Raw genomic sequence first — 134,114 nt, forward strand, 5'->3', positions numbered from 1 at the left:
AAGGCTCTCGCTCATTCATCAGTGCGAGTCAATCATTAAATTTTTTGCACTCTTCTATAAACATGTCTGATTTGAATCTCTACGTTAAGTGAGTTCCTCTTTAAGTTTGATTTTTATTTTAAAAAAGGGTTAGCTCACTTGCTGGCAGGTTTAAATGACCCTTTGCCTTTCACAACAAATAACATCAAGTGAGGTCAATAAAGATAAAGCAATTGGATAAGGCACTCTCTCTGCTTAGCCTTATACTTAAACAATTCAAAATAGGGCACTATAAATTTTCTCAACCCTTCCAAAAAACAATCGAGCAGATTGAACCCTGACAAAGGAATGTTGCCCCCCCCCCGAAAAAAAAAGAATCATTAAACTCCGTTGCTAGGCTAATTATATTTTAGTCCAACGGTCCAGCCAGGAACTGAAATAGAGTTAACTTAAATCTTTGTAGAAAAAAAGTCAAACCAGACAGATCTAGAATTTTATTTTTTAAAATCTATTTCTAAGTTAGACTTATCCTAGGGCCTTACTTTTATTACAAAAAAAGAAAAACGTTAACATCTGTCTCAAATCATTTCATGAGTGACCATGATCATGGGCATGGCAAAATCTACCAATATCATTCCATTTCCAAACAGATTCAGTTCATTTAGATTTAATTTCATTTCATTTTAAATGCAGATAATTATATAGAAATAGCGCTGTCGAAAAATCAGTACTAGGCCCATGGCCCATAACTTCAAATTTCAACTCATACTCAAGCTTGTTTGACAATTAATTTCCAACACCTAATGACCCAGCCTACATCGGCAATTTCGCAGCCGGCTGGCACCGGCGATATCGAAGTCCACATCCCGCTCTGGCTATATATTTGGCTTAATTTTGATGCAGCTTTGCCGTTAAACGAGTCCACATCTACCCCCAGATATTTGACAATAAGAACTGAAATACAGATTTAATAAGGGCGGTCATGAAGCATCCCAATTACTACTTAGTTCTACGAAAAACTATATTATTTTCTGAGAAAATATGTCAGTCAGATTTCAATCTTATTTGGGATCAGGACAGGAAAAAGAAATGGAAATATGGAAATTGTGGTTTGCGTTGTAAACTGCACATAAAGCCATGCATGCGACGCCGAACCCCAGCAAACACATTACAATTTCAACTAAGATCAAAGTAAGGAAATGAACTTAACTTACTTTCATTTCTATGGAATGTCACTACATTGATATTAATGTTTCCTCCAAGATTTTTTGCTCCATTGAAGTTCACTCAGAAATCATGATTTCGAACATCAATTCTAAAAACAGATAATTGGACCTGCTATTGTATTTCAAAAAAGTTGAATTTCGCGGAATCAAAAAGAACGACACATCGCACAAATATCGTAGGGAATTGTGGGACGGAAAAAAATGTTTAATGCATGAGGACATGAATAAAACATTAGCGTTTTATCCAATCATACAAGTGCATTGTGCGTATTTTGACGTCATTACTCATGAATTAAACATTGACCTTCCAAAATCAACCTTCAAATTGGCCAAATGGCAGCCATGTTTGTTATGTACAAAACCTATGGAAAATCAAAAACGCGCGAAAAGAGTTGCCTCTCTAGCTCCCTTCGGGAGCTTACGTATACGTAAGATCGTATCTCTGTGAAAATAAATAGCAACACCGCCCCCATTACAACTACGGGCTATAGTTCATTATCATGAATAGACTCATCTAGAAGAGTATCATTAAGTGCTACAGGATATTTATGTCGTTATCATGCAAAAAAACTCGAATTTCATCAATATTTCTGTATAGACTGCGAATATTAAGGTGTGCACATTTAAAACCATGATTATCAAAATCGGAAAACTTCATAGTCTGAACCGAGTTAGAAAGGTCCACGTTTATTTGACTTTTTTGAAGAGTCACAACTTTGTTATGCTTATATATAATTATATTTGATTGAAAATCTGCAAAAGGTAAGTATTGAAATATGCATTTTGTGTATTCCCAATTTGGGAATTCATGGTTAATATCATCATATAGCTCACTCCCGCGCACGACGAGTGCATCCAAACAATACAATGTGTACATTGTAGTTCTCTTTGATTATTTTTAACTGGTTTATCACTAGAAACACAAGGGTATTGTGTAGTCATAACATTAATATGATAAACTGGATATATTCAGGGAGAGACAAAACTCAAAGTATACTGAAACAAAAGGTATAACAGAAGATGCAATAAATAGGGAAATTGCAGCTACTTTTTAAAGAATATTTAATAGTAAATTACATTAGTAAACTAGCATAGGGTTTAAGCCAAATATGGTAATCAACTAAAACAAAAAAAGTGAAAACACACGTAAAAGAATGGGGGTATGCAATGTTATCAATTAAAACAAGGTGTAAAAAGTCAAGTTTAAAATATTAAGGGAGAGAGGTAGATCGCGGAACTCCAAGGGGAGATATCAAAATCATATAACATATCGTTCACCTCAGTTTTCGTGCTTCTTCAACAGAACTGATAACTTTTCTGATGGATTTTCCGATTGTTGCTGGTAGAGCTACAAGGATACGTCCATCTTGTGACCACGCTGCAGATATCTTTGGTGATATTCGTACTTCTTGGATATACCGGAGTTTTTCAGTCGGCGCCTCACTGCCTGTATGGATTGTCTCGCTCGGTGCATCGCAAATTTCACGATGATCGGGCGATGATGGGCTTTTCTCGTTTGGCTTCCGACGCGATCGTGGCCCATGATGTCGGCGTTGACGTTGACTGTGAAGGTGCTTGTCTTTGTCTATCCGGCGTTGAATTCGCTGTAGATTGCGACGTTCCACTCGCTGGATCTCTCTTATGGATCGGTCTGGCGCGGTGGCTACGGTCGATGTCGTCGACGCGCAGGTCAATGCCGAGCTTTTCTTTGGCAACTTGAGCATGATCTCATCCGTGGTTTCACCTTTGATTTCTGGTATACCAAATACTCTTACACAATTTCTCCTCGAGTACTGTTCAGCATCCTTAGCTTTATTTTGCAGTCAAGTTATCGATTCCTCTTGACTTGTGATGAATTAATGATCAATCATTTAGGTTCTTAGAGCAAATTAAAAAAATTATTAAAATGAAATTTAATGCATGAGTGAACATGTATCGATCCCTTTACGGGGATACTAACTGGACAAATTATACTTTGTTGATTGAAAATTGCTACAAGTAGTTTTGACTTTGTTTTCAAATTATAATTATAATAACTTGTAGTAGTAATATTAGTATAGTATTTAATGTAGTTATACATTTATTATTGTTTTATTATAAATTATTATTATATTTTTTTATCATGGTTAGTAGTAGTAGTAGAAGAAGAAGTAGAAGTAGAAGTATAGTATACTTTATAAACATTATCATCATTTTGAAACTGTTATTATAAATTGCATAGTTTGTTGTCAATATTATCATCATTATTATCGCTATTATTATTATTATCATTATAATTTTTATTATTGTTGGCGTCATTGTTATGAACAGTATTAGTAGTTATACTATTATTAATATTACCGTTCGTCTTGTTCTAGCTTTTTCTCCTCCGGCCTTCTTCTGAGTCTTCTTCTTCTTCGCAGTCTTCTTCTTCTTCTTGTCAGTCTTCTTCTTCACGGTCTTTTTCTTCTTCTTCTCAGTCTTCTTCTTCTTCCCAGTCTTCTCCTCAGTTTTTTTCTTCTTCTTCTCAGTCTTCTTTTTCTACTCAGTCTTCTTCTTCTTCTTCTTCTCAGTCTCCTTCTTCTCAGTCTTCTTCTTCTTCCCAGTCTTCTTCTTCTCATTTTTCTTCTTCTCAGTCTTCCTCTTCTTTTTATTCTCCGTCTTCTTCTTCTTCTCATTCTTCTTCTTCTTCTTGTAACGTTTTCTTCCCTTTTTCTGCTTTTTTTTTCTTATCATCATCATCATCATCACTATGTATTATTATTATTATTATGTATTATTATTATTATCATCATAGTACTAGTAGTAGTAGTAGTAGTAGTATAGTATCAATGTTAGAATTAGTCGTAGTAGTAGTAGTAGTAGCAGCAGCAGCAGTAGTAGTAGCAGCAGGAGTAGTACATGTACTCAGTATAGTATCGGTGGTAACTAGAATATTTTAATTCATCGTAACTTAGAATCATTTTTAAACAATTATAAGCCGAAACAACTGGAATTCTTTCTACATGCTGTAGATTCTCTTTCGTTAGGTACTATTGGTGCTATTCTTGTCTTATCATTATTCTGCTTACTAAATTAATTTTGGCTATCGCCCGAATTCTCAGTTTCTCACCTCGCTGAGTACACAAACGGCACTGCAAGGCATGTTCAGATTTAATTCATATGAAAGCTCTGTGTACATATGAAGTTATGTGGCCGTGTACATGGTGTAGCCACTGAGATTGCATGCGGTTGTGTGTGGGGAAACTCGCCAGTGTCGACCTCTCAATAACCAGTGACGTGTGTAGACTCTTCACTAGTCGTTTCCAGCTATTTTTTGCGGAGAATGCCTTCGCCAGGGTGTAAAACGGAAACGCGCTCCCGGGACGCCTATTTGTCCCGTATTTCAGAATATTGAACAAAGTGATGAATTTTTATTAAATAACCAACAGATGACGAAGCTGAGACAAAACTAAAATTGTTAACTGTAAACTTTTGCGTTAAGTTTTTCTGTAAAGTTCTGCGGCGATTTTCTTAACCCAATGCATTGCAAACAAACTGGGGTCCGTTCCATAAAGCTGTTCGTAAGTTAAGAGCGACCTTAAGAACAACTGGTGATCCTTTCTTACGCGCTAAACCATCGTTAATGAACATTTTGGCATATACTCTACCACAAGAAATGATCACCAGTCGTTCTTAAAGTCGCTCTTAACTTACGAATAGCTTTATGAAACACCCACCAGGCCTCCTGCCTGTGTGTGGCAGGCTACTAGTATGGTAGTGTGACCTTAATTCGCGCATTACCTTGCGCACGGTCGAATATCTCAATATCTAATTAATATCTTGAAAAACTGATATCACCAACAGAAGGAGCGACTTCAAATTACTCAGAATGGTAGTTTTCTTGAAGGTAAGGTCTCTTTTTATGAAATTATTGGCAAAATATCGGCAAATTTTGTTGCGGTTTGCGTCCGCTCCGAGAAAACCCGATCTTCTCGACAAGCATCAAGAAATCGCCTGTTTGGAAGCAGAGGTTTCCAAACAAGTGAGTTAAATGTGGTACCAACTGAATTTACGGCATTTTAAACTCCATCTGATATAATTCTCTTACCTTTATCTGCTTGATTTCTTTTCTAAATCCTTGCAAAACGATCGTGCGCAAATTAAGGTCACACTTTTTAATGACACTTTTTCAGCCAAGCGCGCACTAGTCGATCGCCATGGAATTGGGAGATCGCGATACCGGCGAAACCCTTCACGTACTTTATAATTCCGTGAAGCGAATTTGACTTTGGGATCTTGCCTTCCATTCGGTATTAATGCTTTTGATTAATTTTGTGCGAGCTGTGAGAATATTTTGGTTGAAAATCAACTTCATGATAATTTTTAAAATGTGCGCAAATTATGGTCACCCCACTATAATAGCTAGGCATGTGGGATCGGAGCAATTCTCAATGGTGCAAACAATCTCACATGAGAAACAGTTTTTCCACCAAAATAATCACAAAATCGGCCGGAAATTCTTAAAATTATATTGTGGATTCTCAGATTAATGATTTGGAGATGTAATCGGAGGAACAATTATTGAGTTTTCATAACTTTTTAGATCTAGTTTCAGCTTTCGTTTTGAGTCTTGGTGTGTACGATGTCGCGATGTTTCATCTACTTTTTAAGTTTGACAATGTTTCACTTTGAAATTTTATTTATTTCTAAAACATTTTACTTTTTTAAATGTTTAAAATATGAAAAAACCTAAATAACATTGTGATTTTTGTAAGATGATTGTATTTCTTTGGTGTGCTTGAAGTTTGAACTTTTTTCCTCTTTCTTTCTTTTCTACCCTATCCTTCCTGCTTGCAATTTTTGTGGAGGCCCCCCTTTCCAGCCTCAATTTCCGTTCCAGAGCAACACCAATTCAGGCAGCCACAGAGATTCCCATCCACCCCCCCCCCCTCAAATTTGTAATTTCCCGCTCAAGAGAGCGCCTGCCGTGATCGACTCAGCCGATCAGAGCAGCGAGCTCGATCATCGCGGAGCCCTCATTACCGTGTTTACACTTGATCGGCTTTTGGTTCAGAACCAAAAGCCGATGCAGAATGGGCTTTTGGTTTGCGTTTACACGTTGTTACAGCTCGCGGTTCAGAACTGAAATGATACACACACCAACAATATACGTCATAACAACGCGCCTAAAGACAACGCTTGATCAGTGCGCTTACAATACGTCACAATGGCAAAGTAAATGAAATGCGCACAAATTGTCGGATAAAAAAGGACTTGTCGGATAAAACGTCTGACAAGTCCTTTCATGAAACGCTCCCCTGTTTACACGTAGTAAAAAAGCCGATTCTGCACCGGCTCTTGGTTCAGAACCTACTACTTTGGTGGTGCAAATTGCCGGTTCAGAACCGCGAGCCGATTCAAATGCCGATTACGTGCGAACACGGTATACATAATGTCGGCCCGCCGATGTAATGTATTTAAAAAAAAAATTGGAAGGCACAATGTGAATTTACTTGAGAGGGGTTGAACCCAATACCACCGGACTAAAAGAAATGTCATCCTTTTACTGTTCTGGAATGAGTGAATAATTATGATCATACTTATTATCGTCATTATTAATCCATAACAAGGAATAGGCCTAATAGGCCGGTTTGGAAGAGGTTACATTGAAAAACACACACACACAAACAAACAAAGTATATTCATGCCTGTTTTCAATTTGGACATTTATTTCAAGGGGCTTTGAACTTTGATTATTTATTAACATCTTGAAAATTAGTACTTTGTACTGTATGTCCCATGATTTTCATCTTTAACATTTCCCCCGACTGCCACACTACGTTTTCAACACACACTTATCAGAATACAATCTTACCCCTACCAATATTTCGAAGGATATGCATCCATTCGCTGAGGCGATAAGCGTCTGCAGGCTTCCTGGGTCAACCAAATGTTATCGTAATTAAATTATTTGAAATTAATAATTTACAAAAAAGACAAGAAAGGAACAGTGAACTGGATGAAGGTGTACCACACATACTTTCCGCATTTTGTCAGCACCTCATTATCAACATGCATGTATTTGTATGGTAGGCCTTTTAATCTTTTACGTTTTATTTTAGTGGGATAGGCCTGTACATGGCAAGTACTTGTATCCCCTTTATTGATCTTTTTAACATTTTCGTCATTAAAAAGACTAAATGTAAAAAAATGTTTCCGTCAAACTATAAAATAGTCCCTTTTTCATCTAGACTTGATCAAAATTATGTCCTACAATCGAAAACCCATAATCTCCTGACACCTGATATCTTTTCGCTAATATTTCTATCCATCATCCCACAATGACATTATAATTTCTTGATTTGTTATTGATTGAATAACTGTGTTTATGATTGAAGGATTTTAAAAAATTGATGATAATTCGGCCTGCCCACTATGATAATTTTCAATAAACATTTTCTATTTATATTTTATTCCCCTAAAATTCCACCAATACAGACTTTGTAATTTACGTAACACTCGATATGTATAGAACTTGGGTCCAAGAACTGTTATGTTTAATACAGCTTTTGGCATATAAACAATAGAAACAATATATTAGTTCAAATCATTTTCATGTAAATGTTATGCATAATCATTTACTTCAACTTGGCATTATTCCCAGAATACCGTGTAACGCAATTAATCGTCTCATTATACCCCATTATAACGACATGCCACAAATCCCACAATCCATGCATGTATCACAGACTTTAAAGGAGAATGGGAACCATGGAAACAAGTTATCCTGTGTGAAAATAGAAAAAAAAACAAATAATGAAAGTTTGAGAGAAGAAAAGGAACAAAATAAGACTAGAGCATTTGAATATTCAGATCACTTATTATGTGGACACCCCTCCCATTGGCAATGCGACCAACATGCGTCATGTCACGTCAAGTACTGTTATACATTATAGTGAAGTTGTCACTTTTATTTTGGACCTACTTTTATCAAGTCTTTCCATAGAGCATTACTTAACTTTCTTTCGTTTCATGGGAGGACATGGCATTGTAAAAGAGGTTTCATCATCTACAAAGAGTATGTACTGTCGTTAGGATATGCTAAAAATATGGTTTTGGTCAAATATTTTCTGTATTGAAAGGGTAGAGTGGCAGTTTTGTGACGTCGCGAATCTTTGACTCTATAGGGGGATCTCTATAGTCAGTGGTTTCGAAATTAAAATGCTCATAACTTAATTGTTTGTCCAATTATTTTTAGCAAACTTCTGTTGATTTTCTTCTCCGATTTTCTGTATTCATACAAGGTAATTTGCTCTAGGGTCTCTTCTTATTCTCATTATAAAATGTACATCACCCCTATTATAATATGAGTGTGTATGCACCTATGCGTGTGTGCAGGGGCGTCGCCAAAGGGGGGGGGGATGTGGAGGCCCTAATTACCGACAAATATCGGTTACGATTACCGTCATGCTAGAGTTCATCATTCTCCTAGTCAAACATATTCAATTTCGTCATACTCAGGTGCAGTTCCAGCTTTGATTAATAGGGGGAGGGGCGAAAATATTTATAATTCACATTTTCCCCGTCACGGCCACCCAAATCTGATTTTTTTTCCCTCTTTTTTTAGGGGTTAGTACTAACGAAATTTTCATTCTTAAAAACAAGATAAGGTATTTCATGTGACCTGGATATAAACAAAATACCAAGCGAGCGCGAAGCGCGAAGTTCAAATCTTTAGATATTTCATATATTTAGACCTAAAGATTGAACTTTTTGAAGAGCTTTTGTAATCATGAACTAGATGCGTATCTTACTAGAGGATCAATGCGCGAGCTGAACTTTTTTGATATACTGGCCTGCAAAAAGACATGTTAAAGACAGTTCGCAATGATCCATGAATAGAATATATATCACACCAATCCCAGAATTTTCACATACTGACCAGAAAGGGAGATATTAAGCACTTTCCAATATGAAGGAAAATTGTGGAAAGGATATCGATCTGATTGTGATGTGAGCGCGAAGCGCGAGCTGAAATTTTATTTTTAGATTTAGGCCTTAACCGGGACATTACAGTCACTGTCAGAAGAGAAGCTGACAGATTTTTATACAGCTAACGCTGAAAATGTCATCAAAATTTCATGAATGATAAGATGTGACATTTTAAGTTTCATGCTTAATTTTGCAAAATAGTATATGAACATTCTTATCGATCAGGGAACCGATAATGTTATCCGCTCACTTTTTCTTTTGTATTTTATTATATGAAATATCATTTTCTCCTCGTTATTTGTGAAACAAAATTTGATTCCTCCTTTAACATATGGTGTTGTCATTGTGACAACCGCATTGAGGTCCGTCGAAGGGTCTCCTTATTGTTGAATCTGCAAATAACTGAAATATCTTATATTTGTTTATAATGAAATTAAATCGAAATAATGATTGAGTGATATCTTCAACTTTCTTATTTGCATGTAACTGTGTTGAGACTATGACCGTTTTGTGAAAAAAATACAGAAATTCAAACTTTTATATCGCTTTGATAAAATTTTCAGCGTCATGCTTATATCAATTCACCGTGTTTCATTCGAATCAAATTCATGTTGGGGTGGATATAATCTATGGAGAAATGGATGAAGAGAACGATGGTAGGCGTATCTTAAATCAAGGCTCCCCAGAGTTATCTACCCTTTGGAAAAATTGGTGATGCCTAAAAAATGTCTCTGCCGGGAATCGAACCCGGGCCCCAGCTTTGAACGCCGGTGCCTTAACCACTAGACCACAGAGATGGGTTAGGGGCTAGGGCGACCCCGATCCGATTGATCGTCAGATAGACAGATTTTCGACACTTTACCAATTATAATTTTCTTTGGCGGGTGAAGGTGGGCTTTGAACAATTACAAGCCGCCATGCCTCAGCTGGATCAAAGGTATTGCTTTGATACAGTACACGTATGGGAGAAAGTACAAATGTGTGAAGTGCTTGAACTTCACACATTAAACACTTTCTCCCATAGTCTAAAAGCTTTCTTGTACAACCTCTTCACTTTATGAAATTCAAGCCTTATTACAAAGAAACAGAACTTTGTTATTTCGTGATCGTTTTCTGTAATTCCGGTATCAAATTAAAGAGCAGATATTGAACTTTTTTTTTATACGTGATTTTCTTTTTCATACTCAGATACCGCCCGCCAAGTGATTTTTTGGTTTCCTTTCTTCAAATTATTTTTGCTCACTCATGCATAAATGATGAATAACCTTAGTTATTTCAAATGAAAAAGGAGACCCTACGCTTTACAATGAAAGGTCATTTGTCTATTGTATTTGCGATTTAGGCAGATAAATCATTTTGAGGGACGCACTGTATATATATATATGTAATCCTGTAAAGCCTCTTCACTTAATGATTTTTTTTTGGGAATTCAAGCCTTATTTCAAGCAAACAGAACTTTGTTATTTCTTGAACTTTTTCCGTATATATATACAGTGCGTATTAAAAAAAGTTTTGTAACATCCTGAAGATTTTCCACATTCTAACAATGGTACAGATCGATTTAAGCAAACGGCGATATGACTGTCGAAAAATATTTCCGCTTGAGCGAGCATCACTTACTTTTGAAAAGTTAGTGAAATATGATTTGCGCAGAACTTTAAAATAGTTGTGCGAATAAAAGTAGACCTTAATAATGAAAATGATGAAGAACACGTGAAATTTAGCTAGTAAAACTGATTTGAAGATATCTTAACTTTTTAAACTTTTTTTCTTGCCCAAAACACTTAGAAGAGTGCCCTTTCCCCATGACTCAGCGTGAAAACGAGCATTTCTGCGCAAATAGATTTCTGCGAGCTTTACAAAAATTGACAGTACTCACTCTTGTGTAACATTCTGTCAAAACTCTTACTCTCATTGGACAGATGAGACCCAAAACCAAGATTATATATGAAAAAATTACCCACATATTGTTTATTTTTTTTAATTCCCAGGCCCTTTTCAAAGTGTAAGTTTTTTTATACGCACTGTATATATATATATATATATATATATATATATATATATATGTATGTGTGTGTGTGTGTGTGTGTGAGGGTGTGTGCGGGTGTGTATGGGTGTGTGTATTATGGGTACACACACACACATACATACATATTTGGAATAAGGAGCCTTATTTCATTTCCGAACTAGCAAACCTTACATCGTTTTCTGATTAACGAGCCTTCGGAATAAGGAATATTCGTAATAACGAACGTAACCCGTAAAAATGGCTTTAAATTAATAAAATATTTTGGCGAAGAATAAAAATTATTAAAATAAAGTTATTAGAATTTCAATTATTTGATTTGTGACGTCATATGCGAGCAGCTTTTCTACATATGATAAAAAAATAATGAAATGTTATTTTCTTATAAAATTTAAAATGGTTTTTACTGTACCTTCAGTATATCAATACACTGATCGTTTCACACCCGTTTCTAAAAAGAAAACAAGAATATGCACTATGGTAGAAAATAACATAATCTAAGAGGTTTCAAAGCTTAATTTCTGAATTCATGCTTTATGTTATTTGAATCAATTATACCAATTTAAATGCATAAAATACGTATTTGGTTTTAGGTATATAAATAAAACCAATGAACTGCTTATATTTTTTTTAATATTCTGATCAACTGCATATTATTTAAAACAAAATCTATATGAAATTAAAAAATATCTAACATAAAAAGACATTTTAAATAATTAGAAATGTTTCTTTTAATTTGTTTTTAATATTTCTCATGTATATATATTTCTTATTTGTTTTAAATAGAAATTATTGTTAACAGTTTCCAATCATTAACAAAAATAAAAATAATGATAATTTACGTTGAATTTATACATGAAGTCACGTTTTTATAAATGAATCGAAGTTTGCTCATTGTCTGGAAATATGAATGATATGTATCTTTTTATTTGAGGTTCAAACTAATTGAGAGAATAACATTATAACAAATTTGGATTGCAATCCTCTAATTAGAACAAAGGCCAAAGTACGTGTAGTTTCAAATCCTAGCCAATCGTACGATTTCTATGACGTCATAACGAGTAAATATCAGATTCGCCTTTATTCTAATAAGGATAACAGCTCAGTCGCAGATTTGGTATTCGTATGATGATTTGAAATATTACAAAGTAAGATATTCCATGTCTCAATACAAGAATAAAATTCTACTACGTTTTATTCCAAAATCGGGTCGCAGACCAATCATAAGCTGTGCAGTGGCCTTAATTAGTTTACAAGTGTCGTCAAAAGATGTTCACTTGTTTTTAATCTAAGCAATCCACATTATTGATCTAATGAAATATCTGTTGATATTATTAGAAGTAGTTTTTTTTTAGAAATATACTAGTTAATTTTATAGTGCTTACAAAATTATCATACAAATAGCCAACAGTAATTTAGCACACACCTATAGCAAAATATGATCAAAGAACGGAAACATCATATTCCACAACTGCGCATTAAATACATTAATTTTAATGAAATATAAAACCATCATTTATCGCCCTTTTAAAGTAGACTGAGTGTTTGTCAAGAGGGTGGAACGAGTCTGTATTTTTTGTAGTTCAAATACAGACATAAAGCATGTAAAGTGTGACTTGGCAACATAAAAACAGAAAGAGGAAACATGAACTCTATGACTGTTGAGCCTTTTGCAATATTATAATAACATCGATTTCAGACCTACATGTACAAAATTAGGTAAACATGCAGCACCTCAGCCTACACCCGGTAATGTACACACATTAAAAAAAATATGCACATTATCATGATCATGATTATCATGACCCTTTTCCCATATACTGATAACAAAAAAAGTATCAACGACAATGATTATTGTAATTTGTTTAGCGCACTTCATACGTGAAATGAGTGTCTACGAAGTGTTTGTAAAATTAGGGTACATTTCTTGGCAACATAAACGTAAACATTGGTAATACGAAAACAATAACTATGCGCAAAAAGAAGAAGTTAGAGCTGACTTACAAAGTTTTCAGGTGGAATATGTCGTCTTCTAGATCACTTCAAAGTGATGTCATGAGTAAAAAAAGATTTGCATTTGTATAATTAATGTTAAAAGGCTTGCCGTAGGATCGCTCATTCCGCTTGATAAAATATACAAAAATATATTTTTTGACAGAGGCGTAAATCCGTCCCGACCTGTTGGGGATGATATTGAGCTGACAATTAAAAATGTTTGGACATCCCCACAACAAATTTATGTATGGGCATATGGAGGTACATAAAACGTGTACATAATTACATAATACTACCCTATATCACTTCGGGTGACTTATAATTAAATAAATTGACGAACAATAGAGTAAATTTATACATCGTGCAATGTCGGGCATTCTTTTATAATATCTTGCAATAAAATGTCCCTATCCTAATGTAAAAAAGGAAGTAGTATATATCATATCAATTGGGCAATGTATAAGACTTGACGGTGAGAACGTAATAAAATATTCTATTTGTTTTCAATTAAGTCCGTTTTTCAAACTTATATTTGAGAGAGATAAATCAAACTTCAATTATGGTAGTACGTTTGACCAATATTCATCATCTAACACGGCAGATCTAACAATTTTTTATGGACTTCACTTGTCTTAGATGAGCTGATGTATGATTGTCACCATGGCAACCCATGGTTACTAAAGGATAAAATAGATTTTGTCGCATAAAAATTTTAAATCAAACTAAACAGGTCCCCTGATGAAACATTCCCAGATCTTCTAATCCTTTCGCTCTCTCATTGATTTTCTTTTTATTATTCTCATCCCCTCCACAGGCATTTTCGGCACTTTCTTTAATTGGCTTGGTATATATTTGTGTCGTGGTGGATATATACAGACGTGCCATAATTCAACAAGTGGGACCAACCAAAGAACACAGAAGAACCATTCGACAACCTCAACCAGTTCCTCAAAGAAAGTGCAATCCTGTCAGAAGCGCAGTGTTCATAAAAACACATAAAACAGGGAGCACTACCATCAGCACTGTTTTAAACAGATACGGTGAGAGGCACAACTTATCCTTTCTTGCCAACAAACGGGATCCTACAAGAGGACATTTCCGCACTATTCTGGTCAAGAACAAGACGATATTGCCGCCCTTAGGGGTCGCCAATAATGATTTCGTAAACTACAAGAACTACAACTTGATGACATTCCATATATTTTTCTTACCAAATGAGAATAAATTAAAACAGGTAATGAGTCCAGAACCACGATTCTTCACTATTCTTCGGAATCCAGTCAGACAATGGGAGTCAGCATTCTTTTTCTTCAAAGGATATAAGTCAATGAAAGTACCTGGAAAAAATTCATCTCAATATGTCAACAACTTTTTCAAGAAACCAGACACATATTGGGGAAAAAAGTTCAAGAGCATACATCGAAATGGTCAGTGGGTTGATATAATTGGAAGTTCACGGGACATCAACGAAAATATGACTCATGTCGAAGAATTAATCAAAGAACTTGATAAAAAGTTACATTTAGTGCTAATCACCGACTACGTTGATGAGTCGCTGATTCTACTTAAACGTCTCCTCTGTTGGGAGTTTGAGGACTTGTTGTACGTTAAGATGAATCAACGTCCTTCAAATTCAAGTGGATTGATGAGTGAAGACCTGCAAGAGAAGATTAGGCAGTGGAATAAAGCAGATATGATTTTGTATGACCATTTCAATAGAACTCTGTGGAAAAAGATAAATGATATTGGGCCAAACTTTTACAAGGATCTCGTCGTATTCCGAAAGATGTTGGACAATTACAACAAATGGTGCAATGTTACTATGACAGCTAACAAAATAAGGAAAGTACCTGTGGCACAAAACTCATCAGCTATTTGTCAAAGACTTGTAGCAACGCACAAACATTATTTGAAAATAATGTTGGACCGCCAGAACCAGACAGCATTTTCTATGAACACTTCTCAAACTATATCGTAAACCTCTTTACATAAGCAATGATAACAAGATACTGTTGGACAAAATTATTTCGAGTTTAGTTTCCCGAGATTTTTACTCATTATCCATAGCGCTTGCTTTCGTAATATGCTGCAATGGGGGAGGGGGAATTCTGCTCCAAAGCACATTGTTACCTTTTCAATCGATAGTGCCAAATTACCAAGTGGTTTCACGGGCCTAATCACTAGTGGCAGGCCATAAATATTCATTCGAGCCAACCCATTGCTATTTTTTTTATTTTGATATGGCTGATAGACAAAGTGTATGCATATGATTGTCCATCTAACACTGATTCTATTTTTGGTAATTACTGAACTTCCTTTTCCCAAATTGGGAAGAAATATCACCAATTTTGGACTATATTTTCACTGGCGGAAGGATTAGGGCTATTTTGCTGTTTGAGGTGATGAATCTGCTCCCCCCGAAGGTGTCTTCAAACACGCCAATTTATTTTTAAAATGAGCCTGTCGAGGGACACTTTTCTGGTCAGATATGGATTGCCAGATATAAATCCTATCCACTGGTAGTAAACATTCAACCCCCGAATTTCATCCTTATTTTTTATGAATTTTTTAAAGTGCCAATTTAACACATGAGTCTATGGGGAATGAATTAAGCCTGTGAAACCAAGTACAAGATATGCCAATTAAATTGATGCACAGCGCCCTCTTCATTATTCGATCTAGGTAGATTTATTTACAACTCTTTTGTTGTCTGGTTGTTGTGTGCCCTACTTCTAAAAAGGTATAACTTTCCCCTCCACTTTCTTTGCTAATTTTTCTTTAATTTTCTTTTTTAATTTCATTAGAGGTGGGCTATGGGCATGATGGGAGGGGGTGGAAATGGGTGATATTTCAGAATTAAGCTTTGCATATATATGTCCGTCCCGTTTGAGGCTGAGTGTTGTCCTGATCGATGTAACTCAGTGTTTCTTGAGAGAATCGGGTGCTATGCGCCGGTGGTGCAAGAGGATGGTTGTGATGGGGCATGTATTACGGCCCTAAACTGTATATTGCACCTGAACCGCAAATCGCCGTCTAAGCTTGTAAAATATCACAAGGACCGTGTGCGCGTGTGGGGCGTAAACCATAGGTGTGAACACAGAGGGCGGCAAACATAAGTCGCAGTAGGATAGAGGTTAAAGTGTGAGCGAATTAGAACATGGGGACGGTTTCATGAGATTTTCGTCCGACAAGATGTCAGATCTGACAAATTTCCTTAATTATGATTGGGTGCGAGACACTGTTACTATGGTAACTGGGGGATAAAGCAGGACTTGTCGGATAAAACGTCTGATAATCCCCTTCATGATACGCTCCCCATGACGCTGATATCCTTTTTTGAAAAATGTTGTTGGAATACATATTTATTCATCCAAATATTTTACCAGGGTGCCCATTCAACATAAAGTTGGTCTCGCAAGGGGCCCTATTGTTATTGTTTTAGTTTTTTGTTGGTTTTGGACTTTTGGTTATGAAGGGAGTTGGGCAACTTGGGCTGTACAAAGTCTTTTTTTTGGGGGGGGGTATCCCGAACTCTCCCCTAGCAACCTAACTCATTTAGGTATAAGCAAAGGAAAAGGGAAAAAGGAAGAAAATAATGAAAGGGGGGAATTTAAAAAAATCGCTATAAATAATTTTTTGAATTTTCAGTTTATTTTTCAAAAACTGATTACATATCAAAGAAAATGAATTACATATTCTACAACCGTGATAAAGAACGACAGCAAGTTTAATAAATCCTGATCTTAAACAAAAAAAATCAGAACCAAGTAACTCTCTTGTGTTTTCATTTCACTTTCTATAGTTTTAAGAAAAGTGTTCATTAACGCCCCGTATGATCTAACTGTCGTGATCTCCACATCACATCCCTCTCTCTCTCTTTCCATCTGATTCAAATCACGTTCTCTTTCCCCCTCCCCACTCTCAACATACAGCCCCTTCCTTCTCTCTCTTATTTCGCCTCAAATTATTTCTGTTTGATCGACCCAACACGTACCACTCCAGGTTTCACAGGCCTAAATAATTTCGCATAGACCCGTGTGTTAAAGTGGCACTTTACTACCAGTGGGTAGGATTATCTTACAATCCACATCTGAGCAGAAAAGGGTCCGTCGACAGGCTCGTTTTAAAAATAATACGGCATTTGATTATATAGACATCACCTGATGGAACAAATTTACCACCTGAAACAGTAAAATATCCCATATTCTTCCCAGAGTCAAATATAGTTCCAAAGTTGGTGATAATCTTCCCAATTTGGGAAATGGAAGTTCAGTCATGTCAGTAGTTATTATTAAGAGAATCAGTGTTAGATGGACAGTCATATTTATGACCTTTGCCAATCAGCTACATAAACATAAATAAAAAACAGACTCAACAATATTTTGATCCAATCAAACTACTCGATGCGAACATATAAGTTTGTGGAAACTATTTCCAAACCCTCTTTATATATGGTGTATTTTCTTGAAGTCATACCCAAAGCACGCAAACATAACCAATCTTTATTTAAAATTTTTTAATCACGCGCCTTCATATTTTGTTTCATCATAATTATAAGCTTGTTGGTATGTAGGCCTCCGTCTTTACACCCCCCCCCCCCCGTTGAAAGTATTCATTCGCATGATTACAAAAAAGGAGAAAGAACGTAAATTTGATGAAAAAATATCGCTCACCTGACTGACTTCTCTTAGTTCTCTGCCGCATGTTCTCCAACGCCGATCTTCATGTTCAGTAAGGTGTCCTTTGTGACTTGTTGGAATTAATAAAACACTTGTTTCTTTTTATACAGTGATATAAAGAAGCCTTTTTATGTTTGAGGAATATGAATACCTTTCAGATAGTGAAATTTTCTTGTAAGAGACGTCTCCATTCTTGAGTTGGTATTCGTCTTTGTGATTTGAAGCGTACCTTGCAAAAATGATTGTGTCTGGCCATATTCCAGGCTGACAAGTTGTCGGACCCCATTGCCACTCGCTGCATTCCTGAACCATAAGCTACGTTTGCATATCACCTGCTTCTGTTCAGTTATTCAAAATTCCGAACCAAATACTTCTCACAATACCGACAAACGTCTTTCTTGCCTTTGATGCGATGCATGCCACTGGCTTTCATACCCGGCTTCAGCCCCAGCTGCTAAAGGCACTTTGTGCATTCAAGGAATTAATCCTGCTGGGAACCCATTCACCTCACCTGGGTTGTGTGCAGCACAATAATGGGTAAATTTCTTGCTTTAGAAAAACGCGCCAGGCTGGGATTCTAACCCACGTCCCTCTGATCATAGATGAGAGTATTAACCACTAGACCACACTCGCATCTCTACAGAACTTTGTTCCATCAGTCATTATGTAGCCCCCCCCCCCTTATTTATTTTTTCTTAGTTCACTACGCCACCAGTGCATGCCATACATTATGAATGGTACTTGTAGGCTACTCAAATAGATGCAAGTTTCTTTCAGGGATTAAAAATAGCAAGCGTTCCAGTAACATCTGATACATATAAATAAAACATCACGCACAATACTTGGAATCCGATTGGCACAATTTTATAAAAGACAATCAATTTTACTGGAAAAGGATATGCATTGTATATAAAGTGGAACTTTTTTCTAAAACCCTCATTATTATTTTTTTTTAGGTGATGGAGAGGGAAATTTTAAGATCGGAAATGCCAGTTTGGTCAAGGTATGAAAGGACAGTTCTTAAACCCAATTAATTCTAACTCCCAGCACTATCGACATTATAAAAATCGATATTGCTGACATATTTGGGTCACAAAAGCCAGAAAACATGAAAAAAGAGGGGCACTGGTATTTAAATTTTTTCACCTAGAAAATATTTCCAATAGTTGATATGATAATCTTGAAAATATTATCACTGCAAAATTGTTCAAAAAGGTTTAATACCTGGCTTCATTTAACCATTAAAAAAATCTATGTATTAAGTAATGCACGAAGATTATCCACATACTCAGATGTTACTGTAAAATCCTTGCATGATCTTTTTTATTCATCCGTAAACAGGTGTAACTGCTTCATAGTAAATTATGGGATTTGTACAAAAACTTCCTTGGTGTCAATTCTTTATGGAAACTGAAAATATTCTTTATTTTGACTCTTTAAATCAGATTTCGATATGACTTGCCTCAAAAAAGCTATTCCGCGCCAAAATAAAAGCACGTTATGAAAATACACCTAAGATATATAGATAAATGAATGGAGAGGTGAATTTTCTTCTCAGCCTTTCTTTAATCTTTATCCCTTCACTGTAAAAAGGCTGTTAAAATTTCAAGCACGTTGTTTGCGCCCGTCACTGTAACAACTGTTTAAAAAAACAATAAATTTACACAATTACAATAAAGATCTTGTTAGAGTGAAATGCTTAAACAACACGCTATTTTAATTATATTTTTTTTACTTTGTAATTCCAATAATCTCTCCCTCCATTTTACTGTACAGTAAAGGGGGGGGGGGGGGCTAATCAAACTTTCGGGGGCTAATATTCAGTGATTAGGCCTATTGCATATTAGAGTGTGAAATAGCACTGCTCCTCAGCTTTTTATCGATACCCTACTGGTAACTCTTAAAACACTCATGACTCTGCGCGACTCTGGGATGAAACTTGCACGGATGCATTAGCTGCATCAGTTCTTTTAGTCAACAGGATCACTTTGGCTAGATCTGCTAATGAATGCAAAGCTGAAAAAAGTTGCAGTTCCTCCTTGACTGACCAGTTTCCATTTACTTCACCCAAAATTGGGGGGGGGGGGGGAATGGAATCTGGACAAGATCTGTATAAAAAATCAATTAATTCAATCATGCATGGTCAGTGGTACAAATGAAATATCAATAAGAAAGATGAAGAATTGCCATTTCAAACATCCTTACTTCATATTAGCCGCCAACAGAGCTGTCCAGCATGCTATCAGACTGCAGCTTATAACTGAATGCCAACTCCAGTCTGTCCGCAGTTACGTAATGCCTTTACATGCAGATACAATGAAAGGTGAGTCTGTGGACTGCTTCTCATTCATTCGAAGGCATTTTGTACAAAATAATCACCTCACAAATGTTCGAAACGGCCCAAAGGCCCCAAACAGCCTCAAAACTCGTAGCTGTAAGGTCCATGACCTTATTCTATTCAGAGTCACAGAATGTGGTCATTAATTTTGTGAGTGATTTTTTTTTAGGAAATCGGTAGCAATAAAATCCGTGTACAGATAAACTTTGAGAATGAATAATCTAATCTGGATACCCACCTGGAAGACGCGTTGTTCCGCGATGGTGAAATCACAGACTCATCTGGAAGGAATGGGATTCGAATCACAAAGTCAGAAATGATAAACGCCACCGTCATCATATTGAGCTAATGCTGCTGTCACATTTTTTTTTTTTTACGGCGGCCGCGCGGCGAGTCAAAAACAGCCGTTTTATTCATTTTCATTCAACCCACCCATACGTAGCTGGTACAAAAAAAATAATAATAAACGGCTGTTTTAGACTGGCAGTACGACCTGCCTTAGGGGAAATGTGACTACGCCATGAATGAGAAACGGAGGGGATTTGAGCTCTGCAATTGGTTGCCCCGGTGGAAAAGGTTGGTATTTTGGCGCTTCGAGTACGTGGATAGCTGCGCAACGCGGATGACATAACAGAATAATAAAGGCCTCGTAGTAGTACCATAGAGCTATCACAGAATAATAGCTCTATGGTATTTCAGTAGTTGATTGTAATTATTTCTTTATTTCAAAGAAAAGCAGAATACAAATAAACGAAGTGAAACAATAAAGAGTAACAAGCGAAACCAGGTCCATGAACCTTTACTGGTTCAAGGCAGGTTAACATGTACATAAAAAGTAAATATTGCAAAGGCATAACATATTGATTGCGAACAAAAATCAATCATAGAATAAAACTAAGTAGGTGAATTTGCATTAATCATTAAAAAATAGCTTTATATCATGTAAATAGAGACTTGCTTACATGAGCAAAGGCACAAAGAAAAAAAATGTAGTAGTAGTAGTAGTGGTAGTAGTAGTGGCAGCAGCAGCAGCAGCAGTAGTAGTAGTAGTAGTGGTGGTAGTAGTAGTAGATGTAGTAGTAGTAGTAAAAGAAGAAGTAGTAGTAGTAGGAGTAGTAGGAATAGCCGAGTAGGAATTGTAGGAGTAGTAGTAGTAGTAGAAGTAGTAGTAGTAGTAGCAGTAGTAGGAGGAGGAGTAGTAGTAGATGTAGTAGTAGAAGTACTAATAAAGGCAGATCCAGTAAGGGTAATGATAATCGGGGGCCGCAGGGGCTGACCATGTAAACATCAAAATCCGATTGTAATATTCTACATTTTTGTAACATGTTTATTGAAAAAGTGGAGGGGGGTGGCTGAATTTGATGATTATTTATTCATGAAATTGTTCCTCTAACATCCATATAGCAAGAAGTGAACAAGAGAATAACATTTAAAATGTCCCTTGATCAACAAAACGTTTATACGCACACACTGGTCTGTATGCAAATGAGGGGACTGGTGACGTCACCCACTCACTATTTTTTCTACTATATGAAATATTCCAATTTTCCTTCCTTGTCATGTGAAAAATCTCCCTGAACGTTTGTCTGCATTGAAAAAAAAAATTATTGTATAATTCAAACAATACAAAAAAAGGAAATAGTGAGTGAGGGACATCGACAATTTCATTTGCATGCTGCTGAATTGTGCATATAACATTAAGCTGTAAAATGTCATATCTTTCTTATTCCACATCAGATTTTGATGAAGTTTTCAGCATTACGCTTTTTAGATTTTTAACTTTTGATTAAATCCAACATTTTTTGTGCGGCGGAGTTGACCTGTAATTTTACCAAGTTTGCAAACTGATTGGCGTAACAGGTAATAATGCCAGCCTTAAATAGCACGAACAGGAAAATTGTTCTGATACTGTGTAATGTGAACAGGGGAATCCGAAATTTAATATCTCCTTTGGCGTCAAATTAATAGAAGTGACTTTTTAATATCCGAGCAAAGGGGTCTTCGAGCTAATCATTGTACACCACAAAAAAACCTAAAAGAGTCCACTAACACTCAAGTCATAAACAGTTTTCCAAAAAGACGTCGACTACGCCTGGCACACGGGACTTTTTTCCGACATTTTTTTCACACTGGTGTGTATTATACTGCTATAGTAGTCCGTGTTGAGCATGCCCCCTCCCTTCTGCATCAGGGGGGGGGGGGCAGTCAAATGCATTGCTGTACACATGCGTGACCAAATTATTTCCAAACACCCCCTAAACGAGTTTTTCTCTGTGTGCAAAATAACCCCCTAAACAAGATTTTAGCGGGCTTCATTTACACATTTTGGCCGGCCCTAAACAAGTAGTCGCTCGATTATGACCCCAAACAAGTTTTGCTACTTGCGAATAATAAGTTTTAAAGAGGCAAAACTTCATACATGGGTATTGCATGCCTCCCCCCCCCCCCTCGTGCAGTTAGGGTTAAAATACTACAGTGGGGAAGAACCCGAACACTTCTCAGAAACGAGGAGGAAAAAGCCCCGGTGAAAAAACATACCCGACACCCGTTTGGCTTGTCTTAAAAAAAAAAAGCTTTTGAAAAAAATACCCTAAATACGATTGACCCCGCGGGTTGACCTTTGACCAGTCTTTCAAAACCACCCTTTTTTGAAAATCGGTGTTTTTGATACCTCTAACGAGTGCACGCGCGGCCCTCGTCCAAAACTGGAAAAACCCACCTCTTCAAACGCGCTTTTTTTAGGGGGGGGGGCACGCATGTGTACAGCAGTATTGCACATCTTCAAAAACATTTTGTCTAAACAGTTGTTTCATGGAGCTATTACAGTAATAGATCTATGGTTGTTTTATTGTTCCCGGTTCGTATGCATAATTGTCTTCATACGAAAGAATACTTTCTTTAAGTCAACAAACAGCATTATTTTGGTTTCGGTGGCACATGCCTCGATTCTCTTGTCAGCCTCTGACGTAATCATCGCATTATACGCCACTGCATCAACTGCACTGCGACAGCAGCAGACCGAAGGCGACGGACGACGAAACATGGAAAGGCTCTACTCTAGCTTGCACCTGTAGAACATACTGCATCTTCAACCCAGAAATGATTGATGTCTTACAATGTATCATGGACGACTGTTGAAAAAAACTTGAAGATATGTCGAAGGTTTAACATCTTTGATTCGGGGAATATCGGCAAATGATTGTACTGTACCAGGCATTAAGGGAAAACGGACAGAACAGAAAGAGCTAGAAATGATGTTATCATCCGAATTGCGGTGAGTTTTTTTTTCTGGTCGAATTAATTTTTCACCATGATACATTATCATCAGTCTTGAACTTGTAATATTCGAAAATATTATTTAACATTCGTTAATAGATCTATGGGTCGCTGTGCCCTTCCGTCCTTTCTTAGGACAATACAATCCCCAAATGATCATCAAACACATTTGTCTCTAACATCGTATGGTATACTCACAAAGATACATGGCATATGCCCCAATATTTTATTGCTTGCACATACATAATTATATAGCCAATAAACTTAAACTCGGAAAGATGTATGGGTACTTGTTATACAGTGGATAGAACCAGTCACTGAATAATACACTCGCTTTAAATCGATTCACAGAGCTGAGCGTAGTTAAAGCAGACGTATTACATAACGACCTTCATTATTTTCGCTTTTAGCGCTCAACATACAGCACAATGGTTCAAGTGTTGGTATTGGATAAAAAAAACCAAACCCGCGTGATGACGCATATGCTATTCTGATAAGCTGCCTTCGGATTAAAATTTAATCTTAATTAAACCGTTGTAGATAATATCAATCAAGGAATAAACGAGACCATATGGATAAACTACACAGCATTCACTGGGATATTATACAGATATTGCCTACCTAGAGTTTGAATATAACATTTCCTCTCCCCGACGGAGTTATATTTTTCCCAAGGGATTATATTTTGCCCGAAGCGCGCAGCGCTGAGGGAAAATATTATCCCGAGGGAAAAATATAGCTTCGGAGGGGAGTTGAAATGTTATTTATTAAAACGATAGACCAGGCAATATCTGTTATATTATATAGTCTATGTGGATTCGCCATCAGAAATTGCATTCATCATCTGGCTCAAACCCGAAATTCTTGCTACAGCTCTGATCCATCTACGTCATAATAGATATTTTTTGGAAAATACATCAAGCGCGTTCTTCATGCAATCGACGCGTTAACATTAGCGCGTACATCATATAAACTACCTTGTTACGCAACTTGTATGCAACGAGTGACGTCACCTTAGTGAATATAACGCCGCAATTGAAAATACAACGCAGTATATTCCCTAAAGTGACGTCAAAACCTAGAATATAACAAATGCGATCCTCGCAGCTATGGTCACGTGATGGCGTATTGACCTATCACTGATTCGAATCTACATGACCTATGTAGTATAATGTTATATGTTACATTTACTCATTCTACCTATCCAATATTAAAGCCATATACGCTACATGTACAAGATGTGAAGTACCAATTATCTTGAGCGTTTCGTGTTAATCCTCGGGAACACACGACATTTGTAAAATGGTTACAGTTGTTTTTCTATTTGTATTAAATATTAAATCCTTATTCAAAGTTTTTTAAACTGTACTTGACATATTGACAATTCTAAACTATTGCGAATGCGCATTCCCTAAAAGGATAATATTTTTTTCACAACAAATCAGTCGAAAATGATCATAGTCGCCAGTGACATATTAATTAAAAATCATTAATTTGAATAAAGGATTCAATGTTTAATACAAAGAGAAAAAAAAACAGCCGAACGCTGATAATTTCATCAAAATCTGATGAATAATAAAAAAGACGTGACATTTTAAATTTCACGCTTAATTTTGCAAAATAGTCATATGAACATTCGTATCGATCAGGGAACCGATGTCATCCGCTCACTTTTTCTTTTTTATTTTTTTATATAAAACACGCATATATTTTTATGAATTTCAGTATTTTTATATATTCCACATCATAATTGATATAGAGCATACCCGTGTATGTGTTATATTCACTGTAATAGACTCATTAAATACAGTGCGTATAAAAAACTGGACATATTTGAAAAGTATATAAAATTTTTGTTTTAAATCGCAATGTCTATATTTTGGTGTTAATAGGTGCTCTAAGGTCTTATCGTTTAAATGCTATTAAAAAAGTAGTTTCGTTCATGCTTGAGCGAACTAGGAATTTTTTGTCTGGGGTTAAAAGGGAGGCTTGCGCCAAAATGGCCTAAAATTATAAATATGATGATCGGTCTTCTTGCTAATAAGCAGACTTCCTCTTAACATTTTCATTATCTTTGCCATAATTTTCAAATCATGCGGTCAAAATTCGTTTTCAGATCTATTTATTTGCTTGAATTGTTCTGTTGTTGTTTTCTTTTGATATGCTCTCTGTTAGCTTTAAATATTCCTTCTTCAAGCTAAAACAACTTTGTTTCAACCGAAGTATGGGAGAGCGTGATTTTATTTTTCAAATCCTTTCATTGTGTGCCCCAAAGGTTAAGGTGCCTTTTGAATAGTGCCACACAGATTGACGGGGGCTTGGGATGCCCCCTCCCCCCCGAATTAAAAAAAAAATATGACCAAGAAAAAAAGGGAACAGGAAATAAAAGGAAAGATAGAAAGTAAAATATGATATTATTTTCTGAATATTATGTCAAAATCTATCACAAAATTTGGTATTGTGATAAAAAATATTTGCGTGCTCACTTCGCTCGCTCACAACTTTTTAATACATTTTACCTGATCTGCCATATCTAGCTCATTCAAAATTGACTCAATACACCATTGTCATTGAAAGACATGAATCCCTTCCTGTGTTTCCTTTCAAGCAAGTAAACTTGGTCAAGGAATCAACGATCCCTTGAAAAATAGATTCATGTCCTTTAAAGGTACATAATATAATTTGCTTCACATAATAAAAGGATTTGAATAATCACAAGTTTTCCCAATTAATAATGCAAATCTTCTTGCTTGGGTTGACCAAAATCTTCTCTTCTCAGTTACTATTATGAAGGAAAATTAAATGGTAAGTTTAAATGAAAAAAAAATTCAAGTAAATAAATAAATTTGTAAATAAAATTTGACAGCATAATTCGAAAATTGTGGCACAGATAATGAATAGGTCAAGAGGAAGTCTCCTGATTATCAAGAAGTCTGATCATCGTATCACTCATATTCTGCAATTCTGGCGCAAGCCTCTTTTTGAACCCCCAACAAAAACGTCCCGTGTTCGCTCAAGCATGAACAAAATTTATGTTTTTTAAGTGCATTTAAAAGATAAGACCTTAGAGCATCTATTTACACCAAAATATAGACATCATGATTTGAAACAAAAAATTTTATAGACTTCAAATCTGTCCCGTTTTTTTATACGCACTGTAGACTAGACAATCACTGAAAACCGGCTGGTTTCAAAGGAAATCATAGACTCTCTCTTCTTCTCTCTCTCTATATATTTCTTTTTCTTTACCCTCTCTCATCCGCCTCGCTCCCTCTCCCTCTCTCTCATGGGAGAAAGTATTAGGAATACCTACTTCATCAATTTACAAATATCCTTTGCAAACATCCACTGATGCAATATTATTTTGGTTCATGTAGGAACTCTTTTAAAATACTACAAAATAAATTGCAAATGACATGGGAGTTTTAATATGTCCAGGCGATAGCAAATGCAACTTTCAATCGATGAATTGATCTGGTGGAAAGGAAATAGTGTTTCCGGTCGTCGAAGGATCGGCATCCGGATATGAATTGTTCGCTTAGCAATCGCACCTGTTTTGGAGTAAACGTATGATTATGATTATTATTAAGGACGAATGATGTCGCAAAATTATACAAGTACATACATACATGCATACATACTTATATACATATATATATATGCTATATATGTATATGTATATATATATATATATATATATGTATATATATATATATATATATATATATATATATATATATATATATATATATATATATATATATATATATAGCACTTTGCATTTTGTTTGAATAGAAAGTATTGCGTATATAAACGTACACCATGCATCTTCTCCATCGAGGTCGATATAATATATGTAAAAATATCATTCATTATCTTTTCGATTTTTCAACAGGAGCGAGTTCCATGATTTTGATTAAAATGGAATCTACTGTAAACGCGTCTTACTACAGCACCATCTACCTACCAAACAATGAATACTACAAAGTCAGTAAGCTTCAGGTCGTTCTTGTCTCTCATCTTCGTCGTTTGTCTCCTCATCGTTTTGTACATTTTTCTGTTTGAAACAGGTATGGAAAAAACCCTGGTGCATTACTTAATATCGAGTATCAGTTATGAAAATCAATTATAAATTCGGAGGTTTTCTGAGGATTTTCACAGAATCCTGCCGCCACATTCGGTCTCAATGCAGCAAGGGACAACAATAATTTTGTGGATTTTCGAAATGACAAGGGGAGAGGGTGAGCCTCAACCGCTAGATCCGATCGTAACCTTAAGGGACTTTCACAATTGCCCTTGCAATCGTTTGCGATCATTTGGTCACAATATGAACCCCTCAAAAAAAGTTTTGCAACTCAGTTTTGGGGGATAATATCTTTTTGGTTAATGAAGTATAAAAGATGAAACTTGTATTATTAGAAAGCTGAATTGTTCTTCTTTACAATGGCATGCCATTTGCTGTGATTATGTAATCATGGAATATGAAATCACCCTGAACGTTGAGAAAAGTCAGAAGTGAAATGTTGCAAAATGCATTGATTTCTAACAAGAGTCTCCATTTCTATAGAATTTCCACCATGCAGGTGACAGTGAATGCACTCGGTCCATCCTCGAAACAACTGGAAATTCGCTATTGGAAACATTTCATTTCTAACATTGCTGCGTATTATCATGTCTGTGTATTTCATGATAACACTATCATTACAAATGACACATGATTGTAAAGAAGAATAATCATGCTTTCTAAAGATATCACTTTTGCACATGATGATGGCACATTAAGAAATTTATCAGCACTCAAACTTTCAGTTTGAGTTGCAGAACTCAAACATGACATGACAACGAATGTTGCCACATTTCATTTTTTACATTGCTGCATATTTATCATGTCTGTGTATTTCATAACATTAGCATTACAAATGACACATGATCATTAAGAGGAATAATCATGCTTTCTAATGATACAGTCCTCTTTTACATATGATGATGGCACACTAAGGAATTTATTAGCACTCAAACCTGAGTTGCAGAACTTTTTTGAGGGGTTTATGTTGCACACAATTGCAACGGCTGTAAGCAGTCACACCACCAATTGTAAAAGAGGCTTTATGCATAGCCTGTACGAATAGACAATTTCCACCCCTCCTTTTGCATGTTTTGGCATTTGTATTTCGCGGGTAAATTCTCCAAACTGACCAGGAGGAAACGTACCTCGATTCGTTTTCATTAGGAATTAAAATTCGTCTTCTTAAACCCGTTATTATTGCTATTATCTTACTCCAAATAACTCAAAATCTGTTACACAATTCAAGTCTAATATTGATCTTTGAATTCTAATGATAGTTAAATTCAAAATACATGATAAAGTAGTTTCTAAAAATGAAGAGCTGAGTTCCAAAAGGGGTCAGATCCATTTTTCGTCAAAGTTGATGTTTTTGTCTCAATGTATAGACTTTTAGTAGCTCTACAAGATGATACCAAAGAAAAGTTGAATTGTTTATGAATTTTATTGTTTGTCTCATGAAACCTATACCAAAGAAAATTTGAAATTCAGATTAAAATGTGAGTAAAAGTGGCACAAAATCACTTTTATTATTAAAAAAGGAATTGGATTAATATCAGTTTGCTTGCAAAAGGTGTTAGATCCACAATGATAATAAGAAAAAATATATAAAAAAATTGAAGGCAGGTAGATTTATTTTATACCCACTTTTATATTTACATGATATAAGGTAGTACATCATGACAATTAAGTTTCTCATAAGAATATTGCAATATGGGAGAATGAAAAAACATGATTTTTCTCAGAATGGTCCAAAGTGGATCGAGCCCTTTTGCGACCAATTTCTTCAAAGAGAAATGCTGAAATAAACAATTTCTTGTTCCAAATATAAACCGAAACCACGTTTGGAGCCGTGGTCTTTGATATTCAATACTTGTCAAAGTCGAATAGATTACGTTAGAGAGGAACAAATTTTCCCTCGCTTCTCAATATTGATTTATATTCTTGAGTATGTGTTTCAGCATTAAAGTGATTATACATTTCATTCACAGGTAAATATCCCGTTCTGCAGAGACACAGGGAGACGGAATCTCGAAGACTCCTGAGCATATATGCAACAAATCAATCACAATTGGTTAGTGAGTCTAACATCAATTCATCAGACGATGACTGGCTCAACGAGATATTACAAATTATGTCTGAAAATGAAGATTATTTATCTGAAGGAGCCTGGTTGAAAACCACAGAATTCCCAACTCAAACCACATCTAAACCTGATCAAATTGATCGTCGGCAGTACCACAAACCAATCTTCGTCCCAGCCAGCAAAGCGGAAAAAACGCATGATACATTATCTGGCAACACTTCTCGTGTCCAAGTAGTAATCCTTACCTCTAAACGATCCGGTTCGTCCTTTCTTGGGGAGTTATTCAACGCTAACCCGTATGTGTTTTACGTATACGAACCTCTATACGTGCCGATGGAAGATGTTTATACTCATAACTTGGCTGGTGATTGGTTCACAAAGATTTCGGACAATGTTTGGAACCACACATTGAGGTGCAATTTTTCAACCAAGTATCCTCCCGATCATTCCTGGTTAAAACGCGGAGACGCCTCGTTTGATTCCTGCAAGTCCAATGCAGCGATCAAAAGGTCCAGTTTGCTATGTCCAGTGCCGAGGATACCTCTACAGAAGATAGGACCTGTCGTTTCTGGCCTGTGCCACGATCGCCCTTATACAGTTCTCAAGACAATTCGGGTCCAGAGTATCTTAGAACTGAAGAAATTTATTGAGGACCCGGGCTTAAATATCAAGATTCTCCACCTGGTCAGAGATCCAAGGGCTGTCATGAGCTCAAGATGGAATTTGAAGGAGTCAAATAAAGATCTTTTTCGACGGAAGGGTCCTGGAGCGGACGAGGTCTTAGACTTGTGCGACCACATGCAGCAGAATATAGAACTCGGTTCCAGTACCCCCGACTGGTTGAAAGATAGGTACATACGAGTTCGAATGGAAGACATAGCCCAAGATCCCATTGACGAGACAAAACGACTGTATGATAAGCTTGGAATGCGGTTACACGACGACGTTTTGTCTTGGATAAAAGAGAACACTCACGGATCGACAGATGGTAGTGAAACATTCAATCCCTATTCTAGGACCCGTGACACTAAAAAGGTGGTTAACTCTTGGAAAAGTAAACTGTCTGTACCATCGATTCAACGAATCGAATCATCATGTTGGAAATTGATGAACGCTTTATCCTACGAACGTTTTTCATTAAAAGACAGAACTATATATAAGAAACCAGACGAGAAAAATAACGGCCTACACATTCAAAGGTCATCTAATGTCATTCGGAGCAGGAAACAATTTCCATCAGAAAGGCACAAACTTTCAAGATTTCAGAGAAATCAATATGTGGGAAAGCCTAACAATACTCACAGATAGACATAACTGCAATTATCTCGGCAAGATAGGGTTTGATACTGGTACAATTGTAGTAAATGTTTGGCAAATAAGTTTTCACTTTCAGAATCCGCAGTTTGTCCATTTTACGTGACCCTCTGGAAGATCCCAGCCATGCGACCGGACCCAAAAAGTGAAATTGACAGATCATATATCAATCGAAAATTTATAAATTTCAAAACACAGTGATGCAAGGTTTATGCATTATCAGCGGTTCCCATTTGAGTATTTTGCTAAAGAATAGATCCGCGACGTCATTTTGTGTTAAAAACGATGTGGCACCATTATGTTTGTAAACGGAAAAAACTGATCGATGTTCATAACCTTTGTAAAAAAAAACATCGAAAGTACATATTCGTTTAAGCTTGAATGGATGGAATTTATAGCTTTGGACTAGTTTTTGCCATGTTTCATTTACCGTTGCGCAGCTATTCAACTCTGCATTGAGATTACATTTTCCTGCCATAGCCAATTAGGTCAAGTAAGAGCCAAACAAAGAAATCACACAAAAATAGTGAAGAGTTGTAGGTTTCATTCCATTTGAGCACTGAATGATTGTTAGTACCGTTTTCAATGGAAAAATTCGAATTCATAATCTGGAAATTCGAAAAATAATCTTACTGCGTACAAAATGATGTAATCACGTTAACCATTTTGACACATTGTGACGGCATGTAGATCAGGACGTTACTAGATCCTATTGTCAAACCCATTAATTTGAGCTTCTCTTAAGCAAGATACTCAGCTGGCAAGCGGAGAATGTGCACAAAACTTACAGCTTATGTAGATCCCCATAATGTCTATTTCACTTATAGCTCTGATCTGGACCTTTAAATCATAGTTACACTGTAGAGCCCACTTTCAATTTTTACGGATTTTATTTAGACCATGTGCAATATCGACATCACCTTGAGCAGTTAGACAATCAGTGTTTTTGTGTGTTTGTGATTAATCCTATCGTTTTATTCATTTTTGCATGTATATCATATCTACTTCATAATGTTGCTATCAGTGGCGTACCGTGGGTCACGGCATTGGTGGGGCACCATCAAAAATTTTGAGTCACCTAGTGAGCGCGCGAAGCGCGCTCAGTTGCCAGGTATACTGACCTAAAAGAGACATTTTAAGGACAGTGTCATTAAAGGGGTATGTATCTCACTGACCAAATAATGCGAGCGCGAAGCGCGAGCTGAAATTTTTTGTTATCATGTTACATACCTGTCTCGCTAAACAAACAATACGAGCGCGAAGCACAAGCTACAATGTTGGTGTACATTGACCCCAAACAGGGACATTTTGAGGACTATACTTTAGTAATCAATTAAGAGTATACATATCTCACGATATTCATCTAATGATAGTGCCAAGCGCTTGCTGATTTTGTTAGAATTATGTCTAAACACAGGAAGCACTTGTAGTCATTGTAATCATGATTAACATATGCATCTCATTAATCAAATATTGCGAGCGCAAAGAGCGAGGTGAAATTTAGGAAATTCAAACAGGAAGAGGGGCATTCTAAGGCTTGTTTGTAGGAATTCACTCAAGCTATACTTACTTCACTGAACAAATGATTCGCGCTCGCTGAACATTTTTGATATTCAGATCAGAAAGAGCGATATTTTGAGGACTATTTTTTAAGGAATTCATTATCATACAAGAGTATACATATTTCACTTTAGTCATCTCATGCGAGTGCCGAGCGCTTGCTGATTTGATTAGAATTAGATTTAAACACATGAAGCTCTTTTCGTAGTCATTGTAATCATGATTGTCATACGCATCTCACGAATGAAATATTGCGAGCGCGAAGCGCAAGCTGAAAATAAAGGAATTCAAACCTGAAGAGGGGCATTCTAAGGCTTGTTTGTAGGAATTCACTAAGACCATACGTACTTCGCTAACCAAATGAAGCGAGCGCGAAGCGCGAGCTGAAAATTTTTGATATACAGATCAGAAAAGCGAGCTGACATATCTCACCAATCCTTTAATGCGAGCGTAAGCACGGACAGTAAATGTTTTATATTAAGACCTTAAAACGGGGCGATCACTTATCCACTACTTTTAAGTAGTCATGAAAAAGAATGTCACTTCATAAAACAATAACTCGAAGTGCGAGGAAACATATTTGGTGTATATTGACTTGATTTGACAACGTCACGTCCCTCAAATACACTTGAAAACTATAGTATTCCGGAAAAAAAATATTTGATCTATTATATCTAGTTAAACAGACAATGCGAGCACCAGGAACAATGAAGATATAGGCCCTGAGCAAATTATGTTTCATAAAGTTATGAAAACAAAAGTTTATTCGTCATATACAGTAATATAACATAGTTATAATATAATATAAAATAATTTCTTCTTTCCCACTACGTTTCTCTTCCTTTCTCCCTACTTTTCTCCGTTTTTTTTTTGGCAAGCCGATGGGGGGGGGCACATGCCCCCATACCCCCCCCCCCCGTAGTTACACCACTGGTTGCTATTCCTTTAGACTACTTTAAAGTTGAATATCCAATAAAAGACAACCTCTTGCACAAATTTATAATGATAGATTGATGTGTGAATTCCGCAAAGTAATTTCGAATTGTCATTTGTTTTATGAATCTGAGCATGAGTAAAATAAAATGGTTAATAGCTGGCCAATAAAGAATATTTTCTGGTAGATTAAACGCTAAGTCTAGTAGTCGGAAATAGGTGTTCCCGTTTACGGTCGAAGAATACTTTTTAGCTGAAATTTTGTATTGCTTGAAGTGTCTCATTAATAAAACATCCAAATCGTTTCCAAAGGGTTCGAAATCACAAGGCTGGTGGCCATCTTTAAAGCTTATTAAAACAACAATAACAAAACTAAAAGCCATATTATTTTCATTTTCTGTGAACAAGAAAAAGAATGAATACATTTTTACAGTATGATTTTGATAGTGCAAACTATTATCCGGATAGTCCATGTGGTATTATTTAAAGAAAAATTAGAATTTATGCAACAAATTCGCATTTACTTTCAACATGACAATTTATGCAAGAAATGTCAATGCTTTTGGTACCCCCCCCCCCCCACTGCATTTGCATTGGTATGATTTACGGACTCAAACTTATTGATGTATGTTATTCAAACTATGTTATTATATTAACTTTGATGAGTTTGATTGGTCTTGTTTCGCCTATGTTAATGTGACTGCCTCTTATAGATGAACTGTGCGTAGCATAGAAAAGTGAACGGTCTACTGCAGGAACTAAATGGAACCACGACTTTCAAAATCTCTTTGCAATGTAATTTATTATCGTAAGAGGATTGAAAAAATACCAGTGGCTTTACTATGTAGCAAAATAGTTTTCCCCGCATTGAAGGCATCGAAAGTCAATATTTTGTCAAATATCTGAAAGTTGTGGAATGCCTTTGACCATGTTGACAGGATTCCGTGGGTGACCTGGGGAGCGTTTCATCAACATTTTCATCCGACAAGTTGTCAGGTCTGACAACTTTCCTTGATTATGATTGGCTGAGAGGCACTGTTACCATAGTAACTGTCGGATAAAACAGTACTTGTCGGATAAAACGTCTGACAAGTCCTTTCATGAAACGCTCCCCTGAAAGCATCCGACAAAACTAGTAGAAAATCCATTTCATATTTTTACAAAATACATTGTGTTAATCACTTTATCGCTATGGCGCTTCTTCAATGAAAGAGGGGACGTGCAATATTTACTGCAATTTTTATCAAACATGGTGTTCTCTGTTTCTTTTCATGCATGGCTCTTTCTAATTGCAAATAATATTTCATTTACATATAGATGAACTTAATTTGATACGATAATTCAATTACAAAGTTTAAAATAATGGATGTAAATATCTGTAACATTGAATCGAAATGAATAATGTAATCAATAAACTGATTATCTAGTAAATTAATTCCATCGTGTACATGCTCCGTCTGTAAATCTACTGCGCATGAAGGAGAAATCCCCCAGTCTAACTTATTTCCGTTTGTTTTTACTGCCCATGCATGAGGTTTTTTTTTAGCTCCCCCTAGGTGATGTCCAGAAAAAAGATATGCACGTGAAATGATTAAACAAAAACAAAATTAAATACAGAAATATATCTGATCAGTGATTTCTAGAGACGCAACTGCATAAAAAAAATCAACTACACGATCAAGCCTTTCACGTGTACTGTGAAGTTAATATTGAACGTTGTGACTGTTTTCTAATCGGCCGTGCAGAATCAGTCGTGTTTTGTTGTTGTTTAGTTTGCATTATTTTTGGACGTGATTTTCGTGCGTAGTGTTGGTATCTGAAACCATATTTTGTGTAATCCTCATAATGTGCGTCCATGGCTATCAAAGCGTTTCTTTCGGTCTTCATGTTCTTTGAAACGTTTAGGGGTGTTTTTCTTCGTTTTTCATACTTTGCCATACCTTCAAGGAAAATTTATTCTATTCACAAAAAAGTGATTAACGAAGTAACACACCGTCTCTCTTTACCCATGTTTTATATTTTTTCTCAAATAATCCCTTTTTAACCCTTCGTTTTCCATTTTGTAATTCTCACATTCTTGAAAAACAAGACTTTGACATTCATTTCACATTAGATTAATTATATCAAAAAGTACTATACTGTAAACCTGTCAACTGAACATAATGACATTTCACAAGAATATAATCAACTTGATTAAAGTGAGAAATATCAATCACGCATGACACCCAGATGTTAAGAAAATCATCTCGTCATGTCTACAATCCTTGGAAAAGAAGGTGAGATGCCAAGATCTCGGATCTCGTCATGTCTACATCCTTTTGGAAACATGATCATCGGATCTTGTAATGTCTATATCCTGTGGGAGATATGATCAGATGACAAGATATCGGATCTTGTCATGTCTATCATGTGGGAGATATATTCAGATGACAAGATGTCGGATCTTGTCATATCTGCATGTTGGAAAAAAAGTGATGATCAGATGACGTGAACTTCAATAGATCTCGCCATGTCTACATCCCGTTGGAGAGATGGTCAGAAGTCAAGATCTTGGATGTCGTCATGTGTACAACCCACGTGAGAGATGGTCAGATGACATGATCTCCAGTCATGACTTCATTTTTAGAAGAGATGAACAGATGACATGATCGTGGATCAAAGATCTGGTTACTAGTATCTGATCATCTCTCCCACGGGATCTAGACATGACGAGATCCAAGATCTTGTCATCCTATCAATGGAGAGGGAGAGATATTGCTCTTTCCATTTTACTCCGTCCGAACTCTTCAATAAATCAGTCACACAGTGTAGATATTCAGATTCTTTCCAAATGCAACACACAGTGCACACAAAGCTATAGGGAAATTACTTTTAATGAATAAAGATAAAATAAGGACTGCCTGGAGAAAACCTCTAAAAATGAAATTGTAAGATACCTTACAGAAGTCTCACATTATAATACGCGTTCATGCCAGAATGGAAAAAAATACATAACATTGTAAACATCTTCCATAAAGATTTGTAATATAGGCCTATTCCACACTTTGCTTTTTAAATGAAAGGAGAGCATTCATAATAATCAGATAGTAAACTTTCTTTTATTGGATCTCTTCGTCACGAAGACAGCCTCCACATTTGACATTGTGACATTACATCAGGCCAAATCAATGCCCCAAAGGGGGGGGGGGAGGATTCCCATATATGCTTTTCACACTGCACTTTTTTTCCTTAATTGGTGGGGCTAAGGGGGGGGGGGGGGTCTTAGCCCCACCAATCCCCACCAATTTCCCGGGGTTAAGCATAGCCCACTTCGTTTTCACACTACGTTTTAGCAAAGTGGGCTAGCACGGTAAATAGTTAGGTACTATCTGGCCCTGCAAAAAAGCAGGGTTAGCCGGCTTATTGTGGTGCTAGCACCACAATTGCGGTGCTTAGAGATGCAGTGTGAAAACGAAACAGAGCTAAGGAAAGTAGGGCTAAGCATTAGCCAATCACAGAAGTCGATTTGCACGTTAATCACGCTCTGTATGGTAAAATCATCAATATTCATGAGCTGAGGGATAGTCCGGGGTTAAGGCATTAACCCCGGCTGATCAGATAGTATGGGGTTAAGAAAGGCAGTGTGAATCGAAAAAAAAGATAGTATGGGGTTAAGGATAGTCCGGGGTTAAGGATAGTATGGGGTTAAGAAAATGCAGTGTGAAAAGCATATTAGTTATGTATAGGCCGCGTACATTATACGAGTTGATCCGTCAAACAAGGGTCCATGGCCAAACGGTTTTTCATCGCAAGAATGAGTCATTTCCATGGATATAATGATATCTGCAACTTTTTTCCCCTTATTAACCCCAAATCTGATAGGGTAGTTGTATTTATCACAGGTCCAAATTTGTAGTCTAAAAAGGAATCCGGTGGTAAATCTTAAACCCCGTATTATTGAGCTCGAAAGAGAGTAGATGAGAAAACCAGAGAAACTGAATGCTCGATTGCCATGCAAGTCGAATATCGCAATGAATATAAAGTCATGCACAACCCAGTGATATACTTTCTTCATGGAAAATTAAAATATTGTTTTAAGTTAGGGGCTCAGTTCGTATGATACAAATACACCGGATTTGAGAAAGTATAGTGGAAATATTTTATCCGAGGCTGGTTCGGATGCAGTTGTGTGTCTATAAATACGCGGGAATGGTATTCGAAGGTAATTCAATCGGAACCGAAAGCTGTGCATATTCATGCGGGATAATTATGATAATAATTGGCATTTAAATAGCGCTTTATCAATCTACAACTGTTCAAAGCGCTTTACAATTATTATCACCCGGTCACTGGATTCATAGCATTTCAAGCAGCCTGTTAGGCGTACACTTGCTAAACAAACCACAATGACCATTGTTTCCTACCGGTACCCAATTAGCACCTGGGTGAGAGTGGCAAAGTGTGGATTGACGCCTTGCTATAAGGGCGCTAAGCCATGGTGGGATTCGAACACACGACCCTCTTGATTACAAGGCGAGAGTCACAACCGCTACACACACGGCGCTTCCACGCCGTGGAAAGGATGGACCATTTAACCACCCATAGGAAAATGTGTTGCTGAAAATGAATATCTTTGGACCGTTTGTGGGTCTTTTTTTGTTATGCCTTTAGCATTTGCATTTTTTAAATATAGGAAACACGCATTGTTGTTCAGGGGCATATGTGCCGTGGCCGTAATTGGAATCCCGGATTTTTGTCCGTATAAATTTGAATCCGACATAAAGAATTGTCTTTAGAAATGAAAAAAAGGAAAATCAGGAAAGCTCGCATAGTAATGTTGACATCTATAACTGTATAATGAAGAAGTTGTTAAGTATTTCCAGAAAAAATATTCCCTAATACTTTGGTATAAAACAGTACATAAGGACACGGCACAAATTTGTATCAATGAAGGCAAACAACTATAGAAATGTGAGAAATTACAAATGAAATACTAGTTATTTATAGACAATGAGGTACCTTCTACAATTTACGATATATATTCAACAGTATATACATACAATATATTTAGAATGATAATAAATTCTTAAAAACTCCTTTGCACAATACTCTGTTGGGTTGGCAGTTGTATTGCACAAATTTGACACTTTGTATTGCAAAATTAATGTTTTAGGCAACATTTTTATATTCCATTGAAATAATATTTACAAGACACTAGTCGCCAGAAACGACGGTATTAATAGTTAGAAAAACAGTATGCATTACTACAAGAGGTACACAATTAGTTTAATGTACTGTATGCTAGAGAGAAGGTGGAATCTGCATATAAATTTATATTGAAAAAGCGTTAAAATGGTTTATAAGAGAACATTTTTATATCATAGCAGAACCTATTGTTGTTGTGCTGGGGGTGGGGATCGAGGAAGTGGGAAGGGAACTGTTTCAAAACGATATCTATTTTTCATAATTATACATAAATGATGATATAGACATACATGTATCCCTACTATACCGTACATCTGTATAGGTTAACAAAACAGTTGTCATTTATTTTTTCATGACTGTTGTGTATTTTACCATGTTAGCCAATCGGGTCTTTAATTAAAGCATGATAAACTGCAGTATATCTGGCCTAAATCTCTTGTTTCAGTATCTGGTTAATCTTCGTCAAACTTCACGTTTGGTTTCTCGGCAACAGCATACAGTTTACATGGTTTATGAAATATATATATAAAACTGATATCAAACCTCGCCTCTCCATAATGACTTTCCACGATTGATTCCAATAGTCTAAACTAAGTCTAAAATATGCGTTCTTGCAACCAACTCTGTGCAGAGGATATAGAATAACGAAAGGAAATACCAGAATATCATTTCATACAGCTCTATAATCATTCGCAATCATTACAGTACTGCACATATCAAGTACAATAAAATTGTGCAATGTTTTCTTGAAGAACAAAAACAAAATTGTTTGTTATGAAAAATGCTTGTCACGTGAAAAGTTGTATGTTTAAATACAAATCACTGCAGCGCCAACTAAAATACTTATCAGGATTGCATGAATACAATTTCAATTGACGTAACTATGACATGATAAATTTGAAGAACTCACTATAACTGAAAGAGGGTTTTTTGCGGATCTCTAAAGTGCTCTCAAAAGATACACTCTTAAAATGTTACACAACAATTGGTTTAAAACTTTATCCAACTCAGTGTAGTTTTCAATCAATATGGCATACTGTGTAGTTCTCACCCAAAGCCCATATTATTAGTTTAAAGCTACCCTGAATTGGATAAAGTTTTAACCAATTGTTGTGTGCATAGTAAGTTGCCCAACATAGTTAAGTGTGTAAAAGCTGCTTGTAAATGGCGTCAAATAGAATTCCCATATCTGACTAAATATTGCACGCTTCCCCACATCTTCTCTGTGCATAATGGGTGACATTATAAAGAGATGCATGTAGCTCTGATGAATTTTATACATAAATACAAGCACCCTTTCCAGCGTCAATTTATTCTAATTGGTTACAACGAAATAACAAAAAGATCGAATTGATAGTCGATATAAAGTTTGAGTTATTGGGAATTCATGTCGTATACATAATATAGTTTACACTGAACGTGGGGGACTAGGTGGTTCACACGGTGATTGACAAAATATAGTGACGCAGTGTTAACCCCATTTCTAGAAAATGCAAACATCATGAACCACGGGGCATTATAAAGACGCATTACACATGACACACATTGTTGTAACAGTGTGATGTAGTATGTATTAACACTAATTGAATAATTAATGCAATGCACTGTGTGACAGCACTACGATACACACTGTGGTAACACTGGGATGAATGACGTCATATTGTATATGTAAAACACTATGGTAACATCGAGATGCACACACTTTGCTGTCACTGTCAGATTTTCTTACGTAATTTTATTTGTGTTCGTCTGGGCAGGCGGGTGGTCTCAGGATGATCTAGCACAGTGGACACAACCCTCTTTGCGATGTCCATCGGTCAAGAAGAACTTGTTCGTTTTTATAAAGAATGGTCAGGAAAGTACCTGTCTGTTCCATTTTATGTTTGACAGGATATGGACAGCTATAGCTGTCCTGTATTTGCCATTCATCCATTCAAGTGAATGCCTCATGTATGAGCGTCGATATGGGAATAGGTATGAAGTTGTCCTGATTGTGTCAATGTAATGTCCCAATGATGATTGAAACGTCTGCATGTGACAAATTAGTGACCATCAATCTTTTTTTCATTACAGAAGGCCATGTAGTTGAAGGCTAGGTGAGCTATGTATTGTTATGCATCCATAGAAAGAAGCCAGTAGGTGAGATACGATCCTTTACCCTATAGACAGTAGGGTGGAGAAATAAAAATTTATTTGTTAAGATGTTTTGTTGTTTTGCTTTATAAATACACCTTTGTAAATTATCTAGATCGTGAATACAGGTAAAACCGACCTACTGGTACTACCACACGACTTTTCTCACAGCTCTGTTTCCGGTCTAGTATATAGTATCCTACCGTCTGCAAAACCGCCAACGATGTTTTATAGTAATCTGTTGCCGGCCCAGTTGTCGGATCAGTTTTATGCAGTAGGACTATTCACTACACTATATCATAGAGCTATTACAGATTTTCTATGGCATGTGGTCTGATACCTTGATACCATTATACTCTCGGAACTGTTGTGTAATTGGTCTCAATTCTATACGATCAAGTTGATTCGACAAGACCAGGCCATCGTAACACAAAGGTTAGTGATTGAGTTTAATTTGAAAGAGCAATTATGATTGGTTCCTAGTCAGTCTACAGAGCAAAATGCACATACAAGGATGATCTTGATAGGCTGATTCATCTAGCGATTGATCGCTAACATTTGTGTTGCGGAGCCGAGGGGCCAATTGCAGAAAGATTTGGATCAAGGCAACTTAATTTTCAACCAATAAAACTAGCGTAGGCCTGCTAGGGATTTTTTTCTACAGAAACGTTTAACGGACCGCCGGAATTTCAAACTGTGAAAACCCTACGACTTTCCTCGCTATTTTTACATCATGCTTATAGATTCCCTTTACCGAACTGATCGAATCGATCAAAACCCATCTAGATCCAGATTCAGTCAGGTCCAGTGGCGGACCGTGACCCGAAGATGACAAATGATTGGAGGGGCACTGTATTCTTTGTGAACAACGCTGTGCCCCTCCAATGCTTTGTCTCTTCTGGGTCACGGTCCGCCACTGGTCAGGTCAGTAGGACTCCGCAAGATGTTGGGAGTCACTCTCCCAAGATCAGGAGGATTAACAACGCTCTGGCTAAATATTTCAATATTTGTACACAGGTATTCATGGCTATTGATCCCGTCTTCCCGGATTTGACCGTCCCATGCAGCTCCGAAACACCTCGATCATGTTGATCGTACCTGATTAAGTTGATAGATCTGTAGTCAAACCTACCACATACATATATCATGTATATACTCAAGACCAAATACATTTCTGAAGTTACTAATTTGGTAGTTTTGTTTGGCCGTTATTTTGGCACGTTATTTGAGGGTGAAACGAGGATGAGGCAAGTAACGAGTCGTTGTTACATGAGAACATTTCGATGTAAATTTTGTCATTGACTTACCTGTTTCAACCTCTTAATTTCTTTCGTTCATTTCACATCTGGAGCCTGTACAGATGTTGAATAATAATTGAAATATATTCAGGTGGTTTTCATTTACCTTGAGTTCGACCTTTCCCCTGAGAGTAGTCTGAAAACACTTGAACTCGTCCAGAATTTGCTTGGTTTCTTCGCTGACGTGGATCTTCATTGCTGTAACAATTGAGACAAATTAGACAAAAAATAAACAAAAGCAACCTGGAAAGGTAACATTATTGTCATATACCGTAAATGTTCGGCTGCGCGCAAATTTTTTTATTCATGCTTTGTTATTTCTATAAACCTGAAATATTCTACTAAAAATATACGAATTATATATTTTGTTTAAAATAAAAATATAATTAAACGCAGACGACCGTTCATTAAGTGTATTTCAACTAGCCTGTTTTAAGAGTGTAATCTCCATGTTAGACAACAGAACTGCAAATCTGGCAGTGCCCCGATATTATATTGTTACCGTAGGTCCCCATTCCACAAAAAGGAGACCATTGAAAGACCACTAAAAGACTTAAAATTGGTGAGGTCTTACAGCGGTCTTCAAGATCACTGAAATTTGTCATCTCTGTGGAATGGCTCAGAAAGACCCCTCAAAGAACCCTGAAAGACTGATGGGTATATCTTGTCTTGCTGTTCTTAGACTAGTCCTATAGAGATCTTTCAATGGTCTTTTAGAGATCTTATATGCAACAAGTGATCTTTTGGAATTCTTTCCATGGACTTTGCCTGGTCTATCAATGATCTCTCATGAGTCTTACAGTGATCTTCGAAAAAATCTTGAGAGACTGCCGAAAGATCATTGAAAGACTATCAAGACCTTTAAAAGTTCATTGAAAGACCGCTGAAAGACTGCTGAAAGACCATTTTCCTGTAAGACCGCTGAAAGATTGTTTTGAACCGTTTCAAAAAGTTTTGGAGCCCATGAAGACAACGAAGACCACTGAAAGATTGGTCAGGACTCGTGTAAGACCTTAAAGAACATTGCAGGTTCATTGAGAGACATCTTGAAGATCAACCAAAATTCATAGTCTTTAAAAGGTCTTTCAGCGGTCTCGTTCTCTGTGGAATGGGATGTGTATGCGGTCTCAATGCAATTAATGGCGTATTTTCGCATCCACTTCGCGGACGCTTTATGGAACGTTGAAAACCTGTTGAAAATGCCTGTCAAATCACGATGGACAGATTACAAATTATCGAAAGTAAGTGGACCGGGACAGCACATCGTCTTAAGATTTGGACTGGACAAAAAATGACAAATAGGCCTATGTGGTTTGACCAGAGTCCAGGGGAGCGTTTCATCAACATTTTCATCCGACAAGTTGTCAGATCTGACATCTTTTCTTGATTCTGATTGGCTGAGAGGCAATGTTACTATGGAACTGTCAGATACAACGTCCGACAAATCCTTTCATGAAACGCTACCCAGAACTACACCGCTGTTTTTATTCACATATTTTCAACAAAAATGTTGCTTTGTTATAAAGGGTTTTTGAGAAAAGATTCTCCGCGTTATAAAAAGCGTATGCAATGTGATTGCGACAATACCCCAGTGCCTTGCCAAACGAGAATGCCGGTGATGAGCAGGGATTATAAAAAGTCACGTTTTGGACTGACAGTCCATTATTAGCCGCATATCTACTGCAAAAGTGAAGATTTGTACTTCGAGTCTCCGAGTATCCCATAACTGCGTTTTGAAAAATGGAACATACTTAACAGTGGATTTGGCAGCATTTTGTAATTATTTTCATAATCATGATAATTGGTTAGCCTATTGATTTACCCCGGTGATTTACTCAATATTACACTTACGTTCTCCTGTAGATTCCATTCGCGAAGCAGTGTTGACGGTATCTCCAAATAGGCAGTATCGAGGCATCTTCAACCCTACGACACCCGCAACACAAGGCCCTGCAATTTGATATATTTTGTAATAAATGTATTAAAGATTAGGCCTAACTATTCCGTAATTATCAGAGCTCCTTGATATAAACTAAGAGATGATTGTTTTAACATATGACCTAAACACCATTTACCATGTACATCCAACCATGTGATCGCGGCAACAGTCAGGGGCGGATCCAGCTTTCGCCAAACAAATTTCACCCAACAGAATGCGGTGCCACTGCGAGTAGACCTATGGGCGTCGGGCCGGCCGTTACAAGGCCGTAAATATCAAACATGGGTAAAATACCTCCAATGTTATTTTTCTTTCTGTTTTTAAGCGTTTCTCTGCAGGTTGCCCCCAAAATAGAGCGGGGCCGGCTCCCCACCCCCTTTTATCCGCGCCTAACAGTGCATGTGGCTAAAAGCAGAAATCATTGAGAGGTGAGAATATGATCCTATCCAACATGTCCAAGTCCAAGAACACTTGAAAGCGAGTGAGCGAGCTGAAATTGAACGATGTACATGATGTAGTGCACACTTTGGGTTCGCGTTCATGTACAATTTTACAATTACTAGCTTTGGACAACGGGACATGCAAATTTATTTGCCACTTCAAATGACTGAACTACGCGCGTTATTGAAGCCTTAGACCTGCTAATAGTAGGTCCATGTTGAAGCAAACACGCATGGACCCATGGCATGTGAACTTTCTCTGAGCGTGCGACGAACAGAAAATTCACGAACATTATTAATGTGTACTTTCAAGTGCCCTTAAAATTATCAGGGATACAACGAAATATGTCGAAAATTGGTGAACCATTCAACCAATTCTGGTACAGATTCAGAGGAACAATGAACTGTAAATGATTTCGTTTACCTTGAATTCGCAAGCGATTTCATGTTCAATTTTCTGCATTTATTATGGGACTTTATTTTGGACAGGATATAGGCGCTGATTGTAAATGTTAGAATTTAAATCTAAACGATAATAAGTCTGTCCTTATTTGCTATATTTTTCACCATTACTTAATTGATATCTATTCGTGGACCTGCTATTTTACTTACCTGAGTGAATGCCTACTCTTAGTTTGAGCTTTTCTTCTGGTCTATGGCATATTCTGAATGTTGAAACCTCTCTAATAAGAGCTAGTGACATGGCAGCTATCTCCCTGGCGTGAAGCTTACCATTACTTATTGGTAGACCAGAGACAACCATGTATGCATCGCCTATAGTTTCTACCTACGATTCACAGAAATGGGAAAACATGCAATGTCATAAAGATTTATTGCAATCACGGTTGTACAAATTGGAAGACTTGGGACATGGACCATCAAATTTTACGAACAAGAAAAGGAAAGAGAAAATGACGAAAAGGAAAGAAGAAAGGGTTGATATATGATAGCATTTTTAAATATAATTATGTCAAAATCTATCACAGAATTATTTTTTGTGCTCGCTCGCCATGTCAGGCCCACTTAAGTTTTTTGCTCATTGCGTACTCTACTGATTGAAATAATTTTGACAATTCTTCGTTATCAAAAAAATAACCAGCAAAGTGTTAGTATGTATACCTAAAACAAGATGCTGAATGTTAATTGTAGAAAATGAATAACTGCCCTAATATAATTTACAGAAAAACATATGGATTAACCGATGTTACCATTCAGGGATGTCTGATATTTTGGCAATATTTTGCATTCTCATTTTACATCTTGTAATCGTTGTTTTCCTTGCTTCAACTATGTCAATTCTAGATCTATCTATTATCATGATGATATAATAACAATTTATTTTCATTCTAAAAGTAAGGTTCTCTGCGAGTTTCGATGTTGGTTCTAAATGTCGACTAAAATTGGCCAGTGATAAACTTGAAAGCTTGCAAATTAGCAAAGGCAGGAATACATGGGTATATTTTGTAGACAGTCAGACGAGTTTTAAAAAAAGAAACGTTAGTTCAAATGCACGATTCTGACTGATTGATTGTTCTTTCGATTCAAAGTTTTTGTTTTCTGCAATGGCTCCCTGATCAATGAATATTTCATTTACCTTGTAAACATCGTAATGCCCAATAATTCCATCAAAACATGTATACAAATCGTTGAGAAGGGCTACCACCTGTAAATACACAAAAACAGACGTTAAATGCGAGAGTGTGAAAGCCTAATTATTGGCGTAAAAAATAACATGTGATCAACAGAGGTCACATGATATGTGATGTTTGTTGATCATTATATTATATTAGGTCATTTTAATAGATTTAAAAATTTTACCTTTTTTCGTTTTTAAACATTCCCATCGAAATTATAACATGGAGTAAGCTTTAAATTTGTTCACGTCACATTAATTTGGTTGAATATCATCGCTTACATATAAATAACCAAGTAAAATAATTGATTTGATTTGATTTATTTATTTACCAACAATATTCACACGTTTACTGGTTATAAAACATATTGCATAACAATCACACATGTTTAAAGATACGATGGTAAATGGGACCAGAAAATAGCACAAGTGCTATTCGAGCCTGGCCCCACAAATATTACAAAATGCACATTTAAGAAGGAAAAACAAAACGACAATTTGAATAACAATATATTCCTTGTGAAGGGTTATCATCAACATCTTTTAGGTATCTTAATTGTATTAATTATCTACTGTAGACTTACATGTTGATGGTGGGAATTTATGAAGACAAATAACTTTTTAGAGAATTCCTAAAACTTTTTCTTGATTTCTTCAATTTGATTTCAACTTTGATTGCTGAATTTCTTTGGCTAGTAATAAGAATATTTGAAACATGTACTACATTATTCTTATTGGTACTTGATTTGTTATTCTAGTTTTCTTCATTTGAACTTTGTCTTTTAGGTGCATAAGTCTGCACAATTAATGATTATTTTGTTTGAGTGCATAAATGTGCACTGGTTTCTGAACAGAAATTGAGATTTATGTTTTGAATCTTGAGTAGGGTAAGCATTATGTCTATTTTTATCAAAACCACAATTATGGAGTGGTTTATGCTAATTATTGAATATGAATCTACTTCATGTATGTATAGAGGTTTGAAGTATTTGTTTTGGAGAGCCTGGGGAATGAGCGTAAGAGCATATGGAGCAATGATCAAATGTTTCACTTATCGTTTTCTTTTCTATATTCTTTTGTATTTACTTTATAATGTATATATTTTCTTTTCCATTTCTCTGTATTGACTTTATTGTGTATATAGTTCATTGACCCCAGGGTATCTATTCCTCTGATTTTGCTCTCTTTGATATTTTTTTCCACATGGAGGGGAGCCTCAATGTTCCAAAGAAAGGGGATGTAATGTAGTGATTGCATAAATCACTACATAATATAGTCGACATCATAATGTAAATACCCCCTTCTCAGAACCATACCTTTTATGTCCATACCCCTTCTAAGAACCCTTATTCATTAATTTAATCCAAGCCAATAAAACTCTAGTTCAAACAACCCTTAATCAGTGAACAAAAAACTGTCTTCCCCTTCACAATAATTAAACCCCCTTTTGTCCTATACCCAAACCCTTGGATTATAATTAATGTAGAAGTTTTAATATATATTGAGGGCACACCCAAGGGTTGAGGTTAGATAAGTTAAGATCATCACAGAGTTAAAATCTACATCGACGTACGTTGTGATATGCTTTTCAACTCTACATGTAACATTGCTGAAGACTGATTATTAATAAAGTTTCTTGATTGAACTGTACATCGAACGTTCCTGTGTGGTCATTGATGCTCCCAACTAAGATATGAACGATCCCAACACAGCATGGTGGAGAACCCGGACATAATCAACAAGGAATCAAATCTGCTCTTAATACATATGTTTTCATGATCATTCAACAAAGCGAAATTAATTTTGTGGTTATCATTTTGCTCCTAAAATACATCGGGATAAAAAAGAAATATACCCAACTCTGTTATTACAAAAGAGATAATTTGGTGACTCACCACACTCCTATAATTGAGACAGACCAACCCCACGATCCTCAGTTGGACCAAACGACTAGTCCGTATAGGAGAGTGATAAAGGGATCAGATCGGCTCTTTGGGATTTATAGAGTGTATGACAGCTATTAGTATTAACTGAACGTTCATAGCAAGCATGGACCTATTCAGTATTTTTATAACCGAATTTGGCGAATGACCCAACAAATAAAAAAATCTTTAAAAATTGTATACAATAGGCAATATCAACAACAATGACACCACTCTTGCTATTCATAGTTTCTCTTATTACGAGTACATTATCACCATCGACTTTTAAGTGATTATGACCAAATTCTACCCCAAAAATCCTACCTGCATCGGGGTACTATCCGCTGAGAGTGTTGTGAAACCCACTATATCACTGAAGTAGATTGTCACACTATCATAAGATGTAGGATTGACCGCCTCCCCTCGCTTTAGTTGCTCTGCTACAGATCTGATAAACATGTAATCGATTGATATACATTTATTTCATATCAAGATTTAATAACAAAGTGAAAAACAACAAAAATAAAATGGAACCAATGAACTTGAGAAAATAGATAATCACACGAATTCGTAAATAATCTAATTTTGTAAAAACGAAAAAAAAATATGCTCATACCTTTTATTTCTTCCATTTTCAGACAAAGGTCAGACTGGCGAAAATGTACGCTTGGGCATATTATATTAACATTCAAAGGATTCATTTATCACTGAATACGAAAGTTTTGCTAAGGACGCGAATGTCGTTAAAATATATCATTCGTAAGTTTGTGAAAGAAATTATTATCTATAACCTTACCTTGGTAAAACCTCATAGAGGAGTGTTTCTGATCTTTTCTTTTCTTCTAGGAATGCTGCCGTCCTTTCCTCCACAAGAGCTTCAAGGTTAGTGGCATACTGCTCCATACGATTCAACAGGTTGTCCAATATACTACCTCCAGAAAAATTTCTGGTAAGAGAATATGTCACATACTATTATCTGGACACCGTTCAAATATTGGTTATGCATATAATAAGGGAACAGTCCTCAGACAATCATCAAACTGAAGAAATCCTCTAGAATTTATATATCTGCATTCTTCATTGCATTGGTTAAAAAATGAATGCAAATGCAACTGCAATAAGAGACCAATCGAATGTCTAGATTTAATTTGGATCTAAAAGATGCTTATAAATTTTGTGTGTATTTGCTTTACTTATGCCTTGAATAGTAAATAAATGAAATGAAAAAAAAATACCCACAATTATATTTCATGAAGATAGGTTACAATGGATACTATGGAGTTTCCCTCGACATTAATCGCATTTACAACAAAAAAATCCTCATTGTCCTTATTATTTGTCACAATCTACCTACCAACCTGTCCATTTCATTGCCAACTTAGTGTTTTATTTTTTTTCAGTCAGCCATACCTTTTTATTCATTATCTTTTTATACCTTGTCCGATTTTTTGGTTTCTACAATTCCTCCTATCTTTTTGTTTCAAATCCTACAAAGACGTATTTTCTATAATCTTGCACATATAAAAATATATTTATGAATTTCCTTTAAGTTGGACAATAAAACAATATAAGATCAATTAGTTATTCTGAAGATACGTTAAAGATCAAGTGTAAGTACATTTAAGGAATAAGGGCAATATGGATTTATAAGCCACATTGAGATATATGGAAGCGAAAAACGAAACAAATTTCAATCATTTTTAAAATCTTGTAAGAAAAAAAAGGATTTACTTGTTCAGTTTCTTCATAGTTGATAGAAGCCATGCAGTGGATGGTCTCATCTCAGGCTGTTGTTCCCAACATGACGTCATCACTGCATGTATCTCTGGACGGCATGAGCTTGGCGCCACCTTGGGTCTGAAAGGAGGATCACTTTTTTCTTTGATCTTCATCAGAATATCTGCCAGTGACAATTCATTCACAAAATAAACAGAAATACAAAAATTCAAAGAACATTCTATTATGTATGTTCCGATTATAGACCATTGTGGATTTCTTTACCTGGAAAAAAAATCTACGTTTTGGAGTGGGGTTTGGATAAAAAAAAACCAGGGTTGGAAGGCGATCAACCCAAATCATTGATGGATGAGTATTATTTCTCATATTTTCTTTTATCATTATTTTCACCATTCCATATGAATATCATAGTGATGAATATCTATAACAAATTATAACATCAAAAAATGTCACAATTCTACAAGAAAATAACGAAAGGGCTGCAATGAAATATGGAGATATACTTTAGGTTCAATGCAGGACTGAATTGCCCAAGCAGTGCATCGATTGGTCTAATCATGCTGGATTATGTTCCATAGTGCTAGAGCAGCATAAGAAAACCATTATACTTTAACTTATTATCAAAGTAAAATCAAAGAGCAAAGCTATTTTTTTCCAACGATGTCAGGGTGCCACAACTCCTTGGTTGAATTCCGATCGATTTATGCTGCTTCGTAAAATACTACTTTCATATCTCTTTCAATTTTTTTTCTTCTAAATACTAATTTTTTTGTTGATGTAGAACTACCTATCTACTTAATCAATTATACTCTTCAATCTCGCTAGAATTTTTTTTCGATAAAACAAAACTGATGGAAGACAAAATTATATCATGGAGTGAGATAACAATTGATCTGAACATGTTCCTAGTTTTTACAGAGCACTAGAGATGCATATATGTTGATTACTTATTACTGAATCTATTATCCAGGGGCGGCGGAACGTATTTTCGTGTTGTTTTTTTTTTGGGGGGGGGCAAGCCAAAAAAGGAACTCATATGTCAAAATTGGCATTTCGGTGCAAACGGATTTTTTTTATAATAGGCATTTGTATAGTGCCATCTATCTAGAAACAATCTATTCTGAGGCGCATTGTTATTGTTATTACCCCGGCTTTAACCCGAGCTGCTTTTCACCGCTCATGCATTCAAGGGATTAATAAGACTTAAAAACTAAATCTTCCAGGCAGTTTTTGTTATCATAAAAAAATTGTGTATCTAACTAAAGAATTGACGCAAGCGCGAAGCGCCAGATAAACATTTTGAATATACTTACCAGAAAAGTGACCTGATAAAGACTGTATTTAGTGACTGATCAATAGGATCCATATCTCACCAATCAAATAATGCCAGCGCGAAGCGCGAGCTGGAAACCTGTAATATTCCACCCTGAAAACTGGACATTCTAAGCACTTTTAATAACCAACAACAAAATGAGTACCTTATTAAACAGCAATTGATGCGAGCGCGAGTCAACCTAAAATGTATTATGATTTACTTCAAAAAAGGTATTTCAATAGGGCACACTTTATTTTGAAAAAAGGGCACTTTCCACATTTTGAAAAAAAAATTCTATTTATTTCGGGGGGGGGGGGCAAGTATCCCCCTGCCCCTGCTATTATCTTATTTTACTTCCGTCACATTTTCGAAAGCTCGCTATTTTCATGTTGAATACATGGCTCTTACCATCGATATCCATCGTCTGACGAACCTCTTCGTATGGCGGGTTTCTAGTAACTATCTCCTGCAGAATGATCCCAACACTGTATATATCACCCTCCTGCGTCGGTTCAACAGAAGGATTGAGGAGCCCCTCTGGTGCTTTCCATAACAATTCTGAAAGAGAGAGAGAGAAAGGGAGAGAGGGATAATATTTGTTTGACTTCTCGCACTCAGCGAATCCTAAAGATTTATCTTAAATCTCAAAAGATTTAAATTCACATCCTTTGATATTTAAGACTGAATTCGAAAATTGGATTGGTCCCTAATCAAAGTTCATAGGGAATTATTCATGCAACTTGTAGGTAGTACGACAAATAGATGATATTGATGATCATATTCCCCCAAAACGCTTTAAATATCAAACAATAAAATATCTGTTTTAAGCGGAAACGTCAACCGAAAATAATCTGTTGAACAGACTATTCAATACAAGTTTCATAACAAAACGATAAATGTGGCCATCTTTAACCCTATCTAGGCGGGGGGGGCCTCCGAGGCCCCCCCCCCCCTCAACGAATCCCGCGATATTTTCGTTGCGCAAAATTTTTTGACCGCGGCGCTCGCTGACTTTTTACTTTCAAGTCTTGCGCAACTTTTGAGACCAATTTCGCGTCACTCGGGTATGTGGTTCCGAAATTACGCAACATTATGTAAGTGCATGTCAGACCGAAAATTGCTCAAAAACGTGATTTCGTGTACAAAGTCAATGCAAATTGTGTTTTCAACCAAAAATCATAAATGTATGATTATTTTTAGTTTTGCTGTCTAAATGTATTTATCTAATGCCTTTTATGATCATAGAAGAGTCCCCAACAAATTTCATTGAAAAAACAATGAAAACCAAAAGGTCGAAAAAACAAAGAAATACATAAGAAATTGCAAAAAACAATATAATACATAAGAAAATGATTCGATATCACAATTTTTTTCATGTACACTTGCTAAGAACACCACAAAGAGTTTCTATACCAAAAATCAGTACATATGGAGCCTTATTTAGGGAGTTAGAGGAAAAAGTATGATTTCACATACTAATTACGCATAAATTAGCATAATCACTTAATAGTGTTTCGCATGAAATATATTACTATACAATCTTGTACATTATGTCCCAGGCAACCCCCGTGCCAATTTTCGGCGCGATCGCGCGGTCGACGGCCGAGATCTTGGGGGGGGGGGCCTGGGAGGCCCCCCCCCCCCGGCCATATGAACTCCCAAAATACCCTGGGTAGATAGGGTTAACGCAACGAACATTCCGGGATATTACTTGTAGAATTTCACAGTCTTAAAGTATTCAAGTATTCACTAAGAAGACATCTAGACATTCTAAATGATAATTTATTTGACGTACTTTGTTTCTTTATCATCGCATCATCTTCATGCGAAACGATGTCCGATTTGCGGAATCTTGGAAGACCAAAGTCTGTTAGCTTGAGGACAAACCGGCTATCCACCACACAATTTGATGACGTCAGTCGCCCATGTACTCCAATAACACTGTTGTGGAGGTAATGAAGTCCCTGAAATCGGTGTTTGAATAAAACATTGATAAATTGATTTAATTTGAGTCTATGGTCATGCACTACTACTACTATTACTACTACTACTTCTACTTTAACTATTACTACTTCTACTACTACTACTACTACTACTACTACTGCTTCTACTATGACTACCACCACTCTTACTACTACTTTTACTGTTAATACTACTACTACTTCTACTGATACTTCTACTACTACGACTACTACTTCTACTATAAGCACCACCACTACTACTATTTCTACTGTTATTATTACTACTACTTCTACTTCTACTACTACTACTACTACTACTACTTCTACTGTTATTATTACTACTACTACTTCTACTACTACTTCTACTTCTACTATTACTACTTCTACTACTACTTCTACTTTAACTATTACTACTTCTACTACTACTACTACTACTACTACTACTGCTTCTACTATGACTACCACCACTCTTACTACTACTTTTACTGTTAATACTACTACTACTTCTACTGATACTTCTACTACTACGACTACTACTTCTACTATAAGCACCACCACTACTACTATTTCTACTGTTATTATTACTACTACTTCTACTTCTACTACTACTACTTCTACTGTTATTATTACTACTACTACTACTTCTACTGCTACTTCTACTACTACTACTACTACTGCTACTACTACTAGTGGTAGTAGTATCAGTAGTAGTATTCTTATTAGTAGTAGTAGCAGCAGTAGTAGTAGTAAATTGTAGAGGGGGGCCACCAAAATTATTGGACAAGCAAAAAAAAAGGTTATCAACTCCGCCTGTGAGTAGTAGCAGGACTTCAACTATCCTGTGCTAATCCTATTGTTTGGTAAACATAGGCGAGCATACACGGTAATACATTAATTACTTACCCGAATGATATCCACAATCAATGAATCCTTGAACATGGCATCCAACTTCAAACTGTCGTTTCCTAAGATATCCTTCAAGAAGAAACATTACCAAAAAAAAAAATCCTGACATTTTTGTTATAAATCTACAGTTGACTGTATGAATTTATATATGCTAAGAACTTTTGAGACAGAAGAAGACAGAAAGAAAGAGATGATGAGAAAGGGGAGGAATGAGATGGGGAAGATAGCGGCTGGGAGATATGGATGGAGGGAGAGGGAGAAAGAAGCGAGATCATTTTTCAAAATTTGTTCAAATCATTTATTCATACATCCTTTAATTATTAACAAGATATAACTCCCACAAATATGTAAAACAAGAGTGTCGCTAAGGCGAGCACATAATACGCCCGCCTGTAACGCGGAAAATTAAGTTATTGGTCAAGCAAGAAAAATGGAAGGTTGCGACTTCGCCGTTGACCTTCTGACAAGATCAATAATTCCTGGGACCTATGCTAGTATCATAAACACCAAATTATATGAGCCTTGGTTAAGTTAAACTGAAGTTATCGTGTAAACAGGGACATCAGAAGGGTAAGGTGAAAGCATGTCACTGTGACCTTGACCCTTGACCGTTTGACCTCAAAGTCAATAGACTCCCTGAAAACTATGCTAGTATGATACATACCAAATTATATGAGCCTAGGTTAAGTTAAACTAAAGTTATCGCGTTTAAAAGTTAAAGGGATGGTCCGGGCTGAAAACATTTATTTATATCTTAATACATAGAGTAGAATTCACTGAGCAAAATGCCGAAAATTTCATCAAAGTCGGATAACAAATAATTTATTGAATTTTAAAGTTTAGCAATATTTTGTGAAAACAGTCGTTATTAATATTCATCCCCACTTTCCGTTTTCTTATGTTATTACAGAAAATCATATTCTTTTTTCATTATTTCATACTTGTATAATAATATGATTCCCTTATAATGAAATATGTTGCAGTAATAAATGTCTAATTCACTAAATCAGTTGTCAATCGAATTTTTCTAGTTCTTGGATGAAAAAATTGAATAAACCTAATTTCATATAATAAAATACAAAAGAACAAGTGGGGATGTGACATCATCAGCCCACCTTATGAATATTCATGGCGACTGTTTTAACAAAAAATTGCTACAATTTAAAATTCAATAACTTTGTTATTTGTTATCCGATTTGGATGAAATTTTCGGCATTTTGCTTAGTGAATTCTACTCTATTACTATTTATTAAGCTACACATACTTTCAACCCGGACCATTTCTTTAACGGATGGACACCGAGCGTGATACCATAAAAGGCCTACTTCCCATTGGACGGGTGTATAAATGAAATAAAATCGGTCTTTATTGCTGATGATATCCTCCGATGTGAAATAATAACAGGATTCTTAGAAAAGGTCAACCTAGAAAACACAGTTTCCCCCTAAGCACAGTGCAATTCATTTGAATTTTTATTAGAAAATTATTCATTTCCACTTTTTGGATAGTCGCAATTGTAATTTGATAGGAGATGAACAATTCTTGACCAGGAAGGGCATACTGGGGTGATTAATTTAGTTTTTTCTTTGTATTTATTATGATTCATCTATAACATATTTTTTATTATTGTAACAAAGCACGTGGAATGGAAAATCAAGTATTTTATGTCCATGAAAGAACAATTTAATGTAGCCATACTTTTAAATATACTTTTAAATCTTTATTGTTTTTATTTCTTTTACTGCTTACAAGATCATGCCCCCTCCCCACTCCGTGTAGCGCCATAGGTAAATTGCAAATTCGTCCACTCACCACATGGTCTACCTTCATTTAGTCTAATGCCATTCCGTCCATTAACATTTCGTCTAACAACCATTTGGTCCAATCAGCACTTCGTCTATCACCAGATCGTCTATTACAATTTCGTCTAATAACCATTTGGTCTATTACCCATTTTCTTTTCATTTATTTTGCACTATTAACACTTTAGTTTTATTAGACAAAATGGTATAAGAACTAACTGGTTATTAGACGGAGTGGCATTAGAATGAATGAAAGTAGACCATGCAGTGAGTAGACAAACTGACGGTAGACCAAATGATAGTAGACGAGTTGGCAATTGAACGGATTGGAATTAAACCACGCCGTATCCAGGTATGAAAATTATGTAATTTGCAGCGTATCCGATGTTGGAAACATATAGGTCTGAATATACTACGCTCATAGCGGCAGATCCAGGGCAGGCTGTCCCCCCCCCTCCCCCTTGAGAGGCGCAATTACAATTCGTAATGTAAAAATGCCGGTAAAACACAAGTGTGCCCCCCCCCCCTTTGAATTTTTTCCCGGAAAAATGTGCCCCCCCCCCGTTTGGAAAATCCTGGATCCGCCACTGAAATACGGTGTTTTTTATTCATAAAGAAAAAAGTCTATGGCAAATAATAATTTGCATTTCCTTTCTTTATTTATGTGCGCCATCTCTTTCTTTGCATGCTTATTAAGTACAAGTATTACCAAGCTATCTATTCTCACGATTCTTTTCGATTTTTGAAATTTACGTAGATGTACACCCGACTAGAGACTAAAGTTTCACAAACTAAATGATTCTTCAGTTACTCTAATCTCTCTAAATCTTGCATTCACTTAGATGAATATAAAAGAAGAAACTGAAATAGAGTTATCAAAGTTAGTCTGGTCCCTAATCACAATCCTCATGGAGTGAGACCATCTCACTCTTTTTAGAGTGAGATTTGCATCATTTGAGAGTGGATTTAAAAAAATTAACATTTCGCTCCAGAAGAGCTATAATGCCCCGCTCTTAAAGAATGCAAAGCTTATGCTAAAGGGATTTGTCCCGATTGTCATCCCGAGAGGAGTATGAAAAAGAGCGAGATTAGCTATTTTGTAATTTATTACCAGGGTTGTAATAAAAAACAAATTAAATGTTTTTATTGTTTTAAAACGTTTTCCTCAAACGAACGATGTAATTTTCAGTAAGTCGATTAAACTATAAAGTCTGGTTTAAAGCTTTTGATGTTTTGAATAATTGCACTTGAATCAATTATGCAAATTTTAATTAAATCTGTAAATAAAGCACTTGAACTTCTTATTTTATTTGATTGAAGAATTTTGATTAAATGCATGTTAGAAAAAAATAAACCTAAAATGTTTTTACTGTTTTTTTTTTATTATTTCTTATGTACTGGTACGGGTTTTTCTTAATACTTTTCTATCATGTCTATTGTTGTTGAATGGAAATTAATGGAAATAATTTTCTCATCACAAAAAGTACAAATAATGATACGGATACAAATTTTGACGAGAATTCACAATTGGCTTAATACATGAATCACATTTTTGAGTAATTCGGGGTCTGACATGCATTTGTTGTGTTAACCGCATACCCATGCATGCATCTCTAAAATAGTCTTGAACGATAATGGTGTGACCCTGTTGTGTTTATTAATTTATCATAGAGCACAATTTTTTTAGGGGGTCATTAAGGTCCCCGGCGATTGTTTGGGTTAAGTTTGCTAGCTGATTATCTTGTACTGTTTAATGTACTTTTCTTCATCTTTAGAAGCGCAAAGTTTCACTTGCTCTCGTGTGTACCTCAAGAGTACGATGTCAGATTTACAGTCTATTTGTAAAATATTATTATGCTTGTGCAACAGTTTCATTTCATTTAATACTACTATTACATGTACATGTATTTAAGCTTATTTCAAATGTTTCTTTCCCTGTCCAAATAGTGAGCATAACACTCAGACATATTTGTTAAAATGAGAATATTCTTATTATGGATTGATGTGCACTTATTGAAAAGGGATAAAAGGAACATGACAAACATGACAAAGCGATGGAGAAAGGGAGAAAGAGAAAAAAGATAAAACGAGTGGTGTTGAGAAAGAGTTTTAATTAGTTAAAAGAATACACCATTTCAGAAATAAAAGTATTAAAAAATCATCTAAAATCACATCCGTGGAAATTTACAACACACAAGCCCATATGGTGTTTTAAAACTCGTTTAAAAAAACCCCGGTGTTTTAAAACACGTTTTGGAATATTTTAAAACACATCGTTTAAACGCGCCGACCCTGTTTATTACATGCAGAATTAAAATAAAAGATTAAACAAAACCTGAATCTAGAAAAAGAAGTGCTTGTGCCAACGCAAATATATTCCTTTTCTATATGGAAGATTACCTGTAAACTCCCTTTAGGGCAGTATTCTATGACAACACAGACGTTTGGGATATCCACACAGGCTCCTACAAACCGGGCTAGGTTGTTATGTTCGACTTGCCGCATCTGTGTGTGTAGGTAGAGAGATGATTTTGAACTATTAATATTTTGGGTATTACCTTTATAACCGAGATAATGCAAATGCCCGGGGCACATTGATGAGCGGTGATATTAGAGACAATTTCTGCGGTGATACATAATCTCATTGCCATATAACCTGTATGATTGTCACATTTATACCAATTAAAACATTGTAAAGAAGTGGGTTTTATAATGGTACCTGATTTGTGAAAGTGGCCAGTTTAAGGCCACATTTGATAAGTCAGAACAAATTTTACAGCAGCGCACGTGCCATAATCTCAGCTGTAATATTATTTGAAAAACATTTTTAGAATGACATTCAAATGAATATGAGAATAAAATGAAGGTTAGGAAAAATATAAATTTAAAGATTAATAATGATGATACACTTGGATTGGCAGAAATTCTTAGCCTTTATCATTAATGGACTTATTGATCATGATTTGGACAAAAGAAATAGCTTTTAATCACATGTTGTAAAGTTAACACAGACCAAAGCATCCACAATATGCATCTATATACCCAACACGATCATGTTTATAGTGATGTTTTTTATGTTCCAGATTTTGGACAGTGGATATACTCAAGAACTCACGGGCAACCACATAGTCTAAATGGGTTGGAAGAATAACTGAAATTCATTAATTACTTGTTTAAAAAAAACTGAGGGGCATTAGAATATGGGTTTTCTCTCTTTGTTCCCATTCCAAAATGTCCTTTGATTGGGATCTGAAGCTGCCGTGCATCTAGTGATTTAAAAAGAGTCATTCATGTGTCCTTTTCCTTCAGCTTGTAACAAGCCACTAACGGATTTTTAGTTAAGTAGTGCTTTCATGTTCTAACACAATAATCTACATGTATGATACAATCGTGTGACTTACGTTATTGAAGTCCTTCAGTTCGGCTCGTGTTAGATCAACCTTCGTTTTCTCTATTCGTTTAACCATCACTAATCGGCCCTGCAAAAAAAGAGTGATTGAAGAATAACATTGATTTAGGGAATAAACTGACAAGGTGATTAATCAAGATAACAACCCATTACCCTAATGTATTTCATTAAAATGTGATACCGGTGAATCAAAATATGCATGTAAAACATTCGCATTTCTTGTCTTCATCAGAAGTCTTTAAAGTTCTCTGCAACGATGATGATAAACATGGTTATACATCATGTACATGTATATTACGTCATCTGTTGCGCGCTCTGAATTTAAAAGGAATTCATTTCACTTTGTAATTCCTCAAATTTCCTGGGCTGCATATGGATGAATATTTTGCTGAAGAAAACTTCGAAATTATTACAATAACCGCACTATCACTTAATTTGCCCCCCCCCCTCCCAGTCTGTCTCCCCTTTTCTCTCTTTGTCTGTTCACACCCTCTCTCCATATTCATATGGTTAGAATGTGTAATATGGTTATTAAAAAACATTTGGTTTGAATACATTGTACTTCGGCCCCGACTTCGGTCTTCGAGCAGAAGGTCTTCTCAGATAGTCTACCACTGCAAAGGCTACACCCAGCATTTGGTCTACAATTAATTCGCTATATAGCAAGCGTGTGATCTGACCACACCTCACTAGGACTAATATGCACTTAGTCTAATCCCATCTTATTCTGATACCCAGTTGTTCTAATTTCCAATTTTCTTCTTTCATTTTTTTAAATTTTCGAAATGAAAATTTTGATAACAAAAATTATATGAATATATCGATTCTGTGGTGTTAGGCAAATTGGATATTATACGAATCGGTAAAGTCTAACCGGAAATAAAGACAAAATGGTAGATGGGCTAAAAGGTAGTAAGATTATTAGACGAACTGATTGCAGATGAATTAGGGTTAGACCATATAGGATGGGACGGAAAGTAGACTAAGCGGATGTAGCCCAATTGACAATTCTTCTTTACTTGACCAAAGATTTTAAAATTAGATGTATTCCATGTAATGGTTTATCTTACATTGTGCCACGATCTGAATCAAACATATGATAGGAATGAGGAAAGGTATTAACGATCACAATCCAATTCTACAAATCCATCTAGGTACTTTGAAAAGAACTGGAGCAACTCGTAATTGACTTTCGGAATCAAACTCAAAATGCATGTGTAAAATTATAGAGCACCGTATACGTATCAAAAGCCGTTCACAAAATCAACCCAATTTATTTCGTTCTGATAAATGAAGTCTGGATAGTAGTAAGCGATTTAAGACGCCACATCCAGAAGGATCATTTTGATAGTAACCTATATTACTCTTTCACAGTAATACAACACAATGACGATCATGTAGACACTAAAATTAGATATGGAAGTCATGGATGTAGACCATTTTCCACTTCTCATTTAAAACGACTCAATTTTCTGTTGCAGATCCTAGATAATTACCGAGTAAAATTAGATCATAATCCATGTCCATTCATATATTTCTTCAATCACAATTAGCAAAAGGATCCTCATGATCTGAATCAATTAATCATAGTCTACGCCAATACAATAGGATCACCTTCACGGTTGTTCACGTGCATTATTCTCATGCAAAAGAAAGTAGTAAGTAGTATGGTAGGATCATCCAGTAATATGTTATTATGATTATATACAATTTACAATTTCGTTTAGAATAGATGAAATTATTGTGGAAAATACTGGAAAAACACTAAATGCGTATATGAAAGGTTGGTACAGGGCTACAGAAAAAAATATCACGATTTCTGTAACTGTTGTTGTTAATTGCTTAATGAAAAGTTATGTGAGCTCATTTTGTAGGCAAATTCAATTGTTTTTCATGCAGAGCTCCAATAATCACAAGACTTAAAGTATCACAAGAAAGCGTGCAGTTTCTTTTTTTATGTATATGCTTATTGTTTTTATTTCTTTTTTAAGTGATAAAATATTAGTAGGAAAGTAAGCTTATCATTAAAATCGTAAAATAGGCAATACGATGAAATCATTGTACAAGATCATTGGAAAGAATTTGCAATGAGAAAAATAACAATATTGCCAATTCAAAAATGGTATATAGTATATCAACTTACTTTTTTAATGATTTATTAGCTAGAATAAGTCCATACAAGATTATTTCGAGCTTCCAGAAACACAAATACCCCGCTTTTATGTTATTACCCATTAAGCGAAAGGACGGTTTCCTTTTCTTAAAAAAAAAGAATTATATAAAATTGATTTCTAGCTAATGTGTTTTTTAAAAACCCTCTTCCCAAATCGATTCATTTCGACAAATACAGGATTCATACGTTGAGCAAGTCAGTAACAACTGTTTACTTAGCCATTTTTTCAGACTTATGTGATATATCCATCGTAATATTGGCTTACTCAACCAATATATTGTTTTTTGTCTTAAATATACGGAAATAAATGGCGAATTTTCAATAATCATTACGATTTGAGTTGGAACAACTCGGGCCTGAAATTAATCCCCGAAGCTCATATCACAATTACAATAGATAACAGCTAGATTCATACTGTGTTTTTTTTTCATACGACACCGTAATTTTAGTCATGGCATAACGTGCATATGCTACAACTGGTTTAAATGAATGCAGTACTTAAAACTTCGTTATTTGTTAACCGAGTTTGAAGAAATTATTAGTATCTCGCTAGTTGGCTTCAAAAATTATTTTTACTTAAAACATTTCTCATTTTAGAACAATTTCATTTATTTAAAGGGCCATCGACCACCATTATTGAGGAGCGAATTTTAGAGTTAAAAAAAAAATACTTAACAGCCGATCACAATGAATTACCTTGTAGTGTGCAATAGTAGCAAACACTTGTTTGGGATTATTCACAATGTTACCTCTCTCACTCAGTGCGCTAACCTAAGATATATACAGGGGGAAAAAGAAGAAAGATTATATTACATTCACTATTACTGCATTTACTGTTGCAATTACAATTATGGTTTGATAAATTTCATCTTTATTTCATCTATTATCACTATCAATATAGCTATTGCAAAATTGATGATGCTACACGCTCGTTAATGATTTTCGAAGTAAAATGCTGATATATTTTGCAAAAGGATGGAACAGACTGTGCGCATACACAAATGGCCATATTGGCGTGTGAGTGTGTGGGGGTGTGTGCATGGATGCTGGGTGTATGAAGGTGCGTACTGCTTGCGTATCAATGATACCTACTCTAATAGAATATTTTATAACAGAAACTTCTTTTGCACTTTGCTGGAGAAATGTTGAAGAATAACATCTCTAAACCCCCCCTCGTTCTACACACAAAAAATCCTTATCACGAATAAATGCCGACATTTGAGCTGTGTGTTATTATATTTATCAAAATTATTGATTGACAGATGAAAGATGGACTGGCAGATATTCATATTAAAAGAGCTGCATAATAATGCTCTTCAAAATGTCGTTTCAAAGCGTATCAATCTAGTATACTGACACCCACCTAATGACGAGGAAAGCGAAATATTGTTATCGATGTTTATATAAATGAATGTCTAGACTTAAATTCTCTGAAGTATAGTAATGCGTTTTGAAATCTAGAAAAGAGTGGTTGTGTACATGCCTATACATTTCCCAAAGATAATCTGCTTTGAACAGGACAAAGAGAAGTATTTAAAGAATTATCCACTGGTAGTTGATTTATACAAAGTTTCAATGAAAGCTTTGACAATATCGAACATTATTAAGGATAAACTAAAGGCACTTAGAACAATTTCATGGCCAGGATGCGCATTAATTTTCGTAATACAACGGCAATGAAACCCCTATAGCTTGTAACTAACAATGCTCATGAAATAAATATATTTAATTCAATATATGAGGTGGCAATTGGTTGGATATTGGCTGTTTTACTCAGATGGATATAAAAACGGAATAAAAACGTTATTAGGCTGTAAACTAATGTGGGTTAGATTAATATGGCAATGGAATGAAATGAGATTGGTTCATGATTGCAATTGCCCTTTTAAAGATGAAAACGTGATCATAAATATTCTCATGTAACCATAAAGAACTATTGATCAATGTTTTTGTCAAAATGGTGTAAACTGTCACGAGAATTGCAATAGAGATGTAATTTTACTTCATGCAGACCTGGAACTATTACCTTAATTCTCTCCACGACATTTAATTAATTTGGTTTGCTAAATGTTACCACCCACACAATTGTGCATGGTGTTAAAAAAATGTTTCTCATTTATACACGACTTTACGCCCGATAGGTAACTTACAAGCAATGAACTCTTCACTAAAAAGTAACCCTTGTTCATTTTATTGAGGAATAGTGATGTGTCACATTAATTTTAATCCTTCTTTCCCCCTACCCCAACCAATAAAAATACCGTGACGCAGCCCTGATCCAAATATCGGTTGGTTGAGTACACTAATGCCCATATTTTCCTTTATGTATGAAATAATCATCCTATAAAAATATTTTCATTCTTCACTAACCCTTGCAAGAGCCTTTTTTAATTTACAAAGCTAAATATACATGAAAAAATATACATGCTAAACTAGGAATTAAAAAAAGATATTTACAAATGAGCCTGAAAATCTTGAATTTCCCGACTTGGTTTGCTCCGGAAAAATCAAATCAGACCAGGATATTTTCCATGACATCCTAAGAATCTCAGTGTCCAGCTTTATCTTCCTGTCAAAAGAAAGAAAGCAAAAAAAAAGAAAGAAAGAAAGAAAGAAAGAAAGAAGGAAAGAAGACCGATTCGTTATAATAGTTATGAAATTCAACGTTTTAAAGGGGTACTCCGGTCACTTACCAACACAAGTCGCACAAATAGAGAAGAATGAAAAAGTAGAAAACTTAAACATAGATCTGAAAAAATCAGATGGAAAATAATAAAGGCTTGGAATGTTATTAATTTGTTCGGTGTCAAAACTGAACGTTTATAACCATCATAATACTAAGAATGATAATAATAATAAAAATAATAAAAATAATGATAATTGGAATAATAATAATAGGAATGATAATAATGATAATAATAAAATGTAAAATTCACATAGCATGACAACTACCCCGGTTACCTTAGCACTGCGACCCTGCTCAGGTGCTCGAGCATCCAAGGAATGTACAATGAGAAAGCCGATGATCCTTTTCTACATTTTTTTCTTCAGGTGTATCTATTTTTGTTCACATGCCTACGTGTATTAAAGATGTATGTAAGAAATAATTTACATTACCATAATGAAGACCTTAGGAAAACGAAGTCAGTCCTTTTTATTTTTTTTTCTGAGAGAATTTTTCCATTAATTATAAACAAAATACCAAATATGAGCTATTCATTCATTTCATACTGATTTCAGGAAGAGGAGCATTTTTGGAAGTTTGTAGGGGGAATGGAAAAAAAAATTAGTTTGTCATGTCGCGTTTATATTCACGTGAAAATCAGTAAAAAGGGGGATGAACCCAGATCCCCTCTCCTCAGCTCCGCGCCCCCTGCATTATTAATTTTCTAGAAACCTGATATTCATTTCACGGATTAAAGAAAAATGTCAGCTGTTGTCCGAATATGTTAGCAAACCGGTACTTCATAACAGAGCCGCGCCAATGCCAATGCGGAAATATTATATGCACGGGGTTGATATTGAGGTCGACAGTCGTAATTAGCATAATAGCCTACCCGTGATTAGTAATTAATACATTAAAAATGAATGATACTCCTACAGATGAACAGGTATGCTTGAACGAATTTACGATTACTGCCGCAATGATGCGTTGAATTATTGTAGTACTTTTAGAGAAAGTTCTGTCATATGGCTAAAATCATAATGAAAGAAAGTCTTTCCTTAAATTTACTATTTTTAGGGCCGAGTTAAAAAAAATCAATATATGAATAGATATTTGTAATTTCTAAGATATTCGGAAGTATATATATATACGTGCAAGGCATAATAAAAGGTGAAAGATTTTAAAGGTTCATAATGGTTACATCAAAGTATTGTAAGAAGAGCGTAGCCTCACTTAATACCCACCCTAACTTTAATTTCTCTGCCATCTTTTCATGATACCCCCCTCACTGAAAGCTAGGGTATTCGAAGAAAAAGTAATCCAGCACAGCTATGAGAGTTATGCATTTTACTTCCGTTATCTTTCTTGATTTCACAGATTTAATAACCACTTTTCCTAAGAGAGACTTGTTTAGAAATGGAAAAATATGAACTTCTTCCTCGCAAACATTAGAGCTGTAATAAAGGAAAAATTGTGTAAAACAAGGTACCTGTAGACAAGGAAGATTATGAGAGTCCCGACTAGAACGACAGAAAGGCCTGTGATTCCTGCTATAACCAACGATGAGATACCTGTTGGATATTTGAATGGGTAGATAAAAATCAGAGAAGAATGGCGATTGTTAGTCATCATCATTGCATGTTATTTCTCAGCTCAGATTAGGGACGGGAAGTCGTTTTGGAATAAAATCTAGAACTATTGAGCCCATTTTCAAATGATAGTCATGGTAACAGAACATCTATCAATCTTTATTCATTTAGTTTATGGCAAAGTTTGATAAACACTTGCGTACTTCGTCATAGTGTGAACATAATGAAGTGGGACTATAGCTTCTGGAACACTCATTCAGTTCATTAGCAAACACCTTATTACTCTGAAAAAAAGTCCGTCATTTACCACCTATCAGCGGTTCAAAGATTTATCAAAAAGGTGTTGCTTCTGACATGCAACAGAAAAAAAAAAATCCCGAAGAGGTGCAGGTCACCTCCTCTTTCGCAGGCTATTTACCGTCGAAAAAAAAAATCTCGAAAAGGTAAGTCAGTAATAAAATATATGATCCTCCATAATAATTACATTGATATAATGATAGTGTAATAATCAAATAAAGTTTTTTTTTATATCGCACATGTCCACCTTGTTATGTGCTAAAGGCACTCTAATGTAATTTACCCTGGCTAGGATTCCGATTCCGGTGCTGACAGATTTTTTTTTTTTTGGATTTCCTTCCTACCAGTACTCATTTATCTCACATGGGTTGAGTGCGTCACACTGTGGATCAATTTCTAAAGGAGGCATATTCTCCTTCCCTGGATCTGCACCTCTCAAACAGTTACGAATAATAATTTCTTTAAATTTCGAATCTGCTTGAAGAGGTATTAAAGTAGGCGGCAAATAGTAAGGTTTAAAAAAAATCTGTAGAATCTTATTTTTCGTGCCTGTCCCCCTATTCTTAGGGTGCTGAATACGAATCTGCTTGTTGCCAAATTCATAAATGCCATCTTTTTGTGGGACGCACTGTATAATGAATACATATATTATATGGCATATTTTATTTTACACAAAATACATGTAAGTGAACTCGTTTGGTGTGTGTGTGCAAACGCGTTTATGTGTATACACAAGTACACACCCACGAAAGAAAACAAGTTTAGACATTTTATCCCTATGCTATCTTAACCTGATGTGAACAGAGTGCGATAGATGTAATTGTTAGATTAGTTCTACATCGTGTGATTATTTATTTCTGAAGATATATATCTCATAAATTTTACGATGTTTGGCAAGCGAACAAATTTCACTGATGTATGTACTGATGTGATGTATGTACACTTTCAGCCACAACCGTAGGCCTGTGTATGTGTGTGAGGTTCTTCCGCGGAAAAGGGTGAGGGTGTGTGTGTTTGTGTGTGTGTGTGCAGGTGTGAGTACTTGTTGGGGGTGGGGTGGATGTATGTGTGTATACACAACACACACACACCCACACGCACAAACAGGCACACGCAGCTTTGGAAGTCATTCCTACTTTGCTATCTTCAACTGATGTGAAACGAGTGTGCTGAATAATAGTTGATTCTTTATCGCATGATTATTGTTTTTATTACATTTTCATTTAGAATAAAATGCAAATGGGGGAGGGGTGCATTTTACAATTAATGGTTTAACATATTTTGATCAGACAGGGTATCACACCTAAATCTTTCTAAAATGCAAAGCTATATGTTCGGGAAGAAATGATTAATTCAGAAGAAACGAGGAACAAGTGACTTACATTGTATACATGTTGTAATACTTTTGTAAAAAAAATAATTTCAAAATATGAAGTAGATATATTATTGATAGTTGGCCTAAAGCCTTTTCCATCAATGTCACCACCAATTCAAATATTAATACATGCCGAAGCCAAAATTGACATTGAAACTCACAAATGGCTTTGCGCTAAAATGAAGAATATGGGAGATATGGGAGCACCAGTCTAAATTCAATACTACCAATCATAAGAGTCCCATTACATTCATTTATGAATACGTCGAGGTTAGGTGTCAAATCGTCATCATGATTGTAATTTGTTATTCGTTTTTTTCTTGGCTGAGGTTTGCTGACGTAATAATCTTCAAGATAACATCCCGACAGGTGTTGGATTATTGAATGGATGAATAAATCGAGACAGGCCTCGAGGATGAATAAATAAAAGCCCGCTACTCTATTAAAGCATACATGGTACAATTTGCCTCACATGAATAAAATTTCGTGTATTTTATTGCATTTTGTGAGATAGAAAAAGCGACTGATAAAGCCTTGACCATGATATTGAGTGGGTAGTAATACAGGATTCAGGATTTATGCCGAGGGTGGATGGTCATTTCATCTCAAGGTTAATTCACCATTAGCATGAAGTCTATTTTGTTGCATCGACCTCGTGTGCATTTAGAAGGTAAATAATTGATAGGAGATATTTCTACGGGGGTTGTACAAGAAATTTGGTTGCAGTTGATTTGTAAACCTATAACCTCAATTGTCCATGAATCTAAGGGTTCGACCTCAATAAAGCTTTGAAACCTTTCTAAGGCATGAAGCTGACCAGTATACATTCTCAGTTTTGAATAATGGGGAAGAGTATTTATTTGCCTCTTGCTCATTGTCCTGTCTTCATCAGAATGTTGACGAAACCATGAAAGCAAGCAGAACTCGTAATCAAATGAATCGAATATACATGACGTTTTTTTAACAGTATGCATATACCATATTTTTATGCAACACATCTAGCACGAACAAGAAATTTTTTCTCTTGCTCGTTTGATCCGCTTGCTCATGTTTATAATTATAGGATTTTCTTCTTATTTTCCAACAGTGTGGTATGCATACATGTTGGAAAGGAAATTAAAAAAATGAAATGATCAAGAGATAACATTTTAAATATAATGTGCAATACGTATTTTTAAAATATGAATTTTTATATATTTTATATATTTATTTTCCTCGCCCAATCTTGTCACATGAAGGGAGGGACAAAAAGGTGATATAATTCAACGTGATTTTGGAACGTATTTGGCAACCTTAGCCGTCGAATACATCAAATTTGTCTTTTATATAGCATGCAGCAGAGGCGGATCCAGGATTTTCCAAAAGGGGGGGGGGCAAATTTTCCAGAAGAAAAATTAGACTATTAAAAAAAAAAGGTTTTCAAGAAAAAAAATAAGGAAATTTCGTCCAAGAAAAAAATTTAGAGGCAAAAAAAAAAGGTTTTCAACAAAAAATAAGGACATTTCGTCCACACAGAAAGTGGACAAAAAGTCTTCACTTTAAAGGGGGGAGGGGAGACACTTGTTTCAACGGCATTTTTGTATTACAAATTTTAATAGACCAGTTCGTAGTTACTTCATGGACAATTTTGGTCAAATGGCCTTTCATTTCTTTCATCATCATAGGCAGATTTCAAAGCAAGATATTACGTAAGCTTGCCTTACATAGCAGGATGAAGAAATTGAATAGACCAGGTGACTAGAATAGCACACAAATGAACACTTAATGAAGGCATTTGTTGCATTCCTATTTTAAATGCATATCTTAGCATGTTGCACAATGTACTTTGCAAACTGTGAATACCAGTCGTTCCTGGAAGCATTGTTGTTTTTTTGTGGATGTAAATGAAAACGACAAGACATCAAAGTTGGAGCTTATCTCATTAGATTTTAAAGCACCATGTCACTTTAGTACAAATGACCTTCTTCTGATCATGCGTAGAATCTTTTAATCATGCGCAGAAAGGAACTACGAACTGGCTTATTGTGCTCCCCCCCCCCCCCCCTGGATCCGCCAGTGGCATACAGCATATTTTGGGACAAAAATAAGATTAGAAAACGGATCGACATCCATCATGTCAATAAACAATACTTCCCTCCCTCTGAACTAGGTTAACATTTCAATTAATTCGATCAAATATCATTCAGAGTCAGCTAAATAATTTAGGTATGTCTTTTTAAAGCAATTGCTTCAAGCACAAGCAAAATGAAAGATCATGCTTCAGCAATAAGAATGGACTAAAGAATTGAATTGAAAATTGCTTCATTTTGCAAAACCTTTGGTATAAATTCTCGAGCCCTTTCATTGCCTTCAGAAAGCAATTGCAAGCGGTTTGAACAATAGCGGCGTCACGCTGATGCGAACACGACTCACAGTAAAAAGCAGGACTCGAGCGCAAAGTTGTGGCAGTGCAAATTATCACTTCTTTCCTATATGAGCTTTTCCTCTGCCCCGTCACACTTATTCGGAATCAGCAGGAATCAAGCAGAACCAGCCGGAACGAAAAATTTTCAAAATTCGAGCCACGTTCGGAAAGGAATTTCGAATTGATCTAAATTTGTAAAAATGCCGTTCGATGACCTCAATATTCCTCAATGACTCCTCATCATGGGCGGCGGAAGCGGGGGGGGGGGGGGACCTGTCCCCCCTAATTCTTTTCTTGATAACCTTTTTTGTTTTCTTAGCCAATTTTGTTTCCTGTGTCCCCCCCCCCTAAATTCAGGTGGATACCCCCCTAAAAATTTTGTGGTCCTCCCTAAAATTTTGGTTGATAACCATTTTTTTTTTTTGCTTGTCATTTTTTTTTCTTGTATCCATTCCAAGATTTCAGATAGACCGTCCTAAACTTTTGGGCTTCCGCCGCCAATGCTCCTCAGTGCTGACTGACGTTGCAGCAACAGCTAGCCGTACTTTTATGCGATTCGATTCTCGAATGTTTCAAATGTTGTTGAAAAGTAAGAATATTTGGAATGCAGTACAGAGTGCTGTTGGACTGCACTTTGAATGCCGTTCGACATTTTTCCAGTTCGAATGCACCTCGAAAGTTTTGAGTATGAGCAAAACATTCGGGCCGGACACAAGAATGGACTCGGATATTTGGAATGCACTCAGAATGCAGTCAGAATTTCTAGAATGCACTTCGAATATCCAGCAATGTTGCCAAAAATTTTCATTCCGACTCATTCCGCCTCTAGTGTAACTAGTGTCAAATGACTTGTTTCTGTTTGATAGATTTATGTATTTGGCATTTGCTTTGCACTTATTAAGATGAAAACATAAACATGTAGGCTACACTAGACTTTTGGATTCTCTCTCAGGGGCGAAAACATGATTGAATAAAAAATGATCAAGCAAAAGCTCTAGCTGCTCTGACGGAGCTTGAAAAAACCGAAGCTTGTTGGAAAATGAACGAAATGCACACGAATTCAACGGAAATTTCCGTCAAATCATGCGATCAGTAACTATTGTCAAATTTTATCAACGAATGGTAAGTGAAGGATAAATATTACATGCAAAGGATATCGATTTTTCGGTTCACCTCATTGAGAAAATTGCTGCCGAAGGCGAGCGAAGGGTTGATATAACCCGATAAGACGAAGGAACAATGACCAATGGTTTGATATGGCGTACGATTAGAACGAAGACGAGGGAATAGATCAGGCAATCTTGTTCGTAGTGTCATCGTGTTGCTTCGTTACGGGTTCTTTCGAGATCGGTCCACTTTGGCAAAAGTGCGATGAGGGACTATGCGCGACAAAAACACACGAACGATAAAACGAACGATTACCGCAGACTAAATAAGAGATGCGAATTTAAACAGATGACCAACGATGTTTCAATTCGTCGGGAAAATTTAAACATGTTCAAAATTTCCGCGTGACTTTGAATAATCGCGGCTGTTAGTTCAGAAAATGTACGAACCCAAACACGAAGGGTAAATATGATTCACTATCAGTTACCATTAAAAAACGATAAAAAAAAGTGCCTTTCGCCAGCCATCGGAAGGCATATTTCAGGCGATTCGGTTAGGTGTGAGGAGGCCTTTAAACGCACAAGCGAAATGTTCGCTTCATGCATACGCATTTTAGCAATAGCTTAATCGTCAAGGAAATGCTAGCAGTCAGTTAGTGATTACTTGAACTTACAAGTAAAAGCATTTGCTCGCTCTTTGCTATGCACACGGAATCAAAAGCAAAGCAAACGCCTAGCAAAAGCAATTGCTACTTTTCATTCATCTGACCCATTGGGTTTCATATTGGAACTTCTTAAATCTCTATTTCCGTATTTCTCAAACAACACCACAAACAAACACCATAAACAACAAACCCAGGGACAACTATCTTCAAGGGAGATATTAAAAAAAATGTCCTCTGCAGAACAAATCTCCCAAATGCCAAAATGACCACGCTGCTTAGTTTCATCCATTGAGTTGTCAAGGAAAACTACAAGGAGACTTCACTAGTATTAGATTAACAGTGTATAATCTGATTTATCTATATTGTAATGGAAGGTGAACTCACCACAGAAACTCACAATTGCTCGTGACAATTTTGTATCTGTGAGAGTTGAGTAAATGATGACATGCCTTCTTTAATCAACCTATAAACCGTTTCTTTTTTCATTGTTACCACAGCAAAGCTGGACTCTATCACCCCGGAGGCGTTGAGCAAATCACCAAATTGAACCAAATTTACCGAATCCTGAAAATCGCAATATTTTATTTAGTAGAAACCCGCCCACTTTGAGCATAATGTGGACCGTATACATTCGTAATTTTGAAGCTTCGTTATTCCGAAGGTTCGTTAATCCGAACGCAAAATTAGGTTCGTTGTTCCGAAGGTTCGACAATCCGAAAACGAAATAAGGTTCGTTGATCCGAAAACGAAATAGGTTCGTTGTTCCGAAGGTTCGCTTATCCGAAAACGTTTTCGGACTAAAGAACGATCGGAATTACGAACCTCATTTCGTTTTCGGATTAACAAACCTTCGGAATGACGAACCTCATTTCGTTTTCGGACTAACGAACCTTCGGAATTACGACTCTCATTTCCTTTTCGGATTAACGAACCTCCGGAATTACGCCCCAAATGTTCGGATTAATGAACCCAATTCGTTTTCGGATTAACGAACATCGAGGTATAGGCAATTTACATGTTTCGGAATTACGAACCTTCGGAATAAAGAACCTTCGGAATTACGAAGTGTAACCGATGTGGACTAACCTTTGTGACTATGACTACTTTGGTCAATTAAGAGGCAATGTTTAAAAAATCTTTAGTTTTTATCAGGGACATTCAGGTGGTAATCAATTAATAAAAAATACATAACAAATGTAAATGAAGGTTGAGGTTGCTGTAGATATGTGACCCTGTGTATAAGCCAGTTCGTAGTTCCGTTCTGCGCATGATCAAAAGATTCTACGCATGATCAGAGGAAGGTCATTTGTACTAAAGTGACATGGTGGTTTAAAATCTAATGAGATAAGCACCAACTTTATGTCTTGATTATTCATATATTCTTTTGAATTGTGGTTTTCATTTACATCCACAAAAACCAACAATGCGTCCACGAACGACTGGTATTTCACAGTTTGCCAAGTACATTGTGCAACATGCTATGATATGCATTCAAAGTAGCAACAAAATTACCTTGATAAAGTGTTCATTGGTGTGCTATTCTAGTCACCTGGTCTATTCAATTTCTTCATCCTGCTATGTAAGGCAAGCTTACGTAATATATTGCTTTGAAATCTGCCTATCTTAATCAAAGAAATGAAAGGTCATTTGACCAAAATTGTCCATGAAGTAACTACGAACTGGTCTATTATGTTGCATTTGTTTGTGGCATTTTCAGACATTTAACAGGCGTATGGCAAAAAAACAACAACACAAAAAACACACACACACAAACACAACATGAAGAGCCTGCCGCAAACAACCTTTTACTTTATCGATCAATTAATTTTTCCCAAAGTGTATAAATAAGCCTTTGATCAAAATGACCCAAGATTTTTAAGTCTCAGCTCAAATAATTATTGTAACTTGAATTCGGTTTTCAGTGCTAATGAACCCCCCCCCCACAAAAATTCCTTATTCATTGGTTTTGTGTTGAGATTAAAAAAATAAGAAACACTGAGATTTTCCACTTTTTTTTAAATGAACAATAAAAATGTATCATATAATTATGACAATGTACAGATAAAAACAGCTATCCAGATTATTATGCAGGTAAATGGATTAAAAACATTCATCGGTTTCGTGTTGAAATTAAAAAGAAACACTGAGAATTTTCCAACTTTTTATAAAAAATGAACAATAGAAATATATTATATAATTATGACAATATACAAATAAACGCTTCATAAGGCAGTGCCTCTAAGAAACAAATTTGGTTGCATAAAGATTGAATTGAAATTCTCTGCGAAAGAGTTATATCAGCTTTCAGCGTGACAGCTTCGGGTAAGATATAAGCATTTAAAGGAAATTTCGATTTTACAAAGAAAAATGTGAGTCTGAGAGACACATCGTAACTTGATTCACTATTACATCGTAAAGACCTCATTCTCCTTAAATTGATAATAAAAAATGAAGAGTTTAGTTGCAAAAGGGGTTAGGTCCACTTTGGACCATTCCGAGAAAAAACATGTTTTTATTCTCACTTATTGCAATTTTCTTATGAGAAACTAAATTGTCATGATGTACTACCCTATCATATGAACATAAAATTGGGTAAAAAAGAAATCTACCCGTCTTCAATTTTTTCTTTTTATATATGTTTAAGTTATATTTGTGGACCTAACCCCTTTTGACAAATGAGTTCTTCAGAAGAGTTTTGTTGCAGAAGGGGTAAGGTCCACTCCAAGAAAATCATATTTTTAATTCTCCAATATCGCAATATTATTATGCGAAACTTAATTTTAATGATACCCTACCACGAGAACATAAAATTGGATATAAAAGAATTCCCCTTGTCTCCATATTTCCTAAGATAATATTCTTTTCCAAAAAAAAATATGTGTGGACCTAACCCCTTCAGCAACCAAACTGAAATGGACCTGAACTCTTTTGAAAAAAAGGTTATATTTTTCTTTGCCATTTTAGTTCACTTTTTAATGGGAATTTCAACTTTTCTTTGGTATCATCATATAGAGGTACTAGAAATCTATGCATTGAGACATAAAAATCAAATTTGATGAAAAATGGACCTAACCCTTTTTGCAAGTGCGCTCTTCAAATAGCCATTTCAAAATTTGGAATGCCTTTCTTTCTACCTTGTCGTGCTTGTGCGCTCGTTTGGAGATGCTTCTTTGAAAATTACAAGACAGTTAGCTGCAACCATTAAGCAATTCACCTTTCATTAAATGAATCCAAACCGATATTAGTTTGGTCAAAACTGTGTCACCTGGTAGATAATTGACACTACGGTTATATCGAACAGTGACTACATCAGTCGTCGCAAATTATCGAGTAGAGTTTCGAAAGGTGTAAAAGATTTCTATTTCTACACAATCAAAGAAGAAAAGGAGCACTGTAAAGTTTGATGTCGAAACACGAGTGAAATTTTAAGTTGTACACTTTTCTTCAGTTTTAGGTTATTTGTGCCGAGTGAAGAGATTAATGTTACTTCAACAAACAATCACGACTCAATGACGCTATACATACCTTTATCTTGACATTCGGGGTTCTCATTGAAAAATCCACAGAAGGGGCTATCCAGCGGAGGGGACGTGGCTCCCCCTGGCCATAAAATTGTTCTGTTAGGAGTCGGAGTGTAGCGAAGTCCCGTCGCCGTTACGTAAAAGTTACCAACAATCTTGAAAACGATAAACATAAAAACAAATGTGATCACTATGCATAACACTGGTTTCTAATGAGGTTTTAAGTTTCAAATATGAGCTAAATCCATATAAATTAATAAAATGAACATTCATAAATCATAAAATTAACTGCTAGATTGTTGTAAACATGATTTATACAAAGCATGTTTACAACAATGTAGAAGTTTATTAACAGTGGATAGGGAAAGTCTCATTTTAAAAAATAAAAAGTCGATTAGTCAAAAGTGTATTTTTTGGTAATGAAACAATTCTTTATATAGATTAAAATAACAATTATTTTCTACTATGTTACGTTTTTCTGCTTTCGTTTCCTTCTTTTTAGCTTTATTCATTTATTTATTAATTTTGTTATTGTTGGATAATGGATACCATTATGCCACTCATCGGCAACGTGACTCTGACGTCACCTTTTGTGGATGCAGCTGTGATTACATGCGTTTGCGTGTAGAAAGTCATAATATTTTCTTGTTTTACAGTTCAAGAATTCAAATAATTTTAGACGGTTTGCAAAGAGAAATGTCTTTTGAATTATCTAGTGCTTAAATCAAGTTTAAGCCATAGCCTTACACAATATTTTTTGTGAGTTTTTTTTCTCTTTTTTTTGTTTGCCTCTTATAACCACAAATGCTATGTCGGGTAAATGCGAACTCATGCAGATACGGATGAAAAGCTGTGCCAAATAAGCAACAATTAAAACCTGACCAAAAATAAGTTCTTGAGCTTGGGTTTAAATAATATTGGCAGGAAATACTCTAAATGTTGTTTCCTGTAATAAAGATTGTAGTTAAAATGTTAAATTCGTTATTTGAAAAAACAATAAAAATAATAATTATTGTCTTCATACAAACGCATTTAATCTTAACTCCGACTAAACAGGATAAAAGTCATATAACATGAAAGCGAAATGAAACCCGTTATCTAGAATCACGAATTAGAGTGTTTATCAAGCAAAATACCTATATAGCTGGTAAGCAGTGAAAATGCATGAAACTCGCGTTGATAAATTCTGATTCTTCACAGCAATCCAATAATTTATACAGTCAGACCATAGAGCTATTAACAGAAGGAGATCTGACTCTCTCAAACGCTTTGCCCCATGCGCGGCACCGCTAATCCCCTCTCAGCAGGGTCCCTCACGGCGGCCGCTCGTAAATCAGATAAAGAGTTGATCAACGCGATCAACAGCTCGGGTTTGCGCTTGCGCAGTAGTGTTTTCACCCATAATGCATTTCACATCGGCTTCACGAATTTTATGCAAACATGGCGGCTCACGATTTCGAACGTCGTGATTTCGAAGACGAAAATCTGGTTTTGGAACCAGCTGAATGCAGGCCTGACCAGATTTCACAAAAAGAAATACGGAACAATCGACAAAGTACGCTGCATGAGCGGATCGACCGAGCCAGGTCTTAAAAAAAAAAGATCCACAAAGTACACGGTGTTCGACTTGGGGAAAAATGTACAGAATTGGAAGGTGGGGGGGGGGGGGGTGAACGAAAGAATGAAGGAGGGAATGAAAAGGCGAAAGAAAAGAGTTGAATTGAGAACGGATAGAAAGAAAAAAATGAAGGGGAAAATGAAGGAAAAAAATAAAGAAAAAAAAGGAATGTTAGAATAAAATGATGAAAGATAGAATAAAAGAAAAAACGTTTCCGTCATTATTTGAAATGAATTTAGAAGGAAAGAAAAAGAAAAGAAGGAAGGGAAGATGTGTGAAAGAAAACATAAGGGAGAGAAATAAAAGAAACAAGAAAAAGGATGAGGAAAGAAAGAACGAATAAAAGAAAAATGCTTCCTTTATTCTTTGAAAGAAAGAAAGACGGGACAATCAACAAAAAAGATCAAAAAAGATACACAATGTTAGACATGTGAAAAATATAAAGAATTGAAAGGGAGGGTAAATGAAGGAGAGAAAGAAAAGAAAAGGAAAAAGGAAAGGAAAAATGAACTGAAGGGGAAAATGAAAAGAAAAACATTAAAGAAAATTAGAATAAAAGAAGGATGAAAGAAAGAATAAAAGAGAGAAAAAAGGTTTCCGTCATTCTTTGAAATGAATATAGAAAGACAAAAAAAGAAAGGAAGGGAAGATGAATAGATGTGTGGAAGACAAAATAAAGAAGAGAAAGGAAAAAAGAAAGTGAGAAAGAAAAAGGGGAGGAAAGAAAGAATGAAGGAAAGAAATATTTTCCTTCATTCTTTGGAAGAAAGAAACAAACAAAGAAAGAAGAAAATAGGAAGGGAGGAAGGAAGGGAAAGAAAATTATAAGGGAAAAGAATTGGAGGGAAAAATAAAATAAAGAATGAAAGAAAGGAGGAAAGAGAGGGAGGAAAGAATGAAGAGATGAGAGAATGACAAAAAGAGAAAATAATGGAAGGAGAGAACGAAAAAAGGGAGAGGAAGTGAGAAGGAAGCAAAGAAAAGTTTAAGGAAAGAAAGAATGAATGAATTCAGGAAATAAGGAATGAAAATTTGATAAAGAAAAGTAACAGAAAGAAGGAAAGAAAGACAAATGAACAGAGAGAGAGAGAAAGGTTCAGGAAAAAAGATCGGAAATAAAGATAGATGGAACAAAAAAGGGCAAGCAGGAAGGATATAAGGATGAACAAAGAATGATACAAAAGAAAAAGGAAAAAAGTTCAAACTTCAAGCAAACAAAAAAATCAAGTCGTCTAACAAAAATCATAATGAAGTTTGGTGTTTTTTAATATATTTTCAGAATTTTGAGACTAACATTATTTAGAAATGAGTAAAATTTTAAAGTGAAACATTGTCAAACTTAAAAATTAGATGAAACAGCGGCATCATACACAACAAGACTCAAAACGAAAGCTGAAACAACAAGATCTAGTTATGAAAACTAAATAATTTGTTCCACCGATTACATCTCCAAATTAGTTTCATTGTTATCTCTGCTCGTCATCTGTTGGTTATTTGATGAAAAAAATCACCACTTTTAAATGCATTAACGACATTTTGTTCAATATTCTTAAATACGGGACAAAAAGGCGTCCCGGGAAGGGTTTGTCGGGACGCCGGGACAAAGGAGAAAAATACGGGACAATCCCGGGAAATACGGAAAGTCTGGTCACCCTGGGAGGGAGGGAAATAAAGAAAAAAGGACACAAATTAGAAGGAAAAAATATAATAAAGAATGAAAAAAAGGATGAAAGAGAGGGAGGAAAAAATTAAGGAGAGAATTTAAAAAAAGAAAATAATGGAAGGATCGAGAAAGAATGAAAAGAAAAGGGAGAAGGAAGCAAAGAAAAGTGGAAAGAAAAAATGAAGGAAAAAAGGAAATTTAAAATAGGACGGAGAGTAAGACAAACAAGGAAAGAAAAATGAACAGAGAGAGAAGATCAGGAAAGAAAGATAGGATGGAATAAAAAAAGGGCAAAGAGGAAGGATAGAATGATGCCAGAAAAAGGATATGAAAGAAAGAAAGAAAAAAGTACAATCTTAAACATACAAAAAATCTCCTAATCTAACAAAAATCATAATGATATTCGGTGTTTCTTAATATATCTAGAACAGAAATAGAATGTTTTAGAAATGAGGGGGGGTCAGGTGTCCGGACACTTTATATTTTGGAAGCCTTTTTTTCTTTAGATTAAACTAAAGATATGAATTCAATGATTGTAATCATCTTTTATTTTGTTCTCTAAAATAATTTTAAATCATGATTATTTTTGGTCCTAAAAATTGTAAAACTTCGCTTGTAATTTTTTCCAAATGACTTTGTAACTTAAAATGAATCGTCCTGACATAGAACTGGGTATACTTCTTTGTGGTCCCAAACATGTTGTTTTTAATTTCTTTATTATGTAGAATAACAATTTTTATACTTTGTTCTCCTTTTTACTGGTTTGTAAATTAAATCTGTTCGCTCCGCGGCCCCTGCTATTTTCCAAAAACGATACAGAGACAAGAGCTGAGCGAGCACGGCTCCCGTCATTCATTACACTCACTTTCAACTTACACAAATAGGAATGCGTGGGGAACCGGAGGGTACTCCACGATGCGACAATCGCCAGAGAAATGCCCCGCAGATTCGTCGTTATATTATCGATTCTATTGTACTCTTGCAAATGATCTTGGCATGAAAATTTAGCTCAAAATATGCTCTTTCATCTTATTATAATTTCTAAAACAGGTATGGGTAGGAAAAGATTTAACCATGGAAGAAAAACAGACATACTGAAAATTACCAATCTCCAACTTCCTCCGTTTGTAATTTTGTTGAGTCAATTCAGATTGCAACGTATTTGGTACAGTGTTGTAGTGCCTTGATGCTCGGCCTTGGCCTTAAGGCGCCTTAAGGCCTATTTTTTCAAAGCCTTGGCCTTGAACATTCAGGCCTTGGCCTTGAGAGGGCCTTGGCCTTGGCCTTGAGGATTTTGAGCCTTGAAATTTCAAGGCATTTTCAAGGCATTTTCAAGGCTTTTTCAAGGCATTTTGTATTTTGTACTTTTCATTTGTTTTATACAAGTAATTATAAATGTTTCAATTGTTCTGTACATCTAATGACACTAAATACTACCAGTCAGCAGCAGCAGAAGCAGTATGTGTACCTAGCAGTGCCATCAATTGCAATTATCATCACATAATTATGTAACAAAGAGAAGTGATGAAAATTAATATTATTTATTGGTAATATGACGTAATCATGACTAATAAGGATAATGACAATATCAATAATAATGATAATAATTACGATTAGGATTATAGTCAATGGCGTAGCTACAGGGGGGCATGGGGGCACGTGCCCCCCCCCCCATCGGCTGACTAAAAAAAGGAGGAAAAGAGGGAGAAAGGAAGAGAAACGTAGTGGGAAAGAAGACAATTTTCATTATAATGTTATAATTATGTTATGTTACATTACATAAGAAACATTTTTTTCATATAAATGAAACATAATTTGCTCAGGGCATATGTCTTCATTGTTCCTGGTGCTCCCATTGTCTGTTTACCGAGATATATAATCCTGTTATACTAAAACCTCCCGTTTTCAAGTCAATATACACCAAACTACCAAATATATTTCCTCGCACTTCGAGTCATTCTTTTACATGTACAAAAGTATGCTTCTTTTTCATGAATACTGTAAGTGATTGTCCCATTTTAAGGTCTTAATATAAAACATTTCCTGTCCGTGCTTACGTTCGCAGTAGTGGATTGGTGAAAGATGTCTGCTCTCCATCAATTCCTAGAATGAGTCCTTAAAATCTTCCTTTTTCTGTTTTCTGATCTGAATATCAAAAATTTTCAGCTCGCGCTTCGCGCTCGCATCATTTGGTTAGTGAACTATGTAAGTCCTTCTTGAATTCCTACAAACAAGCCTTAAAATGCCCCTCTTCAGGTCTGAATTTCCTAAATTTTCAGCTCGCGCTTCACGCTCGCATCATGATTACAAGTGCTTTATGTGCATGTTTAGATGTAATTCTAACAAAATCAGCAAGCGCTTATTGGCACTCCCATTAGATGACTATGGTGAGATGTGTATAATCTTAATAGATAAAAGATTCCTAAAATATAGTCCTTAAAATCTTCCTGTTTGGGGTCAATATCTACAAAAAATTCAGTTCGCGCTTCGCGCTCGCATTATTTAACGAGACAGGTACGTATCATGATTACAAAAGATTGATTGTAATGTCCCTTTTTAGGTTTGAATATCAAAAATTTTAAGCTCGCGCTTCGCGATCGCATTATTTGACTAGTGAGATACATGTCCGTTTATTGGCACTGTCCTTATAAAAATATCTATATTAGTTCAGAATACCTGGCAACTGGGAGCGCTTTGCGCGCTCACTAGGCAATTCCAAGTTTTTGCTGGTGCCCCCCAATGCCGTGACCCACGGTACGCCACTGATTATAGTGATTTTATGACAGGAATAATTCTGACAGATCTGACTACAATTTTGACAACAATTTTCATACTCTAAAAATAGCTTACTCTAAAGAATGATAACAAGGTTGATTTCTATTCCATTAGGTTTTCCTTCTATTATTTTCTTTGACCAACAAGAATGTTTTAAGTCTTAATGATATTCTGAAAAGATTCGGTAAACTTGAACACAAACTTCAATTTCGTCATTTCCAAATGGGCTATGGCATCAATGGCATGATGAGCCAAAAATTTTGAGGGGCCAAGCATGGCATACAGAGCAAAATTTTAGGTTTCAAAATCAACAAATTTTGGATTGTGCTTGCATAAATTATTGTTAAGTAAGGTTCGCATTCAATTTACACAAAAAAATGCTTAGAATGTCTAGTTTTTAGATCGGAATATTACAAATTTTTGAGCTCGCGCTTTGCGCTCGCATTTTTTTGATTGGTGAGTTATGTATCCTATTTATGAGTCACTAAATGCAGTCCAGAACAGCTTCCTTTTCTGGTCACTAAAAATTTCTGCTTGTGTTTTGTGCTCGCGTTAATTTGTTTAGTAAGATGCACACCTATTTCATGATTACAAAAACAGCTCAAAATATTTAAATTTCATTTCTTATTACAACATCTCGCAAGGATTCCCTTTTAACAGTGATTGGCACCATTAAATTGACCCAAAATCGAGTTTTACAACTTCAAAATTGATTTTTTTTTCAAAACCACTTGCTCGCTATGCTTTCTATAGCGGGAAATTAAAGCCTAAATCAAAATATCTGTCTTATCAATTAGAAATCACTTAAAAAAGCTTTGCTGAACTGCACCAAAATTCTCATTTTGACTTATACTGTAAGTGCATTTTTGGCTTTGACCTCCCCCCCAAAAAAAATACATTCTGCCTCCCCTGTCCCAGGTAGAGGAGAAAGACATGTTGAGAATGGGCATGCCATGATCAGATCACCTTGGTAATAATAATTATTGCAATGTGAATCGCCTAGAACAATAATGAATTGTACAAATGTAACTATATGCTGATATGTTTATTTTAATTTGATGTCTAAATCTACATGATCTATCATAAAATTATTTTCGTTTTAAATGTACAAGGGTAAAAATTTTGCTCGCTCACACCTTTTATACATTTGGTCCTGTGTGTCATGTATGCCGCCTAAGCATTGTTGTCTTTTTTTTCCATATATTGTACAATTGAAATGCCTTGGCCTTGGCCTTGGCCTTGAGGTTTTCAGGCCTTGGCCTTGGCCTTGGGTTTCCATGCCTTGGCCTCAGCCTTGGTTATTGAAGCCTTGGCCTTGGGTATTAAAGCCTTGGCCTTGGCCTTAGCCTTGGAGGTTTGAGCCTTGACTACAACACTGATTTGGTATGTATGCAAAGGGGATCATCTCAGAAGTTCAACCATACATAAAAGACGTACATCAGGAATCCGTACGAAGAGATATGGATGTTAGAAGAACAGCAAGTCGTGTTTCAATTTTGAAAAAAAAACTGAGCTCGGGGGAAGTTATGTGGGAGAACGTTGTTTACGGCGGTGCCTCGCAGGGTCCTTCAAAAAATCTCTGACCTCAGATTTTACGAGGGGGCTTATCGCGTTATGTAAGCGTGCTCTAACTTTGGCCTGGCGGCTCGCCGATTGATGTTAGATATCGTTCCTTCGCCCGAAGGAAGCAATAACAAAGGATTAACAGAGGAATTGGAAGATGGTTCTCCTTCTCTGTTAGCTCCATGGTCAGACTGCAGAGCCCTATGCTAATGAGCAGATAGGACAGATTCATCCAAATACATTGTGTTTGAATCCTCCTCCATGAAAAATCTCGCGAATCATGATATTTTCTTTCTCTAAGAACTTACTTACTTTATCCTCAAGTCAAATTAAATATCACTGCACAATTGGACAGAGTGTTTCTCTTTTATATTGGCCATTCATTTTGTATGAAATATTTTGATAAATAAGTGAATTTCAGGTCTGAAAATGTGCATCAAATATAAATTTCTCACAATGTCAATCTTAATATGCGGCACCTTTTAATCGGGTCAAGACGAGATTTCAAAAATTTTGGAGCAGCATGAAATCTAGAGTTCTGATTGGCTGGATAAGGCTTCAAAACAACAAGCGCGGGTAATTTGTTGAGATTACCAAATGGGGAGTGTGACCTTGCCGTGAACCCAGCTCTTGAACCGTTGAGTGTGTGGTCTCTTCGACCAATCAGAGTGCAGTATTCTTGTTTCAAGCCGCTTAATGAACTTGACCAATGAAAGTGTGATCTTGACCCGAAACCTATACAATTTCAAAGCATACATATTCAGCTTTATCGTGATCAAAAATCATATGGACTCAAACAAAGGTAAAGTATAAAAACAAAAAATTGTCAGGTGAAAATAATTGTTTTGTAGCATATTTCAGATCAAAATGTTCACCTACATTACAAAATCTTTAAATACATTCTGAAATAATGATTCTTCTTTGCAATGATAAAACTTACCATGAAATTTGATGTATACTTAGAGCAGCAATGACAGAATTTAAAAAAAAATGTGTTTCGGTCCGCATCAAGCTCATTAGATATGCAAAACCTCTCTAATCATGAATAATACTTGGATGAAAGAAGCCACTAATTTGAGACCTGCCTACTGACCCTATAGTTGTTTCGGCTTCTATATTTTAAAAACTATATATACATGTTAACATTTTTTTAGTTAAAACCTTTGGCGACCTTTTAAAATATGATCGTAGATCTTCACTATTTCACTGTGTAAATAATAGGATATCAGAACATGAAATATTCAAATATATAGATGCTGTCATAGTACTTTTTTACATATATATATATATATATATATATATCATATCATATTCACATGTGTGAAGTTTATGAGGGTTTCAATCTAAAGAAAAAAGGTATAGCTTTAAATCTCATTTTTCATTATTTTGGAGCTCTCTTGAAAGCCCTCTTTCTGGCATCTCCAAACGAGAAACCACAACAAATGCAGAGAGGTTGTTCTCCTTCTCATGAGACAACGACGAGTGATAAATGGTGCTCATCCTCAATGAATAAAAGACAAAGAAACTGGTGTAATTAGGAGAGCGGATGGGGATATAAGACAGCCGACGGGCACGGTTAGATGTAATTTTCATCAATTGAAAGATGCAAAAGGAGAGGAATAATTTATTGGCACCAGTGGAGACGAAAAGGAAAACTGCCCAATACATTGATTGTGTTTGGTGTAATAAAAGCAGCGGCAGACTTATTGCACTTAAAGATGTAGATGTATAGAGAAAGTGGGAGATAGCTTTTAGAGAAAAACAGCAACGAGTGTTTGTTTATAAATGATCATGGAAACGAAACATGAACAGCTGTAGGGTGGTCTAGTCGAAGTAGTAGTGATAGAAGTAGTAGAAGTAGAAGTAGTACTGTTGGTGGTGGAATAATAAGTAGTGGGGGTAGTAGTAGTAGTAGCAGCAATAGTAGTAGTAGTATAGTAGTAGTAGTTGTAGTAGTAATAGTAATAGTAGTAGTAGTAGTAGTAGTAGTAGTAGTAGTAGTAGAAGTAGTAATAGTAGTAGTAGTAGTAGTAGTAGTAGTAGTAGTAGTAGTAGTAGTAGTAGTAGTTGTAGTAGAAGTAGAAGTAGTACTTTTGGTGGTGGAATAGCAAGTAGTGGGGGTAGTAGTAGTAGTAGTAGTAGTAGTAGTAGTAGTAGTAGTAGTAGAAGTAGTAGTAGAAGTAGTTGTAGTAGAAGTAGTACTTTTGGTGGTGGAATAGCAAGTAGTGGGGGTAGTAGTAGTAGTAGTAGTAGTAGTAGAGCAACATCAGAAACAATAGAATACATAGTATTGCTGGAAATTTTAATATTGGGTATGACAAATCAAAACAATAATAATCAAAGTTGCAATATTCTTCTTACCTCGAAAGTACCATTTTCCGTATCTGTCATATCCCATAGGGTGTATTCAGAATCACGATCACCATTTTCATTAATCACAACCTGTCCATATAGCCCTATAAGATACATGACAGGTAAAGAAAAAATGACAGTGAATTCAATGTTCCCCTTTCTTAAATCAATATACATGTTTATTTTATCTTATTGACACATAACTTTGACAAAATGTCCAAAAATGTTACTAGGATGACTTTAGACCTTTAAAAAGCAAACAAATTCTTATTCATGTAACAAATGAATAAAAGAATAAGAAAAAAAGTTGCAATACACAGAGCGGTAGAAACACGTGTGATATTTTGATGACATTTTCTGGAGACAAACTATGCCAATTACTGTAAGTTTACACAGATCAGGGATATTTACATTTTTCCTAAACGGCCTGACATCAATTTTAAGGTTCGACACAAGTTGAAGACAAGTGTGATATTTACCAAATTACTGCCAACTTTCATTGTGTCAATCAAAGTAAGACTGTAAATATTTCGAGACGGTTTATAGCTACAAAAGAATCATCAGTATTAATGACAAAGTTTCAGATCATAAGTAACTAAATAAATTGGTATTGAGGCCCTTTATGATACGTCTTTTTATTATCTAATAAATACTCTTTTATTGAGTTTCCTATCCAAATCTATGGCTCAATGTGAATCACGCTTTGGCTGGGATTCGAACCCACGGCAATCTGTTTCAAAGGCAAGAGCAAGAATTACCAGATCAGAAATCATGATGACTATGTGCCTCTCTTCCTTAAATTGGTTCTCTAATAATATTTCAAAAAATTTAGTATGATTTAACGATCAAACGTCCATTTTTCTTAAATCAACGATTCATAGAATTTGAGTTTGACAACAATTTTTCTTGGAAACAGTTACATGGCAGACGTTGTGAATATGCAAAAGGAGGGCTTATAATGTTGCCATGTCCCGCTTTCCTTTATATTACCATTTTTTATATGTTCTATGTGCTTTCCTTGTCACAAAATAAGTTTCAGCGATGATTATCTTACACAATATATCAGTAAACACATATTTTTTTTTACATTTCATCGATGGCACAATTTTAAATAAAAATATAAATGGAAACTGGAGAAGGCATAATCAGCTCATTCGTTGCACATCCATGATGACATGTATATAACTGTTAACCAACCTAATGCAAGACTTTATCATTACTTTGTTTTTCCGTCCAACTTTTATCATATTTTCAGTGTTTCCTTCGTGAAATTTCATTTTATATGTTAAGGCATACATTTTTAGCATTAAACACCAAACCCTTAAATATAATAGATGTCTTTCCTCATCACTGGTATACATTGTACGGTGTTTTTTTTTTCGTTTTCAAGATCTTATTATTTCTCAACTCTCCATAAGTATCACATGCACAGATACATTGTAATTAAAAAATACCATACATTTCAAACGAATCCAAATAAATAGTTCATTATATTTTTGTGTTTATTTTACTTCCGAATCAGATATCTAAAATATGTACAACAAGAACAATAAAAGATAGCAATAGGATGATGTATTTGGTGAATGTGTTAACGATAGATTATATTGCACACGGAGTTAAACTGTATTTGACATGCCAAAATATTAGCCTATTCTAAGGCAGTTCTTCAATACAATTTAGAGCATTGTGACCCTAAAACGTGACAAATTGGATCATACTGTTAATCAAAGTTTACATTATTGACCTGTCAATATTTGACAATTTATTCAATCGGAAGAAAGGGAAAAGTGATTGCTCAAGGATCGTTCAATGAAATCAAAGCTTTAATTGAAAATGAAATAAGATTGATTAGGTCTATTAACTTAGACTGGTACGATACATCACACTTTTTTGTAACAAATATAACATGTTTCTCACAAGCGTGTAATGGCATCGAATTTCAGCATGACACTCAAAGTCATTCAAAATAATTCAAATATAATATTGCTAGTGCAAAGAAAAGTGAAAATAACAATGTCTGCCTGCGAGACATCATCTTATTTATAATTTTCCAGTTTTTATACGCAACTTATTGGCATCGAACAGCACGTTTCATACTTTACATCAGACACCAGATGAGGGGAAAACCTTGTCAACGTTAGTTTTAAAATCGATCAATCAGTAATGTACATTATTTTTAACAGTCGTGGGGAAACACGTTGTGCCATCACCCTACTCTATCATTTACTTTACATCTCTTTTTTTAAACAAGTTTTTGAAGAGAATTTCCTGCCCGCTTCTTTACCACAGCATATATAACATTTTACTTGTTTGCTAAACCATCTCGTTAGTCCGGTAGCATAGCCATATATCATTGATAGTGGAGCAGGGGCGGCAGAGCGACGTTGAAAGTGGGAGGGGGGCACGGGGAAAAGGGCACCTATTCTTTCGAAAAGGACACTATCTTTAAAAAATGACTCATCTACAGTGGCGTAATGAGCCAAATATTTTGAGGGGGCTTAATGTCACATCACGTACAATTTATAAGAAGTTGCGAGCAAGCGAATCGAGTGAGGACAATGTTGACATTTTTTTTATGACAAAAATCCAATTTTGTGATAGATTTTGACATATTCAGAAAATAATATCATATTCAACCTTCTCTCTTCTCTTTTCTTCCTTTTCCATTTTTTTTCTTGGTCGTGATTTTTTTTGGAGGGGGGGGGCAAGAGCTCCCAAGCCCCCATATGTGCCCCTACTCACTTCACTCACGAGGGATTTTTGTATATTTTTTCCTTTATAAGCAGTAACATAAAAAAATGAGGATTTCGTTTTCTTGTTTCAAAGGGACACTCATTAACACAAAAAAGGTCCTTCTTAGGTGAAAGGGGCATAGAACACACTCATGAGGGACACTTTTCTTGGGTAAAAAGGGGCACTGATACGAGAAAGGGCACTTACAAGAAGGCAAAGGGGCACTTGTTCACACGTAAAACGGGTCCAAAGGTGAAAAGAGCACATTTGGCAATGATACGAGAAATGGCACTTGCTAACACGTAAAACATGTCGTTTTCAGATGAAAGAGGCACAGGACACGTTCGTGAGGGGGCATGTTGCTTGCGTAAAAAGGGCACTTATACGAAAAGGGCAAATGTTAATGCATATAACGGGTCCTCCTCAGGTGAAAGGGGCACAGTAAACGTTCGTGTGGGGGGCATTTTTCTTGTGTCAAAAGGGCACTTTATCAGTGCTTCAGAAAGTGGAGGGGAGGGGCACCGTGCATGCCACTCGCCCCCAAGACCGCCGCTCCTGTAGTGGGGAACCATCTAAATATAATCTCGCCTCCACCCTTAATCTAAAAATCATGGAGCCACGTCGCTAAGGAGTACCTCAATTCGAAGGGAGTGGGGGTCCATGGTTTCAGCTATAATGTTATATTTACCTTCGAATGTTCTATTCCACATCCTATGTGTCACGGCGTGACCATCGTATACGTCTCCTCCTTCCGCTAACGTTTCGTTGATTGCTAATGAGTACAGGATCATGACGTCATAGAATGCTGACGCTAGAAATATATGCTACGAATGAGGTAAAAATACATTTAAAGATTTACTTGCATACATACACGAAAATACGCACATAATCTAGAAAACGAAACCACCCATACATACACTCACGCGTGCACAATCATTTTTTTCTCCCTCATAAACCACACAAACAGTAGCCACCTTTCAAATGGATGAAATTAAAGGGATGGTTCAGGCTGGAGATATTTATATCTCCCGAAATAGAGTAAAATTCACGAAGCAAAATGCTGAAAATTTTATCAAAATCGGATAACAAATAATGAAGTTATTGAATTTTTAAGATTTGCATTATTTCGGTAAAACAATTCTAGGCATATCTTTATGAAAATTTATTAGGTGTGCTGATGATGTCATATCCCCACTTGTTTCTTTGCATTTTATTGGGTTTGTTTAATTGTTTTCTACCAAGAACTCAAACAAGTGGATTGACAACTGATTTAGTTATTTATGACCGCAACTATGTATGAAAAAATGGAACATTTATGATTTCATGTAATAACATAAGAAAAGGGAAAGTGGGGATGTGACATCATCAACCCACCTAATGAATATTCATGAGATGTGCATTAACTGTTTTCACAAAATATTGATTAACTTTAAAATTCAATAACTTCATTATTTGTTATCCGATTTCGTTCATTATTTGTTATCCGATTTTGATGCAATTTTCAGCATTTTGCTTTGTGAATTTTACTCTGTTTATTTAGATATAAATATTTTCAGCCCGGACGATCCCTTTAACGTGGATCAAATATTAATATATTTCTTTGAAAGTGTCGGATTTCATCTATGATGGGTAATGTATTTACGTCTTGCAGTCATGTCAGTACAATAGCTGAGCAGCTGCCTATACAGAAAATACTTCATCGAACGCTGATGGTAAGATGATAATCAATAGTTGTCGCAAGACTAGACGAATGGAAGTGAATTATCTCCATTGGTGGATATTACTTAGACCTATGGGTCCATTTACTTAAGTGGAGATTTAATTTAATCAGGTCAAAATATCAACAAACGCAGAATTAAAGAAGTTCGACTGACTCAATGAGATGGAAGTTCTTTCATTATGACTCCAATATTAATACCTCAGTCACATTTGCTTTACGGCGGCCCTACGGCGAGTCGAAAACAGCCCTTTTTAAACATTTTTGCACCAGCTTCATATAGGTGGATGAATTAAACAGTAAATTTAATAGCAAACACATACAAAGAGACCAATATCGGAGACAAAATGTTAAGAAAAAGGTATGGAAACAAAGAAGGAAGTAAATGTAAAAGGTTTGTTTTTAATCTTGCAGTGTAAAGAAATATACGGATAGATATTAATGGAATAAGAGATCTAGAAGCAGTGATAAAGAAGGGGAAATGATTGACAGAAAAATCATAATGGGGGAAAACATGCACAAAATGTCAATATGACCGCTCTATAAAAATATTGTTTTACAAAGATCATGAAAGATGGACATAATATCTTGTGATTTCCTTTAACCTCGTTAATGTATGGTATCTTTGAAAATGAAATCACTGGCCTTGATTTCACTTATGTATGGTGTGCATTTGGGAAAATCAATTGGAAAGTTGAATAGGCTTACAGCTTGCCTGCTTTCCCAGAACCATAAAAAAAAAGATACGCTATCAAAGGAAAATCATCTAAGACATAATTGTGAAATTGCAAAAATAAATCAGTGTCCTTAGAAGTAGGAATGCGTGCTGATGCTGATAGCAAAGAGACAAACATGAAAGATGAGGGAGAATCCGTGCAAACAATGTCTTACCGAGCTTTGATCGTGATCCATTGTGATATTATAGTTCATCTCTCGTCTCAAAATAACCTCCTTCTCAAAATCTTTATAAACAGAGGAGGTTGGTTCGAATACCCGAATCGTCATCAGAGCTTCGTAGGCTTGCTTTGCCTGATCATCGCGACCATCTCCCTGTGGAAAGAGGTTTGCCAATCAACATAATGAAAAGAAAACACATCCAATGCTCTTAGTTAACTAGTCATTATATTGATAATGATGATGACAATGGAAATCAGAGTAGTAATGATAAAAGTATTGCTGATAATGATAATACTTTTGATGATAATGATAACTATCTTGTTAATGAGGATGATAATGATATTGATAATAATAATAAAAATGATAATAGTAAAAGCTTAATGATTATAGAATAACAATGATGATAATGAAATTCCTTAACTTAAATTTCATTCAACCAAGTACCCATATAAGCCATGTTACATATTTCCATCGATGCTAAAGCTGTAAAATTCCCCTCCCCTTTTTCATACATATACTTTGTATGGTTATATGTCAACGTATGTTTTTCCTTGTTTACACGCTGCATCGGCTCGCGGAGCAAACTTGCTTTTTTATGTTTGTAAATGTGATAAACTTGCACCGACTCGCGGGGCCGAAACGGCAATTTTGCTCCGCCAAAATAGTAGGATCAGAACCGCGAGCTGGTGCAGACACGGCAATTTTTCTCCGTGTAAACACGAAGTCAAGTCTGCACCGGCAATTTAGTGCGCGTTTACGTAAATTTTATCCACTGATCTTTGTTTTTGCCTCGGGTCTGATCTGAGAGCTGGGGTAGCGTGTAAACGCGACGCAGGATAATACGCGAGCCGAGTCTGCACCGTGAGCTAGAGTAGCGTGTAAACAAGACGATCTACGCCTAGGGTAGGGGAAGTTCACCCTGACAAAAAGTTTATTGTAAAAATAGCAGAAAAAATAATAAAAAATATTGCCGAAGGTTTGAGAAAAATTCATCAAATAATTAAAAAGTTATTAGAATTTCAATTATTTGATTTGTGACGTCATATGCGAGCAGCATTCCTACATAGCGAATGGTAAAAAATCAATGAAATGTCATTTTCTAAGAAAATTGAAAATGGTTTTCACTGTAAATTTTGTATATCAATAGACAAATCATTTCACACCCGATAATGAAAAGAAAACAAAATTAAGTCATCAGGAACCATACAAAATTTGAAATTCATACATTTTATATTACATAACACATGGGGCAGCTGCTCGTTTATGACGTCACAAATCCAAAATTTTAAACTCTAATAACTTTCTTACTCTTTAACGGATTTTCCTCAAACCTTCACCAATATTTTTTTACTATTTTTACTGCTATTTTTACAACAAAGTTTTCTTCAGGGTGAACTTCCCCTTTAAACATGTTGAAACACAGTGCATGTGAATATGCAGGGTTTGTATGGCATTGATGGTTGGTGCTCTTTTTTAACTCCATCACATGTAACTTTGAGATCTCTTTAGAACATTGTTATAATGTTAAAATTGAGAAACATCCCCGTAAGAGGATTCAACATCTGACCGTATCTACTCTACGAACATTGACAGAAGTGTGCCGGTTCAAAGGTGAAGGATTTTGTTTTCATGGTTCATCTCTTATTCTTCGAAAATTCTCCTGTCGTACACTTTAAGGCATCTTTTATTTCTGTTTGCTCCTCCTCTTCTTCTACCTCATCTTTTTCTTTTTCTCCATCTCCATCTTCTTTTTTTCTTGTTCATCTTCGTCTTTATTTTTTGAGTTGAATTCTTCCTTTACAAACAATACAAGCTCTTTTCAAATATATATAAACCGTAATATAGATGGTGAATTTCCTCTCCTTTATTGAGGTTCCCTCACCCCACGATGAGTGACCTCCACCCCCCCCCCCCCACCGTATGCAGATTTTTTTCCTAGAGGCAGGGCGCGTATCAATTTCCAAAGAAATGTGTAAGCGAGGAAGCAAAGCGACCGAGCTGTCATGGGGGTGCTTTTGCATTTTCTTGAGTAAAAATTGAAGGATTTAATGCACAAGTTCGAGAACCCCCCTCCCCCTCCCGCTGCGTACGGCCATGCCCCCGGGAAACATACCGAAAAAGTGGCAAATAGCAGAGTATGGCCAAGCACACCTGACTGTAGAGCTCAAAAACCACGCTTTCCAATAGCTTCCAGGGTAACCTTATGCCCTTTTTACACAGGATTATCTTAGCCCCGGACTATCGCTAACCCCGGACTATCGCTAACCCCGTACTATCCTTAACCCCGTACTATTTTTTCTCCTTTTCACACATGCCAAATTGTTATTGCTAACCCCGGATAAGTAATGCTTGCTTTTCACATACGAAACTCGCTAACCCCGGACTAGTGGTTTTTGTCGATCATTCGTAGTACAAGTACTTCACTCGTACACTTTTTACACACGCTAAAATTTCCTTAACCCCGTACTATAAGTTGCCATTTAGCCCCACCTATAGTACGGGGTTAAGCTTATAGCCCACTTTCGTTTTACACTAGCGATCTTAACCCCGTACTATCTCTCTTAGCACCGCAATTGCTGGGATAACCCTGCTTTTTTGCAGGGCCAAATAATCCCGTACTAAAGGTGGGGTTAGCCCACTTTGCAAAAATGCTGTGTAAAAAAGAAAGTGGGCTAAGCTTAACCCCGTACTATAGGTGGGGCTAAATGGCAATTAAGCCCCACCTATAGTACGGGGTTATGGAAATTTTAGCCTGTGTAAAAAGGGTATTAATCTGTTTGACTTACCCTTTCCCAGGAATCGTTGCCGAAGATATCGACATCACGGAACGGGATGATGTTAATGAAAGCATATTTTCCGTTAAGGAGGTTCAAATCGTACGCATTGAGCATGATAGAACGTAAAGTGTCTCCATCAACTGCCAAGAAGATGACTGTGAGAAAGTAAGAGAACAAGAACGAGAGGATGAGTGAAAAGAAGAGGTGAAAGAGAAGGAAAAGGTAGAGGGAAATGGGGAGAAAGAGGAAGAAAAGAATATGAAAAGAAAATGAAAAAGTTGAATAAGATTGGCTTGAGGAAGGAAAAGGGACAACAAAAATGAGGAGGTGAAGAAAGAGAAGACAAAAAAAGAACAATCAGGGGGAGAACAGAATATGAATGCCAAAGAACGAGGGTTATAATTATATCACCGATAAAAAAATTAATTCCCATATCTCTAACAATGAACTATATAACTGTTTACTCGGTTCGCATAAGTTTTCTGAATAATGATTTATAGAACACATTAACTATTCAGACATCGTCAAGTACTAGTATATATTTAGGGTTTATGATAGAAAGGACATTACTGTGCTGTTTATAAGAACCCTATTTATCATTACGATTTCCTTGATTCGGAAGGGTCATAAATTATGACTTCTTAAGATATGGTACAGAGTCAAATTAATTTTCTTCGCACAGTGTTCGATATATTTTTTCCATGTCCCAAGAATTAGTACCATAAGATAAGGGTTTCTACCATAAAATGTCAACGGTCATGATAGTGGGGTATACATTCATTAATAAAAATCAAGTATATGACCGTATTCATTTATTGTTATATTCATCTTCTCTTACACAATGTTTACTGCATCTACCTACATTAACATATAGTTGGGTTTTTTCTGGCTCAGTTATCACACGCAATTTGGCTTATTCAGTTGTCAGAATAATAATTTCGTTGTTTTCTTTTTTACTATTCGTCTTCTTTGATTCTGAAAATAAACTTTGTTTTTTATGATTGAATAAAATCTATTGGAAAAATAGAATTGAACTGATATCCTTTACTCATAATTTATCCTTGTCATTATCTGTCTTTGAGCAGTAATAAGTATATTAATGTGATATTTCCAGATAGATCAAGATAGATTAACAAAACACAGAGTTTGAACCTGGATTGCTTCTTCTCCGCTAATATCTTGAAATCTGCCCCAACCCCAGAAATAAGTTGCAAAAAATGGCATACGTTCCCTTGAGTTGCTACAAACCCTGGCAGAAAAGAAAATACGATTTATTTTTTGTCAGAGGGTTAGTTCACAAATCCTTCCATCACATTCAATATGAATGCCTGATTGCGGTATATAATTCTCATCATATAGCAGGGGCGGATCAAGGATTTTCCAAAGGGGGGGGGCACATTTTTCGGAGGAAAATTTTGACAAGCAAAAAAAAGTTAAATATTAATATTTCGTCCCCGAAAAAAATTGACAAGCAAAGCAAAATTCTGCTTCTCAAGGGGGGGGGCACGGGCCGGCTGTTCCCCCCTGGTTCTGCCAGTGATGGCTGCCAGGATGACTGGTGAAGAGATTGGGATTTCAATCTTGTATTTATTAGAGATCGATCACCAAGAAAACAGACGCAATTGGCTGCGTATAGATTCTTCTTCTATTGACATCAAACGAGGTTTAATTATTTTTATCCGAGCAAAAGTCACGCTCCTTTCATGAAATAACCCAGTTTGGAAGAAATTCATGTTTGCGATTTTCCTCGAATCGGTGGTGTTCATTTTGATGTCAGCAACTTGGGAAATTAAACAGAATGCAAACCAGAATGTCCCTTCAATTCCTCGTCTCAATTTTTTTTTATCATGAGCTCAAACCATGTCATGATAACGTAATGAAAGTCAAGTGACGTTAATAGCCTTAACCCAATTAAGAACATGCTTAAGCACATTAAAGTTGAAGAGCACGGGGAACACATGCAACATCTAAGCGCATTCAAGATGATATATGCACCATGAAGCCAATACAAACAACGTTTGCTTTTACTTTTATTTTTTTTATGTTCAACACTTCTTATTTCTTTATTAGATAAAGTTAATTATAAACAATCGTACATATAATTTCAACTAATTTGAAATACAGTATAGAGTAATAAAACCAAATGCATACTCGTTTAAAGCGAAAGGTAATCGAGGTTTTTTTTACTATGACTTCTAACATTAAATTGCTTTCCTTTTCTTTAGTTTAATGATTTAATGGATTGTCCGTTTTTTCCTCATTACAAACGGCATGGGTAGCACATACACGTATGACTAAATTGGTCACAACCAAAACAAATAGCAATGCATGAAGTTTAAACAAAAATGAGAAACAGAAACATACGTGTATAGATCTGTCTGATCTACAAATCTCACACTAATTCAACTCCACAAGCAAAAGAGAGAAGACATAAGATGGATAATGGTCTCGCTGAGTTGAATTTTGTACTATATTTTCCATTCATACGGGGGAATGTAAAATACATGAGAAAGATATGGTTACAATATTGCATGCCATCCTCTGAAAGACAAGGTTTTTACTACATCGAAAAATCGGATTATACAAAAATTGTATAATCCTTGACCATTTGATTCAACTTTAAATATAAAATTAATAGAGTTGTTCTTTCTCATAATTCCCAGTATGTATATGTATATATATCAGTACGTAGCTCTTTTTCTCAACCTGCCGGTGTTCTATTAGGAGTACCACAGTAACCGGTTCTTGGTCCTTTATTACTTCGTATTTTCGCCAATGGCTTCTCAAAATTGTAATGCGGTTGTATGCCGATGATAGCACTATCTCGCCTTAATTCGCAATGAATTGACGAAAAAAAAAACCCCAGGAGGACATCCAGAGAGTGTCCCAGTTGGCACAAGGAGAATGGTGTGACGGAATATTTCTGTATATCCACTAGTGTACGTTCTTTGCAATACAGAATTAGGAAACGGGTTTTAAAATCCATGTAAGCTTAATTATCTTGCCGGGATTCCTTTGGTGTCACGATGATTCAATCTTTTTTTTCTACCTCCTGCAGTATAGGCGCAAAACCAATATCACAAAACCTCAGTTGTACACCTCTTACGCAACCTTCACACAAACTGCACTACAGGACGCACACCATTAATAGGATCCGGCAATTTCGGGAATCCCCTTTAGACCCGTACCTAAAATGATGTAATGGTTGGAAAAATATTCATATAAAATCAACGGTGCATATCTGAACAATTTTTTTCATATGGGCATAGAGAGAGATTACTACTGGATCTGTTCAGTCCCATGGGAGAGCAGTAATTTGTCAATGCTGGGTTTTATGGGAACTTGATTAGTTGCCCAAGAAACCATGTGAGCACTGTGACTGCAACCGAGTTTGCACGTAGTCTTGGTTTGAGCCCCTGTAGTGCGAAAAAAATCCTGAAAAACGCCTTTTCATATATTTAGCGTTTGAAGGATATTGGATGAACTACAAAATGATAAAGGTGTGGATGATGTGATTATTAAGACTCATTTTTGGCGATTTTTTCAAATCTCATTTTTAACACATGAGTCTATGGGGAAATAGTTAGTGGTGTGTGCCCTACATGCAGCACTCCAAACGGTGCCGATGATCTCCGAGCTTTGCGGAGGACGGAAACAAGAAATGAATGGAGTATAATATTATGTAAATTTCTTGATCATTTCACACCTTGAAATAGTATTGTCGACGGCAGTCTTGTATTGGTTAATGAAAAAATTGATTATATGACTGTTTAGCTGAAGTATTCAAATTCGGTCCATGATCCATCTTTCATGCCACGTACGTAAATGGACATAAAATAATGTAAAGTAAGAATAACGAATCGTCTTCTAAGTTAATATAACAAACGTAATTCAATTAATTACAATTAATTAATAGCAATACTTTCCCTTTTTACTTCCAACGTGTTCGACCGATCAGAAGCGTGTACTTCCGATTTTCTCTTGATTTTGTTTTAGTTTCGAACAAACTGAGCCCTTACTGCAACATATACCCCTGATAAGATTTACAGGTAGAGTATATACCAAAAGAGGTTGATAACCTATCCATGTGAAGCGCCTTTAGACCTGTTGTGAGTAATATACGCTATACAAGTAACGTTCATTATCATTTTTCTATCCGGCTTTCCTTCTATCTGATGAAACTGGCCTATTTGTTTTGTAGTAGTAGAAGAAGTAGTAGTAGTAGTAGTAGTAGTAGTAGTAGTAGTAGTAGTAGTAGTAATAGTAGTAGTAGTAGTAGTAGTAGTAGTAGTAGTAGTAGTAGTAGTAGTAGTAAAAGTGATAGTATTAGCATATTATTATCATTAAATCATGTTTTTGGTTAACATTAAAAAAATAAATAAAAAATGCTCGAAAAGTGATGACAATACTATGGAAAGTGTGACAATGAAATTTTTTTCTATTTTGTCTATTTCTTAAGTGTTAAATAAAATCGTTCTGAATTGTACAAAGTCCATACACGGAACTTTGCTGTGCCCTCCTTCGGAGTAGTGTCCACCCCCCCCCCCAAAAAAAAAATATCTTCAAATAATTGAATTGTACCGTTGAAACTCTATTTGGCAGTCTATCTTCCAAGAAATTTGGTAACTCGATCGTTTTACTTCCTTAATCTACCTCTCTCTCACCCATTTCCCATCGTACTTCGATGAAATCTAGAATTTTCAATGCTGGGAGCAATTCATATGAGTCAATACACACAGTGGTAACACAGGAAAGAGGTCTTCATCAAACGCTGTCTGAACGAGCACAGTTAACCCAAATTAGAACCCCCCGGAAGAGGATCAGAATAGAATCAAACTTCCTGATGCCCGTGAATTATTGATGATTTCACTTAATGTACCGTTCAAAATATGGTCCAAACACATAATTTTATGATCGTGTTTACAACCAGCGAAGACTGCCATGGAAAGGGGGTCGGACTTCAACCTCGAATAAAAGCGGACAACTTTCATCAAGTGCCAAGGAATGGCAAGGAAGTTTTTTTCCCAGAGGTGGAAATGCAGGCAGACACATTTTTATGAAATCGTTTTCTTCTCTATAACGTATGAATTCTCCGCCAAAACACATCCACAGTCATCAATTTCAATTGTAGCTTATTTCGTCATGAAGAAGGGAACGGACTTGAACCTCATCTAAATAGCGGACTACTTTCATAACGAGTTATTGATTGCCAGTGTTGTTCTCTCCCATAGACTTGTATGACCTGACCCAGAGAAAGATATTTGTTATTATTATTTATTGCATCAAGTAAAAAAACATCGAATAAAATTTGTAAAACTTTATATTCACAAGTATATCTCTTACGTTTCCCCATAGAATTCACCAGTACGACAATACACCAGACGGTGGCTTGTACTGTTTCCAGAAGAAGAAGTGCTTCGTCAGGGGAAGCGATCCACGGGCACAGTGCCCCCACTTTTCGAAGCACTATAGTCATGATAGTGCCGCCTTCTCTGAAGCAAAAATATCCCATTACAAACGTGTTAAGTACCCTTTTCATCTTACCCGTTTTATGTTCTGATGATGAAAATACATTTATTTGCACCCATTTCCCCTTTTGACGTATTAATGTCCTCTTTTGGGTTTGTCCCCCAAACGAAAACAAAAGAAAATACGATAAGCCACCCTGAACCCTTTATGATTTTATTAGGTTTATCAAATTTGAACATTTTCTGCTGTCTGTCACTGAGAGTGGGGTAGACATTCTACATTGTTTTAAGATTAAAAAGAAAAAAGTGTCCTTTTTACGATGCCACCCCCACTTTCAACTTCGCTCCTCCGCCCCATGTATTGTTAACAGCCATCGATGAAGGTGGAAAAGAGGTTGGACTGCATCCTCCAACGGCAGACCTTTTTTGATAATGTTCATAATGATAAAGTTGTCAATGAAGGTATATTTTTTCTCATCAGAAGTGCAGACGACGGAAGCCAGTTTCCTTTTTAGTCAGAAATAGTAATTACAAGAAAATATTTATGATGCAATATCCATATACCTGTCGAAGGAAATGTAAATCTCTTGATAGTGGAATTTTATTGCATTTTTCTATTTGAAAGGCCTTAAGTCGATTTCCATCTAGATGAGACGATAAATTGACATTCCTGACAAAATCACAACTTTAAAAATTCATAATATTCATAACTCTTTTTCTGCTTAATGTTTTTTCGTGAAACTCTTTTTTTTCTCATTTGTTTTCTCTTATTAAAACCAACCTGTGGTTGACTTCCCCATTATATGGATTGTGGATAGTTATCAATCTTCTAAAGGTCTGGATATCATTACGATTGCACATATCAATTGGTACAATCAGTATTAACCCTCAACAGTGTATAATAAGATGAAATAATGTAAATAGTGAATTAAGCTTAAAGTGGTATTTTATGTTGAATGGAATGGGGGTTCTGGAATGGCATATCATCACCTAGTAGATTAATTCAAATGTAACGTCGTGCATACAACTCGAAAATCCTTCATAGTTCTAAATTTTCTAAGGCAAGAAATAACAAAAAAATTCGACACAAAATAAAGTACGTTCTTTAGAAATATAACATCAAATCGGATAAAATAAATCAATGGACCACCATGACCAATATCACAATAATTACACTAAAAATACGTAAACGACTCTTTTCATGCATTCAAACATTACAAGGTGCAGATAAATGCCACAATACCATTTTCTGGAAGATAATAGAAAGTCCATGTTTTGAATACTAGCAGATAAGGGTTGAAGGACAAAATTTCATCCGAAAATTTTCCGATACTGAGGTTATTTAGAGGCTAGATTTTTTTTTACTTTTTCATTAAAGACTTTAAGTGAATTCCCAAATGATGATTATTTCTGCAATTAATCGTAGAATAATCATTCAATCAGCATGAGTTCAAGTTAAGGTCGATTGCATATCATTCCCGACGACCTTGTGAACATGGTCAAACCAATTACTGAACAATTGCTATAGGTAGTGTATATTACCAAATATTACAAGATTACATAATAACTTATTACATTTTTTTTTCATTTCGTTGCAAAGCGATTGTAATAATTGTACTCAGGTTTGTCCTTAACAATTTTAAGAAAACGCTACACAAAATAATAATCCTTCTAGTGACAATCATGTAGACCTTAATAGAAACGCATGGTCCCGTTGCAGAAAGAGTTGCAATCAATCGCAACTCTAAAAATCATGCGCAACTTGATTTTCAATCAATCAACAGCGCGCATTTGGGACTTGCGCTTGATTTTTGAGCTTGCGTTTAAACGCAACTCTTTCTGCAACGGGCCCCTGTTTTTTATAAGCAGAGATGATTCCGATCAAAACTAGTAATACAAGTCTTATATCTTACCATGTAATGGGCTGATCAATAGAATCATTCAGTCTTTTTGGGGGAAAATCTACATCAAATTGAAAAGGAGGGAGAGTGTGTGTGTGTGACGGTAGGGGTGTAAGAAAGGGTGAGTGGGGATAGTGTGGTGTGTGTGAGGACGTTTGGGTTAACGTTTTGAGAGGTTATTGGATTTTTTAAAATCAGTTTCTTAAATCTGATTTTTCTTTTATCGGAAAGAGGCACGTTAAACATATTTTCTATAAATGAATATATAGAATAGACAGTTCTCATACCCGACTACATTGGCTATCTACATAATTGATGGTGTATCGAGTTCAATTTGAGGTTAAGTCCATGTAAAAGCAAAAACATATTAATTTAATGATAATCATTATAATAGAACTAATTGCTAGGCCGTTATGAATCCATTATAACTGGAATGCTAATGAACGTTTCAGTAATAAGCGGGTAATCACATGCTGATGTTAAGAGAAGGTGAGCGAAAAATTAGAAAAAGTGAAGCAAAAATGAGAATGTTGCACTTGAGAGGTGTCAAGTTATACAATGTATAAGGAACATGTTTAACATTTACTTAGGGGGACTTGAGATGAAAGAAATATGTTGGGAGACAGAAAATATTTATAACAAAGTCTTTATTCAGGGTCGGAGGGGGAGCAACTGCATGGGCGGGGGCTCCAACATGCGGGGTTTTTTCATCCCTATCTCCTTGGTGGGGCAATTGGATGTATTACGAAATAGAGCGAGAACAACGCATGAGCTCAATTAATTAAAAAAATCCTTAACAGATACTCTATCACACTCTATGACATAATCAGACCAACCAAAAAAAAAAAAAAATAACGTAATTGCTAATTGGAAATGGTACCATCCCTCTTCGTAGAGATATTGCCTAATAAAAAAATATGAAAAGAAAATGGTTTATTAATACGGCACAAAACAGATGTTAAGGAATAGAATGTAACATGTAGAAGTAGAATAGAAAGGGAGGAAGGGTGGGGGAGAGGAAGCTGGAGACAAGAGAAACATAATGAGAAGCTTAGGAGCTTATCTCTTACGGAATTCTCTAAATTATTCAACACCAAGAAAATTCATGATTCGTAAATCTTCCCATTTGGTTTTATCGAAATTACTGTTTAAGTATACGCTATTCCAACACAGGGATACTCATTTCGTTTTTCTGAATGAACTCATTTGGCTGCCGCCACTGAGAGTTCTTTGGTGTCAAGATGTCAATCGAAATTTTACATGGGAGGATATTGTGAACAGACTATGAACTCATGAATGTGACTCCTTGCTTCTTACATTAACAGAATAACAGTTAAAGGGGTACCCGGGCTGAAAGTGTTTATATCTAAATAAACAAAGTAAAATTAACTGAGCAAAAAATGCTGAAAATTTCATCAAATAATGATAACAAAAATAACAAAGTTATTGAATTATCAGATTTTGTGAAAAAAATTACATGCACGTCGTCATAAGTATTCATTAAGGAGGCTGATAATGTCACATCCCCACTTTCCTTCTTCTTATGTTATTACATGAAATCATAATAATTTCATTTCTTCGTACAAGAGTCAATGATATGTCTCCCTTATGATAAAATAAGTTGCACTAATGAATGTCTAATGCATTAAATCAATTGTCAATCTGACTTGGAGGCAAAATTAGAATAGACATGATATCACATAACAAAATCCAAAAGAACAAAGTGGGGATATGATATCATCACTTTCACTGATTATTCATGAAGACATTCACATAACTGTTTCACTGGTATAATGCAAATCTTTGAAATATTTTTTTTTAAATCCTAGTCCGATTTTGATCAAATTGTCAGTGTTTTGTTAGTCTGATTTTTCTTTGTTCATATCATATATTTTCAGCCTTTAAGAAAATGACTACACATTTACTAGCAAGAATATTCTTTGCACACGTATTAAATCAAGAGATATTTCTGACATGAATGAGCTGATAAACTTAAACGAGTGAAACATTCTGTAAACATGTGATAATTCTACCCAATTCTCTTCTACATCATTTCATTGAACATTTACCCCCCCCCCCCGGAAAATAACCCCTGAGGAAATACAAACTCAATGTCATCTAATGTTGTCTCCGTCTTTCTTGCTCGCCTCTTGTATTATTTTCCTTAAAACTGACGGAGGTGGTTTGAATATTGCTGAAGATAACTATATTCCCAACTCTTGAAATTACCTTGTACTGTATTTTTTCTTGAATTCATTGGCCATCCTAACCTAACCCCCTAAACGTAGGACGCCTTTAATTTGCAGACCGCATAATTTATGTTTCTATTTTATTTTTTACATTGTCTCCTACTTTGAATCTCTCCGATTCGATATGTTCGATGCATTATGTTCAAATTATCAACTCACTTAAATAGTTGAAGAGATTTGGAGACAAGACATAGCCTTGCCAAACTCCCTATGGTTGTTGATATGAATCTGCTTTATCACATTGGCTCCTGAATGCAGACTTGATAAAAAAAATATGAAATTTGGTTTAGACATCCATATTGCAAATCATTTTTGTGATTTAGAAACGCGTATGTGGATATGTTAAGTATCCTATGGAGGAGCCGTGGTGTAGTGGTTCTGACTCTCGCCTTGTAAACAGAGGGTCGTGTGTTCGAATCCCACCGCGGTCTGGCGTCCTTTGGCAAGGCGTTAATCCACACTTTGCCACTCTCGACCCAGGTGCTAAATGGGTACCCGGTAGGATGTGAAAGTCATTGTAGCTTGTCCAGTACTGTGTGCGCCTCACAGGCGACTGACTGGAATACTCCCCAGGGAGTGGAGGATGTGCACACATTGTGTGCGGGAATGACTGATTGAATCCGATGACCGGGGTAATAATATATATTATTATGATTTTGTTGAACGGAAATATATAAATCTAAATCTTTCAGCATTTCATTCAAATCGGTATGAAGGTAATGTAATTTCAGTGTTGAGTACTTTATATCGTCGTTAGTCACTCAAATGAAGCAACATCTATCTAATATACATGATATAAGACAAGTATTTCAATAATCGTATTTACATGCCTTCGTCTATAGCTTGTCACAATAAAGTGGTATATCTATTCTTCGTAATTTTCTCTTTAGATAAACAATCCGTTCTATGATTTGTAAATCCTCATATAATCTTCGATGTATCATGGAGCTATCTAGCTATCTATCATGTATATATCTCTCTAGCTATCTTTTGTGCTTTTTTACGTTGTTTGGTGCCATTGGGGGACCGTTTCGTTATTCTCCCTCTCTTTATCTCTCTTGATATCCTCTCGTCCCAATCAATATTTTTCCCTGTACGAATGATGTCATGAAAGACACTGAAGTAAAATGTTACAATTCGTAAAAGTTATCTGGAATGCATCATACACACATCCTTGATAAACAGCAAATAAATGTAATTGAATTATACGTTCGATATAATCATTCTTTTGTACCCTGGAGCATTATCATTTAGAAAAAAAATTATAGTATCAGTTTTGCAAAAAATCGATAAAACAGAATATACTTTATCTGGTTTGTTGTCATAATCTTAGGGCCAACACAAGGTGTAAGAAAATATGTAAGGAAATATAGTCATATCACCACGATGGCGAACACAAGACTGATACGAGAGGTGTCGCTACATGATACAATCACTGATGGCAATAATGGATTGCCCACTTTTTCTAAATGCGATAGTACTTTTTTTTACACGTGGCTACATTAAGAGATCCATTATCCATCACGACATAAAACGACACTCTTTAGCATGTTTAGCGATGTTTTGCGATTTTTACAAATGGCTACATTATTCTCATGTCTTTTTGCTCAAGACGGACTGATATAACGTCGAAATGTCAGAACGACTATGTGACGATAAGGTGTAAATGAAAGGAAAAGTCACGGTACAATGGCTAAATTCTAGAGGCAGAGAAGGGACTGCGATTAGTATGGTCGATTGAAACAGAATTAAATGGCGATGTGGGATTTCAATGTGGAATTCGAGAAAATGTGTTGATCAGGTTCGGTTGAGATGATAAAGAGAAATTATTATGTGAAGCGAACTTTCTTTTCAGACGGGGGCTTTGCAAAGGACAAACCTGGGAAACAGAGCAGTTTGTTCGTACAAGAACAATGATATATACCACTATCTTTGCTTTGCATGTTGTGGTATTCGGTTGTGACGTCTTTAAATTTCATCGAAATCGGATGTAAAATAAGAAGTTTTGACATTTTAAAATTTCGCTTATTTTTCACAATAGTTTAATGCACAACTAAGTGATATGCAAATGAGAGAATCGATGATGTCCATCACTCACTGTTTCTTTTAATGTTTTTTTTTTATTTGAACAATACAATATTTCAGATTGACAATAAGGACCAACTTAACCATAAATTACTAAAATAATTGTAATTCCACATGTTCAGGGAGAACAAAACTTTGTTTCACTTGACAAGGAGAATTGAAATTAGAATATTTCATATTTCATATAATACAATACAAAAGAAATAGTGAGTGGGTTACGTCATCAGTCTGCCAATTTGCATACCGACCAGCATGATGTTTTGTGAAATTAAGCGAAACTTAAGTGTCATAACTTTCTTATTTTACATCTGAATTTAATGAAATTTTAAGTTTTATGCTTGGATTTTTCTCCTTTTTTCAAATCAACTTTTTGTTTGGGTGGACTTTTCTTAAGCATTGCTAAGAAAACAGCTAGATGATTTTATTAAAAGATGTTAGTGGAAACCTTTAGTTCTTTGTAACATAAATTCATCTCATTGAGTGTTCAAACCTAATGGTTTGTTCGAGGTGTTAGCAAATTCAGCAAACATTATAGAGGTGAGTAACCAAATACGGTGTGGGCCTGCTGAAATAACCAGTAAAAATCCCATTAAATTATTAAATTTATTATGCATACTGTTGTCCAAAAAGTGTGAGGAAAGGTGGACCTCGGGCGACTTGGGCAAATAACATGGTTGTTAGGAAATTGGTGTTTAATGTATAACATAATCCATATTCTAGGGCTTTTTGAAGGGTGGTATGTGTGTATGCTAGTGATGGTGTTTAAGGGGTTGTGGGGGAGATGTTTGTATGAGTGTAAGGTGCGGGTGAATATCAAGTAAGGATGCACAGAGTTTCCTTTTTGAACGATGAAAGTTAATATGCATTATAATCAAATGTTTTCTGCCAGACAGCGGAAATTGTAATAAAATTAATTATTACAAAGTTGCAGTCGTTCGAATACGCTCATAACTTACCCCTTCCTTTCGTCATGGCATGTTCCAGAATGTCTTTGGTGTCATCAAACTCCCAGCTTTTAATTTCCACGAAATCGAAACCTTCCTTGAAAAGTTGGGCATGATGATCCCTCAGACCTTCTGTGATAGCTCCCCAGTAGCCCTCCTCTGATTGGTTGATCCAGATGATCATGTGCCAGTTGAAATAGTACATAGCGGATTCCACAGCTCTTGCGAAGTGTTCGGCCAGCGACGATGTTCGCGTCAGAGTGTGAAATTTGTCCTTATCCCCTAGCATGAATCCAGGGGACATACCCGAAAGGACAGGTAAGTTCCAGGCGGAACACAGTATGGCCACGTTTTCCATGGCCGAGTTACAAGTCGGCCCCATGAAAGCGGCCACTTTTTTGGTGTGGTAGTACTTTGCAGCTAGCGAAGCCCCGAGCGATGGGTAAACATGCTCACACGTGTAGCTATAATGATGAAAAACGATGGTAAAATTCATATACTCGCCCCTTTTCACCATGGTATTAATGCGTTCGACGGCGATGTCGATCACAGGCACGATGGTGGTTTCAAAATAATTGCTGCTCAAACCCTCCACAAGTATCTCCATCCCCAAACTATCACCGACCGTGTTAAAGGCGTAGAGGAGTAGAATAGTTGTCAGAATAGGACAGACTTGCCCCATCTCTGCTCACATGTTCAAGCACATTCGGATTACACCTGTTAAAACGACTACCAAAACAAGAAACTGCATGGGGCCAAGATCACGACCAGCAGGTAAAACATGTCCGATCCCTAAGTGACGAATATCAGTCATTGCTAGGTATTTATACCCATTATTGACATCAAACCTTTCTCTTATTATCCACATGACTCATAGCAACTCTCTGGAAAGGAAAAGAGAGGGCTCGTACAGGTTGACAGTTCATGGGTTGTGATTGTCACCTCTGCGATAGAGAAAAGGCTGGAATCTCTTTTTCCTTCTATAGTCATGATCATCATAGTACCCTTGGTGTAATCGGGCGATCACAATGGGTTACGCATAAATTGATGACTATCATAGAATAATCATGACAATAATCTTTACGAAATTTACGGATGAATTGTCTTCCGAGCTAAAAAGTGTTAACCATCATCAGTACCTTATGAATTCACGACGTCTTATCCTGCGTCAAATTTCACACATCAGATCATCTAGCATATTAATGAGACCAAATAATGCGTTATCTAACTGCTCTCAATAAATTGCACATTCTTTCATTTTAATCAAAATAGGTGTTGAATGATTCTTACCTGCGGTTAATTAAATATTCCAAGAGCTAAGAGATTATAGTTTTAACAGCGAATAGTTTAATCGTTTATTAAGATTAAGTTTTGAAGCTTCTGCACTTTAATAGCGACTGTCCATTATTTTGAACCCCAGGAAAAGAAACATAATGTATTTCGCTCTTAAAATACGTAATTTTGATTTTGTAACCAAACTTTTTAGGTCTCAATATAAACTTAGGAATTATCAAGGCAAATTATAACTCAAAGTACACATGTCCCTTTCACTCCTCATCACAGATCGAGGGGTTATATGCATCGTCAAATGGAAATTGACTGGAGGAATCCCTTTATTAGTTAAAATTATCATTCCTTTAATTCCTACATGGGTAATACAATCAGATCTAAGCATAACCTGTCGGGTTCATTAGTTCCCGCCATTGAAATACGAAAGTACTTGAATAAATTGCCTTTCAGAATTTCGCTTCCAAATTCGCTATTCAAATTTGATTACGTTTTCACAAGTATGAAAAATAAAGCAAACAAAATGAAATCAATATATATTTCCATAGAGTGCGTAGCTATCAAATAAATCGAAAGAAGTGCACTGTAACAACTTTAAATGAAATTTCGATTCATTTTCCGCTGAATTTGTAGAAATATTAACGCAATTAAGAAATGTCCCTATGGTAATTTATTTCGATGCAACAAAACAAATGTGTAGAAGTAATGGAATGAGTTGAGTGAATTACGAATTCAATGGAGACATCCGTTGTCAAATATTAGCATGCCATCATTACTCCAACAATCCAAGGAATATTTATTCTCCAATGACCATAGTCTCGACAGTAAAGTAGTAAAGTATTTCCGTTGGAAACCACTCAAATTTGTTTCAATGACAAGTTATTTTGCACGAGCAAGAACTTTATAAGGCAGACATGGCAAAACACCCATCGCACCTGCCAAGTTAAATCTGAACGAAATCGCGAGGCATGTAGGATATCTGAAAAATAATGTTTCACCTTTAGAGCTCCTTGCTTCGATCAGTAATTGGTCTCTTGTGCTACTGGATTTACAGGCCTAATGTGACCAATGGGAAATAATGAAACACATCCTAACCTGCGTACTTCTTGTACCACTATCCGAGAGGTTGAGATGAATTTGTACTGTTATATATATTCTGATTTCCGTTCGCAGTCGATGCTCTTCAGTCTTCATACCCTGACAGCGATATTTGTCATGATGGGTGCGCGCGTGCGCCCATTCAAGAAGCGCGGTCGGATGTCGGTATTTAATTGATATTTTATTTTTTAAATAATTGATTTTTTTTGGGGGGGAATAGATGTATTTGCACACCTTCTGTAAGTATTTTTTTAACTGTGTTGAAAAATGTAATGTTCTGCATTACCTTGTAATGTATTAATTCATACAGCACCTAACACATTCGTATGAAAACGAATGTTTGGAAATGGCTGTTCGCCCGTTTATCTGGGACTGGTAGAGGTGGTTGAAACTTAGACTGTTATGGTGGCTCAGTGGAAGGGCACCAACATCAGAAACGGGAGGTCGACTCATGTCGTGGGTTTGATCCCCGGCTGAGTGATGACTTTAAAGGGGAATCCAGTCTTGGCCATAAAATGGTGAAGTGTTGCATCAACTTGTCTGATTTTTCTTTTTCTTATAAAAACAAATTTTTATTTGGGTTGGATTCCCCTTTAAATGGGACCTTCTGCCTTCCTGTCAGGCATGTTAAGCATGCCTGACATGTTAAGCAGGGCCCACTGGATGAACAGCTTACAGGTGAAGTGGCTACACTGATAGGTAAAAACTAATTTTGTTATTATTGTCATCATTATTATTCTGACTGCTCAGGAAACATTATTTTTCTGAAAGCTATCTAAGTATCGACGAGTCGGTCATTCTGAGAGAATATTAAGATGTCACGATGACTTCAAACTCTCTTCGAGGGTGTTTCTGACTCTCGCCTTGTAATTATAGAATGACTTGTTTTCGAAAACAGCTGCGGCATATCGTCATTTTGCACTCCACCCAGGTGCTCCCGAAAGCATGGGGGAAAGTGTAGGTTTGAAGAAAAAAAAAAATTTAAACACAACCAGCAGAAACTTTTAAAAATGACACCCTGTCACCCTCTCCCCTAAACAAATCACTTTTCTGTTTTTTTTTAAATTACAACACCGTTTTTTTTTTAATAAATTGATTTCGTTTTCGGAATAACGAACCTTTATAAAATTAAGAAACAGCATTTATTATGCGCCATCTATCTAGTTAACTATTCTTAGGCGCAGAGGGATGGTGGAGGATTGCAGAAAAGATGTTTACTTGTATGGTTGTATGGTCAGATAAAATTACATTAAGTTTATTCAACAAAAGAAGAAAACAAAGGATTTTAAATGCTTCAAACGATTCAATTGTTCGGATCCTCAGAGGAAGAGCATTCAAAAGAGATGCAGCTGAAGAGGCAAAGGCCTTTTTACCTATATGACCAGGGTATTTTGTTCTCTTTACATTAAGCTGTTCGTTAGTGGAGGAACAGATATTTCTTGCTGGAGTGTAGATGAGGTCTTGATAGGGGACTGACCATGCAATGCTTTCCATGCGTGGAGTAAGATTTTTAATTCTATTCATTTAGTTACCGGTAACCTTCGGACTAACGTACCTTTAGTTTTCGGCCCAACGAACCTTATTTCGTTTTCGGACTAAGGTACCTCAGGATTAACGAACGTAATTTCGTTCTCGGACTAACGGATTTTCGGAATAACAAACCCTATTTCGCTTTCGGATTAACAAACCTTCGGAATACCGAACCATCGGAAACGAACCTTCGGAATTACAAATGTAACCCTCGAAAAAAAAAAAACAGTTCACAAGATCGAGACCACCGCTCCTCTTCATGCTTGTAGTTGTATATGCTCAAAATACTTTCATTTCATTCTTCAATACTGAACATGCTAAATCTATATCTATTTCATTAACTTCTTTTATCATTTCTGAACCATTATTTATAATCCTCTTGTCAGCAAAATTCCGTTACTTTTCCCCGTCATTTTCGTTCTCTAGCTGTTGCTATGTACATGGGTGTCGATCGGTATTCTTGGTTGGGGGGATGATTGACACAAATGTACTTGTGGATGGGGATCTTTCAACATTACCCCCACTAAAATCACAAGTTAGGACATTTGGGAGTGGTTGATATGCATGGTGTTCTTGGAAATTCCTTCATTGTTGCAGTGTACTGTACTCATATATTTTTTTGAAAATTCAATTTGTGTTACAAGTAAGCCTATTCTAAACTCATACGACAGAAAAAACGACAAAAATTGTCTGGACCATGTACAAAGTGATCTGTTTATTGAGCATGATCTATACAACTTCTCTCTTAAATCTAACCACACTGGCAATATTTTTTTTCTTCTTAATGCATGATGACAAAATGCAGATTCGGACAAATTAAGACTAGCACGAATTACAAACTGTGTGGCTTCTCGTGCGCCATCGGGCTTACCGTCATTCCTTAGACGATTTTAACCCTGGATTTTAACATGTTTTAAATGCTCTGTAAGTGCATGAAACAAAAACAAACGATTGTAATTCACTTATACTAGCTGTTTCTTTTTTCTTGCGGGGGACTTTCAGATTCCTTTTTCATTTCTTTTTCTGCTTTCTTGCTTGGGGTTGCTTGAAAGAAGTTTGTTATTTTGGAATACTTTTTGCGCTTTGCATCCATTTATAGCCTCAGATTTGTCCGCGATATAATCAGGATAAGTTGCTCAAGAGCTTTTACATGTTTTATGACCAGCACGTTTTGTTAGATATGCGCAAAGAGATATTCTTGGTGGCTTAATACCTTGGTCACATTTGTTCTACGGCGGCCGTACGGCGAGTCGAAAACAGCCGTTTTAACATTGTTTGTACCAACTACATAGGTGGTTTGAATTAAAATTAATAAAACGGCTGTTTTCGACTCGCCGTACGGCCGCCGTAGAGCAAATTTGGCCATGTTATTACTTATTTTACATAACAAAAATATAAAAAAATCACTTTATAATACTTTGTTTTTACCCCATTTCACTTATTGTTTATGCTTTGAGGAATGGATTCAAAACACATTTACATAGATTATTTCTTATTCAAAAAAGGTTCAGAACAGTTTGTAACGCACATTTCAATAGTCACACAAACAAGTTCTTTCTTGATTTTAAAATGTTAAAAATATCTGTGACTTGGCTCTTTTATATTTATGTACAATTACCATTCAAATCTCTTGCCAAATATTTTTAATAATCTCTTCAACACAAATGCCTCTTTCCATTCATACTTTACGCGTCATTCAGCAAATCTTCACCGATATCTTCCAAAAACTAAATTACCCAAAATTATCTATGTTGTAGAGGAATTAAGCTGTGGAATGATTTAAACAATGATAATAAACAAAGTGAAACCCTAATTAAGTGTTTAAAAACTTTTGAAAGTTTAATTTTTCGCTCAGTATTAAAACTCCTGCCAATATATGGCACACTGTAGGTCACTATGATTCATAATTATTACTTCTAGTTTGCTTGTTTGTTTGTTTCCCCTATATTAGCCCATTTTTTCTTTATAAATAATTGAATTGAATTATTTATTGTATTTCAATGTTATTTGTTGTTCACTCTTTATGTATGTGTTATATTAATTTGTATTTAATTGTATCATGGTGGTGCCCCACCCACAAGTTTTTTTTAAATGAAAACTTCTAGGGGCTCCCATTCCATGTTTTTGCCTAATTTGTATATACCTGTATTTTTATGATTGATTGATTTAAATAAATTTTGAATTGAATTTGAATTGAATTTGAATTGAAGTGATATTCAAAAGGGTTGTAGATTAAATGGGACAAACATCATGCACTAGTCTTGGATGTGGGGAGGGGTAAATCTGAGAAAAATTATTTGTACTTTTTCAAGATTTACCCCTCTTTACGTCCATGGGGTTTTCCCCGTTTATCTTGCCACCCTTTTACTCCCGTTCATTTTCCCATCCTTTTGAATTAATTGATTTATTAAAATTAATTTATTCACCACTGGTGGGATGGAGCACCCTATCAACAAAAGTTGTTTTTCGTCGGGGTCCTTTTATGTTTAAAAATGTGTTAAAAAATAGCATATACATAAACATTTCATTCTTTTTCATCTTGAACCTCCACCCATCTGTTTAAAAGTCCTGGAAAAGAATGTTTTTATTTAATAACAATACACGCAAATTGCGAGGGAAACAAACTGATTGATGGCATACTATAATCATCACTATAATCATCATGATCAAACTTTTTATTTTTTCATCATCATTATTATAATTTTTCTACCCTAAATTATTGGGGGATGATAATACAGGCCACCCCCATCCCCATTTGAAATATTGGGGGATATATATCCCCACCCCCCCGTGATCGACACCCATGGCTATGTAGACCCTATTTTGACAAGCTGAAAGTGTGCTTGGTAGTTGTCAAGAGAAAAACATTTGCTTTAAAAACTGGTAATATTGTGATGTGCATATTACATTTCCTGTTTCAATTTGCTTTGCAAAAAGGCAATGGACAGTCGAGATATGGCGGGAAAAATAGGCAAGAACATACGTCTATACATCTCAATGTCATTTCCTTGCGCATCTCATATCTATCATCGTGTTGTTATACTCATAAGAGAAACTGCTGGTATATGAACATCCCATGTGGTGCGTTCGATGACTGCTTTTGGCACAGAATCAATTTTTTTTTCCGAGCGAATGATTGACAAAGATTTCCCACTTAGAAAACACTATATTGCTGAGCGAAACGACGGAAATGTGGACACTTGAAATAGAATAAAAAGAGTGTATGATTACCCCCGAAGGTCAATTCATATTATCAGGTGAATGCTTCATTAAACTGTTCGCATGATAAGAGGGACTTAGGAGAATGAAACCTCTGGAATAAGATAGCTTGTGTGAAAACAGAAAAATCAAAGAAACAGATCAACGAAAGATTGAAAAAATCGGACAAATAATGATAAAGTTATGAGCATTTGAATATTGCGATCACTAATGCTATGGAGATCCTCAAATTGGCAATGCGACAAAGATGTGTGATGTCACTTGTGAAAAACTCTCCCCATTACTTTAGTATATATTTCGCTTAAACTGCCTCTTTTTCACATCTATCAGAGCATATATATTCTTTCTATAGGAGGGTATGTAATACAGATTTTTAAAGAATACATCATGGATAAAGAGTTTTTATCACCATAAGAAAAGAAAAAAGAGAGATTTCGGGGGTATTTTATAGAAAATCAAAGGGAAAGTTTTTCACATGTGACATCACACATCCTTGTTGCATTGCCCATGGGAGGATTTCCATAGCATTAGTGATTGCAATATTCAAATGCTCATCACTTTCTAATTATTTGTCCGATTTTTCTCAAACTTTGTATGTTCTTATTCTTGATTTTTCTGTTTCGACACAAGCCTACTTGTTCCAAGTGTTTCATTCCCCTTTAAGAATGACCCTTTTGAATAATCACCAATGAACAATGAATGATAAATATCATTTACCATTAGGATCACCAGTCGTTCTTAACTTACGAACATCTTTATGAAACGGCCATCTGTTTCACCCGTTTGAATGTATAAGCCGGGATATTAGGCATATGAAAACACACTAAACCCGGTATAAGATGTATTCCTTAGTTTTTGTTTGATTGCATTTAGCAGCTTGTTTAACTTTTTTTTATTATTTTTGGGGGGGGGACATATCACACAAGTTTTCTTTTTTTGGAGGCAATTTTTTTTCAGGCTTGTAGATTATCATCATGAACACTAAGATTTGAGCGCCAAACGAAAGACTCCGAGGCCGGTACCTGGAGCTCTTTACATTCTGGCTAAGAATAAGTGCTGGATGATGATCTAGGTCACATGATTCTATCTTATGCGACCTGATAATCTTTAGTACAACTGCTTGGAAAACTGGCGTAATCAATGTTATTGATTTTAAAAGAAGTCAATTCACGCCCAAAATTCTATGAATGAGCCGAACAATATTCCACAAAAAAATGTACAACAGACACTAAATTAAGGCAAAACGTATTTGGCAAAGCAAGAAATATAATCTTACATACATAATTGTGTCAAAACGCATATTGGTGCAAACAGACATTTTCACAATCACATTGCATTTCTGCCTAGAATACGCTGCAGCTGTATACAGTGCGTATCAAAAAAAAGTTTACACTTAGAAAAAATCCTGTAAAATTAAACATTTGTAATATCCTGAAGATTTTTCCACATTTTCACATTGGTACAGGTCCATTTAAGCAAATGACGATAAAACTGTCGAAAAATGTTTCCGCTTGAGTGAGCACCACTTACTTTTGAAAATTTAGTGAAAAATGATTTGCGCAGAACTTTGAAATAGTTATGCGAATAAAAGTAGACCTTAATCATGAATAACACGTGGAATTTAGCTCGTAAAATTGATTTGAAGATATCTTTTACCTATTTAACTTGTTTCTTTGCCCAAACCACTTCGAGGAGTGCATTGCGCCACACCCCACTCTCCCACACACCAAGGCCATCGGGACGATATTTGCCTTATACACTGAGCTGTGATTTACATGAAATGGCTTAGGCTTGATTTTCATTTCGTTAATCATTGTCAAGCTTAGAAAAAATGTGGAGAAACAAGTATTCAATAAAAAAATGAAACGTAAACCCACTTTAAATGATAAAGACTTAGTGAAAAAGTGCTAGAAATGTCTGATATAAAACTTTGGTTCAGGCAGATTCAGTTATGTCCTCAGATTCAGCAGGCACAAAAAGGGTGCAAAGTTGTGTATACTAAGTGATTAAATTTCAATTTGGGTGGCAAAATTGTTAGAAAATGCTTGAATGTATCCGTTTTATTTCAATTGACTAAAAGTGCAAGGGAAATGTATGAGAAATGTTTGGCAGGGTAAGTTTGATTTCACCCTTTCCCCTTGACACAGCGTACAAACGGGCATTTCTGCGCAAACAGATTTCTGCGAGCTTTACAAAAATGGACAGTGCTCACTCAAGTGTAACATTCTGTCAAAGCTTTTACTTTCATTGGATAGATGAGACCCAAACCCAGGATTGTATGTGAAAAAATTACCCACATGTTGTATATTTTTAAATTACCAGGGCTTTTTCAAAGTGTAAACTTTTTTTTGATACGCACTGTATTTCGTGTCAATGTAAGTTAAACAATAACTTTTTGGAGGGGAATTGGTGAAGATCATTGAATATAATATACTGTACATGATAAACATATGAGAATTATAGACCTATCGTCCACAAGCGGTATTGAGAATTTTTGTTCTCGAAATTTAAAGTCGTAAAACTTGCTTTTTGGCATATTTTGGCGTTGTTTACATCTATGACTTTATAGGGGTAGTGTTTTAAATATGTATTTAAAAGTTTTCCCCTAAAGTTTGTTGAAGAAAGTGTGATTTTCTCACAAATTGCCCTTTTTATCGCTTGAAGAGATTATAAACATAGAGTCATGTTATCACGGAACATTATGTGCTGCGTTATAACCCTAATAAGACTGGGGAAAGATGCATCACCCCCCCCTCCCCCATCGACTTTTTACGTGATGAATCGGCAGCGAGAAAATTTCGACGGCGTCGATGGCTATCATTTTATGTTAAAGTCTCGCGCAACATTTGAGACCAAATTTGTGACCAACGGGTATACGCGGTTCCGAAATTACGCAACATTTCCTTAGTGCAAGCAGACCCATAATTGCACAAAATGTGAGTTCATGTATAAATCCAATGCAAATTGTGTTCTTTACACTGTAAAAAATATTGGGTAATTTGTTTTGCCACCACGAGGGTAATTTATGTGTCCAGTCAAATGGGGCAGTATTTTACCCAATGCGGGAAGCAATTATTTAAGGTTAAAAAATAAACAGCAAATTACTTTAGAATGGACAAAAGTTTCATCACACTGGATAAATAAAAATGCCCAAAAGAAATGCCCAATGTTGGTTAGACACAATATAATTAACCTCATGGAGCACTTTCATCCAATATTTTTAGAGTGTACTATCTATACACTAAATTCACTTGTATTAAAGTGTAAATTCCCCGTCAGGAACGAAAATTCCAAATTCTTAGTTGTGAAAGTGACAAAATACAACAGGAGTGTGTATGTTGTCATTGATTTTTTGTTTACTTTTAGGGGGCTCATGGGTGCAAACAATATTGGGGGGGGTATATCCCCTCTGCCCCCTCCCCGGCGCCTGTGGACAAGAGGTTACAAAATGTAGAAATGAAAAACATAGAATCGTAATATCTAAATCAATGATTCATACATGCACATCAACCCTAGTTTAGTTAGATTAGGTATAGTGTAGATGACTGTTCTATATTTGAATAAAGTTATTTACAATGAAAGGTGAGACCCGAACTATCGTCATCGAAACTTAAGCTATTGTAATATCACCATCACACATACGGTTCATGCCATTTCGATTTATTCGTATCAGTATTTGTAATTCAAACACCGAAGTCAATCATCCATTCAGTTCGATGTTCGTGTAAAGATCATTCTGCCAGAATTTCTTTAGGATGACTGAAAGTACCGAATGAAACAAACTGCCTACAGATGGCGCAATGCTATTTCTTTACCAAATCGACGATGGACCTCTCTATTTTTTTCAGTCCTTCTGAACAATTTGTCTCACCTGATTCATTAGGGCACACATGAGTATTACAGACCCCCATTCACTCACGTGTTATATCATAGCTCATCAAAAAATCATTAAAAATCAATCCCTCGATAGATTTTGCTTTAATTCACTGACATTAGTCACATTTAACAGTACTAAGACTTGATATGTTAATCAGGTACTTGACCAGCTCAATCAAAAGTTAAATGGCCTGAAATAAGACTAACCATAATTTCGGCCACAACTGGGCGTTGTGGCGTGCGCCTGTAATCCAAGCTGTGGGGAAGTTACAAATTGATGCAGAGGTTCGAGCCCTGGTCACGTCTTTCGGATGGTGACGTTAAAGGTCGGTCCCAGACGTAAATAATCATATCTGATTGATACACGTCTGACAAAACTCAAATACACACACACACACACACAGTTCATCGCCAGAAAAACCAGAACTGCATTGTGGGTAATAATGATTAAAATGAAATACAAAAATGCAGTCTAGCCTTCCCAAACGCCTTGATTATAAAAGAGTATGATAGCATTATGTCTATCGTTTTTCTTTTCATATACAAACATTTGATCTATTTTTAATGAATTATTTTAATCAATAAAGTCATGTGATCTTTACTTACGCATGTCCGGCATGCTTTGCGCGCGGTTGAATTACTCTCATGTGCTCATTAGGGTGCCATGAGCCTAATTACATCAGGAGAGCTCAAGATATTCGTTCGACCCAACCCATTCAAATTTTTTTCAATTTGATGTTGCTGATTGACAAAACTGTATGAATATGATTCAAAATCTAACACTGATTCTAGAAATGGTAACTACTGAACTTCCTTCGACCAAATTGAGAAGATAAAAAAGTGACTTGGAACTATTTTTTTTGACTGGCGGACTAATTAGGGCTATTTTACTGTTTGAGTCGATAAATTTGATCCATTCATAGTTATCTTCATAAATGGCAATTTATTTTTTAAATGAGCTGGCTACGCTACCCTTTCCTGGTCAGATATGGAATGCCAGATATATATCCTATCCAATGGTAGTAAACATTCCACCCTCTAATTTCACATTTATTTTTTATGAATTTTTCAAAAGTGCCATTTTAACACACAAGTATATGGGGAATGTTTTACGCGCGTGACACCTTAGGTGAATGTATGGACCCCAATAAAAAATGGCCGCCATCTTGGATGTTTCAAAATGGACGCCGTGAAAGGAATTTTAGGCAATATATCGGCTTCTAAATAACCTAGAATCATAATTTTGCACCTAAACCAGCATTTTTGAGTCAAGGAATCTACTGGTATCAAAATCCTCTCTGAGAGAAAACAGCATTTTGATTCATTTTGCTGTCTTTTTCTACGAATTACCAGACTCAAACTTAAATGTTAAACAATGTGTTGCAAATTATGTGACCCAAACTTTAATTTTCAACAAGGTTAATCTTACACCAGAATGTCAAACGTTTTCATTTATTATTATAGCATGTTTTTCTGTTCATATTATCAAGTTCAATGGTCAGTTAGGGTAAATGACCTATATGACCATGTCCTGGTATTAAATCTTACTTAGGTTACTTTTTTTAATACCATCATAACCTGAAAGGTATTGGATTTATTTCATGAAACTTAGAAATGAAATACCAATTTCGTTGAACATCTTGTATAAACTCAGTTTACAGGACCAAAGTCAGAGGTAATTAAGAATCGATGAAATTCGACCATGTTGGGGGCATCAACATTAAAATCTTAACCCAAGTTAAGTTTTTGAAATGTTATTGGTTTTAAAGTAACCTGGACATAAGGATATTGTATCAGTAATCTACATTTTTGTTTAAATCTAACATGAGAGTTGATATAGGCCTACTAAAAATGTGTTTCTAAAACATTCTCTATGTTACAAAATGTTTTCTTTAAAAAATGCAATGACTTTAACTTTTGTATGATTATGATTTTAGTGAAATCTTGATTAACTTACTGAATTTTAGCCCAAAATGAATTACAGCAAATATTAACTCCTGATTATTCAAGCATAGACATATATCACACATTAGTAATCAGTGAAGATACTCTTTTAGGATTATTCATTATTATTTTTCTTTGAAATAAAGTTGACGATTTTAGAGGTAGCTTGTATTGACAGGTATATCAATATCATAATATATGAGGAAATGGGCCATATATATTATATGCCAAAACATTAATTCTTATCCAAGCTAATTGATCTGAATTCACCTTAGACCTTGGCCCATGCAGTACCCCCAAATTCTATATCTAATTGTTGATATCTGTTAATTACTACAACCAAGCTTACCATAATAAAAACTTACAAGTTTGACATTATCTTGAAAACTTTAAATCCTAAATTTTTGTTAAGTTTCTGACCTTTGCCTAGATTCTTTTGTTGCAAAAGAAAGCAATTCGCATTTGTGCTGGAGTTGGTTACCGTGATCATACACGCCCTCTCTTTATAAAGCTGCAATGTCTTACTGTTGATGATGTCCATTTTTTTCAAACTTCCCTTTTTATGCATCGGTTTAATGCCAAAATGTTACCTACCTGCTTTTCCAATATGTTTCAACAAAATAATACTATCCATATACCTACCACACAAGACAAGCATCTAATGCATTTGTATAACCTTCGCACACTGTTGGCTCACAAATCTGTCAGACATTATGGACCTGATGTTTGGAATTCGATACCTACTAGTATTAGGAATATATTATCAGTGCATTCCTTAAAAAATGCGGTAAAATGCATACTTGTCTCTAAGATGTCATTTTTTTAGCAAGACACATTTTGTTGTACTGTACACTTTAAACTTAAGGATTGATATAATTTCAAGTATTATTACGCCTCACGCACTCCTTGTAAATAGTTGCGGAACATAAATTTGTTTATTTAGTTTTCTTTGTTTTTCTTTTCTTTTTCTTTCCCTTCTTTGAGTAATCATTAGTTTTGACTTTTCAGTATTGTTTTTATATTTATGTATGCATTTCATGTATCCAAAGGTCTGACAACGGCTCAAGCATCTGCTTATTTTGTCATACCACTGCATGTCTGCAACGTTGTTATAATCAGTTATGTTAATGTTATGTTAATCATCATAATTATACATTATTATTATGTAAAATTCAATGTAATCAATTTTGTGATAGTTACACTATGTACATTATCATGACATGCAGAAACAAATAAATAAATAAAAATAAATAGAGACCTGAAAGTTCATTAATCAATTTGCAATTATATTTAAGTGCTTTGTAATGGGGACATCATTCCATTGGCTAACTTTTGATGTTAATGTCACAATGTTGTCTTAGTCCGCTGACCCTAAGTGATAGTTGACATTGATCATGATCTAAAACTCAGAGGAGAATAAGTGAAATGTGATTGTAATTTTTTTACGGTTCATGATCGCTGAATACATTTAGCGCTTTTTGCCTGAGGATACAAAGCGCTTTAAGTGTTCAGTGTTAATACCACAGTCCACATTATTGGTCAAAGTTCATTGACCATAAATCCTTTAACCTTGATCATGTGACCTCAAACACAAGGCAACTGATGATGCTTGATTACTATCATTCACATTTATCATACACCAGATAGGTAATTGTAATTGTAAAGTTAACCTTGGTTAAGATTTGTCAATGTTGATACCACAACATAATCAAAGTTCATGGACCCTTAATGACCTATGAGGCTATATGACCTTGAGTATGTTAACTGAAACTCATGTCAGATGACCAGTGATAATTGATTACCCTAATGTCCAAGTTACATGAAATTGACCATTTGACCGTGATCATGTTTTGAAGTACATGTTAATGATTAATGGAAAGATTTACGACATCCTGGTGTAACATTAACCTTTCTGAAAAGTAAAGTTTGGGTCATATGATTTGCAACACATAATTTGACATTTAACGTAAGATTAAATCTGGTAATTCTCAGAAAAGACAGAAAATTGAATTAAAGTGATAAGTTCTCAAAAATAGAAGCCGAGATATTGCCAAAAACCCCTTTCACGGCGGCCATATTGAAAACTCAACGATGTAGACCATATATAGGGGTCGGTGGAAATGAAAACATTGTTTTTCTGATAGCTCATACCATAACGTTTCCAAAAATGGAAAGTTTTCAGTTTCTCCAAACACATCCGGCCAAATTACACAAACCTACTACATAATTGAGCCAGTCCTGTGTAAAGTTTCATCGATTCATCTTCTAAATATTCTATCTAAAGAGCAATTACTGTCCCACGAAATGAAATATCTATGACAATCATCATGCTCTGTTTTAAAATGACTCTGAAGATATTGTAAATTTTATAGCCCGTGCATGTTCCGATAGTATCCTTCTCTCCTCCTCGTCGTCTCCCCACTCCCCCCTCTCTCTCTTCCCCCATACCCCTCTCTCTCTTTCCACCAAGAACCAATGGTAATTATGCGTGAATCTCAGTATATTAGTTCAGTAATGTAATACCAATCAAATAAAAATATTAAATATCACATTGCTGGTAATAATCAGTATTCAAGCGGAGGAAATAAACCGTGTTAAGACTGTGCATTTGAAAATCAACACAGAACTACATATATTAACCCCCCCCAAAAAAAAATCATATGCCTTGTGATTTTACAAAGTAGCAGTTTTTAAGTATAATTTTAAGGTATGTCATGAAGTAATAGTAATAGCAGTAAGTAGTAAATTTGGACAAGTTACAATGACAGCCAGCGACTCAGTATGTAAAAAATTCCAATATGGCTTTCAAATTTCATTTAATTTTGTTTGCAAAAGTGGTTAGATCCATAAAGCAATTTTGGGGAAAAGGAATATTTAAAAAAATATGAAGACAGGTAGATTTCTTTCATATCCAATTTCATGTTTACGTGGTAGGGTATCATGAAAATTCAGTTCCGCATAAGAATATTGCAATATATGGGAGATGAAAGAAATGATTTTCTTGTAGTGGATCTTACCCCTTTTGCAAACAAAACTCTTCTGAAGAGCTAATTTGTCAAAAGGGAATGTGAAATTCCTATTAAAACGTGAATAAAAGCGGCAAAGAAAATCACCTTTTCATTCAAAAGGGATTGGATCCATTTCAGTTTCCTTGCAAAAGGGATTAGATCCACATTGGTATTTTTTTGAAAAAAAATATATAAAGCAAGTGGAATGCCTCTGGCGGTCTCACCTGCATCACGCGAGCAGCAGTGCTGACTTTGAAAACTACTATAAAATAATCATTCACAAAAAACACCATTCATATATATATATATATGATACAATACTACGTTCATTGACATTTGACCTTGATCATGTGAACTAAAACTTGTCAGTGATACTTGATTACCCCTGTATCCACATTTTATACACGATATTTATAAACTTTGAAAGCTCACGTGACCTGAAACTCGCACAAGATGTTCAGTGATACTTGGTTACTCTTATGTCCAATTTTTATGAATCAGGTCCATAAACTTCAAAGTTATGATGGTAATTCAACAGATACCCCTTTCCCACATGGCCAAAGTTCATTGACCTTTGACATTGGTAATGTGACCTGAAATTCGCACAGGATGTGTAGTGGTACTTGGTTACTCTTATGTTCAAGTTTCATGAATCAGACATATCAACTTTCAAAGTTATGATGGTAATTCAATAAATACCCCCAATTTGGCCAAAGTTCATTGACCCTAAATGACCTTTGATCTTGATCCTGTGACGTGAAATTCACACAGGATGGGTAGTGGTACTTGACTACTATAATGTCCAAGTTTCATGAATCAGATCCATAAACTTTTAAATTTATGATGGTAATTCAACAAATACCCCCAATTTGGCCGACCCTAAATTACATTTGACCTAATACACATATATATATATATTCTAAGTTATGGCATTTCAAAAAATTAACCTTCGGTTAAGATTTTGATGGTGATTCCCCCAATATGGTCTAAGTTTATTGACCTTAAATTACCTTTGACTTCGGTCATGTGACTCAAAACTCACGCATGATGTTCAGTAATACATGATTAATCTTATGACCAAGTTTCATGAACTAGGTCCATATACTTTCTACGTTATGCTGTCATTTCAAAACTTAACCTTCGGTTATAAGATTTGGAGTTGACGCCGCCGCCGTCGGAAAAGCGGCGCCTTCTGCTTCGCATGGAGACAAAAACAGAAGACAGTTAGATTTCTTTTATACCCAGTCTTGTGTTCACACGGTAGGATAGTACATCATGACAATTTAGTTTCTTATAAGAATATTGCAATATTGGAGGATTAAAAACATGATTTTTCTCGGAATGGTCGAAAGTGGATCTAACCCCTTTTGCAACCAAACTCTTCATAATGTATTCAGCAACGTGGATAATCCCTCTCAAGCACATTGTAGCTTTCCCCCATATTTCTCTTATAACATAAGTTTTATGATTGCGAATTCATTTACCTCTTTACTACAGGGGCGGTTCCAGGATTTTTTTCAAAGGGGGGCACATTTTTTGGAGAAAAAATTTGACAAAAAAGGGTATTCATTTTCAAAAGAGGGGGTACACTTCTGTTTTAATCGTATTTTTACATTGAAATTTTAATTTTTTTCTCAAGGGGGGGGGGGGGCACGGACCGGATGTGCTTCACTAGTATTGATTTCATTATTATGCTTTTATTGTTTGAATGTATGTATTTTGTATTGCTTTATCGTGAGAAATAAAATATATCAATCAATCAAAGATAGCTGACGAATCAATCGGATACTTACAACCCTCGGTATAAAATATATGGCATAGACCACAATTTCTGAAATACAGTCACCCATAGAAATACAGTAGTTAAAGGGGTGGTCCAGGCTAAAAATATTTATAGCTTAATACACAGAGTAGAACTCACTGAGCAAAACGCTGAAAATGTCATCAAAATCGGATAACAAATAATAAAGTTATTGAAGTTTAAAGTTTGGCAATATTTTGTGAAAACAGTCGTCATGAATATTCATTAGGCGAGCTGATGTCACATCTCCACCCTCCGTTTTCTTATGTTATTACATTAAATCATATTTTTTTCATAATTTCATACTTGTATGAATAAAATTTCTCCCTTATAATGGAATAAGTTGCAGCAATAAAATAATATCTAATGCACTAAATCAGTTGTCAATACCCATTTTTCTAGTTCTTGGAGGAAAAAAATTGAATAAACCTAATTTCATATAATAAAATACAAAAGAACAAGTGGAGACGTGACATCATCAGCCAACCTAATGAATATTCATGACGACTGTTTTTACAAAATATTACTAAAGTTTAAAATTCAATAACTTTGCTATTTGTTTTCCGATTTTACTCTATTTATTAAGCTATAAATACTTTCAGCCCGGACCACCCCTTTAAGTAGAACCGCTATACATCACGGCGCCTCCTAAAATTAATTTAAAATGCCTATATAGAGCACTTTTTCTGGACCTGAATTTAAAGCCGATCGGCGCTCCCCAAAGTTCCTTTGAATAATGTTTTATGTTTGTTGGTAGATCATGCCTACATTTTTTTTCAAAAGAGAATATGTGTAGCAATGTGTTATATTCTGATACACAAGAATTTGAATTTGGTCAGGAAAATAGAAGTATATTGATCGACATTATCATAATTATATTCATCAGACCTTCAGTTTAATGATATTGCATGTTCATTATACATCAATTATCAATGATGTATTTCTCTTTACATGAAAAATGAAAATGTTTTGTTGATTGTAATATAATATGTTTTTTTTTTCATTTTGGAGGGAAATGAATATTATTTTTAAAAAATATAAATATACAAATTCAGGGTGTGGTTCATCTTCAAAAAGAAAAGGATGCGATCATTGACAATCGTACACATTCGTCTACCATGTTTGTACTATTGCTAACATTTGAAGTTGTTACGTTTTTGTCTATTAAATATGACTATTCTGGAGAGGGACGAGGGTTGACTACAAATCTGTGCTGTTATGGTACCATTTTACCAGCTTTTACCCTATATACTGTACGGGAACGCTAACTTTTCAGATATTGTTGAATCGATAGAAATTACGTAATTGTTAGAATGAAATCTGAGTAATTTCCTTTGCATTACTATGCTTTGTGACTTGTAAAATTGTCGAAATGAGAAAGGTTTCGGAATAAATAGCTCTGAACGAGAAACATATATTTTACTCAAACGTAATTTTGTCATACATAATTTTACCCACTATACCTTTCACTGGCCTACTCTATGACGGTTTTGAGAGTGTTGTTGCTCCTCCAAAGTCTTCAGGAAACAAGGGTAAACTCATTGTGGTTTTCAACAAAAGAATGTCCATCAAAGAACACCTTGGCCGATTCAACCATCTTTCACTCAAGATTAATAAATTCTAAATTATAGAGGCTTATATTATAAAACGTATAGAAAGGTCAGTCCTCAATACGTCACGACATGGTAGCCTTAACATCTCCCGTGTTTACACGCTGCAACGAAAAAGCCGATTCTGCATCAGCCCGCGGTTTAGAACCACGAGCCGATGCAGAATCGGCTTTTTTTTCTACGTGTAAACAGAAAGCCGATTCTGCATGGGGCGCGCATTTTATTCTCCTTACCATTATGACGTACATGTACAAGGATCCAGCGTTGTCTTTCTTTATGACGTATATTGTTGTTGCGCGGATCAGGTTTTGGCCACCGATCGCCGATTCTGCACCGCAAACGCGGTGCAAGAGAATCGGCTTTTGGTTCAGAACCAAAAGCCGATCACGTGTAAACATGGGATCGGCTTTTGGCTCAGAACCAACACAACACTTTTTTCGATAAATAATGTTCATTTCATTTCATTTCTACATTCTTTGTGTTCACGTGGAAGAATAATTATATAAACCGCAATAACGACTTTCTTCGATTCTTGGGAAGCTACATGGCATTTGCATCGTCTTACTTCTTTCGCATGATTGACATCCTTCGATTACAAGAAATTCTTTGGAATATTATCTATAAAAGGAAAGTATGACCATAGAGCTATTAACACATAGCTCCATGGTATAAGTATGAAAGACGGTCCATTAGTGCCTTCAGCCCTCAGTCGATACTAATGCCACCTACCTCGGATATTTCCTTTTTTGTGGAATTCTATGAACATCATTTTACCGTTTTTGCTGAATGACGACGAGGATAAAGATCGGTTTTAAAAAATCCATTCATTCCTAGTTATGCTGCTAAGTTTCTACAGGTATTTAAAAAATTGGTTCATTTTACTTTAAAAACTGTGGTTTGGGCCAGATTTCAGGATGTTGTAAAGGTGAACATTGATGTCAAAGTAATGTTAACATTCGTCACGATTTGCATACTGATGGGCTTGGGGTTATAGACCACAAAGTTTCCACGACGAAGGAAAAAAAAGGAGGAAAACGAAAGAGAGAAGGGAGAAATATGATACAATTTTCTGAACATTATATCTTATATGAGAAAAGTGGGATTTAGTTGCGATTCTCGTTGTTTGAGCTATTGAAACAAGGTCTACATGGCTGCAGATTGTTAGGTCGTGGATTCGAATTCCAACACGGAAGTAAGCAAAATAGGGGGGTTTCACAATTTCTCGTGCGATCATTTGGTCACAATAAGTTGCACAAAATCGTAACGGTTGTAGTCGTACCACCAATTGTGAAAGGGGCTTAAAGTAAGCAAATAAAATAATGTACCCTATATTGTTGCACACATTGATTGTCATGATTGTTAAGTTCTTAATTTTTTTTTCCAATTTGAGATCAGGCCCCGGGAACGATTTTTGGGCTGGGGGTGCTGAAGTAAATTTGAAAAGAAAAAAGGGGGGCTTCACGTTGGCACGTTGGTCATTTTCCTTATATTTTTCTCATTTTCCACACCTACCAGAATTCCTGGGGGTGCTGCCTATGAAGAATAATACACGCAGCACCCCCTGAGAAAATCTTGAGGTGCTTCAGGGCCATGTTTGATATACTCGCGTTTTAAAGGTATATCATGATATCCGGCGATTCAAATCACCAGTACCACTACCATCGCCTTTCTCACGGATTCGATTATATCTATTATTACTGGAATTTTAATAGCAACCTCAAACGGCAATGTATCCAATCTGATGGTTAAAGGAAATGATCAGATGAACATTGGATAATCAGCTAAAATGAAATAATACTAATAAAACTTTTATCACTTACTTCTGCTTATGGTAGCCATGCCCTGGACATCTTTCCGGATATCTACCGGGTTAATCAATGCACTTTCAAAAGTATAATTCAGCTCCCTGAAGCTGCTAGCTATGGCGTTAGAGAAGACTGTCCATCGAGGGTGATCCAAGGCAAGGATTGAACAATGTGACCAACCAAACGCCTTCATCAACTCCGTGGTGGCTTTGGCAGAATCTCCAGACAAAAATCCTGTCCGTGTTACAGTTCTGTATCTGGATTTATCATTTAGTATGGACGATGATGAGAGGCCAGATATCAGAGGGAGGTTCCAGACCGCTGCAAGATCTGCCAGTCCCAGAGCTTGATCGCTGCAAGGTGGACCAATAAATCCAGCCAGTTCCAGTTCAGGGTTCCAGAAAACCTCGGCGCCCAAGGCAGGAGTGGTCTGAGGATAAGGCTTACAGACAATGCTCCGATGATCCACCTCGATGGAGAAATTTAAGTACACGCCTTGTTTCACCAAATCATCAATGTGATTAACCGCTAGATCCACCCCAGGTGCAAGACTTGACTCGAGGAAATGGCGAAAGTGACCGTATATCGCAAGTAAATGCAATTTTGGGTTGGATTGTAATGCCAAACATGGCGTAAGAATAAGTAATAAAAATGCATTAGTTAAACTCAACATCGTCTTCGCGAACAGATAAACCCACACACTGAGAGATTGATAAAGAGTGTCATTACAAGCCAGAATTGACAGAATGTTGTTTTTTGTCTGAAACAGCTGCTAGGACATGCATGAAGAGTACGGTGTAGGAATTTGTGGCGCTTTTTTGGAATGTTCGCGCGGATTTCATCCATGAGCTCGTAACGGATGGAGCTGTGCGTTCTAATTAGTGCATGAATTTGGTGGTGCAGTATAGGAGTGGGTGGGCGTTCGTTGTGCAATGGTTGTGCCCAGTGGCGTACCTAGGATTTTCCACACGGGTGGCAAAACCGGTCGAAAAAATTGACAAGCAAAAAAAAGGTCTTCAATCGAACCAGAAAAAATTTGACAAGCAAAAAGAAAAAGAAAAAAAGGTCTTCAAGCTCGTCAGGGGGGTGGGGGAATAGGTAGACTCGTGCCCTCCCCCCGAGGGGGGGGGGCAGTCAAATGTATTGCTGTACACATGCGGTCGGTTCGGTGGGGAAAATGTGTAATAGAGAATAATGGTAGAATCTTTGGCTTTATATAAATTCATATAAAGTCAATAGATACAAGCTATGAAAGAGAGAGAAAGGAGAGTGAAAAAATGCCGACTGGAGAGATGAATATAATAGAGGGAGTGAAAAAGATGAGGAGAAAAGGGGCAAATAGAGAGAACTTGAAATGAGAACTAACGAGTAGACTGGTCCGTGCCCATGAACACAAAATAGCAGTGATTATATACATTCAAAATTGTAATTCATCGCAGATTGTGTTAAGAAGGATGGATATGATTTGATTTGATGGATATGGCAAGAAAGACAAAAATGATAGGATGGAAGTGCAGCTAGGTATAGGGCGGTCATCCAATCAATATTTCAAGCGATGTTAATGGAAAAACATAAATGAGAAAAATGAAGAAAAAAAATTATGAAGAAAACTGAATGAATATTGAAAAGCGATGCTAGATAGTGTAACAAACCAACAATAATATTGAACATGCATATTTTCATTCAAAATAAATCAAACTATCTTTGGAATACCCCCTACAAACAACGTACCCTGGCGCCGCCCCTGGAAAGGGAAACGAAGACAGAAAATTGCAGGCCTAAATACGATCTATTGTGGTTGATGCCAATATCGTATCTGATCTACATGTTCGTGTTAAGAGCGATGAGCAGCGCAGAATTTAACTCATAAAACAGAAAATATATATCAGTGAGACTTAAAATAAAAAGTCTTCATCCTACAACAAATGCATTTATTTGCCTGGTTGCTCCGTGAAATCAATATCATAAAGTGTGACCATGGCATTGAAGTGATATCCTTCTGTTCGATTGGAATGAAAAGTTTCATCAATACGAAACAGTCCTTGTATGTTCATTGCAGCAGGAAGGGCGTCGCCAGTGTTTTGTGAAGATCGAGGAGGGGGGGGGGGGGGGCGGGGGCTCTATTACCCAAACGTACGTTTTGTTTTTGTTGTTTTAACTATGGTTAACGATCGATTGATCTTTCGGTATTTTTCGTTGTACCTTAATAATGATAATAATAATAATACTCAATATTTATAACGCGCTTTTCCCAAATGGCCCAAAGCGCTCACAAGAACTTAATTATTTTCTCGCTCTCTGTTATTATTTGGAAAATATATTTGTGGTTCGCCACCCACCCCTATAGTGTCATCCCCTGAGCAACAGTGGATGTGGCATTAATGCAAATTTGTGGTCTTGATTATTCCAAAGGAATATGTTGTTTTAAATCATATATTTTTTTCTCATTATACATAACATGGCATGAATAACACAAAATCATTAACATAATTGAATCAGAGTTCATGCAAAACAATTTAAATTGATTATTTCAAAAGTAAACTAAAAATCAATCAGTACATACTCTTTAACAATTTATAGGTTATAATTATAAGGTATAGTCATACAAAATAAAATCTTATAGAATTTTTTTTGAAAATAATTATTATAAACATACACATACTTATAATTTATACATTTCAAGTTGAACATGATTTCTTTTTCGTGTACAATAGCATTAAACAAAAATAATATGAGGAAGATTTGATAAAAAAACAAACACACACCCTCACACAAAATAAAAACACACCCTCCGCCACGCTTCACCCATTCAACCTCCACCCAACCCCCGAAAACCAAGCGGAACGGTTTTCAAAGTGGGGGGGGGGGGCTGACCATGCAAAAAACACAATCATATGGTAATTTTTACGTTTCTGCACACGGTTTTGGAAAAAAGTGGCCCCCACGCTCCGCAGCCACTTGTACGTCCATACCACTTTGGTGTAAATGATGAAACCATGTTTCTGTAGAATTGAGACATAATTTTATAAATTATACCACATATAACTTCTGCGTGTGTGATCATTATCTTGTAGCGTTATTCTATGATTAGCCTGAAATAAGAGAAAACCTGGTAGGAAAAAGATCGGAGAGGTAGGAGCTGAGTAAGTAGAGGGTATGTTTTCATGGCATAGGCCTACATTAATAATTTAAAAAACGAGTCACATTTTGCAACCACCATTCAATGTTACACCAAGAACTCGTTTGGCAGTATTACTCTGCACACAGAAAACTGTTACGGGCAGTTGTACCAATTTGGACTCTTATTTAGATGCGATATGTCTAATGAGCCTTTATTGGACATAATATTGGGTGCTAACAAGTTTGGAACGATGCGCCTGACTGCACTCTGCTTTTGCTTTGTTTGATTTATCTTAGTTTCTTTTACATTTTTAACTTTTGCAGAACTTTGGCGAATGTGATAGAAAAAACACGTGACAACGAATGAAAGCTTACTATCATTATTTTATCAAACATAATTATTGTAATTGACGAAGAAGAACGATCGTCATGAAAAAAAGGAGTTTGCTTGAATGCATTTAACACAGCCCCGAACGGAAATCATTAAAGCAGACAAATTATGTTCATTGAACAAAATAACGCAATCGTGATGGTGAACGTGATGATGAGAAAATAATGATAATTATGATGATGAGGGTGATGATGATGATGATATTGATATTGATGATAATGATTATGATGGTGGTGGTGGTGATGATGATGGTGGTGGTGGTGGTGATGATGATGATGATTATATTGATGATGATGATGTTGATGGTGGTGATGGTGTCACGATGATGATGATGATGATTACGATGGTGGGGATGATAATGATATTGATGATGCTGCTGCTGCTGCGGCTGCTGCTGATGATACGATGATGGTGCTTACGAGGATCGCACAAGCAGAACAGTGACGGATTTACAGGAGGGAAGGGAGGGGGTAGGACCATAGACAAATGAATACGTAGGGTAGGTCGCAGCTCATTGTCACTGGGTCAAACCATGGTGAATCACCCTCTTATCAAAAAGCTAGATATGATAATGTTTAACCTTAATTTCTTTCAGGAAGCTACTGAGCTATCGCTTTGTTTTTACATTGAACATTTTAAATACCCATTAATATTTTCTGAATATTATGTCAAATCATATCATGCCTATCACAAAGTTAGATTCTCCTTTTTAAAAAATAGTCAAAAACATTGTTCGCTCGCTACGCTCGCTCTGGGCTTTAAGACAATTTTGCCCCGACTGAGCCCCGATTCCCAGCATGTTACCCGTATTATTATTTTTTGCTTTTGCCCCTCCGCCCACCCCCACCTCCACCAGCCACCGGCTCTTATGCTCTTGGATGACGTGTTTTGGGGTAGGGATCGAGAGCCTTTCATTTTTTTTTTATATCACAGCCAAACGAAGTTTTAAGGGGAAGATAGAAATTAGCGTACGGTCGGGCGGTCAGTCGGTCGGGTGGGCGATCCATTGCAAATCCTCAGTTTTTAACCAATTTTCATGAAACTCGGAACATACATTGGTGTTGGGTGAAGATGTGCAAGACACACTTTTCGCATGTGTCGGAAATTGTGTTGCCACGGTAACGGTATATTTTGGCCAAAATGGTGTAAACATCTTGCAGTTCAAACTACTTCCCCAGTTTTTAACCAGTTCTCATGAAATTTGGTACACACATTGGTATTAAAGACGTGCAAGATATTTATTTTTTCTGTGTCAGAAATCATGTTGCCATGGTAGCGGCATATTATATGACAAAAATATTGTAAATAAAGTTTCAGTCTAATGAATTCATCAATTTTCAACCAATTCTCATGAAATTTGGCTCACACATTTGGTCTTAAGGTAAAAATGTACAGGACATGTTTTTGCATGTGCTAAAAATGGTCACAATAATAATAGGTCAAAAATTTGGCAAAAATCTGACGGTTCAGAAGACTTCATCAGTAATTCTCATATTTTACTCACACATAAGTCTTGGGGTAAAGATGGGCAAGACATATTTTCCATGAGTTGGAAACTGTTGCCATGATAACGGCGAAGGGCGGGGGTATTAATCACCTTTAGTGATATTCTAGTTCAAGCCTGTATTAACATTTTTACGGGGCAGAGCGACACCTTACGTGCAAAAGAGCCTGATTTTTTTTTTATTTCATAAAATAGAGCAAAAGTTACATCCATTTCAATGTTTTTAATAAGATGTTTAAAGCTTGTGTATAGTTTTGGTAAATCCACCAAAATGCACCTGTCACTATTTAAATTCATTGCTAGCTAATATCAATGGATATGCCTAATAACAGTTATGATGTGGAGGATATGAAATGAAAATGTGTTTTACAGGATAAATTTTGCGATTTTACATGGAAATTTAACTTGATCGGGTCACCCGATCAAATTAAAATATCTGTGTGTTTTTGTCTTTCAATTAAATCCTATTCCAAATCATGGAATGGGCTGAAACTTTCAAGATATGTGTTTTGTCTGTAACTTTTGGATATCTAATCACTAAATTTATAAGATAAGTGCTTGAATGCCCATTTTTTAATTTAAAACAAGCATCGCCGAGAGAGGGCGCTATATATCCAAGATTTGAATATTTGAAATTTTCTCAGAGAAGTGCAGTTGGAAAAATATCTAACGGTCTCTATGCTTCAGTAAGACTGTCATATTAGATGATATTCGATTATCAATCACATTATTGACCCTTTACCAAAGCTATACACAGGCTTTAAGGTACAGTATAAAAATGTCACTGACATTCCTTCTTTTTCTTTTTTCTCATCTACCTATTCCTTATTCTCCTCCCTTCTTCTTCCTTCCATTTTCAAAATTGTTTCTACTCATTTTCATTCAACTACAACTCCTCTCGTCTTTTTTTCTCCCTTTTATCTCATCATTTTCCTTATATTTCTTCTTCGTTACGTTCTCCCTGTTTTCTCTCTCACTTATCTTCTCTCTTCAGTTTTTCGTATTTTCCTCATTCTTTCTTTTTTCTTCTTCGTCCTACTGAATTGTGTTTGTCTCATTCCGTTTTCCTTTTACCGAGTGTTATCTTTTCTTTAGTATGTATGTTATTTGTCAGTAGCTACTTGGCAACCAGAATGTTGGTCTTCGCCTTCTAGGGAGCCTTTTAAATAAATGATCATCAAATCGTTAGAAACCATCTTTTAGCGAAATGTTGATATAAGGAAAAACAAGTTTGCGGAGTGCGATTGAGGACGAGCAATTTTATTTGCGCCTAAAATGTTCGTATCACATCGAGAAATGAATAGCTCTCGATGTTTTACTTAAACCTTTAGAATGTGTGTTCAATTTGCAGTTTCACGAAAAGAAAGTTACACGAATAGCCAAAGAGAATTTTCTCATTTAGAGCGAAGTGTACCTATAAATGCAATTAAAAATCTCAAGTCATTGGTGAATTTTCTCCCTGAGATGCATCATTCATAATGGCTAGTAAATATGTTCATATAACTTAATACAATATAAATATATCATATATTCCGAACACTAAAATGCCGTCCGAATATCAACAAAGTTCATTTGCGATTAGAACCACTCGTACGAGTTTCTTAAAATCGGCTTAAGTTTGTTTGTATTTATTTCCATATAAAAAGATAAAATATATACATGATCTATTTAACATAACATACAGATGGAGGATAGCCCATTTCAGCGGTATCAATAAGATACCACTGTTCTTCCATGGGGTCCTTAAAAACATAAATACATGCATATAAAACAAATATTCAAAATACACACAAAACTTAATCGAATGCATGAAAAGAATGAAAAATCACTACCGCCCCCCCACCAAAAAAAAGAAAATGCAACGACAGGCAAATAATTATGGAAAACCGAGATACAATTGAATATTTGATTTAAATGACTGTATCGTTGAACTAGACGAATTTGTTATAAAGTGTAGCCCCCTATACAAAAATGTCCGCTTACAGCTGTTTAACTTTGGTTTTGGGAGACTGATGTGATTTTTTGTACGGAGAGAGTAAGGGTATGATTTACGAGAAAATTGTGTTTTCATATAATCAGGTGCGTAATTATTCAAAATTTTAAACATCATTACGTACATTTTGCCGGGTATTTAAAGTCTTCCATTTCAAGATGTCATGGATGTATGAGGATGAAGTATGCAAATATGGATCGATTTTTAGATTAATTCTTCCTGCACGATTTTGTAGTTTTTGTAAGTAAATTACGACGTTAAGTTGAATGAGTAAGTATATGTAT

General features: G+C 35.8%; 3 protein-coding genes across 3 annotated transcripts; 2 read left to right on the forward strand and 1 right to left on the reverse strand.

Annotated features, from left to right (window-relative positions):
• The first annotated feature begins 13,434 nt into the window (after positions 1 to 13,434).
• Positions 13,435 to 15,334, forward strand: LOC121412040 (galactosylceramide sulfotransferase-like). Its single transcript, XM_041604951.1, has 2 exons — positions 13,435 to 13,440; positions 13,994 to 15,334. Exons 1-2 carry the CDS (start codon positions 13,435 to 13,437, stop codon positions 15,155 to 15,157), a joined length of 1,170 nt encoding a protein of 389 aa, XP_041460885.1. The 3' UTR covers positions 15,158 to 15,334.
• An 8,057-nt stretch (positions 15,335 to 23,391) lies between these two features.
• On the forward strand, positions 23,392 to 32,029 carry LOC121411179 (carbohydrate sulfotransferase 1-like). Its single transcript, XM_041603744.1, has 3 exons — positions 23,392 to 23,470; positions 27,368 to 27,542; positions 29,527 to 32,029. Exons 2-3 carry the CDS (start codon positions 27,446 to 27,448, stop codon positions 30,927 to 30,929), a joined length of 1,500 nt encoding a protein of 499 aa, XP_041459678.1. The 5' UTR covers positions 23,392 to 23,470; positions 27,368 to 27,445; the 3' UTR covers positions 30,930 to 32,029.
• Positions 32,030 to 37,949: 5,920 nt separating this feature from the next.
• Positions 37,950 to 106,950, reverse strand: LOC121411180 (atrial natriuretic peptide receptor 1-like). Its single transcript, XM_041603745.1, has 22 exons — positions 105,657 to 106,950; positions 93,007 to 93,152; positions 90,215 to 90,373; positions 88,295 to 88,430; positions 84,883 to 84,977; positions 74,907 to 75,057; positions 65,435 to 65,516; positions 63,738 to 63,849; positions 61,977 to 62,051; positions 59,100 to 59,177; positions 58,099 to 58,203; positions 53,894 to 53,965; positions 52,825 to 52,993; positions 51,438 to 51,587; positions 49,709 to 49,877; positions 48,774 to 48,923; positions 48,302 to 48,425; positions 46,017 to 46,085; positions 45,035 to 45,209; positions 43,895 to 43,993; positions 42,150 to 42,241; positions 37,950 to 40,771 (listed from the first exon to the last, which is right to left on the reverse strand). The coding sequence occupies exons 1-22, from the start codon at positions 106,324 to 106,326 to the stop codon at positions 40,724 to 40,726; spliced, it is 3,126 nt and encodes a 1,041-aa protein (XP_041459679.1). The 5' UTR covers positions 106,327 to 106,950; the 3' UTR covers positions 37,950 to 40,723.
• Positions 106,951 to 134,114: the final 27,164 nt, after the last annotated feature.

This window comes from Lytechinus variegatus, chromosome 3 (assembly GCF_018143015.1).
Source record: "Lytechinus variegatus isolate NC3 chromosome 3, Lvar_3.0, whole genome shotgun sequence".
Classification (NCBI taxonomy): domain Eukaryota; kingdom Metazoa; phylum Echinodermata; class Echinoidea; order Temnopleuroida; family Toxopneustidae; genus Lytechinus; species Lytechinus variegatus.

What these genes read in the sequence shown, in the direction of transcription:
- LOC121411180 (XM_041603745.1), bottom strand. Translation starts at nt 106,326, where the DNA reads ATGGGGCAAGTCTGTCCTATTCTGACAACTATTCTACTCCTCTACGCC. An exon ending in TGCCATGACGAAAGGAAGGG is followed by an intron (nt 93,153 to 105,656) that starts GTAAGTTATGAG and finishes ACTTTCTCACAG; the next exon opens with TCATCTTCTTGGCAGTTGAT. An exon ending in CGGATAGTACCCCGATGCAG is followed by an intron (nt 46,086 to 48,301) that starts GTAGGATTTTTG and finishes GTGTATTTACAG; the next exon opens with GTGGTAGCCCTTCTCAACGA.
- LOC121411179 (XM_041603744.1), top strand. Translation starts at nt 27,446, where the DNA reads ATGAATACTACAAAGTCAGTAAGCTTCAGGTCGTTCTTGTCTCTCATC. An exon ending in CATTTTTCTGTTTGAAACAG is followed by an intron (nt 27,543 to 29,526) that starts GTATGGAAAAAA and finishes TTTCATTCACAG; the next exon opens with GTAAATATCCCGTTCTGCAG.